The following is a 144179-nucleotide window of genomic DNA, read 5'->3' as shown; positions in this document are numbered from 1 at the left end:
GTGTTTGGAGGGCTACCCCTGTAAAAGTGCTTTGTACATCAGCCATACTGTTCATGTGATATGGCAGGGTTCTGAGTGCACTAATAGGCCTTAATGGCCCTGACCAGTCTCTTCTGTGCCCATACTCACACACTCCACATATTTTTCATTCAGAAGAACAGAAAATGGCATCTGAAACCAGCATACTCTTTACTTACCTTCAGCAAGAAATGAAGTGTTTTAATAAGGAATTCCTCCCATATGCATCATCGAATTTTAAAAATTCCATCAATTAGTTCCTACAGACTCCTGTGATAACTCTGCCTTCGTTCCATGGACACCCAAATTTAGATTGATTCTGAAAGGTTAGAATATCTTAAATAAAACTACCATAGGAAATGATGGTAATAATAAGCATAGCCCACAGTCCACCTTATCCTTTAAGACAATAAAAATAAAGTAAAAGGACAGCTTCTATTTTATCACAAATTTCAGATATGTAAGTTGTTAGGAAAGAAGTTAGTACAAGCCAGGTTCAAAGAAGCCAAAAAAAACCAAACAAAAAAAAACCACAATAAAAAAAGGTTATTTTTTTATGCTGTGAGTAGTAATTCTTACATCCTTGACAAAGGATGTGAATGCAAAATGTTTCCATGGACTCAAAGGAAGTCTGGATAAGTACTTGAGAGAGCTATCTATTGCAGGTAACAAAACAGACAAGTCACATCAGGCTTACAAAATCTCAAGCTAAAACATACTGGTAGCTGAAGTAGCTGAGAAAGTATTAAAGGGATCACGTATGTTCCTCCTGTTCCTGTTCCGACACTTCCCTAGTCACTATCTTATGGCTGACAAAACCAAAATACTGTTGAAAGAATTGCTTGTGTTGAAAGCAGAATACTAGACCAGGTGGAGCCTTTGCTCCAAAATGGTAAAACTGTTCTTAGGACTTACTGAGTAAAACTAGGGGAAAAAAAATTGTAAGATGCTTTCCCTCTCATTTCATGTTTTCTTATAATGACAGGTCTTCCTCCAAGAACCTCAGTGACAGACCCACAGGGATGCCAGTGCTTCCACATCTTTGGGTCTTTTTTTTTTTTTTCCAATTTTTTTTTTTTTGTGTGTTTTAAATGTAAGCCCATCTACCTCTGCAATCTTTGAGAGAAAAACACAGATGCATTCCTTTAAGACCACCTGTTGTAAACACAGCTGCTCATGGATGGCCACACTCTAACCTAAGGACAATATCTGGCCCAGTTTTGTACTCCATATTGCAGCAGAAATGGTCCCTTCTGTGTCCCCTATGCAAGACAGGTAGGCCACAACCAGTTATTTCTATTTGTTCTGTCATTTTCGTGAGTTACTTGAGACAGAGATAAGAGTGGAGCCCAGGACAAAGCACAAATAATGAAGTGTTTTGTGCCAAAAGGAAATGTGGGATAAGACTATAATAAGACTGAAAGGGTAAGCGAAGAGTTTGTAGCTTAAAGCATTGCAATGTGTCAGCGAGAGAGAACAGCAGCCTTGCTGGCACCGTTGCAGACCAGAGCTTTAATCTGGAAATCACTGCGCAGCCAGCACGTCAAAAAAGTTTGGCCACCCCTAGTGTACAGGCATCAGGCAACAAAATAACCTACTGTGCTAACCTCCAGTGGATAACCCATGTAAGCATGCAAAACACCCAGCAGTCCAAGACAGAGAGAAAGTCAAATTGCCAAGGTCCAATTACGTTTAATCAAGAGGCCACAAGTGATGAGAGCCTGCCCTATAATCTTAAAGCAGAAAAAAGTCTCAAGAACAGCAGTCTGTAAATTTCCTCATCTCCATTTGGGAAAGCACTCTAGAATTTTTGGCATTAAGATGAGAAGTCAGTAGCAATTTAACTGAAATGTCAAATGTTACTGCCAACTGTTGGTAGCTATTTCAAGGTAAATATCCAGGTTGCCCTGAGAGCCTGAACTGTTAACTTCTTCCCCAATAGTGGGGGGAAAATGGGACCAGTGTTTTACAGGAATCATTTAGACATGCCAGAGAAGTTCAAACTGTTAAACAAAACTATAGATTTGCAAGTTTAAAAGTACTTTCCTCCCCTCCTGTAGCCAGGCCAAGTTATGTTCTCTGAATCACCACATTTGAAAGCAAAACACAAGGTGGAGTGCAATCTCCTATGACAACTAGTGAGCTGCCATGGTGAAGAACACAGCATACCTCACTAGGGCAAATGCCCTAAACATTCACACTGAGAGGTAAATATTGCATACAACCAGTCAAGATTTCTTTTTTCCTCCTCTCCTTTCTACTTGCCTTCCATGAAGTTTGGTTTTCTAATTCAGAATATCCATGCACCAAAACAACAATTGCTCATGGAAACATATCAAGCTTTCACCAGGAAGTTGTGTCCTGGCCAGACAGAAATTTCCAGTCAAATCTAAGGTCAGAAACCTCGAGTTTGCACCTATCCTGGAGGTTATGGCACTAAGACAGGATGTGGAACACACATGCTCAAATTTCTGCTTTATTTAACTTGAAGCAAAAACATAACTTAGATTTCCCGGAAGAACATTCTAACTACTGGGACACAAAACACTCCTTCCTGACAAAATTATTTCACTTCTTTGGGAAAAAGCAAATACTCTTTAGGACACAGAAAGTAGAAACAAACTCCATGGTCTAGTAGCATGGGAGCACTCTTTGGTTGAAAGCACCCCAAACTGATGCTCATATTTTTATTAAGAAAATGATTCAGACTTGAGTTCCCATCATGTCAGACATACTCTGTATTAGGTTTGATATGAATCACTCTCCTGTGTTCATTCACAATACATACTGAGAGCTCCTGTTTCTGTTATGTACTATGAAAAAGCTCCCAGATCTCAGAAGTCATGAATAACAATGTTTTAGGATAATTTTAATATGGGATTTCTGAGCATGTCTACCAGCAAAGGAAATAGCAACTCCTATGCCTATACTAAAGAAAACAATTTTGGCAATTAGTTCACAATGAAGGAAACAGAAAAAACAAAGTGTGGAAATACTGACACAAAATGGCAACCAATTTCCCACTCACTCTCATGGGAGATCTTTATGAAACTTTATTTCAGCTCTGACAGTCTCTTTGCTGATATATACTTGCTAATCATTATTAATGTACCTCTACTAACCTCAAGAGACAATGACTTCAAGGAATCTAGAAAGATGGTTTTTTATTGCATGATTTGCAACCAAAAAATTTCAATCTCCTACTGCGACTTATACAGAGTTGTATTTTCTGTTGACAGGCATGTATTGGTTTCATTTGTGCCATCTACAAAAGTAAGTGCAAACCTTCAAGAATTAGGCTAGAAAAACTAAACCTAAATTACTGAGAGTATAGTAGTGCTGATTTGAGTTCTGTTCTTAAAGAAACAACTTCCCTGCTTAAGAAATGCTTTATAAAATGATAGCACTTATTCTTTGACAGCCTATTTTCTGTACATTTACAAGTAAATCCCTTAATCAGCTGACGAAGTAAAAGTTCTAAAATTTGACCTTTCAAGAAACAAAGTAATCCTATAGCCTGAATCAAATAATAAGAAGGAATCCACATTGGCTGCTCTGTTTTACAAAGCTTCCAAATGAATGCAAATGTGTAGCTAAAAGAATTATCTTTCAGCATCACCAACCTCCAAATTTGTCCTTGTTACAGGCTTTTATTACGTTTCTTCCCAGGGGTTTCTCTGCCTAGTGAAATGGCAAGGACAAATACAGTTCCACTTTTCACAGCAGATCAGGAAAAGGTAAGCACCATTACACGAGCATAACAAGGCATCCAATGTTAATTTGTAAATGAGATGAGAATCAAAGACTCTTTAAAAACCTGTTGGTCTAGTAGCAATATTTTAAAAGTGAGATTTTAGGCTGTCTAAAATGTGTATGTCATCAAAGTCACAGCAAACACACACATGCCTCACAGCACTAGAATCCCAATATATACTTCTAGAATCTTTCTTTAAAATAAGAGTTCTTTTATTCAAAGCTACCACATATTACTAATACTGAATGAATGTAATTGCAATAGAACAGACTTTTTTCCATGCCAACTGCCAAACATTTATTATGTCAGGTTCATACTAGCACAAAAATTACTTCAAAAAATATAAAATAAATAATATTCTTTGAAAATTTTGTAACACCCCAGCATTTTGGCTACCATGCAAGTACCCATAAATGAGTCAGACCTTGTTTTCCCCCTTAGGAGATATTGCTTTAATTTAACTGAAAACTGTAACAGAAATTCCATGAGGATATGCCATTTCGCTTAATTTTAATATAAGAAAGGGATATTTTAAATTAAGGAACTGAGTTTTAAAATAATTTAATACATAGTGTTTTTATAAAAAATGACATTTCATAAAGGTCTTCTCACTGAGAATTCTAATTCATTGTAGTTAATCACAGAACCAAAAAGGTATTCATGGTGCTTCATTTTTTCCATCAAACTTGCAACAAAGATGTTGAATTATTCAGATTTCCTCTGGTACAAATGTCATCTTCTTGGTCATCTCTAAATTAATCAAAAATTAGAACATTGCCAAGCAGAAACTACCTGTGACAATTATTTATCTGGGCTTGGTTAGAACCATAAATCTTAAGCTACACAGCTACCAACATAAAGTACCAATTCTCCAAAACGTCAATTTGAATACTGTTAGAGAACTATGAATTAAAAAAACTAGGAAATTGTTTTCTGTCCAAAGTTTATGACACACCATTAAAGGGTCTTCTTGGCTACAGTTTTATTCCTTTTAGAAGCTGTGTCAGAATTCAGGCTCATATTTTCTGGCTTGAACAACAGTTTCCATATCACTAGGTTTTATTTGTCCATATTAGCAGATATATCCACATGGAGCAGGGCTCCATTCGGGTTTACCTCCTGCCTCTAACACTTTTGTTCCTGTATATGTCCACCATTTCCCAAAGTACTGTAATGATACTAATGAAAGAGACTCTACTACATCATAATAAAGGCTTTAGTAGACTACTGGTGCCTTGTGTGAACAATATGATGCAGTATATAAAAGAGCTTGTAATAGAATTTGGGCTCTCCATCCTTGGCCAGACTGCCATAGACAACACCACTAGTGGCTAGCAATTTGTGTTGGACCCAGTATACATATCTTCCTTTTGGAAACAGTCACACATCCCTGGCTAAACAAGAGCTACTCTCACAGGCTCTTTAACTAAGTTTCTAGTTCCTACAAAGTGGTCATATTGCTTTTGGACTGTTAGAGGAAAAATGGAAAACTGCAATAGCTGAGCATCTGAGCGCTGGTATCTCAAAAACTGTATGCATTCTTTCAGTTTGTTTTATATTCCTTTAGCACGCTAGGCCATTTCACCAAAACTAGAACCAGTCGTAAATATTCCTATGGCTACCCTCATGTTGACCAACACCACTGGAGGCAGTGGTCTAGCTAGGAAGTGCAGACTATGAGGCTGAACTTGTCTACATTGCCCCACATAATTGCTACAGGTAAAAATTGCTACTAGGTAAAAAACACATAGGCCATCATGCCCTGAAGTATTTCTCCCAGTCAGTCACTAGTTACTTCATTCTCTCTCTCCCTGAGTCATTCTGATATTCCTTCCTTCTGTTCCAGCTGCCATAAAGCAGTGGTCTTTTTTCCTCTAGTTTCCCCTGAAAGAGACATTGCTTTCACTAAAGTCAAAGAATGCAGCTGCCTCTTGATGACCTGGGAAGGCTTGGCTGCACCTACTATGATTCAGTAGGTGTTCATGGTAGCATGAGCAGACCAACTTGTTTCTTCAGAGCTGTTGATCTTGCTTAATAATCTTTGGAAAATAAGGCAAGGCAGCTAGCGATGCAAGTTAGGTGTTGGTTATTTCCATGCTGCTGCTAAGAGCAGACTTTGGACTAGTTCCCCATCAGCGTGTATATTTCTCTCCATTTTAAAGTGAGTCAGAGTATGATCCAATATGAAAACATTGACACTTGCAGTTCAGACTAAATGACAAACACTGGTTTTTAATGGTCATCTTCCATAGTTAATACTTCTCTTCCTTCCACTACAGAATGAATCATTCAGCCTTCTTATCCACAAACTTAAAACTCATGTGCCTTCCTCCATTTTTTTGTGTGGTTTGGTTGTGGTGGGTTTTTTTTTCAGTCAACTTTCAGATTAAAACTTTCTCTTGATTATTATTGCTTGAAAAGGTAAAAATCATATGCCATCTTACAAAAAGGCTATTGACTGCTTGCAGGTAATAAAAGCTTACCTTATAACAGGCTAGTGTGAGAACAGATAACACTCAAAAAATGGCAGCAAAGGGATTAATGCAGATTAATTTAGACATAACTGCAAGCATAGCATCATATTAAAGCTTGTCAAACATTCTGTTCAGAAAAGCCATGTGAACTTTCATAGTGTAAGAAGCTGGTCTTAGCACATAATTATAATAAAACACACAATGGTTGAAAATAAAGTTTAGCTCAAAATGAACATCTTACTGGCTCTCAAGTCAGCTAGCTGCCTGAAAAATGGTATCTTTTTGGGCTACATTAGTTGTATGGAAGCTTAGCTAAGAGACTGCAACTAATTTCTATCCTGCTTTAATAATGATTTAACAGAAGAAGTGCTTAGTTCCCACACTGCTACAGTGAATATAGTCCAAACATTTCCCTCCCTGGGTGCTGTCTTTTTCTGCAAGCACACAGCAGTGGCTACAAAGCATAAATCAAAATGCAAGTTCTTTTCTGAGCTTGGCTGCTCGATTTGCTTTTTCATTGCTAGGCCAGCCACTTTTGTCCCTTGTCCCCTTATTTAAAGTTTCTCCTATCTACCTTGACAAGATCGAAACACAGAAGTTCTCTTAACTCCTGCATTAAAACAGTACCCCTTGTTGGTCTAATGGCAGCATGAGTTAGCAAAACCACCTTCATCTCTGGGTAGGGTCCTAAGAACACTTAGTATTCCTCAAATAATAATCTCTTTGTATTATTAAGCAAGTTTGATTGATTGCCCAGTGTTGATACTCAGTATTTTATGGTATATTGTGTGGCCTGTCACAAAATCTGTTACTTGTCAACAAGTAGGCCACCAACAGCAGCATGCCAAATGTTGTGGAATGACAAATGTAATTACACATGGTATTCTGAAATGCATCTCACAGTTTTGATGTGGAGCAGGATTACTCGTTATTCAGTGTTCTTAGAAAAGCCTAGCAATAGAAATGCAGGGAAGGAATCTGGGAACATCTGAGTTCAACTCAGAATGTGAAAGAGAAGCCTGTTACAGTTTATAATACCTACAATCACACTCTAAGATAATTAAAGAATCAGCTGGCACATGCGTGGTAAGGCATTTAATATAAAAGCACTGCATAGCTATCCATTAACATATGAATATGCTGAAATTCTGCAGAGGAAACAGTAGAGAGTAAGGATGGAAAGTGCATTGCTTTCAACTTCTAGAATGATGAAGCACATTACAGAAACACATTGTGTGGGCAGACAAAGCCATGCTGAAGGAGAAAGAACATCAAGAGCACGAAAGGAGGGGAAATAAGAGGTCATAAAACCAAGCAAGTCAGATGCAGAGGTTTAAGCTATTGGGGAAACCCAGAGGAGCAACTGGAATGTGCTTAATATATTCCATGTGAATATATGTCTGCCAGCTCCCTTTCACCATCCTCTGCTCTCACAACCCACCACACTTTTTCTGTGGAAGAACCTGCTTTGAAAGGCCTATGATGGCGGACTCCCACACACTCTATGTGGGTCTTCCAACATACCCTATGTGTAGCTCACTTCATGTATCTAGGGCCTTTTTACAGAAACTGGGATGAAGAAACAAAAATCTTTATTAAAAAAGAGGGAAAGTTGAACATATGTTTTAGTGAAGTTCACTAACTCCTGTAAACAAGTACTGTGTGTACTATTCCAAAACTATTGTCCTATGAAAACCCTCAAATTAGAAATATCTGGAACACAACAGTAACAGGATCTGTTCCCTCTGGTCCGTGTAATCCTTCCTAGCTTACACCACCCACTCAATTTAACGTTGCTCTGTCATAAAATTGGCAAAAGCCTATGCAGAGGTCAAGATAATATATTACTAGAAGATTGAATCACATTTCTTATTCAAGAGTTTCATTTCCTAATAAATATCCTAGTGATCTGTGGTTTTGACTGTTGCATGTGGTTCTATGAATACTAATAAGAAATTGTCAAGTGCACAGTGAAAGCTGGGTGGGCACTAATGAGTGATAATAGATCTAGTGGCAATCGGGAACTAGCTGGAGCACTCTCTTCATTCCTAGATTTTCCTCCTATTTAGAATAATAGAATCATAGAATAGTTAAGGTTGGAAAGGACCTTAAGATCATCGAGTTCCAAACCCCCTGCCATGGGCAGGGACACCTCACACTAAACCGTGCCACCCAAGGCCTCATCCAACCTGGCCTTGAACACCGCCAAGGATGGAGCATTCACAACCGCCCTGGGCAACCCATTCCAGTGCCTCACCACCCTCACAGTAAAGAATTTCTTCCTTATATCCAATCTAAACTTCCCCTGTTTAAGTTTGAACCCATTACCCGTTGTCCTATCACTACAGTCCCTGATGAATAGTCCATCCCCAGCATCCTTGTAGGCCCCCTCCAGACACTGGAAGGCTGCTATGAGGTCTCCACGCAGCCTTCTCTTCTCCAGGCTGCACAGCCCCAACTTTCTCAGCCTCTCTTCATACGGGAGGTGCTCCAGCCTTCTGATCATCCTCATGGCCCCCCTCTGGACTTGTTCCAACAGCTCCATGTCCTTCTTATGTTGAGGACACCAGAACTGCACACAATACTCCAAGTGAGGTCTCACGAGAGCAGAGAAGAAAGGCAGGATCACCTCCTTCCACCTGCTGGTCATGCTCCTCTTGATGCAGCCCAGGATACAGTTGGCCTTCTGGTCTGCGAGTGCACACTGAAGCCGGCTCATGTTAAGTTTTTCATCGACCAACACCCCCAAGTCCTTCTCTGTAGGGCTGCTCTGAATCTCTTCTCTGCCCAACCTGTAGCCGTGCCTGGGATTGCTCCCACCCAGGTGTAGGACCTTGCACTTGGCATGATTAAGCTTCATAAGGTTGGCATCAGCTCACCTCACAAGCGTGTCAAGGTCCCTCTGGATGGCATTCCTTCCCTCCAGCATGTCAACCGAACCACACAGCTTGGTGTCATCGGCAAACTTGCTGAGGGCGCACTCAATCCCACTGTCCATGTCACTGACAAAGATGTTGAACAAGACCGCTCCCAACACTGATCCCTGAGGGACACCACTTATTACCGGTCTCCAGCCAGACATTGAGTCATTGACCACAACTCTTTGCATGCGCCCATACAGCCGGTTCTTTATGATCGCATTTCTCACTGTAAAATTTGAGGTTTTAGAAGTGTGGGTATTTTCAGTGTGTACATTGCTTTGGATTGCTGGTCGGGGTCCTTCAAAAAATTTCTGTTTTTCTCTGACCACCACCAACCACTGCATGTTCTGCTGTCTGAGAGATGTGGTCTGAAAAGCAGAAATGCACAGTGCTGTTGAGGTGGTCACTCAGAGAGATGACAAAAGGTACTCCCGGAACAGCAGAAACTCATAGTGGGGAATTGCTTCTGTTCACTAAAGACAATCAAATTCATGTTCTGAATTTGATTGACTTTAGGTATCGTTAACCTCTTTTTTATTTGTTTTGAGTTGTCTCATTGGATCTAACTTATTTTTCACAATTCCTACGCAATGTATCAGTGGCAGTCATTATTACTCCATACAAAGGAAAATAACCTGTATGTCAACAATATCTGCCATCCAGAATGAAGAATTAAGTTGTCATGATACACCATGCCTTTTCCACTAAGTGACATGGCACAGCAGCCAGCCAGCACAGAAACAACATTTAAGAGGCACATTGGTATAATTAGAAAGGGAAAGGAAGAAATCACCATGGTGTTGCCTGACAGCAAAACCAACTCATCAATCTCTTGCTAAGGGATTATTTAACCCCTTGTCTCCAGCCAAATGTATAAGCCATGATTGCTGTCAATCTCATGATATTTCTTTCCCACATGGAAACAGTGCAGTATATAGCCCATTATTTCCTGTAGATAATACCTTATTGAAATGTCATTTCATTTTCATTGCTCTCTCAATCACAGCTAACTTGCCTTCTTTCACAAGTACTGTTTTCAACCAGATCTCCCTTCAAAACTATGCAAACAAAATGTAGAATTCTTGTCCAAACCTGACACTTCCTTTGAGTGCTAAAGACTGAATTCAGTGACGGCATGAAACAATTCTATTAGATTGCTGAAACATGGATCCAGGCATGTCCTTTTTTCCCTCAGTAGTTCCATACAGAAGTCAAGACTACAAATATTTTCAGGGAAACTTAATAAAAACTATACCAGTTATACAACTTGACTTAAAGTGCACAATTGCAGGAAATAGCCATCTACCTAAGAAAAAGCAAGGAAGACTGTCATTTGAATAGTTTTCCTATTATGTCACAGGTCTTGCATCAAAAACCTACTGGAATCAGTTGCAATGAACTGAACAAACATAAAGAAAGCCATAAAGCTTGCTCCTAGTTAATCATAGCCACTTTTGAAAACTGATGGGTTGCACAAACATGACAGTAAGCTGAAAATGGAACACTGAGTGCGTCACATTCCCTGCAACATGCTGCAACTATGGACAATGATCTATGCAAGAACATACACAGTCCTTTGAAGAAAGCGTCCTGGCAATCTTCCAGCTATAGCTGCCTTTCCATCTCTGAAAAATCTCACCACTGCATGGCATTTCTTTTTTGTGCTTTTCTGGCAACCCTAGACCCAGTGTGTTGTATAACTGCTGGCATGTCACTGATTTTAAATTGTTGTGTCAGCTCAATTTTTTGCATTATAACAAATAATCACTCAAAATAAGCACAAGTGAGGTGCAAGATATGATTCCTAGCACTTGAAGAATTATAAGCACATGGCCGACAAAAATAGAATTCCTCATATTGGTATTTTTCACTGTAAAATTATTTACAATTCATTTCAATTCTGCCGAGAAAATAGTGAGAGACAGTGGTTCCATTTCACTCACCTCTAAAACTGGGACATAGAGGTGAACCACTTGTTCACCTTTAAAAATTTGCACTTTAAATTTCCACTTTAAATAATTGTAATGAAATAGGCTGTTTCACAGTATCACAGTATAAATACCTCAAAACCAGACTAAATCTAAATCATCCAAATTCTGAATCTGAAGACATCAGCATTACCTAACAAGCCTGTTCAGTTCAGCAAGTAAGTATAGGCTTGATTTTAGTGACATCAGTGGAGCTACTCCCATTCTTAAGTACATGCCCCAGGGAATGTCCTTGGCCAATGATGAAGAAAGAACCTTGGGTATTTCTCCAGAAAGTATTAAGGCTAGTAGTTTTAATTCTGACCTTTGATACCTTTGGTTGAAATACAACTATTTGTCAGTCACAGGAAAGATAGAGGCTGTATATTGCAAAGAAGAAGAGGTACTCCTCTAGGTCTTCAATCTTGTATTACTTTTCAATGTTGCAATCCAGACAGACCAGTACACAATGGATGAAATACTAGAAATAGAAGTATTTGGGGATTTATGTAAGTCATAGAGCCACAGAATGGTTTGGGTTGGAAGAGACCTGAAACATCATCTAGTTCTACTCCCCCTGCCACAGGCAGGGACACCTTCCTAGAGCAGGTTGCTCCAAGCCCCTTCCAACCTGGCCTTGAACACTGCCAGGGATGGAGCAGCCACAGCTTCTTTGGGCAACCTGTGCCAGTGCCTCACCACCCTCACAGGGAAGAAATTCTTCCAAACATCTAATCTAAATCTCCTCTCTTACAGTTTAAAGCCATTCTCCCTTCTTCTGTCGCTACAAGCCCTTGTAAAAAGTCCCTCTCCAGATTTCCTGTAGGCCCCTTTAGGCACTGTAAGGTGCTCCAAGGTCTCCCTGGAGCTTCTCTTCTCCAGGCTGAACAAATCATGTGAGTTATTTTTCTGTTTCATTCTCCAAAACACTCATCCCCATTTTATTTTTGACTGTAAATATTTCAGGTAAAGAATATGTCTAGTACTTTGAAAATAATTAGCATCCTCCACAAAGAAGTAGAAGTGCATGCTGTAATTCTTTAAAATAATAATCTGAAATCTTACTATTCTGCTAAGTATACAGTGATACAAACCCCACAGTTCTTAGTGTAAATTTTGCTAAAGTCGGGAATTTAAAAAACAAACAAACTGAAAAGTACTTCAAGATTTAGTTATGCAGAAATAATTATTGATGAAACAGTAAAGTCTAAATCCCGTTAAAAGAAGCAAAACTTCCATTAAATTAAGTAGTGCAATAAAAATTAGATGAGTAGGCTTTACCTACACCTTAAAATTGGTATTTTAAAATACATTTTTCTAGAGAAACAGTACAGGACAGCGCAGCAAACCAGAAGCTTCTGATTTCTGAGAGTATTTTTGCTTTACCTTCCAAATGGCCTGGACATAGAAATGCAACAATGCTATACTGCTGCTCTGTGCATCTTTCATAGCCTTTTTCAAAGAATTGCTTTATAGCAACAGAATATTACCTTAGAGCTGCCAATTAGCAAAGCCCATTAGAGAGTATCTTCCACCATGCCTGTCATATCCTACTGTCTTTTTTTCCCTCAAAAAATTACTTTTCATATGCATTTTGGAGCATGACCAAGAATTTAATTAATCTGAACACCATCTAGATAAATTATAGAACCAGAATCCTTCAAGTTGCTAACTGTTTCTTCTTCATGGAAGGCTAAATCCTACTCTTTTTTCAGCTCTGATACTTGTTTGATGAAAAAGAAATGGACATTGAAATACTTCTATGTCACATGCTCCTGTTATTTGAGAAAATCAGCAAAAGATAAGAGGTGCTGGAATGGCAAACATGGCCTTTATAAATTGAAACCAGTACATTACTTTCTTCTTTGAAACTCAGTGGTATATTTGTTGCTCTTTTCTTAACTTAAGTAGATGCACGGTCATTAATTTGAGTTAAATCATTCCCCAGTACAAAATAAATTTGCATAATCCACACACATGGCATAATCTACATGATGGCTGTAGAATGGCATTCTGCTTTTTTTTGTTTTCTTTTTTTTGTTTTAAATACTTAAAATTGGTGGCATAGCTACAAGCCAAGAAAAAGGTGATCACTGGATTCAATAGCTATTTTTTTAGACAAGACAGTATAATTTTGTTCCATACCTGTCTTCTGAGATGGAAAACCAAGAATGAAACAAGAAACAAATTCAAGACTAATAGGATGACTATGTCTCCCTACAGGATGAAAAGACAGTACAAAGGCTAGAAAAGGTACATAGCCACATAGGCAAAGGCTGCAGATTCAAGAACATGAAGATTTGAGAAGAGAGTACATTTATTTTCCTAAGGAAGTTTTAAAAAAAATATTGTTTGGACAAATATTCATTCTCCAACTAAGTATGGTTGTGAAAAATTAAATTATAATCCTGATTCAGCAAAATTGCTAACTTTGAACATGCGTGCAAGCTATGCAGCAGCATTTACTAAATATGTGATTAATTTAACGTAAGAAGATTAGAACTAAACCTCAAGCAAGTTGCAGGGGGACACTACGATTCTCAGTAAAAGCTAACTGATTGAATTGGCAACACATCAGTATGCAGAAATAAAAACAAAAAAACCCATCATTGATTATGTCAGGGATAAAAAAATTTGCTCAGCAATCACACCTTAACTAGTACTACTGTCAGCTGCAAAACGTCATCTATTTTCAACTGCAATAGCAGCATTGTACAAATTATGGTTGGCAGAATGGTATCTCCTCAATCAAAATAAAACATATAGTGATCCTTGGTGGACCAACTGCAGCTGTCCAATCATAATAAACAAAATTCCCTAGTTGATTTCTTTTTCTCGATCTATGTTTTCTTCACCTTTCCCAAAAATTAAATTTATAGAACAGAGATAAAGGAAAAGACTTTTTAGGCTGATTCGTGTATGTGTTGGATTATCTGAGATACACAGCTAAATCTGCGTGTTAGCCTGAAAATCGAGCAGTGTCAATTTCAAAACAAATAATGGCATTTTCAGGATCAGCTTTTTTTTTTCTTTTCATGTTCATTGCCAAAGCATTTAGAGTACCCTGTTGTACTCATAACATAATGTGGGTGGTGAAAAGGGTTACCTCTACACATCTGGGTTTTCTCTAGGGAACCTATTGCTTGTTGCTTTGGAGCACTGAATGCAAAAATTAACATAATTAACCTTGATACTGCTATAATATAAAAAAGCACATTACACAAGGCACTATTTAAGTGCCTTTTTGTTAAGGAATTAGTAATTAAATATTGAGTTTAAAATATTTACAGTAATTGGCCTGTAGAACGAGCAAATAAAACGTAGTTTTCCAAACAAAATCTGTTTGGTCTAAAATCAGAAGGCCTTAGTAACACAGTAGCAATTTACTTCAGTAGTCCCATAAACTTACCCAGAGAAAATACAACCCAACCAAGCCATGTCATCAGCAGGTTTAAGATTAAACACAGTAACAATATAACAGTCTCTCACTGGAAGGATCCCTGCATGCTAAAGTTATGAACAGATGAAAAAGCTTTGAAGGTAGAGAATGCAAGCCCACTTTCTTTTATCATGAAGCAAATTATGGGTGTACGCAGTTAGTTCCTGTGTCACAGATCAACACCAATAATTTTCAACTAATTTCATGTGACTTTCACCTCTCAAAATGTTCTACCAATTACTACATGTATTATAACTCATGGGTGATTTGTGTAAATCTAAGAAAAATACCTAAGCTAATATGCTATGTGAGGTGTCAGACTCAGTATTTATTAAACACCACATATACATGCAGTACTGAGTGTATAACAACATACAAGACCTCCTGCTTTTAAGGTCTCAGATCAGCAGAACATGATCTGGTCTACTGTAACCCAGTAAGTGGCAACAATAAACCCTTGATACCCATTAAAAATGTGTTATTACATTATGAATACTCTAATAACTGCATTTAGACTAAATTTACAAGTTAAACTCCATTTCTAGTAGATTCAGATTCTAGTAGATTCAATTGTATCTTACTTCCAAATTATTTATCCTACCTCAATTTGAGATCTTAGATAAGACTATGATTAAACTTAAGCAGACCCCAATTAAGCAGAATGAAATCAGTATAACGGAGAATAGAAAGAATGCCTATAGAATATTTGCTTGTTTTAAGAGCTTTTAAGTTATTCTGTACCTTATTTCAAAAGACAGTCTCCAGTCACAGTTTGTTATTGTGTGTCTCCTTTAGAGTGATTTAATAAATTTTTACTTATTATTTCCACCTAAGAAGTAATGACTAAATCAATTTCATAGTAGATATCCCTTTAAATCTCTCATGCAGAGAGAAGTTTTATTGCAGATCTCAGTTTAATGTTCTTCCTCAGAAGCTACCGGGGTTTATATTCTTTAATCTTCTCCTCAGCATCATCATCCCCATAGTCCTGTGTCTAGCTAGCACCCTTAATGGATAAGCCTCAACTGTTCTTAAAGTCCCCACCTGCAGCTTCTAGTGAAGATCATTAAAACCTCCCTGTGGGTAGCAACCCTTTATTCTGCTATTCCTCAACTAAACGCTGGTAGTCAGACAAATATTCATTCCATGGTAATTCCTAGCAACCAGCTGAGCCTTTATGGAAGCTTTTGGTGATAAATAGCAACCACGAGTTTCATTTTCCACAATCCTATATATAAAAATATTATTAACTCACCACTTTACCTAATAGTTTTCTCACCTTGCTTTCTAAAGTACATTCGTTCGGTTGCCAGATGCTCAGCAATGCACTGGCCAAGTAGCTGCATGTCAGTAGCAAGGATTGATAAAGATTAGCCACAACGCAGGAAAGAAGTATGACGGAGTGAAAAGAAACTAAAATCATGATTCAGCAGATTTACATTCTAATCTTAGCTCCATACCTGATTTGCTAGCTGGCCCTTGTTTCTTTGCTTCCTCTTCTACAATTCGTGTAGAGCAAGTCCTGTACCATGCCTTAAACAGAGAACACTAATTTAACCATCTTTTCAACATTTCTACTGTTTCCAAGATTGCATCCGAAGTGGCATAGTGTAAACAGTTCACAAATGAGTGGTAGAAGCCACAAAGTGAGGCAGTAGTCACTGGAAGAGACTGGTACTGTTAAACTCATCTATGGCCCAAAGGCAAGGAAATTTTTCAAAGTGAAGGTGCTAGAGAAAGAATCATCAAGGTCGGGTCATTTCATAGAACTGATTAAGCTAGTGGAAAGAGTGCTGCACCAAATGTATTTCTCCATATATTCATCAAATTCCACAAATATAGACTTCTTAGGGTTATGTAATGTCTGTTTAAGCCAGTGGTTTTCAGTCTTTTTAGATGTGGAGCATACTTCAAAAAAGCTTAAAATGCTAAGGAATCATCTTCTTGATTTAATAATCTTCCATCAGAAAGAATCTTATTTAAATGCAAATGTCTTCCCTAATTTCCAGAAAGATTGTAGGAAAAGCTGCAAAACCTCATATGAAGAAAACGGATTTGTTTCAGTTTGATATGTCTGTTAATCTTCTCCGTACAAAAGACTCTTTACATACTAATGACTCAGGAACTGCTCCAAAATATCCACAATTTCTTCTGCATGGAGATCTCTCAGGGGCTTTTGCTATTTAATAACATGGCATTTTAATGACTTATTTTCTTGATTATATTTTTCAATTAAAAATTATATTTACATTGCAAGTATGAAAATTAATATTTTAATGTTTTCAGAGACAACAATCTTCATTAAATTTAATTTCATTTTTCTCTGAAATATACTCCTGAAAAAATATCTCCTTACACACAATTTGAAGATAACTAATAATATCTGTTGATGAAAATGCACAAAGAAAGACAAAGAATATTCTATTTCAATAGCTGTTGTCCTCATGAGAGAGAAAATATTGGTGATACAATCTTTTAGGTGGTTTCAGAAAAGCTGAATTTTAGGATTTTTTTTACAATATTGTTTAATTCTACAGTGATAAAATAAGCAATTTTAAGAATGTGAGAGAAGCTTTAGGGGAAAAAAGATAAATTCCACAATTACTTCTATATCCTGCTCCTGTGATGTTTAATATATTTACATGTATAAAAATTTTCTTTATACCAACCACATAAAGTGTATTTGTGAAACCATTGGCCTGAAAGAAGCTGAAGTCACGGTGGAGGTGATGCTAGAAGTTTGGGAGGGGAAAACAAGATTCCATTGCACTTGAGCATGACCTAGTGGCTGGTTCATTGAGTGGCATTTATGGCAGAAACAGGAAAGCCTACTTGTCTGCTCTCAAGCGTCAGGGTAATTAATGGACATGCAACTGCTCATTGAAGATTGGATAAACGGAAAAAATAGTGGCCTGGAATGAGGTGTGTAGATGAAAGATCCACACTCCCACATAAATTAGCCAGTTGGGACTCATGGTAGTCGGATCCACCAAATGCACTCTATTTGGTGTCTAAACAAAATGTTCTAACAGATTTGCATGGAGGATCAAAATCTGTAAACTTTCTCATTTTTCCCAAAGTGTTTAGTATAAAGCCTATTTGAGCTATATAAAGGCTTAATAGGCTGAAGAAATAGATATAGTAGTGCACAGTAACACTACTGAACCACAGGTTGATATTTTTTGTATTTTGTATTTAAATTGTATATGATTCCAGACAGAGAACAAGTGAAAACACTGTTAGTAAATTAAATGGTAGAAGAGCACATAATCGATATTGTTTACATATTCAAATCGTATTTATAGTTTCTTCAGAAAGACTGTATACTTATTCTTTAGACCTATTAAATAGGTTCCTCAAAGTTAGCCCAACTGTTTTTAACTAGAATACCCTGGATAAACAATCTGGCATATGAAGCAACTGACATCTGTGCCTGTTCAAGCTTTATTGATGCTACTTACATCATAAAAATTTAATGTGATTTCCTTCAATTTGGAAAACTTTAGGTTTTTTTAACCATGAAATATCCCATCCATAGTATACTCTAAACATTCAAGGCAATACAATACAAAGCTGTTTGACCTGTACCAGTCAAAGCAAAATGGTAACTGCAAGTGTATTACATTTTCATTACTAATTTTTAGCTAAATCCATTGAAATGTGAAACAAACTCATGTTACTGAAGCTGAAAAAAATCTAGTACTGCTGTGTCAACAGAATCTGAATGCCTGTTGATGATGACTGACAGATAAAGATAAATATTTCCAATATAAAATGTTGTAAGCCCTCCATCCTCTTTATCCATGTCTCATGACATCAAACAGGCTTCTGTAACTCTTCATTTTAGTGGTCAAAACACGTAGACTTCAATCGTTAAAAAAATTACTTACATGAACTTTACATCGATCTGTTTAATTGCTCTAGCTAATCCTTGACAGTCATTCAACCACAGAACATTTACCTTGCTATCCAGATCTGGTCCACAATGAAGGTCAAAATCTTGGCTCTGATCTACACTTTCATACGTTCTGCTGTCTTCTCCCTTAATAAATCTAAGAATAAATTTAATGGTTCAGCCACACTTGTCTATGTTTCAGCAAGATATAGCTTACCCTAATGTTGACCCTTAGTTCAAAAACTCACAAGCAAAAGAGTAGGCATACGATTGGACTGTAAATCATTAAAGCCTGGGCCTATTACTTTGCTGGTGAGCTCAGACTTTAGGCTCAGAATTTTCTTTCAGGCTGACAGAAAACACTACATATTAAAGCAGAAAATATACTATTATCGTGATTGGTATTCTCCTTTCTGAGTAAACATGCATCACTTTAAGAAGAACAGAACACATTGTGAGTAAATATATTCCAAAAAGAACTAAAATAACATTGTCTTTGGTCCTGATTCCTGAACAGGACATACTGAGAAGTCTGGAAAAAAAAAAATCATGCACTATGTCATCTCCTGTTTAACTAACGAAAAATTATTCTTAGTTGAGATTAATTCTTCATAACACCACCCTACAGAGTTCATAAGTCAAATTTATATGCAGCCTTTTTGGATGAGCACACTGCACAAGGCTACTTACTGTACACAGGCTGCAAATACGTCAACCAAGGGAAAGGCAAGCCTCCTGCACAAAGCCACACATGAAAGAGGAGAAACCTTCACAACAGGAAGTTGTGGAGCTGCCTGTGGGGTGGAAAGCGCATGGAACTACGCTCCTTGCCACCCACACACTCAAATTTTACTAGACCCAGGTACAATATATTGTATGATTTTCTTCTGTGTCAGTGCTTCAGTAACTTTTCTGCACAGGCTGACATGCATAAAGGATCTACTCTGCTAATTTCCTTAGGGGATGAAGAGAAAGTGAGGAACATTTTGTGGTAAGCAGTAATGCCTTCCTTTCCCTTCCTTCCCTCCCTCCCTCCTTTCCGAACTATCATTTTGGTTTAGTTGGGTGTGTTATAACGAAATGGCCAATATTCTTCTGCACAGAACATCCACAGCTATGTAACTGTCAGGAGTCTCTAGGTTCTGTATGAACAGAATCCATCTCAGAAAAGGAAGCCCTGGAGCCAGAAAATCCCTCGCAGAGAAGGAAGCCCTGGCTACCTGTAGTGACAGACCTATACTGACATTTAGTCATGACATAGCTGTTTCTGAGAGAGAGACACCTACACCTGTGTTACCCAGTTAGTTCTCCATATTTTTGCCCAGTTCCTCCAGATCTTAAAGTATGCACTCATTTGTTCTTTGAACTCACACTTAATTCGGTGGCAGGAATTAAACCCATACTGGGCTTTTGCTTGTGCTGCACCCCACACATCTGCAGTAAGAACAGCCTTTCAACGCCTTTCTCAGACTTCTTACTAGAAGACACACAAGTTCTTCTCCAGTAGAGCTAAATGGCTGCCAAAGAATCCCAGCGTGTCCACACAAAATCAAAGAGTTGTGTAGACAAATAAGAAGAGCACATCAGTGCTTTTGTGTAAATGGACATGAGGCCCAGTTAACTTGTTCTAAAGACTCCTCGCAACTGATACTTGAGCAAGTGCTTAGCTAGCCAACTGTTGATAGCTTTTTGCTATAAAAAGACAGTAGGAAAAGAAAGAGGATGAGAAGAAAGCAGCCACAAATGAGCAAAGAACTCTGATTCATGAATGAGAAAACACTGATCTTGGCAGTGTTACAAAAGTAATATTTTCACTAGAATGAACCACTCTCAAACAATTTCTCCAATATGTTAAATACAAATAAGTTCTCCTTCAGTATTAGGCAGGCATGTCTTCTCTTTCCACCTCTTTTTTTAAGTTCCAAACCTAAATTTATTGTGGTCAAAAGTTCTCAAAAAAATCCCAGTCTTTATTTGTGTTTTAGCTGTTTCTCTCTCATGGTATACCAGAACAGTGACGCAGTGTGGGATCTCGTTCCAGAACAATATTTCTTTTTCTCTATCCTTCTCTCTTAATAGTGCCTTGCCATAGAGAAACTACTAGCATTTAGTGAGTTTCTTTGCCAATAGTAATCAGTTTTGGAAGTGAATGAGATTTTCTTTGTCTCTCAATGATATTAGTAACTCAAAGAAATACTAATGCTTTGACAAACTCACAGTAACCAATAACATGTTATGGATTACTTAAACCACAAGTGAAACAAAACTGCCTGCGGGAGGAAATGTGGCAATTGTTAGACAGTGGTTAGCTTCAGAAACACTTTTGAAGTTCAGACAAGAAGCTAGAGTAGAGACCCAAACCTGACTGAAACTAAAAAGGGAATGCATACAAGAGAATCAAACCTGGAGCTTGGACACAATTAATCCCTCTGCTTTGCAGATGCAGTTACTTAAAAGGCATGTGATGAACACCACCAGTTTTTCATGAAATCCAAATCAGTTGTCACCTAAAGGGATGCAATTCCAACAATTTTCAGGGAAAAACTGAGTATGGCCTTCTAATTCCAAAAAGCACTGTATTAGAATCATAGAATTAGGGGACTTATTTCGCTATTGATTCAGATGAGAGACCTGAAATTAGCACTGCTGCTCATAAGGGGGGATCTCCACTGTAAACATAAATTTTAGTATGTGAAAAATATGGCCTATTTCTTCATTGCCCTGGGAAGACAGTGGCATTAACAGCAAACAACTTCCTGTTAGACATCATGAGAGCAGGTTCTGGTTACCTCTTGAGGTAGGGCAGGACTAGTGGGAAGTGCTCTTCCTCTACTGCTTTGGCTACATCTTACCCATTGGCACATCACTAGTAACTGAATTCAAGTTGCATTAAGGTCTGGCACTACAAACAGGGTTCAAATTATTCTGGTATAAGGGAAAGTAATAGCTTTATCCTCCCTCCCCAGAATGACTGCATTTTAATAGTACTTACTGTTAGAATAGAAAATTATTCTATGAACATAGGTAACTTAGAAAGCTAAAGCTGACATCCCCGGCCTAGTATTGCTTTGTGTTACACCACCTTACAAACTGCTTTGGTTTAATACTAAGATTTTTGTTAGCTGAATCTCTAAACAAATCAATGCATTACCTATTTTTAGATAACAGCCTTGTTAGTATTTTTTACTATGGGTAGAAAATTCTTCGTACTTTTCATTCCTTTGCATTCTTAATGCACTCAGATGTTTTTCTCTGATCTTTTACTCCTTTCAGTTTATCTCCCAGTGCTGAAGCTACTGCCACAAAAATTGTTCTTTGCCAGGTAGTTACTATGGGTAACAAAAATTTTTTACTAGTCTTTAAAAATAGTTTAAATCCTTACACTGAAAAAATTCTAAATATCAGAATTATAATGCTGACTGCCAAAGTGGATGTAATTCATTTTTATTACTTGAAAAGGTTAGAAACTAGAGAAAAGTCTTAAAACATCTCTTGAAACAAAACAGTATTTCTAAACTTACTTCAGTATAGTGTAGTGTTGTGAACACTTGATTTGCTTTATAACTTGAGCTCAGCTCTGTCCCTATCTTTTTCCATATCAGTATTATCTTTAACACGGGAAAAAACTGGTGTGCAAACATTTTTGCAAGCAAAGGACATGTTTCAGACATGGAAAGTTCAAAGATTTAAGCCCCAATCATACAAATGATTTGGAGCAATGCAACCCTTACTCTGAAATACTCTGTGAAGTAACAGTGAGACTTTGTGTTTGAACAGTGGTCTGTCACGTCATGGATCTAAAGAAGATTTAGAATCATAGAATCATAGAATAGTTAAGGTTGGAAAGGACCTTAAGATCATCGAGTTCCAAACCCCCTGCCATGGGCAGGGACACCTCACACTAAACCATGTCACCCAAGGCCTCATCCAACCTGGCCTTGAACACCACCAGGGATGGAGCATTCACAACTTCCCTGGGCAACCCATTCCAGTGCCTCACCACCCTCACAGTAAAGAATTTCTTCCTTATATCCAATCTAAACTTCCCCTGTTTAAGTTTGAACCCATTACCCGTTGTCCTGTCACTACAGTCCCTAATGAATAGTCCCTCCCCAGCATCCTTGTAGGCCCCCTCCAGACACTGGAAGGCTGCTATGAGGTCTCCACGCAGCCTTCTCTTCTCCAGGCTGCACAGCCCCAACTTTCTCAGCCTATCTTCATATGGGAGGTGCTCCACTCCCCTGATCATCCTCATGGCCCCCCTCTGGACTTGTTCCAACAGCTCCATGTCCTTTTGATGTTGAGGACACCAGAACTGCACACAATACTCCAAGTGAGGTCTCATGAGAGCAGAGGAGAGGGGCAGGATCACCTCCTTCCACCTGCTGGTCATGCTCCTCTTGATGCAGCCCAGGGTACGGTTGGCTTTCTGGGCTGCGAGCGCACACTGAAGCCAGCTCATGTTCAGTTTCTCATCGACCAACACCCCCAAGTCCTTCTCTGCAGGGCTGCTCTGAATCTCTTCTCTGCCCAACCTGTAGCCGTGCCTGAGATTGCTCCCACCCAGGTGTAGGACCCTGCACTTGGCATGGTTAAACTTCATAAGGCTGGCATCAGCCCACCTCACAAGTGTGTTGAGGTCCCTCTGGATGGCATCCCTTCCCTCCGGTATATCAACCGAACCACACAGCTTGGTGCCATCGGCAAACTTGCTGAAGGCGCACTCAATCCCACTGTCCATGTCACCGACAAAGATGTTGAACAAGACCGGTCCCAGCACTGATCCCTGAGGGACACCACTCGTTACTGGTCTCCAGCCGGACATCGAGCCATTGACCACAACTCTTTGCATGAGGACAGCCAGCCAGTTCTTTATCCATCGAGTGGTCTTTAAGAGATTTGAAGTGAACAGGGCATAGTTACAGAAATATATGGCTATTAGAAAATCAGATAAAAATAGGACTAATGACCTATATATATGCCATTTGGGCATTTTTGTTTGGATTTTCCCATAAGTATTTTATCTAAACAGTGTCAGAAGTAAAACCTGTCAGAGAGCAGTTTTGGTGTCAGTGGCTTCAGTACTAGGAGATAAACTGAAAGGAGTAAAAGGTCAGAGAAAAAAATCTGACTGGATTAAGAATGCAAAGGAATAAACAGTATGAACATAGGATTTTAGATAGAGATGTCTGTTTGCCTGTCAGTGAATTTACACTGTCCCTATCACATTAAGATCTCCAATGCTGTAAATCTCAGAGGTAAAAAATGAAAAAGCAAATATTGCCTGCTATGTCTCTGAGACAGCGCTACATTACTCCTTTAACCACCAGTTGAGATTATGAGCTCCTTACACAGGCCAATGAGCAAACAACTAAATGTTCTAATTGAAAATCATTATTGTCAGATCCATAAAGTATGGCTAGTCTCACAATATTGTATAATAGCTATCTACCACATATTTTCCTGGCTGTGTTATAATAAAACAAATGGTAATACCTTACGTCACAGCAATTCAGCATTTTGCATTGCTGAACAATAAAAGTAGGATAAAAAGTATGTTGCAAGTTCAAAAAAGGGTTTTGTTGTCTAGCTTCCATAGCATATTTAAGACAGGAATCACACTGGAAATTTCTGATGAGTAATAGTATCACTATGCACAGGAAGATCATGTGAATTGTGTGATTAGAGCTAAGGAAGCAGAAAAATGCACAAAAAAGCCTGCAGACTCGAGATCATGTAAAGCTAATTTGCCACTTCCTGCCATTTCACCTCTCTTATACTGCAAGTCCATTCAAGCAGCATCTTGGATTAAAACTGTGTTTTCCTATGTATGAAGTAAAACACAATACACAACACATTTTACTTGTAAGTTCATGTTATTATCCATACAGCAGAATGCCCAACCTTTTGCCTTCATGTTTTATAGAGTGTTGGACAAAGTTAATTCCTGGCATCCCTTTTGGCAATGGGCCAGGAAAGATCCTAAGTCATGTGGTTATTTTGGATATATTTGGATATACTGTATATATATGGTTATACTGTATATTTGGATATATATGTCATATGATGGCATAAGGACCAACAGACACTCAGGAAATGCAATGGATACCCTGTACTTGCTCCTTGGAAGATATTGAAGAGCCACTAAGAAAGAGATGAGGTGGAAGGTATTTACATGAATTTCTGATACTGGGAGCTGAAGTCTGGTAATCCAGGGAACTAGTGAAACTTTCAGTATCACATGCTGCTGCTACACATGCTTATTTATTAACTATCAAGAAGTTTGAAAGAAACAATACACAAATATAAAACACTGATCAATTTGAAATATAAAGCAAATCTCTAGGTGTTTCTATTGAAGCTTAGTGTGAGAAAAAATAAGCCTGCTAAATATCAATATAAAAAATTAAACCAAAGATTGATTTGATAAGACATATTTGAAAAGAAGCTATGTTAGATTATCAGGAATAGTTTAATAACTTCTGAGTCATAAAGATAAATTTCAATTCTGAATAATAAATCAAAACATCAATTTAGATCAGTATTTGGACAATGCTCATCAGCATTTCTAACGTTGCTTTCATTTTACAAATGCTGCTAAAATCCAATAGAATTTCAGATGTTCTCCACATTGATCTAACTCATCTGTTATGAAAATCAAGTGGGAATTCTTCTGAATGTCCCACTTACAAAAGAATAATTTCACCAGCCCATCCTTGTCTCCAAAGCCAGTTCCAGTGCAGTAGCTTGCTGTTATGATTTAAATATTTCCATAAAAACAAATGTCAGAGGTTTTTCTCACAGTAGAATATGTAGCGAAAATTGAAAACATGTTATAAACAGACTGAATTACTGTGTAATTAGGATTTGCAAGAAGGCAGCTTGCAGGCTAGTCAGCATTTTCAAGATGCAGAAATAATAAATAATGGGATTGTTCATGAAATCGCCTCCCAATAAATACAAGTGTTAACACAGACCCATCTGACATGTATCTAACATTTTATTAGTTTTCTAAATCAATATTTCTCAGTCTATGATGCTATTTGCTTTATCAAAACCCAGTAGAATATGAAAATGGTCTATATCAAGGTGGAGTTTTAAAGTGGTATGAAATGAACAGAATACTGTAAAAGTTCCTGTTGCACAGAGTAACAAGTGCAGGTGGCCAAGGATGGAGGTATAGAACATTTTTCAACTAACTCTCATAATATATTAATATAAACCACTCACTTTTATGTTCTACCTCTGTAAAATAAAGATGCAGTCTTCTGGTGTGATCATGCAAGTCCAAAATCAGTGAACTCAGCTGAGTAAGAAACCTGGAGTTTAAGAGTACTGTATGTTACATGGTGCAATATATAGAAAAACTTTCGGCTTCCTCACTATTTTTTGCCTTGCATTTACCCCCTGAGAATCTTTGTCTACCTCAGTGGTGGTTTTCACTCAGCTGAACTGTAGCAAGATGACATTTTAGGATTTGTTTGATCTGACTAATCTCACTGTCTTGCTGTTGGCAATGAACCAGAATCATCCTTAAGAAGCTGGTAAAAAATGGATTCATTAGATTGCTTTAAGTTTTATTTCTAAGTCTGCACTTGATAAATTAAAGTTCTAGCGGAACTGTAGGAATGTAAAATAATGATAAAAGTTTACAAACATAGATTGACTTCCTATTTTAACTCGGCTAAGGAGTAGAGACCACCCTCACTCCTTTGCTTGGTTTATCTGAACAATGTCTGTCAAGTAGCAGTGCAATTACATAGGAATTTAATTTATTGCTGATATAAACTATCAAATAATGTTTTGTCACTTGAATAAAAAGTGATATATGCAGGGTACTCCAGGGATGTACTGACTGCAAATTCTAGAAGCAAATGACTTCCTTGAAAATGCTCCTGTAATTTCAGTGAGCATAGACCTTGGAAGAATTTTAAAATCACTGTAGTACAATCCTCACTTTTTTCCACCAAGCATAAGAATAAATAAATAGCAGTTCTCATGCTCTTACATATTAAAAATAGACAAGAGTTATAGTTATTATTCATTGCATAGAATCTTATCCGACATGGCTGATGTTCGGGTGAGTAATTTGGACTTACTATTGTGTGTAGTGCTTTGCTTCTAAAAGGCTGAAAGAAATGAAAAGCATAGAAGAGATTAATCCTGCCATTTTATTAAGGCCATGAAGTATCACAAAAATTACAACTGCAAGTGTTACAAGAGTAGGCTGTAAAATGCCTGCCATTTCACCATACTATTTACCATACATCTCAGGAGACGCATTATACTCACAATAACCTGTCCCTAGTAGTACAACCTCCCTATATCACATCTTCCTCCAGAGAGACATCTGACCAAGTGCAATTGCTATTTCTTTCTGTGAGGTGGTTCAGAATTATATAGTCCTGTACTTAAACGTGAAACCACTAGAGTAAATAGAGCGCTTGCATCAAAACAGGGGAAGTTCAGGTTAGATATAAGGAAGAAGTTCTTTATGGTGAGGGTGGTGAGGCACTGGAACAGATTGCCCAAGGAAGTTGTGAATGCTACATCCCTGGCAATGTTCAAGGCAAGGTTGGATGGAGTCTTGGGTGACATGGTTTAGTGTGTGGTGTCCCTGCCCATGGCAGGGGGGTTGGAACTAAATGATCTTAAGGTCCTTTCCAACCCTAAACATACTATGATTCTATGTACTGAATGTATTAATCACAGAATTCAAGGGAGTTTTATAAATCAAACTCCTAAACCATGCCATGTATGCTTCTTAGGGACATTGCAGAGCTGGCTACTTTTGTCTATCTGTCTCTGACAAGTAAGCAGTTAACTTGCCACTTTGTAGGCCTAGAACCTTATCTGTTATGATTCTTCGCACCCAGGACTATTACCATATTGACCATGACTGTATCTGTTGAAGTCGCATGTTCCTGTGACTGTTCTTCCTGTGACTGACACTTCAGAAGGCATTTCATCAAATGATATTTATAATGCACTTGTATCATATATGTATGTGGCAACTACATCAATACAACTAATTTTCTTTGTTTCTTCCAACTTTAGTTCTTCTTCTTGAGCTACTAAATCCCTTTAATAGTTTATAGGAGTACTCATACACAATGCGAATATTTTTTTACTTGGTAACAATGGAGTCAATAGATCAAAACTGTAAGGAAAACTTTCACTTTGCAAGCAAAAAAATGTGCAGGTACTTATTGCTATTAAAAATAGCTTTGCGCAAAACACGACAAAATATAACATAGCACATGGTAGAAAAACACCGTGCCCAGCCAAAGCCAAGAAACATTGAAAGTACTCTGAAATAGTTACCTTAAGTACCTATATGTGGACCACCCATTTAAATATTTCACACGTCTTTGAAAATGGGTTGGTGGAGAATCAAAGGAAGATTATTCTAACTGCCAAATAACAGAAAAGAATACTGTCATGAACAGCAATACAATTTTGAAAGATGAGTGAGGAAAAGAAGAAGAAACTAAAACTCCACATTGCAAGCTGAAAGCTGCATGTATATAGCATTTTCTCCCGCTACCGAGAAATGAAGATCAAGAATTTCTGTATCTTCTGGACCTTTCTGAGGATCAGAACAATGAGATCAGAGTACCTGAGCTGTGTGCTTTTCCTCATGTGCATGTACTCTTTCAAGTTACCTGCTATATTATTGCTCTGTGAGTCATAAAGAGGGGGAAAACCTTGTTTCATATCCTTCACATGACAAAAGCCAAACACAAAATGCATATACGATCAGTAAAAGGTATTCAGATATGCCAAATTCTGCTGACACAAGGAAACAAAATGTGAAGTTTCATTCTTAAAAATACTTTCCTACTGACACTCAATGCTTTCATAACTTGCTTCTACCAACTATGTATTAGCAACAGCAAGAACCTTTTTTCTACCATGGTCATCCATTAGATAAACTGATACAGAAGTTGGAATGCATTACCATGGCCTTGATATTTAGTCAGAGTGATATCATACTTTTAATAACATTATCCTTCAGTTCCGAACTCCAATTATTCATTATAAAGGCATTCCAACAGAGATTAACATCACACTCCATATCAGTTGCTAATCTAAAGACTGTCTGATAGCGACTGGCTCAGTATTTCAAAATGCTTCTTAATAGCAGATATTAAACACACTGAGGTCATTAGCATTTTTTTTACCGGACAGTTATTCATAGAGTTTTCCTACAAGATACTCTATTCATAGAGTATCTCTATTACTCTATTACTCTATTCATAGAGTATCTCCTTTATCAACACAAGGAAAAAGATGAAAAGAGTTTTGCATGTTGGTAAATATTACTGGATTTAGGTTTCTAATTATATTTATGTCTCTCCAGAAGTGCTTCATTATGAGCAAATGACTAAAATTTGGTGAGGTAAAGCCCAGCATCTCCTAGTACCACGTATCCTGGCTAAGACGGACAGTTTTTCACAACTATTTTTAAGTTATTTAAGCAATTTTCTGTCTCCCCAAAGAATCAGTTGTCACTGATGAATTCAATACCCAAAATTAAAGTGTTTATTTTAATGTAAAAGTTATTTTATCTCTAATTTGCATATTTTGCTACGTCTTTTTAGCTGCCAAATTTATAACAAAGTAATAAATAGAGCCTCCTAAGGGATTTATTTCAATTAAGCTTGGCTTCAGGGTGGTCCTTATTTCAGTCAAAACTAGAAAACTGATGCTTGATTTCCAAAGAAAAGCCACACCAAGCTGCACAAAAATAATTCATTCTAACATTTTCCAGAGTTTCACTGATGTGTGTTCATGGTATGTTCCACATTTTATTGATTGTTTATGTATTTTAGTACTGTATTTTCAACAGCCTATAAAAAAATAATTGAACGTAGCTTTAAAATAGTACAGCTGACATATCTTTTAATTTTATTTCTATCGTAAGTTCTTTCAATGATACTTCTAAGCTAATATGACTTTTTTAAAAAAAATAAGCTATTAGAGAACGTTACAAAATATTCAAACCATTAATGTAAATACAATGAGAATAAAGCATCAAAACTTTCTTCAGTCAAGTATCAACAGGAAAAGAACAATCATAAGGAATCAAACTAGAAAATTTAAGACATCAGAATACAGGAAATATGGTTTAGTGTTTAAACGCAAATGAAAATCACAAGATTTCTTCAGCTTATCTTAAAATGCAACTTTACATTTAATAAAAATGTTTTTGAGCAAATGTGGTGGGTTTCACAGGGGTTGTGATGTTTCTAAACACCTTACACTACTTTCTATTCGTCTGAGGTAGGTATCAAAAGTTACCCTCCCAACTGCCTTCTAGTACAGTAGTTACAAGTTTGTTGAATGTTTTCCTCTGGAAAACATCAATACAACCAAAATTACCTGTGATTGGCCTTTCCATTCACAACCGCATTGCAAGTGTATTGGTAACAGTTGAGACATACTAATTCCTTTTCTCACAAGTAAATGTATTTAATGATCTCAACTATTAAATCAGCAAATTAGTCTCACTTGTCCCCTGCAACCATTCGGTTCAGGAAATCCTTCTTAATATTTAGATTTGTTCTTCTTTAGAAAATAGTCAAGTCACTTCTGCAAAATGAAAAACACTAACCCGTCACTGTATTTATTCCATGTTTTCATATACATAGCATGTGTTGCAGAAGTCTACCCTTCATCTACTTTGGTTGGTCTGTATATATACTTTATTTGAATGCCTGAAGTTGCATGTATACTTCTATTTGAGCTCAGAGGTTGTACATTCTCTTGGGCCAGCTTTTCTAATGTGAGTTAAAGATGTTCAGCACTTTCAGAAAACTATTCCTAGCTCCCTCATAGACAGGTCCAAAATGCAATCAGATACAAAGAGGTTAATACAATAGCATCCAAAATTATAATTTACACAAAGAGCTATTCCTATGGCCATATATAGCTGGGTCACAGCTTTAGCAGATCATAGGAAATACTCAGCAGAGCTGCAGAAGTATGTTTGAAGAAATACACAGGCATATATTGTGTATGTACTTACTTATTTTGGACATAAAATCTATTTGCTTTTTGGCAGTGGTGTCTTTGGCTATCAACTCATAGCTTATCGATTCATATCAATTCATGCTTACTGGCACAATTACTGTACACTCTGGGGAAGGGGGAAAGCAACTTCAGTCTCCTACATAACTACATCTATACACATCTAGAGGTGACTTTCAGAAGTAACAGTGATTTCCATGCAGGTCACAGAACATAAGTGACTATGTTCCAGTGATGGCATCCCTTCAGTCTTTGTGATCAAGCAGACCCACCTGGAGTACTATGTTGATCTCTAGGGCAGCCAACACAAGAGCGGTGTGAACCTGCTTGAGCAAGTCCACAGGAGAGCCACAAAGATGATCAGAGGGCTGGAGCACCTCTCTTGTGAAGACAGGCTGAGAGAGCTGGACTTGTCCAGCCTGGAGAAGAGAAGGCTCCAGGGAGATCTTAGAGCAGTTTCCACTACCTAAAGAGGCCAACAAGAAATCTGGAGACAGACTTTTTACAAGGACAGGTAGTGACAGAACAAGGGGAAATGGCTTTAAACTGAAAGAGGGGAGAATTAGGTTGGATATAAGGACATTTACTGTGAGGTTGGTGAGATATGGGAACAGGTTGCCCAAAGTTGTTGCTGCCCCATCCTTGGAACCTGAATGGTGGCTTTGGGCAACCTGGTCTAGTAGAAGGTGTCCCAGCCTGTAGCAAGGGGTTTGGAACTAGATTATCTTTAAGGTCCCTTCCAACCCTAAGCATTCTATGATTCCATGATTAATTCTATAGCTTTAATATTCTGCTTTCTTTGAACAATTGGACTGGCTTCAGTAGGAGGCTTGACAAACATGATCCAAATTAAGGTGATCAAAATTTTTCTTATCTTTCTTTTTCTTAATGCTTTAACATTAAATTTGTTGAAGTTAGTACCATGTTGCATACTGGATTCACTTGGGTACAAATGTTCATATTTGGACTAAAGACTAAAATCATATGATTACAATCAGACGATTACACTGCTGAATGTCATCATTCACATAAACAACTGATTTTACTTTCAACTTGCTATCCACAAAAGTACATGCTACATTTCAAAGAAATCACGTCCCTTTTGTTTAATGCCAATGTTCTAGAAAATAATGGCAAGTTTTCAGGGACAGGTCTGAAATAGAATTGATGCATTTACTGATGTGAAAGACATGGTATTACCAGTTTATGTCTTGCCACAGTTTGTACAGAAATACACCCATTTGCTTACAATGCATCCAAATAAATATTTATCTTAATTTTTGTCAATTGAAATAGCGTCTCCACCTATCTTAAATAATTTGGCGTATCATACAATACTTTTTCTGGAGGCAAGTATTAAAAATTTTAATGTTCATGTTAGATTAGCATTCTTAGTGAAATGAAAGAAACAGAAATGGTAAGTCATTTTCTGTTACTCCAAATTAATTAAAAATCATAACATAAAGATTTAGAGTAAAAGATTAAAAACTCCTGGATACTGTAATGTTATTGCTTTAGCAAGTGTCTTACTCAAAATAATCAAATTGCTAGACATGCTAGAGAAACATTTCTTACTGTTCAACATGACTATACATCAAGTCCTGGAGAAATATTGTCTCACGAGCTACACCGGAAATTAGTAATCACAAGACATTACAAGCAGTAATTTCTATCAGTTCGATTTCAGCCAGAAGAAACAAGAATTAGTTTTCCAGATAACAACTAAACCAGTATCAGTGTGTCCTATGACATAAACAGAGAAGCTCCAGGTGTATACCAAAGAATGGAAGACATTACGTTCATGTCTTGAAACGAATTCTGAACAAAAGCCCTCCACATTGATTTTTCTAGTCTAACTGGGAGAAGTATAATTCTAAAACATGGCTTAAAATATGTTTCACATCCTAGTTCCAAATAAACATTATGGGATGTTCAGTTCTACTGTAAATATAATAAAACCCCCAAATATACTACAGATAACTCCAGTGAAGGAGAGCAACATTTTTTTGGTACTTTCATTGAGTGTGCCAGAAACACTGGTCAAGCACATTTGCTTTTACTCTGCAAGTGTTTCTGTTCAAAATTTAACAGGGATGAGCTGGATATTAATGGTTGGCAGAGTTACAAGGTCACCTCATCTAGCCCTTGTCCATTGAGAATTGTTTTCTCTCTCCCTTTCACTTACACTCTGCCGTGAGTAGCCTGAAGCAACAGCATTTCTCCTAATTCCCATGGAAATTTATTCTATAGAGTCCTAGGAAGCATTTTATTTTCTTCTTGATATTTTCACTTTTCATGCATTCTGTTCTATCACTGTCACATTAACTTTCTGTTCATTCTTAAGAGTCTGCTCACCATTACGATCACGTGTGTTATGATTAACTTCTATGTTTTATAGCTCATTTTGTTGAAAGTGCTACAAAACGTTTTCTCTATGTAAGTGTCTACATTATAAGATCGTTACTTTGCATGATACTTTTGAACGCAACTACGTTAGGATTCTCTCCTGATGATCTGGGTGTTAAGGAAAACAGGCAAGCACAACTCTCTATGTACCTCTCTCAATACACTTACATCTGTAGCCTAAAGCAAGACTGATGACCTTATGAACTTTACCAAGTATCTGCCTCATCTGTACCCCAGACTGCATCAAACCACTAACTATTGTTCATTATATAGGAGAGGCAATGGGCTCTCCTGCATCTCAGGTCACTGTGACAAAAATAGTATAACAAAGTGATTAAATAGAATCATAGAATAGTTAGGGTTGGGAAGGACCTAAAGTTCCATGGGCAGGGACACCACACACTAAACCATGTCACCCAAGACTCCATCTAACCTGGCCTTGAACACTGCCAGGGATGGAGCATTCACAGCTTTCTTGGGCAACCCGTTCCAGTGCCTCACTACCCTCACAGTAAAGAACTTCTTCCTTATGTCTAACCTGAACTTCCCCTGTTTAAGTTTGAACCCTTGTCCTATTACTACAGACCCTAATGAAGAGTCCGAAAAGTATCCTGCATTCTAATTGTACAGTTAGGACTGAAGGGTTCAAGATGATTTGGATCAATGATTTGAACAGAATACTGATATATGCACATAGACAGCCTTCTGAGGCAAGATGGTAGGCTGTTTCTTAACTGCCCTGTTTTCTTCAACCACAGTTTATTTCCCGCTCTTCCACTTCCAAGATGAATCACTACCAGAGTCTGACTCCGAGGCTACTCCACTAGAGTCATACTCAGAGTCATAGCCCACCACTACTTCTGAGCAGAGACATGGACACTCTTTCTTCTCCCTAGCCCTTCTTTACATTTATACAATGCACAGCTGCTACATACATCCTTGTCTTGCTCTGGCTTATGCTGTTCACTGCCCATAGCAATTCCATATGAACTGGGGGATTAGGCAATGAGCCCTGAGAGGAAACAAGCAGATCTCTGGTGTACACGGAGCCACTCATCAGAGTTTTTTTGAAATAAATTCCTAATCCACAGAGTCCTAAGAACAACCTCCACAAACACCATTAATAAGATGACCAAAATGAAGGTCCATACCAGAGTCTGTCCAACAACGACAGCAAACTGAGATTAATCACTTCATAGACAAATAAGACACTTTCCTGATTACTCCGGGTCACAAAAACCATGTAGGAAAGACAAATATTTAGGGCCAGCTGGTCCAGTTAATTACACACTGTATGGCAATCATCAGAAAGGTCAAGGACTTGAAAAAGTGTTACAGGAACTTATCCTACTTGGCCAGATGCCATAGGACATAGTACACTACAAAGGAGTAAATAGCATAGCCTGACTGGAACGACTGCCTTTGAAATTTGCAATGCTGTGTAAAGCCCACTGTGATGGCTAGACTTCAAAAATGTGACTCTTCATACCACAGAATTGAAAACTGCACATGAAAAAGATTGAGGCTATGGATCTGAGGTTTTCCCATGTTTTATAAGCCTTCTCTCTCAGGTCACAATAGAAATATCTGCAAAACAGCATGGGTGTAGGTAGCCACATACTGTAAGCCGAAGTAAGGACAGCTTCCCCAGCATGACTATTGCCTCCTCCCATTCATTTCCAGAAAAGTAGGGGTTTAGCAGCTTACTGCGAAGAACAGTTCTGGTGGATGATAAGTTCAGGATAAGTAACATGATCAGGATAAGATACTATGTTCAGGATAAGCCACAAAAGCTAGCTAGCAAAATGTGCCTAAGAAATGATACCACTATGCATAGTGTAGCAGAATAGTTGGAAATGTCTGTTGCTTGGAAAGCACTAATAAAGATGTCAGCTAGCAGAGAACTGTCCTTGGCTCAAGCATATCTCAAGGCAGGGCTAGAAACAGATTGCACACAGATCCCAGAAACTTGACACAGGTATGTAAAATACAGGTTGGTATCAGAGATGGAGATTCATACCATGTGGCCAATAACATCTGATAAAGGCACAGCTGGGATTAATGGATTTTGCTAATATTTATTCAGGTCCTGCTACATGTTCATATTATCCTCAAAATGCTGCGTTTCCTGAAAATTTAGTTTGTTTTCCAAATCCCCAAGGAGCTTGATTTTTAACTCTTATTATATACTAGCTTTTTAAATTCTCTGAGTATCCTACAGGCCATGGATTGGTCAATGGACTGATAGGCTGTGAAGTTAAAGAAACCAGTGGACCAAGGGCAATACTCATCAAAGACTTGGATGGAGGTGGCCAAAGGCACCACAGAACAGGGTGGGCCTGTTCCACAACTAAGCACTGCATAGCCTCAGTCTGCTCAGTAATTCTTTTCTATTCAAGCTTCCCCCATGGGGCTGAGAAAGCTGGAGTAGGTGGCCTGCTGGTCCTCTGCCAAGCTTGTTTCCTTGGCTCCTTCAAATGCCCAGACATAACTAAGAGAAAACATACTGGATAACTTACCAAGTCAGCTTTCCCATACACCATTCACCCTCTGACCCTCCCTGCCTCATACCTCTAATGTCAGTTTAGTCGCTCCTGTATCCAGGCTCATAGTCAGTCTTACCACCCCACTTTTTCCTCGCATCATCCCCCTCATGTCCCTGATAAATCTGTTGCTGTTTCCCAGTCTATGCCATCTCTCCTAACACATACCTTCTGTGCCTCTGCTGAAACTGTCCGCTAACCCAAAGGCCTGGATGAGCATGAGGGAATAATGGCTTTTATACTGGTGGGCAAGCCTTGTTCCCAGTTTGGGAGCCTTGATTCTGATCTTCCTGGGTGGGCTAGTCATGACCCTGTCTTGACAAGAATTTAGGACTTTCCACATGGGTTGGGCAATATTTAGGCACGCGGCATGAGGGAAATGAATCAAAACAGGGATGGGTGGAGGACAGAAGGCTAAGTTGGCAGGAAAGAATCGTATGAATGTGAGAAAAGCAACTTAGAAGGCCAGAGAACTTTATAAACCTAATTCTGGATGGCTATCTGACTTAGATGAGTAGTGCATCTTTGGGAGATGGGGTTAAGGAAAAGAGGAGAAAAGAAGGCAGATGACTTGGACAACAAAACATAGCTACTGACCTTCACCTAACTAGCTAAATGAGAGATTTCAAAAATCCTCGCGAGGAAAACAAATCACTCGCCCAACTGTACTGAAAATATAGAATCGTATCTTTGAAAACATTTCATAGCCTAGTCTTTTTACTGCACTCTCTGAGGTTTCTGCAAATTTGGTGCTTAGAAGTAAACTGCAGTTTCCTGGGATAAAGAAATACTACAATCTCAACACATCCATTGGAGGTACATCCAATGTGGAAATTAACTATTTGTGACAACATCCGTACAGCATTCATCTCAGCAAGTACTTCCACTTAATGACCAAGGAACTAATTTTAAACTTCAGTATCAGCGAAAAGCAAAATTAAGCATTTGCATCAGGAACTGGAATTTACGAGAACTACAGCATGCACTGACCAGGACACAGTAGTAATACTGTATTCTGACCACTAGTAGCCAAATAAAATAAACTTTAAAAATATTTTTTCAAACAGCAAACCATATTATACCCATATTTATGAAATGTTAATAGTTTCAGTTTCAAACAACTATATTCAGGATTATTTCACTGGTTTATGGAAATTCAGTGATGATTTTTTTCCTTGGCAAACTTCTCATTACAATTTTCCTTTTAGCCATTCAATTTGAATCATGATAGCATCAAACAGGAATTGATCCATCTTACACTGAAAACATGATAATTTTTCTGTGGACTCTCAAGAGAACTGGATTAGGCCCACAGAGAAGAACTATTCCCTCTTCACTCTGTGATACATGATTCAAAAATGAATTTTCTGTTTCCTACAAGCACTTCCACTGATTATGCAGTACCCATTTACAACTTGTTAGTTCATTTTTTATTTCTCCATCCTCTCTAGAGCATGCTGTTCATCGCAATTCAGGCACAGTTTCACAACTAGTTATTTCACAATCCACGTCCATGTTGCCACCAAAAGAGAAAGTTCTCCCTATTTCCTAAAGCCCTTGTCCTCTCCTTTGTGCCAGCACTGGATTGCTGGGATCAGATGGATTGACTCCATTCAGCTGAGAACTACCAAAATTAATTAATTAGTTTTCAGGCAGATCAGCTCTCTGATTCAACCAATTACACAGCTGCATGAATGTTGGTGCCAGCAGAAGAAAGGCATTAAAACCCATTGCCTGGAGCAGAAAAGTGGTGGGACAGTAGCAGAATAGACTTAAACTGGTTTACACCAATTGTGAAACTGCAGCCTTAAAATCACAAGTAACTTAACTGAACATACTGATCACCATCTTCTTCAATAAAGGGGAGAATAAATAAAATGGGAGTGCACACTGATCCCAGCAAAAGAGCACTTTGAACACTACATAGTCGATTAAATACTTGTTAAAGGGTCAGGGCGAATCTGTACAAACTAGATATTAACATATGACTTTATGAAGCACTATATGCCTTGTTTATTAAAATGCATACTATTCTATACTAATCTTTACTTTAGGCTCTCATTGAAAAAAAGGACCTTTTAGATAACTTTTTGTTCCTCAGCTATATTTTCTGCACACACTAACATTTATATCTTCTCATTAATATGCAGCTCACAAAAATGCCAGCATTACCCTTTCATCACAATGTTAAATAAGATTTAGCCTTGTCTCTGGACAAATCCGTTCCTTTAAAAATAATTGTTAGTTACTATACACATACCAGCTGTATCTTAAAAAAAACCTGGATACATATTGCTTTGATCAATCCAGTAATTACTCATGTATTCATGAACAAGTTTTATCTACCTCCTCACTGTTCATATGTTTTCCTTTATTTACTTCTATAAATTCTAGCCCCATTGAAGATCCTAACAGGTAGACATAAATGGATGTTACATATGTGAAACAAGAAAGACATATCAAGTAATGTAATTGATTAGGACACATGGCAGTAATTTTCTAGAAATGTACTATTCATATCTACTGAAACTATTTTGCTTCTAAAAGAAAAAACATAGACTCAAAATCTCTTTTTTTTATCCCTTTCATTTTAACTATATGATGTTGGACATAAAGCATTTCCTGGGATTCACTACTGGCTGTTGTTAATGACCCTTCAGCTCAGCTCTGGACCATCAGTCTTAGCCAGTCAGTAATTTTAAGTCAGCACTGCAAAATGTTATTGCTGAGCTCTGCTGAAAACTTAGAGTTTTCAGCTATTTCTAAGCTATTACATTCTACTAGAGAGAAGTTTGTCCCAATATACTGATGCTATTAAGAAATCACTAGCTTCCTTCTCTCAAATATCACATTCCTAGCTATTCTAGCCAGAATTTTGCCTTGTTTGTTCCTCCCATGGACCCTCTAGACTACACTATCTAAAATACTTTAAATCACAAAACTACTTTACTATAACTGACATCCTTCTTCTCTACCAAATTCCTGTACAACTCCAAACAACTTGGACTGATATTAGCATATTGCGATCAGGAATTAAAAGAAGAAAAAAAGCCAAGAAACCCCAGGCAAAGTAAAAATAAATAAAAAAAAAAATCAGAAAAGAGTCAGGTATTCTGGCTGTAGTTTTTCCACTTCACCTCAGAATGCCAGAAGTCATCTGTCACTCTTATTGAATTACCTCATAGATGTTTAAAGTCTGCCAAGTCCTTTTCACTATTATTTCCATCAACCTTTTGATGTGATGACTAACCTGCTGCAGAATTACATGATGTAACACAATGGTTAAAAATAGTAAGGAGTATCTTTGCTTTCTTTTATTGCCAGTCATTCTAGAGTTCTTCATGCCCTCACATAACTTTGTGTCCTTATAAAATTTTAGGCTGTTTTATGCCCTTCGGTAACACTCGTTTGCTCACAGTATATTGCATATATACGACAGCATATGTATAATTACACAAAAAACTCCCAAATATTAAGACTACACCTTTAAGCACTGAAAATTTAGTAAATACTGGGATTAGTGTTGGTGATGCAACCTTACTTAAAATGTTAAGAGTGACAGAGGCCTTACAAAAATCTCTGAAAAATGAATAATCCTGTCTTTGGACAAGAATTTGAAATATCTGCAATAAGTAGGGCTTGGGGCCATGCGTGATAAGGGCAAGGCAATATATTTAATAGCTGCTCATTAAGTGCAACCTGTGTGAGGTAGGAATTTTATGGAAAAATAGTGTAATCTCATAATTAAATGTAAACATATGAGGGACCAAGTTTACTCCATCAAAACCTCCCAGGCTTTTTCTCCTTTCTTCTCCCTATCTATTATCACAGCTCTTACCTCCACTGTCCACTCCTCTCTTGATCTTGTCCCAATTCATTCCTTTTATCCATATATGTTTGCCTATTTCCCCTCCACATTCCACAAAAATGACTCCTCCTCTATTTTTCAATGGGGTTAACAAATAACACATGCAAAACAGATTCTCTGATCTGTTCCAGTGACTGCACTAGCTCCAATCCAGTTTAAAACAGTACATGAACTTACATGTACAAAGCAAGAGTTCTGCTCAAGGATATTATAACTAAAGAAGAACACAACTGAGAACTTGACTTTGTCATATGCTAAACTGAGCAGCTTCAGTAATACTTCAACAATACTATCAGCTTGCCTACAACAGCAGAAGCCAGGCCTTAGTATGTGTGTGTTCTGAGCACTGTCCAACAAAATGTGTGAGGTCATGTAATTAAACACAGTGTATATATTAAAGCTCAGATCAAGCTGTACAGGTCATGCTAATATATTAAGTCCTCTTATTTGATTGCTAACTCGACAACACCAACAGTGTTCTTTTAATACAGGTTGTGTTATACATGTACCTGCATTTGTATGTGATTTATTTTACAATAAAACTGAATTTGCTCTATGCCCTTGATATACAGAGGTTTGTTTTAGTTCTCACACCGTCTTACATGGCAAAACCACTTTAATTTCAATGAAGTTATTTCTGATGCATATTAATCTGACAGTAAATTACTGCTTTCTTTTCATACAGATAAATACCTGCACACATACATCAGGTTTTATACATGCAGTCCTGTAAGCAAATGTACCTGCATACCCAGACATTATAACAAAGAGAGTGTACAAAGCAATTTATATCTACTACAGCTTATGTATGGCCATGTTTGATTACATTTGTTCTATTGTGTTTTCTGGAATATTATCCTACTAAGATCCTATTGAAGTTTGCTGCCAGAGTATTTCAGTTTAGCACTAAACCAAAAGCTAAACTAAGGCAATAAACTAAACTTGCCCCTTACGCCCGGAGCGGGTCCAACAAAAAACAGAACATAAAAGCTGCTTGTTCAGCTGTGGCACTCCTCTTTTAAAGATATTGCATGACTATCTTTATTTCAATGACACATGCTGCCTGTCAGAAGGTGACAGTCTCTGTCATATTTATTAAAAACCAGTCTGGAACTAAGCAGCCTTAAGCAGCTAACTAAAGACTATGACATAAATCATGTATGACATTATAAGACATGAAAAATGGTTCTCAAAGAAGTTACTAACCAGTGACTCTAATGTACAACATTTTTAGCAACACAAAATAAACAGAAAATACTGATTTACATGGCAGGAGCTTCAGAACTTTTGAATGTCAAAAGCCATCCTTCCCCGCAGTTGAATTTGATTTTGCCTCTCTGATTACTGAAAAGGTATAGAATCTTGCAAGCTAGAAGCTTTCTGATAGCTATGCCTTTTGAGGGACTCATGAGAATTTTTTTATCTAACAGTTTCTGCATCTAATTAACTCTTTTTTACAGTGTTCTCAACTGCTGATCAAAATATGCAATAAACTATGCTTTGTTTTAGAAGCACTTATTTACTGTACATTTTCTGGAGGTCATCTTCTAATGCATTATTTTTTACACATCAATAAAGTAACATTTAAGACTGGTATGCCACTGCTAATTTACATCACAGAAAAGTCTGTGCAAAAGACTGTAGTGCAGAGTTGTCTCTGCTCACTTTAAGCCAGCTACAAGAAGCCATCCTGCTGTATGGCCATGAAGGAACATACTAGCTTATTTTCTTTGGAAAAATTCCATGTTTCCCCAGCATGATTTCTTCCAGTGGTTAAGCTTTCTTATTTATACAGGTATTTCAGTACCTCTACATTGTACTGAACATGCAGGTTACATTTACACATCTCTGGCCCTGCCTGAATTTAACAAGACTTCTTGATTTGGCAGCACTTGCCATGTTGCTGCTCCTATACACTTGGAAAGTGGATTCCTTTGTCCCTTGGAAATAAACAGTATGCAATCCTGATATCTGGATTACATATACAATTAAGGTTTACAAACACACCATAAACATATTTTTTCCCCTACTGTACCTAACACCAGTGTATTACTGGGGTATCATCCTGCAAACTGTGGGAGGCTTCTCATATCTCTTCCTTTGAATAGAAAAATACAAGGCCATGTCTTTGATTTTGTAGTATCCCTTTAACAGTATAATTCATATTATTTTATGAGGCTAAATATTAAACATGATTGTATTCATAAGAAGCTGAACAACTGCTTTGTAAAGAAAGGAAAAGTTGGGTTTGTCTGCATAAGAAAACAGCAGGTGAAGAAGACTTCTGTAGAAGTCCTCCTTACAATATTTATAGTCAAGCAAACTTGCAGCTATGTGCCTTGACCATAACACAGAACAGAAAGACCTGATCTCTCTTTGCCTAAGGGAGGAGGATCTGAAGTAAGTCAAAGAGGGCTGCTATGGCTAGTGCAGAGGTTGAAGTGAAGTCCTCAAAGAAGCAGTTGCAGAACTTGAAATGAATATAAATTGTCAGAATCAAATGGCTGTGAGATACAGTGCTGGTTATTGCTCTCTGCAAGGAGGTAGACAGCAATATTCAATGTATATTGAAGCATAGAAATATCAGGTCTTCAAATTATGCAGAAAGAAAATAGAGGAGTCTATGGTAAAAAAAGTTGAAAGCTTACTGTACTGTCTCTATTGCGTAACAGTTTTCATGTTAAATTCCGTTTCTTATACCTAAAGACTCATTATCATGAGACTCAATTTCTGTAAAGCAATCAGAAGAACCCTTCTATTAATAACCTGAATATTTTGTGGGTAAGAACTTGGAATTTTAAACCTGGACAAGAAATTACTTAGAATGACTGCTGCTGACAATTTGCTTTGCTTCATGCTATTTCTTGACATTGTAGCTGGGTGGTAAATAGTTCCTTTCCTGTGAAACTCTGAAGCCTCAAAAATATTTCTTCCCCACATTAGAATTAACCCTGGAAGTTTCAAAGTTTTTCCACATAAAAGCAAGGAAGAGAGACTCCAGAACAGCCAAAAGGCATTGCTGTCAGTGCCTTTATTTTAAAGTCAAAGCACAAATTTGAAACTTATCCTTCTGCAACCCAGTCATGGTGCCCCTCCATTTTTCATATTTTTCATTGATTTTTTTCTTTCCTCTTCATTCCTGGTAAAAGTGTCCATGAATTTCATTTCGAGACCCTCCCCAAAAACAATCACTTATCACTCTCTTCAGCTTTCATAGAAATGAAGGGGAAAAATAGCCAGGCATTTTGCTTGCTCTTACTGCACCAAGCAAAACCAGTATGTCAAGAAACATAATCATTTGCTTGATAAAAATACGTTTATTTTAAGCAACTTGAGAATATTAATCTAACGAGTTCTAAGGTGTGAGTATAAGGATGCAAACCACGCTGTTGAATAAGAGACTCAAATAAATCAACATACTATTAACAGCTATTCCAAATATTCTAGATTAAATAGGGAGTGAAGAAATCAGGCTAACATTATTAGCCAAAGAATTTTCACCACTCATATGAATTTAAATTATTTAAGCCAGTTTCAACATTTGAAGAACTTTCCTACTCCCAAGGGAGATATTAAATGTATACATCAGTAATTCACAGATTGCTGCTGCTGCTAGTCATCAGAATCTGGCTTAAATTCCATCCAGTTAAAATTTCTCTTCAAATCAAGAGTGTTTAATTTGCTAAAAACATCTCAAAATAAAACAAAGAATACATACTCTTATTAATGACAGCCAATCTAAAATGATACCTTTCTATTAGCACCAGAGAGAGGGAGGAATCCGGTTATACATATTATCTGGAGAGTGAACTGTGAGCTAATTTACATGGTAGTAATGAGCACATAGCTTTCATATGACTTCCTGAACCGTTTGCACACTGAGCTGACTGAACCTGGAGTCCAAAGAGCAAATAATACGACACTATAGGGAAAAGGAAAAGAGTTCCAAGCAAAAGGAGGTAATAATAAACATTTGGATGCAATTTACAGGGGTGTGAAGAAAAAACAGGGTCATACTGTGGCAAAGAGTTCAGTAACCTTCATTTCCCACCCTTCATACATTTTAGGGCTACTGTAATGGTGTACTGTTCCCAGAAGAAATAGAAGATGAGGTAGGCAGGGCTCTTGTTTGTTGTCTCTTCTTGAATGACAGTTTGGTTTCAGAATGGCCAGCAGATGTTAGACCATTAATTTGTCCTTTCATTCTCCCAAGCTATTAATCAGATAGGCAGGGACTTGCTTTTCTGTTCTCTTTGAAATTTTTTGGTACCATTCCCCAATAAACCTAGCAATCATAGATAGCTTTCAGAACAGTTGCCAACCATGGAAGCGATTAACAAACCATTTAAGTGCTACATGGCTCTCCTGGGGAAAGAGGGGCTTTATACTCAAGATCTAATACATTCTTTGCAGATACTGAAGCTGATCACACTATGAATCGCCAAGGTCCCATTGCTATACAAGAACTAATTTACAGTTGCATTTATTGAAGAGCAGGGTAAGTCATTCCTTTTCAATTTGTTTCTTGAAATGAAACCAAGTGTCAGCTAGTATTTAGCAGAACTATGCTACTTTTACCCAAGATGAAGAGCTGGCCTGACAACCTTTGTATCATGTAGAATCAGAAATACATGTTAAAAACTTTCACTGATTTTTATTTTCCTCAGAAAAGCTTTGGGGTTTTTGTTTTTGTTTGTTTGGAGTTTTTTTTCCTAGAAACTTCTGTTTAATGGATGAATGTGGAACTTTCTGTAATGTCAGGCAAAAAAGTGCTGTCCCTAGGAGCCTTCTAAACCTGTGTATGATTACACACTTTGATTAGATAATCTTTGTTGGTGGACAGTGGGATTGAGTGCACCCTCAGCAAGTTTGCTGATGACACCAAGCTGTGTGGAGCAGTCGAAACACTGGAGGGAAGGGATGCCATCCAGAGGGATGCTGACAGGCTTGAGAGGTGGGCCAATGCCAACCTCATGAAATTCAACAAGGACAAGTGCAAGGTCCTGCACTTGGGTTAGGGCAATCCCAAGCATAAATACAGGCTGGACAAAGAATGGACTGAGAGCCCTGAGAAGAAGAACTTGGGGGTGTCGGTTGATGAGAAGCTCAACACGACCCAGCAGTATGTGCTTGCAGCCCAGAAAGCCAGCCATAACCTGGGCTGCATCAAAAGGAGGTGATCCTGCTTCTCTGCTCCACTCTTGTGAGACCCCATGTGGAGTAGTGCATACAGTTCTGATGTCCTCAACTCAAGAGGGACGTGGACCTGCTTGAGAAAGTCACAGGAGTGCCGCAAAGATGGTCAGAGGGCTGGAGCACCTCTCCTGTGAAGACAGGCTGAGACAGCTCTGCTTGTTCAGCCTCGAGAAGATAAGGCTTCGGGAAGACTTTAGAGCAGCTTCAAGTGCCTAAGGGAGGCCAACAAGAAATTTGGAAGAACTTTTTACAAGGGCATATAATGACACAAGGGATAATGACTTTAAAATGAGATAGGGTAGATTTAGGTTAGATATTAGGAAAAAATTCTTCACTATGAGGGTGGTGAGACCCTGGAACAGTACCCAGAGGAGCTGTGGCTGCCCCACCCCTGGCAGTGGTCAAGGCCAGGTTGGACAGGGCTTGGAGCAACCTGCTCTAGGAAGGTGTCCCTGCCCATGGCAGGGGGTTGGAGCTAGATGATGTTTCAGGTCCCTTCCAATCCAAACCATTCTATGATTCTATGATTTACAGATGTAACCTCATTTCTGTAAAAGAACCAATAAAGAAGCTTAATTATTCACTTCTGCTTGTGTTAAAAAATTCTTAAAGCTGTTTTAATGAGAGGGTCTTCAACATTCATTCCTTCTTTGAAGAAAGGACTTACAATTTGGTAGGATGCTTTTAACTGTCATTGTGCAGTCTTACCCTGTTTGGACAAGCTATAAACTTCCGACAAAAAATAAGAGTTTGCACGTGCTTGATGAAAGCTTTTTAGAGGGTATCAAGCGACTTTCTTTACAGTCTGTTCTCACATTTTGTCTTCCAGAACTGAACAGAGCTTTTCCTTGCAATAGCTCCTTGTGGCTGCCAGAAACAATTATGGCACTGGGCACTGGAACAGAAAAGAGGCAAACAGTCTTCCTGTGTTCTCAATGTTCTTCTTGTTGTGCACACAGCTCAGAGAAAGAACTACTTGGATTGGAAGACACTGCTCCTAAAAGTGAGTGAAAAGTGGATGGGAAGACTTGACAAGAAAAAAAGGACCACCAGAAAACATTGCTGGCTGTGTTAGATATACTAATGAGCAGAAGGGGAAAAACTAGTGGGGAAAATGTGCAAAAATTTAATTAGAACTACTAATTACTGTTTAGTACTACAAAGTACAACTACTTTCCATGAAAGTCTGGAATAGGACACACAGTTCTCAATTTTTAAGATTCCTCTTCTTTAAGTATATTGTTTGGGAAGTCACTGCTAAACTGCATGCAGCTTCTCCATGCTGTGGCCAACCCACAAAAGAAATTACAGCTTATGGCTGTTGTCAAATACCTCATTTGGAACCATGCAAGTGTCTGTGAAATCTCTATTTAATACCAATATAGCAGTCTGTGTAGCTCCACCTAATAACAAATCTGTGTCTCAGAAAGGTCTTATTTTGTTTACTATATCCTACCTTGTAGGATAATACATTAAAATCTGGATAAAATCCGATATATGCTGCCAAGTATTATTCAAAATATAGAACATATCAGGATTACGTTCACCTGTGCAATCTTTAATCACTTCCTGCATGCATAATAATTCTATTTCTCTTTTTTTTTTTTTTTTTACATGAATATATTCTGTCTTGAATCCCTACGTCATTCAACAGTCAGGAAGTACAGTGTTTAGGGAATGATTAAGGCTTAAGCTTTGAATAAGGATGTTATCATTAGACTTCTGCCTCACCTGCTCCAGAAGGCATAGTGCCCTAGAAAGACCAAGCAAATTGAAAGGTTGGTCTTCTCTTCTGAATGTGAATTTAAAAGTCTGTGTTGAACTGAATAGGAGGAGACCCAGATGGAAAGATCAGCACTACAGCCCTTGAGGGAGTAGGCTGTGTCAAGAGAAAGATAAGGGAAGAGAAAGCGAGGTCTCACTAATGCAAAGGAAGGCTGTTTTATTGGAACTATGTTCTGCCTCTGAAATCTGCCAGAAGACCCTAATTCTTACAACTGCAGCTTAAATCAAGAAGAGCTCTATTTTTCACACTTCAAGCTCTATAAGCAGCTCCAAAACATATGAGCAATCAGGCCTAAAGTCTCCTACATTCTGAGGATTAGGTATTTTCAACAAAACAGGATTTGCTCTCTCATTGTTTCAAATACACAGATATTTCTGTGGGGGCATAAAAAGCAGCTCATTTCACAAAATAAATTATTTCTTGCTTGCAGGGAACTTATTTAATATAGCAATAACTGCACAGAAAAAAACACATGGAAATCAGTTACTCAAAGCAGGGTTTGGCTAGAGGTCACAAACAAAACAAAGGGGGAAAACATTGATTATGCAATCATGAAGCTATGTTATGTTGTCAGCTCAATTGAGGTATATTTAACTGGAGCAACACAGTACCATATACGGATAGACAAGCTTGCTCTGAATGACAGATACTGCTCCCTCTGGGACAAAACACCCTACTGTTCACTAGGGCTATGAAGATAAAAGATTCCTGATTTAATTAAAATTAACTTACTGTCCAGAGTGTATTCATATTCCTGTAAATAACAGGTGCATGCTACGAACTAGGATGTAGGGCTACAGGAACACAAAGAGGTCTAAAACATCCCCAGCTCCCATGTCAATTCAAAAGTAGCCAGAAAATGGTGCCCTCTTTTTCTGAACATTTAGTTGGGAAGCAGATGGATCCTTAACTCTTTGCCTTTCAGTATAATCTGTTGCACCAGAACATTAAACTGCAACATGTTTTACTTATGCCTTGAATAACTTTGGAGATACAGTATGGATTACAGTGTTCAAAGAGTTTTGGAGACGTGCAATGACATGTCATTTCCTCACAGGAGTTACACTTGAAAAGCACAATCAAGAACAGATTTAGTAACCCAAGTTACTTGGTCAGGAGTAAATTCTGCTTAATGCAGAGTCCTGAATTCACAGAATATGAAACTTACGAAGCGCTGTCTTCATGTCTGAGGATCAGAACCTTAAGGTCCAGCCTGTGTGAAAGTTGCTTACATCGCTCTTGGCTCAGCTGAGGGACCACAAACGTTGTATATATGGAGCCACTCATCATAATCTGAAGAGAATATTTCTTCAGTGGAGCTGCAAAATACCATAAATAGGCATTCCCTCTGTTCCCTTACAAAGAACAAAATCTCAGACTTGGCTCAGTAAAATATCTGCTTCACTTGGGGGTCAGAATTCCCTTCATTTCTTCCCTACAACTATGACTATGTAATAGAACAGATATTAAAAAAAAAAAAAAAAAAAAAGAAATCAAATCAAAGGATGAGCCTACATTTTGCTCATCTTCTCTGTCTTCAGTTATATGTATAAAAAAGATTACAACACTATGCTGGAGTAATTTTCACTCCCTATATACCCAGAAAGAACAGTAAATGCATATCAAGGAAGGGGATAGAATAGTATGAAAATCCACAGGCTGTTGTAACCATTCTCCGTCCTACTTGCCCCAGTCACTTTATGGCCTGGAAGCTAAGGAATGGATTTTTGTTGTGTCAAGTGGCTATTGACTTGAAGAGAGTAACTTTTAATGAAAACTGTTTGGGTATATACATTATAGTAATAAGGGACATGCATGGTTCAATCAGTTACTGAGACAATTTACACCTACTGCAACTGCCAAGAGTGGAGACTGAGCGCTCAAAGCCCCATCCAACCTGGCCTTGAACACTTCCAGGGATAGGGCAACTACAGCTTCCCTGAGCAACCTGTTCCAGTGTCTCACTGCCCTCATGGTAAATAATTTCTTCCTTATGTCCAATCTAAATATCCTTTCTTTCAGTTTAAAACCATTTCCCTTGTCCTTCATTACAGGCCCTGGTAAAATGTCTCTCTCTTTCTTATAAGCCCCCTTAATGTATTCAAAGGTTGCAATAAGGTCTTCCTGGAGCCTTCTCTTGTACAAGCTCAGCCTTTCTTCATGGCAGAGATGTTCCAGACCTTTGATAATTTTTTCAGCCCTCCTTTTGACTCACTCTAAAAGGTCCACGTCCTTCTTGTACTGGGGATCCCAGAACTAGACACAGTACTCCAGGTGGGGTCTCACGAGACTGGAGTTGCTGGTTTCCATTTAGACATTGAGCCACTGCATGTAACTCTCTGGATGCAGCCAGCCAATTCCTTATCCATCTAACAGTCCATCCACCAAATCCATACCTCTCCGATTTAGAGGCAAGAATGCTCCGGTGGAGACACACCATCTCAAAGGCCTTACAAAAAGTCCAGATAGATGATACTGATAACTCTTTGTACACTGATTCAGTTACTCCACCATTGGAGGCCACAAGATCATTCATGCACAACTTGCCCTTGTGAAGAACTGCCCTTGGTGAAGCCATGCTGGCCATCTCCAATTTAATTTCTGTAAGATGTTAAAGATATCCTTCTTTCACCCTAGTTTAAAAAATTCATGGCTGTCAAGTTTCTGATACCATTTCTTAGCATAATACTCCCAGGAAACGTGACTTTCAAGCAGAAGAATGTTCTGCCCACGAAGGTTATGCTATCCATGACACCAATGATTCACTGTGCTAGGAAACTACTGAGGATTCATTGTTACTATCAGGTTTTCAGCAAGCAATATACTGTTGCAATACACAGCACCTAATAATCTTTGACAGCCAATGAGGGATGACTAGCGTTTTAGAAACTCTGACAAAGCTACTAAAATAATCCTTCATTTTGTACACATTGCAGTTGAAAAGCCTGTGAAATTTTTATAGGACCGTTACTCCAGTTACGCCAGTGATTAACTAGATTCTACCTGTGGCTGTGATTTCACTAAATCAGGGTAACAACTTTGAGAATAAATGTATGTTAGAAAACATGAATACAAGCACCAAAATCTAGGCAAAAACTTTGATATTCTCACCAATAAAATGTAAAAACTTTGACAAACCACTGCCCAGTGGGTAGCTATGCCCTACATTCCTCTAGTTGAGCACTTTCTGCTATAGAAACAAGGAAGAATTTAAACAGGATGAACCTTACCCATTTTCATGCCCATTGGCTTCCTAGCACTTCATTGTCTTACCCAGAAAGTTTTGCATCCTGCTTGAAATTACTTTAATGAATACTGTATGTCAGGTACCCTCAGTAAGCTGGTTCTGCTGCCATTTCCATTGCTCCTGTTTTTTACGTCTTGTGTAACAGAATAATCGCTGCTTGTTCTCAGGTCTCAGTTCTGTGCTGCTTTTTCTGTTTTTCAACCTGCTCGAAATACATGATGCTGCTCTTTATTGCCTCTGATTCACCATCTTTTCATACTTCATGTATGACTGCATAGTTTCCTCATCTTATTTCTGTATTTCTTTCTTTCCATAGCCTCTCCTTAGCCTCCTGTGCCATTTCTTTCTTCATTAACATTTCCAGTGGCACACACTATACAGATGTTTAATCAGTATATTTAATAACTATATCTACTATATCTAGCCTCTCTTTGAGCTTTATCTATTTTAAGTATGCTGTCACATAGTCCTTTTATAACATTGCTGACTGTAATTTTCGAGTAAAATTCAGTTTCACCAACGAATAATTAATCATAAATAATCAGGCTTTTCTGCTGCTGTTCCTGTTTGATGCTTCCATTCAATTAAATCCTGAACAAAAGTCTTCTCTGAAAGTTACCCTATGCCTTAATTCCTCAAGCAGTTGTCTTCCTTTCCTCTTTCTGTCATCATCAGTCATCTCCCAGATGTAAGACACCATTAGGGAAGAGAAAGAAAAACAAAGAGGGGTGTAGGATAGTGTAGTAAAGTTAACAGAGCAGAAGGAAAAGGGAAATGATGGACTGAAGGATACGGAGAGAAAATTGGAGAGTGGGGAGAAACACCAAAGGAAGACAGGGGTAAATCAATGTGAAATGCAGAGCAGAGCAGAGCATGAAAGGGGGAAAGAAGGAAAAAAAAAAAAAAAAAGACTTGGGGAAAACACCATAGCTATAGACAGCATAAAGAGTAGACAATAAGAAAAAACAGACAAAGAGGAGGCAGAAAACAAAGGAGATTAATCAAGGCCAAAAAAACCCAGCCCCCTGGGGAGATGATCTGTATCAGACACAAGGGGTGTTTTTAACCAAAATTGGAGATACACCGCATAATGGGGAACTCTACAGACCAGAGCAGAGGGCGCAGGACAATAAAAAGAAGAAATTTTTTTAAACAAATGAGCACAGAGTGAATAGAGTAGAAAGGGGTTATAGGTTAGGAACACTAACCTGGTGTTTCTCTATGACTTAAGAGGTAAGCAGGACACTAAAAGGCATTATCATAAAATTAAGAGATGGATTATGGTGGGTTTTTTCTAGTATATGGTCTTTGATAAGTCTATGAATAACAATACTAAAACTAGCAGAGCTCTGCTGTCACCACAAAACATTCTATGGTAAAATAAATTCACATTTGAGTATATTGCTACTGACTGCTTCTTTCAGCCTTTTGCCAAGCTGTGGTGTGCCCCATTCTTGCTAGTAATTATAAATAGTGTTAATGGAAATGGAATACATAACAAAAGATCCAATATTATCGTTTTATGAGGCATTGCTTATACCTTATGCTTAGTTGGGTTAATTTTATTACATAAAGGATATTATTGTACAACATAATGGAGTATGTGGGATAAATTCAGCTTCTGAGATAATTTCTTAGGAGGAATTGCACGTTGGCAGGTGACGATCTCAAGCGAGGCACCCATGTGCATCTGAATGTAGAATATTCCCCAAAAAAAGAAATGTGCAAAGTAGCCAAACAAAATCCTTTGATATGTTGTCAATCTGACAACATATATTTGGTTCTTATGGTGCTTTCAATGCTTGGTGCTTGGTTATTACTATCATGCCTATCTTGTGTAACAGAAAAAGATAAAGTAACTTGACAGAGGGTACTTACGAAAGTCAGATGCAAAGCCAGAAACGATACCATGAATTAATAACATTGGCTTTCTTTAAAACTCCATTAAAACTCTAAATAGCTCCAAAACTTCTGGGGCTTATGCATGGATTTCCTGTCACTCATGTCTATTAGTTTACTAATCTGACCAGGTAAAACAACAGTGGCCTAGCTTTTTTAGGGACAGGTGCTAGCTTCCACTTGTAGCATCCTCTTTAAAGATTGTTTTGAAAGGACAGCTAGCCCCTCCAGACACCTGGCTGTGCTTGGGAAAAGGGATGTCTATTGCCAATCTCTTTTTCTGGGTGGACATAGCACAACAGTGGGGCTTTAAGCACAGTTATGTATTTGAGCAATAGGTGACATTTGCTTGTGAGTGCCGTGCATGCCCTTACAGGCATTTCTTAGCTCCTCCTTGGCAAATGCAGCAGGCCAGATGGAACTGTTCCTTGGGCTGCCAGTTGGACCACCCTGGTTTGTACCAAACAGGATTTTAAAAAACCCAAGGGGATGGAAAAAGTCTGAAAATTAGCAACTAAAAATAAACAGGAAATGAAGGCAGAACTGTTTCACATGAAGTACCATAAGTACAAGAAATAGAATTGTCCAGTTAAAATTATCAAAATTCTCTACATGAGAATTTAAGTAAAAACACTTTGAATAGTGAAAATTATGCCAGGGCACAAAGGAAAGGAAGAGTTATATTTAAACAAAAAATCCTAAACAACCACAGCTACAACAATGCTATCACTGCAACCACACATGCATATCTTTGATGTGAGGCAAAGGAATGTGCCCAGAAGTATGGGATTTTGAAGGTCTGAAACATGTTAACTTTAACAAGGTTCCTGTAACCTCCTTTGAAATTCCTTACTTGTTGCTATAGTCTGTAGCTTGAATATTTTTTTTTTCCTTTAAGTAACAGCTTTGAGATATTAAGAATCAGGCCAAGAACATCATGGAAGTTTGCATTCTATCATTTGCACTGCATGAGCATGAGGAATTAAGTAGGAGAATTTTGTAATGTTACTGAATAATAAAAAAAACAACAAGAAAACCTTACTAGTTATCCAGGATCAGTTCATAGAATCATAGAATAGTCAGGGTTGGAAAGGACCTTAAGATCATCGAGTTCCAACCCTCACACTAAACCATGCCACCCAAGGCCTCATCCAACCTGGCCTTGAACACTGCCAAGGATGGAGCACTCACAGCCTCCCTGGGCAACCCATTCCAGGGCCTCACCACCCTAACAGTAAAGAATTTCTTCCTTAGATCCAATCTAAACTTCCCCTGTTTAAGTTTGAACCTGTTACCCCTTGTCCTGTCACTACAGTCCCTGATGAACAGTCCATCCCCAGCATCCTTGTAGGCCCCCTCCAGACAGTGGAAGGCTGCTATGAGGTCTCCACGCAGCCTTCTCTTCTCCAGGCTGAACAGCCCCAGCTTTCTCAGCCTCTCTTCATACAGGAGGTGCTCCAGTCCCCTGATCATCCTCGTGGCCCTCCTCTGGACTTGTTCCAACAGCTCCATGTCCTTTTGATGTTGAGGACACCAGAACTGCACACAATACTCCAAGTGAGGTCTCACGAGAGCAGAGGAGAGGGGTAGGATCACCTCCTTCGACCTGCTGGTCATGCTCCTCTTGATGCAGCCCAGGATACAGTTGGCTTTCTGGGCTGCGAGCGCACACTGAAGCCGGCTCATGTTCATTTTTTCATCAACCAACACCCCCAAGTCCTTCTCCGCAGGGCTGCTCTGAATCTCTTCTCTGCCCAACCTGTAGCTGTGCCTGGAATTGCTCCGACCCAGGTGTAGGACCTTGCACTTGGCATGGTTAAACTACATAAGGTTGGCATCAGCCCACCTCACAAGCGTGTTGAGGTCCCTCTGGATGGCATCCCTTCCCTCCAGCGTATAAACCGAACCACACAGCTTGGGGTCATCAGCGAACTTGCTGAGGGCGCACTCAATCCCACTGTCAGTTCTTAGGATTTAATGCATATTTTTGTTTCCAGATGGATGTAAGACTGAATGTAAGGTCTGGGAAGACATGTTATTTTCAAAAAGCATTATTTAATGGAAACATAATGCCAAAGAGAAATAGCACCACCTACAATTTGATAGTACTGTTTAACACTGGAAAAGTCAGAAGAATCTTCAAAAAAATCCAGGGTACAATTCTCTATCACTATGATGAAACCTAGGTGGTCTACACATGACCTCTTCCTTCTGCAGGTTCTGCTGCTGCACAGAGCTATGAAACTGCTTTCTGACCATTTCGTGTAACACTCACACCAGCAAAACGTAATACAGAAAGTATAAACAGACATTATTTACACATGCATAATGTATGCTAATGTTAGGATATTGAGTTAAACACTACAATACTTCCAGTATTTCACTCATCTTGAGACCTTGAGACACTAAAGGCTGTGTTTTCTAATTTTGGAGTTTTACACAAATGCAGGCCCCGGAGCACTTTCATTATCTAAACAGTTCCCCAAAATATTTAAACACAGTGAAGCACAATCAAGCTTTATCAGCTAGATTATTAAGTAGGACTTGCTAGGATACTTGAACTGCTAACCAAAACAACATATGCAGCACATGTTCATGCAGCAGGCTGGGAGCCTGAAAAAGTCTTCCTGTTCTGCAAGGTGAATTCTACTGAGTAACACTTGGTTCTGGGGAGGGGTGGCAGGGAAACATCAACAATAAAAAGAAGAGATATTCCTTTTCTGCAGGACATATGCAAAGCATCCAGGACAGCAAACTGGAGAAGTATCGCTTCAGAGTTCTTTGGATTTGGTGAACTTCCCCTACAGTTAAGGCCAACAACAGTCAGAATCTTCGGCATTTCTATAGCATCTCCAAATCAGCACTTTTTTAGGTGGCTGTCTCTGAAGTCGCACCATAGAAATGACCTCTCAGTGTTGTGCATGTGTACCAAAGCTCATAAGTTTGCAAGTGAAACAGCACTAGCTGTTTTTTGGGGAGTTCTGTTGTTTGTTGCGGGGGGGGTGTTTGTTTGGGTTTTTATTTTAAGTTCCAGTGCTATAAGTATAATCTGAAAATGATACTATATTTTTCTGGTTCACTCTGCCTTACAAGTACTGACAATATTTCTATATTTAGAATTTAAAATACTGAGGAGAAAATGGTAATTCAATACAAGAGAGGCTGGTTAGCAAAGAGGACATCATGGAGGGTAGAAATTGCATCCTGCTTTATTTAGCAGGTCACCTTCCTTTCTTTTGCTATAGAAGTGCCACTACACTTCAATATTCTAAAACTATAATGCACAAGATCGAGCACAAAGCATTTTGGTTTTATTTCGTGAGCATGTTTTTTTGCCTTTCAAATTAAGTAACATAGAAGGGTCTTTACTGAAAGACCTTGGGGCAGATTCTTAGCCAGTAGAAATTATCATTACTAAAATCAACAGAGACATGACAGTTTCAAACAGCTGACGAGCCTCCTCTTCTGTTTTACGAGCAAGTCTTGAATGTGGCCAGAAAAGGCCATCACGGAATTTCCATGCCTCAGACATCAAGGACAAAAATCTGCCTCCACTACAGGTTCTGGCAAATGTGCTACTGGTTTTAATGAAGCTAAGCTATTTTTTACTTAATTGTTAGAGCATGGACTCTTCAAAAGCTTAAATTTTTCAGTTTTTCTGGAACTTAGAAATTTTCGATCTCTTAGAGAAGTAATGAGCGGTGTTTTCCTTTCCCAAATTTAAAATCTACATTAATACAACCAATAAGTAAATAAATCAACCTATTAATTTAACACTTCTGGGTTTGGGTTTTTTTTTAGTAACACACAGTCTTTACTCATTTACTAAGGATTATAGACAGGACAAGACCAGGACAGCACCATTCTTAATATTATCTATAGCTCAGAGTTCACACCAGAGTTCAACAAGTCTTGATTACTACCTACAGATATTTAATTTAATAAAAGAAGCAAACATGCATTTTCTCCATATACAACACTACTGTAATAAATGTTCCTTCTACAATCTCTATACTTCCATAGTTTCTTTAAAATTCACTCTAATATTACTCCACAGATTACTGTAATATGAATTAGATGACAAAATCAAATGTAGGTTACCACTGTGCAGGGCAAAATATAAATACACATAAAATCCACATAGAAAATTAACTTCCAAGGGGCTTAAAAGACTAGAGATATATTAAACTGATTAAAATAATAAAGTTTCTTAAAATAATTGTATTCAGCTTTCTGTTTCATTATGTATAGCATTCAAGTGTTATCAACTTAATCAGTAAATTTCCAAAAGCTCAGTGATTCAGACACTGCTTTACCCATGCCACCATGTGAAAATAAAATTAATTTTGATGCACATTTTATCAGAAGCTCAATACAGGTCCCGCAAATAGTGTTCTGTAGCAATACCCGTAATTTTTAGTGTTTACTGAAGTTTTTTAGTGAAAACTAATTACCCATTCTCAGTATGAAACATCGATGGAGTTGGCGGTAGAATCATACTTGGGTTGCAGCACTTCTCGCCCTCTCAGCCAAAATTCACACAGCCAAGGGTGCTGGCTACCTGTAAAACAGTGATATCATCATTTTCAATTGTCTCCTTTCTAAAGACATGTAAACAAAATCATAGCATCAACCAATAAAGCTCTTTGCAAAGCTGTAATTCCACAAGCAAAGCAAATTCAAGAAACAGCAACTCCAGAATATTTCGCGTTTTGAAAACGTAAAGCTATACCTATGAAAAAGAAGGAATTATCATTCACTTGAACAAGACTATTTCAGTATTCCCACACTTGTGACATATATTGATCCAACAAAACATCAGGTTTTTTCCATTAGGTCAATAATAAATATTCCACAATGTTTATGAACATGCAGATCAAAACATTAAACCTATATGAAAAATCACAAAATCTCTGCTTTTTTGTTGCTTTATGTTAAAACAGTTATTCAGATCATTTGATACCAATGAAAAATTCATTTTGATCACATGTAATAATTCAATAATCTAAACGGCAGTACTATAGTTCTTTTCTAGTTTGTGGATCGCCATACACAATGACTCTATCTCACATGCCAGATGACACAATGAAACCTTGTTCTCATTTAAACACCACAGAAAGCTCCAGCCTGGTTAAATAATTTACTGAGAAGATCTTAGGTAGTTTGGGAATGCAAGAAAAAAATCCTATTATAAACAGTACTTGGAACTTACAAAGTGCTTTGTATCTTCATAATATGCCTCAAACAAGTATGGAAGTATTGTGAACACTGTCCAAGTAAGGCCACTGAAATGGACCTCTTTAATGTAATATTAATAATGCAAGTATAAAAATAAACAGCAGTATGTACCTAAACAGACATTGTATACATAGTTAGCTAACATCTTCGAACTCATAAGAAATAATGTATCAAGGCGGTGTAAAGCTGAAGTTCAGGCCAGGCTAGAAGAATGTATATCATAAGGGGACAATCAAGAGAAAACTCATAAATTCAGGGGAACCTGTTCAGTGGGCTCTTGATCAAGCCCCAGTGGAGAGGATAAAGCATATCTGAAAGAGCTTTGATTTCATTGTTCACTTTTCCTTCTCTATTTTATCACTAACTAGCACAGGTTGCCCAGAGAAGCTGTGGCTGCCCCATGCCCAACAGTGCTCAAGGTCAGGCTGGACAGGGCTTTGAGCAACCTGGTCTAGTGGAAGGTGTCCCTGGGGTTGGAACTAGATGATCTTTAAGGTCTCTTCCAACCTAAACTATTCTGTGATTTTATGTTTGGTTTTTTTTTCCCCCTCTGTTTTAGTGATAGCCTCATTTTCCTTTTATTAATAATTTTTTATTTTCTTCAACTAAAAGGATCTTTACTTAGATCTATCCATCAGTGGATGAACTGCTGCCAACTTTGAGAAAGGATGTAAAAATCATAATTAACCCATTTAAATGTTACATCTTTTCAGAATTCCATCTCATCCTGACAGCTGTAAGTATGTGGATCTCAAGATACAGTGTGGAATCGTATGTGAGAAATCTCTAAATTAAGAATCAGCAAGAAAGAAGTGCAGACTGCTTCCCCATGAAGTTCTTTTTTTTGGAAGTGTTCTATTTGACTCCCTTCCTGTAGGAAACCAGAAATATAAATAACTCACAATTACTACGTTATCTGTTTGAAATTACATTTTTAACATCATGTTAAAAATTATTATTAAAACTTTAAAACTTCTGTCTCCTACCCCAAAATACAGGAAACTTTAGGATTATTACCTGTCCACTCAGCTCTGTCAAAACAATTTAATTCCACAAACTTCCCGACTAGTTCACTGACTTCTTGATACAACAGCACTCTCAGGGAACATACAGCTGTCATTTAGAAGTGTTTCCCAAAGTTTTGTTTGTACAGATTACCTACTCCTGAGACACACAAGTGCCCTTCATGTTAAAAGTTCAGGCCCTTTCGAAAGCCATGCTTGGTGGAGCAACACACAAGCCTCCCAGAAGAACTGAACATTCGGTGTGAGGTTATATAAAAAAACACAGGCCCAGAGTGAACAGCTGACCCAGTCTCTCTGCTCCTTCAAGCTGCCAGAGGCATAAGATTTGAATGTCCTCGGGGCCTTCCTCCATTACATATATTCACAGCAGTTTACCATAAACAGCTCCACTGAAAGCACAGTGCTAGCATCCCAGACTTTGTATTAGCAAAAAATAACTGCTGGAACAAAGTATTCCTCCTGAACAACCAACTCACCCTTGAGTTTCCAAAAAATGTTGAATGGCAGCAGAAATTCACTTGACTCCCACACATACTTGATGATTTGCTAGCAAAATTCAACAGCTAGTCCATAATATACACATTGTCCTCCAAACAATGTATTTCCACATTAAAAATAATTAAATACCATTATCCCAGTGAATGGGTATGAAAAATTGATCCTGATTATTGTCTTTTATAGAAGTCAACACTCTATCATACCTGAGTGGTGACCTATAACTACTGATCTTGTCCCAGACATAGAAACTAGTTTGGGGCTTTGTATCATCCCTGGAACGCTGTGATTCCTCTTTAAAATAATAATTTAGGTCCTAATCTAAAAAATTATACGGGGAGTAGGAAAGTCAAAATGCTGGAATCATGACCACTTTAAATCATGGTTTTGCCAGAATCAGAACCGAACCTCTGCAGTAAGGGTTAAGTGCAGTCTGTTTACCTCATTCAAACAACATCTAGTCTGCAGTGACCATTCCTTGGGAAATTAGGGATTCCCTCACATCTGTAACAAATTACGTGGAGCAGTACAGCTCATCCTTAAAGTTCATTTGATAGTGATTGTAATACATGCCTTAAGGTTAGGATGGAGTGCTTAACTCAATCACTTGATTACACACAGAATTTCAACTGCTGTAGAAGCCAGGCTGCATATTAAAATTCTGAGATTGAGGACAACTCACCTGGAGGTCAGGGCCATTATTGTTCATATCTCACCACAGGCAGACCACATTCATACGGAGAATACCACTACCTAATTGTGAAACATACAATAGACCAAAAGAAGTTTTTGATTCGAGCTGTCCTGGAACAGATGGTTCCAGCATCTGCCATTGTGTCTCCTTATCCTGGGTTATTTATTTTTTTTTTTTAAATATGGTTCGGCCTTACGTTCAGTCAAAGTTCATCTGGCATCCACATCAGTTTACATCTTTATCCAAGGATCTTCTTTGTTCATGCATCTTCAGTCAAATGAAAGAAATTATTCACATATTGCCACCTGTGTGTGAACCTACCACCTACTTAGATTTATTTTTCACCAAAGTTAAGGGACTCTTCAGCTCAAGGTTTAGAAGAACGTACATGGTCCAATCTGTTTTTGAAGACACTGCTGGCAAAATAGCTGTCAGCCTGCAGAACCAGGGAGTATGAAAACCTGATGGTTTGATGGTGTTCCATGTGGATAAAGTATTTTCATGGCCACACCATAAACTCCTAGCTAAGCTGGTGTCTATGTTCCATTTTAATTACAGTGAAGTTGAGCACCATTTTTTAGTTAAAGGTTGACTATCGTAAATAATCTAAGATCCACATGGTTGAGATTTGTTGTGCATCACGGGGGTGTGAGGGAAGACAAGCAGGCCAAACTCAATCATTTCAATGAGGGGTTCCCAAAGAACAGCCTCTGTAAGAATTAACTGTTTACAAAATCACCTGCTTCTTCCAACTTTTTCTTTGCATGACTGGGACTCAGGCTATAGCTTTAATTCACTCCAGACTGATTTCATTCGGTCAGAATTTAGGTTGCCAACACAATGCTTCCACTGCCCCTTCAGGGAAGCAAGATAGAAAAAGTTACTAAGGGTAAACTTTGTAACTCAGGCTAGTGGAGGCTAAACAGACACTTCAAAGAGATGGTATTACGTACACATTGCACTGGCACAAAAAAGACACTGCAGAAGTACAATTAAGCCTGCAGAAGCATGCATGATGCCAGAAATGTGGGGCAGCTTTCAGCACCATTATGAAGTCACTTAAAAAGCCAAAATGTGATTTTTAGCACACTGTTAGCATGCATCTGAGGATGACTGTTAGGTACACTGGTACTTTCCTCCATACGCCAGAGCACTCAATAGTTCTGAGGATGATGTGTTGAAGAGCATATATATTTGAGATTAACTCCCTAGTTTCTGAAAGATAAATTATGCTACTGAATTAAATACATATTTCTGAAAGCTACGTTACACATATAAATTAGACACATGCTATTCTAGGATAATATACGACAATGGCTGCTGTCCCTGTCACTATTTTCCACCTAAAAATGTTTTTCTACTCTTTGGAAAGTAGCCTCAAATAGCCCAGTTCATATAGCACATATGCTCTAGTTGCAGTTGTGCTGTACGTGGCACCTTAACATGTATTATATGAAAGCTACCACAAAGAATTTACCAAAGCTTCCATATCAAATATTAAATAACTTACACTGATTTATGTAACAAAGTGAAATGCACATGCAGTGCATCAACACAGAGAAAACCTGTGGAATCTTATCGGACATCCTATCATCCAGCAGGTCAAAGCAGAGCTTCATGGTCATTTATTTTTAACACTGCCAGGCTACAGTTTCCATCCCCACACTTAGCAAGCAACAAAGAACACCAGGCACAAATATTTAGGCCCATTATTCAGTTCTGGCATGCACAATATCTTATTCAAAAAGACCTTTATTCCTTTGGGAACTATTACGAGCATTTCAGAGATACCTTGATGACATCCTATACAAATTGTTCCTATAGCAAGCGAAGGACACTTCAAACACTGGAGCAAGGGATAGCATACACGTGGCTGGTAAACTGCAGTAGGGAGTGAATTACTACAGTCCCTGGTAGAAAAGAAATATTTTCCCATGGCAGTTTCCTTTGTCTCTTTGTAACATACATAGAGACCCACTGATTAGGTGAATTACAGCAGGTAGTGAAAGTATGCAGACTATAGGCAAGAGGACCTCTTGAGTCTTCATTCCCTCACAAAATGGCTTGCTTTAGCTGCCTTCTTAGCCTAGACTATGTTGCAAAACTGAACACACGTAATTGAAGGTTTGTGTTAGTACCTGACTTGATGTGCTAAAATAATCTGTAGTTCATATTCTCTGATGGGCCAATCAAGTGGAGTTAATATCAGCCCAATACTGCTTTTGTACCCAGGTTGGACTCAGGTTTTTTTGAAGTCATGTTTAGAGAGCAGACGTATTAGTTTACAATCCCAAATGGTCCAGGTGGCTTCAGCTGGTTTAGAGGATTTCTAAGAGCCATGGGGAACTCTGTGGTAGAGACATACCCTAAAAACCTGTCTGTGACTGTCTGGGCACCTATTTTCCCATAAAAAATATCCTAACAAGTCCTGTTCATTCATGTTATACCAGCTTTCACACCTCGTATTTGTGGTATGCAAAGACAAGCAATATGTTATTCTCAACCCCATGAAGTGATGTGGGATATAGTATATGGTGGATAGAACCAACTTGAAATGTCCTGACCAAACTGAAAAAAATCTGTTACATCACAAACAGAAATATAAGCAAAAAAATATAATGGTTTTACAAACTTCTGACTAACCACAAGATGCTTTAATGAAACCATTCCAGCAGTTTTCCTTCTTCATTACCAGAGGAGTTGCCACAGCGAATGGACTTGCAGAGTTCCCAGCTGTGGGGAACTCCTGCCATAAAGACTGTCCCAGAGTCAGGGTTTCCTGATATTCCAGTTCTCTGCCTTGAAGCCACAGGAACCCTAGCCCCAGTGATGCAGCAGAGAGCCAGAAAAAACCCTCAGCTTCACTTCTAATGGGACTCTCAGGACAGTCAGGCTTTCACCCAAAAAAAGCCAGAAGCACAGAAGCCCAGACTGCCAAACCCTGAGAATCCTGCCCAGGCCCTCATTCCAAATTTCCAGATTCCTCTGTCCTTCTAGCTGACAGAAAACTGAGAGATGAGACCTTTAAGTTTCAAGGAGCCACAACTGAGGCAGAAGCCTCAGAGTTTGGACTCTGAAGCTCAGTTTTGTTTCAAAGTAGTTTAAATGAACTGACTACTTTAGACAGATTTTTCTTTTCTTGCTAAATGAAACAGACAAGATTGAAAATTAAAGGATTTTTTTTTTTTTTTTTTTTTTTCCTCCAGAATTGAATCTGGAATCTGGAACTGGATTCAATCTGGAGTGCTCTCATTTTGAACATCTACAGTGGAGAATCTGTGACTGTTTCTCGCTGGTCTACGACATACAGTGACCCCAACAAGAAAACAAAATCATAGAATCATGGAATATCTCAGGTTGGAAGAGATTGATGAGGATCACCAAGTCCGACTCCCTGCTCCTTGCAGGACTACCTAAAACTAAGCAATAAAACAGAATCATTGGTTTCACAACACATCCCACAGTTTAGTGAGAGAGCTACAAGTACAAGTAACAAGTACATTGTTACAAAGTATTCAGTGAAAAGTGTAGTAGTAGTGGTAAGGAAAGGCTTCACCCTCATTTCATCTGACAAGAAAGTGGGTCTGAAACAAGATAAATGGGAAAGACAAAAGCATATTTCAGAAGTTCAACTCAAACGCTGGCTAAAACAAAAGCAAAGCCACTCTCCCAAGAGCTGAAGCCCACTTGCTTCACCTAGTGAAAATGTCCGTGATATAGATGGGTGATCTTCCCACACTAGCGTCTTAAATACAATTTCCCAGATGCAGATCAAGATGAGTGTTGGCTTGTCCCCTGGCAACATTCCTCCTCAGGGCATGCCAGGTACTCCCTATCAGTGTAGAAAGATGGAATTTAGCCTTGATATTACTGCTGAGAAGACACATCTCACACTGCATGGGCTTCATTGTCAAAGTGAGGTGATCACACGTGAAGTTCTGTGAATCATAGGAACATGTAAACACGTGCTGTCAGACAACATCTGTTGGGAGTTTAGGAATAACTTGATGCTACTGCTTGCTTCTATCAAACCTGATGCCAGGAGACCATTTCGCCCAGCTTCAGCTCCTATCTGCAAACTCACAATAACTGTATTTCCCCAAACTGACACTAGCTGCTACACATAACTATGTTTCCTCTTCTGTTCTAAGTACTGAGGAATTCACTGACTTTAAACACTAAAGCAATTAAATTCCCTTGCAAAATATGTATGATTGCCTGACAACAAACATAAAATAATCTAAGAAATAGTAAGTTCAAGTGCATGCCACAATCAATGCCTTACACTCTTTGAAGGAAGGGTATTCTGACACATTCAATACACACAATACAGGTACCATGACATATCATGCTATAGATAATAATACAGATAATGAGAGTTATGGCATGAGTAAGCAGAGTCTGCTTGTCTCCTAGGCAAAACTAGAAGAAAATCTAGCTACATTCAAACACTGCAGCAGCAATAGCTTCCTTTTTTAAAACTTTCTAACCCTTTCACACATAATGGCATCGTGGCCCGAAGATTCTCATCTATAACCTTCATACTGTGAATAAATTACAGAATGTATTCAGTTTACAGCATTACCATGTTTAATCATTTCTAAGTAATGAGCTTTACATGACAGAATCCAGGTTGCCTTAAAAGACTGATGTGTTTATTAACTGTATTTCCTATGCATATGTTTTTACTTCAGAAGTATTCCCCTATCTCTGTTTATCAAAGGCTGGAAGTCTCCTGAAATTGACACTCTGAACTAGTATGTACTAATACTGACCTTAACTTTGCATTATTAAAAAGGTTCATAAAAAATACCCTGTATCAACCAGCTTGGAAAAAAACACCACCAGCTTTGCTAAAGAAGCCATCATGTACTTTGAAAGTGTGGAAAGGAACATAAGATTAAATCAGATCTTCCTGCACAAAACTGCAAGAATCAGCAATCTCTATTCAGAGGTTTTAAAGAACATTCAACCTTCCTCAAGTCTTGCTTATACATCTTTATATCACCCTATCACTACACAGCTTGAAGTTTTGAGCACTTCATATTATACAAGGTCAACAGTACATTCCACTGAATTTCTGGGAAATGTTGCCCATCACAGATTTGTGTAAAATTTCTGTGTAGAAACTGACCTTCACAAACTGTCAGCTCTTTCTTAGTCTGGCAACCTGATCTAAATCCCATTTCGGGAAATCATTCTCTATTTAATTAACACACCTCAAACTCACCTCCTCTGAGAACTGGTACAGGTATACATAGAAAGAGATACTTATGCAGGCAGCACTTGAAGGAGGAAGAAAGGTTATTTACTAATAGCTGTACTACTTTGATCATATAGATTTATATTCCTCACTTCCTCTCTCCTTGAGCAAGACAGGAACTGAGAGGACTGGGCCACAATCGCTCAACAGAAATTTTCACTGAACATTTGTTTTTTCAAGAAGGTATCTGCCCCACAGCCACGTCTTTCCACTGAGTTTCAGTTTCCCTGCTCTGGTAAGGGAGATGCAGAGCAGAATTATGCAATCTATTTGAAAGTATGAGCACCTGCCTACACAAGGAAAGAGGCACACAGGCCCTCCAGCTGTGTCCTCGTGTCACCATTATTTTGCCAGTGTAACCCTTTGTAAGGAGTCTGCTTGGGAATAAAAGTGGCTTTATTCTGATACGCCATTCTGCTTTATACCAGAATCACTTTTATTTCAGAATCACCTATGTAATAATTCACAGTAACAAAAGTGGTATAGCTGTTGTAGACTAACTTCATTGCTACAGTTCTGCCAGTCAGGTTCTCATGGAACAAGTTCACGTATTGCAGAGCACTACTTTTTGTCTAAGACTACAAAGCAGGAAGCTGTATCATGAGCGCTATTGATACCCCAAGGGTACCATCCTTATTTCACTCACCAGAGTGAGTGCTGAGGCTCATTGCTGTACTACAGGCCTCCCTCCTTTGTGTTGATGTAGCTTAAGCCTTCGCTGGGATCATTTCCAGCCAAATGAGAGTCCGTGGTTAAGGCAAGTGACGGTCATGAGGTTACGGACCACTCGCCTTCAAGATATGCACTTAAAGGCGAGGGAAACAGTCTTTATGTCTATGCAACGAATTTATCTGATGTACTGTTTGTCCATGCCAAATTCTTATTTAGTTTGGTGCAGACTGTTTAAGAGTTCAAACGCAAATCTGAAGACTCATTTTCTTTGGTTAAAAATAAACGTGAGGAGAGCAGTAACAGGCCCTAGTTGCTTTAGAAACAACACTGCTGCACATCAAGAACTCCATGCAATACTTCTTTCCCTTTCTTCCTCCTAAGGGGGTTCTTTATGCAGGAGAGCAAGCCATTTTTTCCTCTATTTCAGGGATTAGTAGCAAGTCTGTGGTAAATACACCTCAGGGCTCTATTTGTCCAGCTGCCCTTTACCCCCCAGTCAGCAGCTGTAGCTACACCCGCACTACAGCTGCTTCTGAGGACTTCCACCCCCTCCTCTCCCTCATGGGAAGAAGCCAACACCTCCTGGCTAAGCTCTAAGTCCCTCTTCCCACCTCAGCACCCTGTAGCACCTCCTCCCAGCGGAACCTTGGTCTATACCCTGGGCTTGCACTTTTCTCCTTCCCAACTTTGCCTCACACTGGGTTGGCCCTTCCCCTTCTGGCGGCTCCTGGTGCTCCAGGTGCTTCCTTGCCACCAAGTGCCAGACACTCGGTTGGTCCATCACACTCTTCCCACACACAGGTCTCCTGTTTCCCACACTTTAGGAGGACGCTCACCCTCCAAACCTCACTCCCTCCTACCATTAGCAATGGCCGCCATGACCGATCAGTCCTGCTTTGAACTCGGTTACCACAGTTGGGGTGAAGGAGCGAGGGCCACTGCACTGACAGAAAGCTGCTGCACCTCCAGCAGAAGCAACGATGCCGGAGCTCCGCTCCGAGTCACCTGAGCTGACGGCACGTCCCACCGCTCTCCACTGTGGCGGTCCTTCGACGCCTGCCCGCGGGTCTGGAACCTTCCCTGCCATTTGGAGATGACTCGCGGGGGCGAAATGAGGGTGCGGCCACGCAGACCCGGGGCGGCACTGCTGCCAGGCTGGCCCAATGGCGGCTGCCCCCGGGCCGGGTACCTCAGCCGCCGGGTGAGCGGGACCCACCTACAGCGCTCGCCTTCCGCCGGGCAGCGACGCGGCTCCACCGGTTCCCGCCGAGGCAGGCGCCCACACCCTCCGCCGGCCCTGCGGGAGCCCCGGCTCCCGTTTCACCGGGGGAAGGGGGACGGGACGGGACAGGACTGCACAAGACCCCCCTGGCAGCTGCCGCCGGCGGGGAAACGCTACAGGGCGGGGCGCCGCCACGTGCCCCGCGCCTCACCGCGCCCCTGCGGCTCGCGCGCGCGCGGGTCGGAGTTTCGGGTTGGGGGGGGGGGGGGGGGGGGAGGGAGGAAGGGGGGGCGGCGAGAGTCCTCCGGGCGCGCGGCGCCGCCGCTTCCCGCGGGGCCCCCGCGGCGGCGCGGGCGGCACGCGCGGCCGGTGCCGCCGGGTGACGTGCAGGGCGCGCGGTGGCAGCACCTCCCCGCGCGCGGCTTAAAAAGAAGAAGAAAAGAGGGAGCGAAACATGAGAGCCCTCGCGAGCCGCCGCCGGCAGCAGCAGCAGCCGCAGCAGCGGAGGGGGCATCGCCCGGCACGGCCGCCGCCGTCCCGCCTCGGGGACACCCTTCCTATGGGACGACAAGTGAAGGGCTGCCGCCGCCCGCTGCCCGGCCCGCCCCGAGCCTCGGCGCCTCGGCGCGGCAGCGGCAGCTGCTAAACCTGTGCCGCTTCACAAGTTCGCCGGCCCCGAGCATCCTCCCGCCGCGGGCGCGGGGGCTCGTTCCCCAGCTCCTTGCCTCTCCGCGCCTTTTGGAAGCGGGGGTGACCGAAGTGCTTTTTAATTGCCGCCGCTCTTATTCTCCTCCAGACTTTTCCCTTTCTGGGGGAGGGAGGTGGTTTCCTGAGCTGAAGTGCAAACAGAAGTCCGTGGGATTCCCCTCCTTCTGCCCCCACCCCCCCTTTTTTTGGTGCATTCACACGCTCCCTCAGGCATGATGCTCAAGATGCTGCCGTTCAAGCTGCTGCTGGTGGCCGTGGTTCTGTGCTTCTTCGAGGGGGATGCCAAGTTTGGGGAGAGCGGCGCCCGCAGGAGAAGGTGCCTCAACGGGACCCCTCCGCGGCGGCTGAAGAAGCGCGACCGGCGGGTGCTGTCCCCGGAGGCCCCGGCCGGCGGGGAGGCGATGTGCCGCGGCCTCTACCCGCGCCTGTCCTGCTGCTCCCGCTCCGACGCGCAGGGGCTTCTGCACGCCGAGGCGAAGGTAGGCACCCCCGGGGCTGCCTCGGGCTTTCCGGGAGCTTTGGGGCCTTATTGGGTGGTTTTGAGATTTGGACTGCTTTTATTTTTTCCCGCGTGGAGCCCGTGCACCAGCCGCTAACCTGCTGCGTTCCCGGGCGGGGGAGATGCAGCGGCGGGGGGCGACCGCCCGCTTTTGCCTGGGAGGTGAGGGCGAAGCAGAAAGATGACACTGATGCTTGATACATGTACTCGGGAGTCGCGGGGAGCCCGGCTGCGGCAGAGCTGCTGCCCTGGAGGGGACGGGCGCTCCGCGGGGGGAGCGCTTTGCCAGCTGCCGACGGCTCTGCCTGGAAGTTCTTGTCAGCTGCCAGTTTCTGGCACTGGCGCCGGCCTGGTCCCGGTGTGGTCCCGGGGGCCGGGCTGGGAGCAGGTACCGGTGCCGGGGAAAGGTGGACGAGCTGGAGGGGCTTCAGCTGCCGTCCGGGGACCGGCAGCAGCGGGGCTGCATGCTTACTGGCGGTGCTTTCCGTTTGTTTTTTCTGGGGTGACAAACCTTGTCAAGTTTGTTCCACATGTTTGGTCAGGGAGGGTTTTGAGTAGCAGTACACGGTGCCGGTGTACCAAACTTTTGTGGTGTGCAGCCTCCTCCGGGCCCACGCACGTCTCACGGGTACCCATACCGTGAGCTGCAGAAGTCCCCCTAAGTTTCGTCTCTCGGACCCTGATCTAACAGCTCCCCCGATGATCGGGTTCTCTTTCTCTGTCCCAAACTGCTGTGACATACGTCTCCCTTTTCACATCACCTGGCAGCCTCCCTGCCCAATTTCAAGCTGCGGTCATGTGAAGGGAAGCACCTCCTCTTTGCTCACCGATTTCTTAACAATTGTCAGTTCCCTGCATCCTTTAGCAAGTTAAATCCTGCTTATCAGCCTGTTGCTTGGATTTTCAAAGGAGCTGGTACCTAACCCCACAGGACCGTGTTTGATAAGCTCTGCTATGATGGCCACTTGCATCCAGGGGTACGCTCAGGGAGGGAGGTTGCTGAATAATGTCATTAAGAATCACTGCACGTGAAATAAACAATCAGGTGTCTTTTTATTTTTTATTTTCTCTTTTTTTGTTCCTCTTTATTTTTTTTTTTCCTTTCCCCCTCATCCTGCTTTAGGTTTAATTAAGAATTCCTCAGTTACAACTCTGTAGTTGTCAAGGTCTGAGAGACTCTTGGAAAACTTGTGTTTCAGTCTTCCTGGCCCAAGCATAATAACAAAAAATACCCAGCCTGAATCGAATTTTTATGCTCAGTTCACGGTAGATTTCACTCCATTCTCATGTAAACAGCTTCTACGAATCAACATATGTGTCTGGGTGGTATCTCTCACTTTGTTTTGTAACAAAAAGCCATATTGCATCATTTAATTTGCTCAAGTCATGCAAATAGGAAAAAATCAATAGGACAAAAAGGGGTCGACTTATCCTCCTCCCCACTAAACTGCTGCCCACACACAGAGTCCTGTTGCTTATGGCAAAAGAATAACAACAACACCATTGTGTTTGTTAGTTGGTTCACTAATGGGTGAAACTGGAGAACATCATTCTCCTTCAGTCCCCAGCTCTGTCCAAATGTTCATGCCTTTTGAGGGAGCATTTGTCCTACCCCCTCTATTCCCAGATGAGTGAGAACTGTCTTACTGCAGGTTTTCAGCTGCAGATCTCTCTTTATTCATACCATATGCAGCAGCAGTTTGAGATTCAAGGCAGATATATTTCTTCATGTTGTCTAGAGACAGTGTCATTTAGCTCCTGTGTGATAATTGAATTAAACTATAAACTAACCACACACAGATAACCTGAAAGATCTAGTAGGGAAAAGGAAAAAAAAAAAAAAATAGGAAAAGAATAAGGACTGGGAAGTATGTCCTTAATTCACCCTGTTTGAATGTCTCAGTGGCATATATGCTACCAAGATTATTCAGTGCTTGGAGAGCCTTGTAGTAATTGGCTGAATGCAGTAAGTTGGAAGTTGAATTTTGGTTAGTTTTCCATACCCATTCAGTTGAAGAGTTTATTCTCTTCTTACTATTCCTTGAAAATATCTTTTAATTGTTTTTGTTGTTTTGGTGTTTGGTTTGGTTTGGTTTTTTTTTACTAAGGGTAGTAAAAACCTGATATCAATTTGAGGAACTGACCATATATGTCACAGCAGCTATTTCTGAGCTGTTGAACCTGTTTTTTAGATAGAGATTACACTTTTAAACAGACATTATTTTACAGGGATTTAAAATCAGACTGTTTTCACCACAGATGAACATTTATGAAACTCACAAATCAGCTTTATCATATTAATATATGTTTAGAAAAAATGTCAAAATACATGTTAATTTGTACTTGGCAGAATGAGGTGGTCATTCCACAATAAAAGGCATGGCAAACGATTATGGAATACATTTGAATGGAACTTTGGTAAAACCACATTGTTTAAACTGTATTCTACAGTTCCAATAGCAGTTTTTTTAAACTCCATCATATATGTACAGGATGGAGTGGCTGTGGCATAAATTTGAACTCCAACTTCTTTAAAAAAAAAAAGTAAAAAAAGAATTGAGCATGCTCAGTAGGGATTTTCATAACAGCTTCTTAGTTAAGACACCAGTCTTTGAGAATTTCTCACCAACTTATTGATTGGTTTATAATGAAAACACTCCCATTGCCTGTGGTTTGGGGAGCAAAACTGGAGCTACCATGATGAGCAGATACAACATTGCAGTGGCGCAAGTAAGATTTTTGCATCCTGTTGTTGACATTTAACTCTTTGTCTTCTAGTTTTCTGCGATGTCCCCTTGTTTATGAAAGGCTACTACATCCCAGTCAAACATTGTAATATCAGTTTTTCTAAAACTTTCCTGACAGCCTGACAGGCAAAGAAGTCCTCTCTACCTTGGATGGTTTCACAGCCAAGGCTGTCAAGGAATGGGTGAAAAGTAATTGTTTTCAAGTGTGCCCTTTTACAATCATTTGTTTGCTCTGGCTCTTTCACGAACAAAGGCTATTGTTGAACACATCCAACTAAACAAATAACTCATCTTGGGGTCCCTTTAACAGCTGCCTTAGTACAATGATCTATTTACATATTACCCTAAAATTGAAACCGAACTCTTTAATGGCATAATCCAACACTATAATACAGAAGAAGCATATGTTCAACCCAACAGCTGAACAATCTCGTAAGCATATGATTTTTAGCCATAAAAAATAATAAAAAAATATATATTTGTATATCAAATATAGCTCAATGCAATGACTTATTTCACTGTTGGGTTTGTTTTTTTTTAATCTTAACATCAAAATTATATTGCCCTTCTCAAACTAGATATGACAGAGTACACAAAACGGCTGACAATATTCAATGTACAGAATTTCTGTCTATTGTTTTGTCTTCTGTTTCTTCTTCTTTGCACTATCCTTTTTGTTGATAAACCAATTTAGTATGCTATGATTTCCTGTGCATTCCAGGATTTATCTTACCTTTAGTCTACCCGGTTTTCTTTCATGTGGCTAGAGATTAAAGGATGATCTTACAGATGTTGTAAATTAGTCAGCAGCAGGCATAATCATTATTAGGCATGTTGCAATAAATGTTTGGAAGTTTTACATATTTTCCAGAGAACAGTTAGTTTAAACCACTGCAGTTTGACGGTTTCACATATGACTTTAAAAACTGAAGCAGGAAATTAGTTTACATTTCTTCAAAAGACCAAAGCCATTGTCAACTTTAAGGTCATATTCAAAGTAGAGATCCAACAGAAAAAAATCTTCATTCAAATAAGTATTTCAGCTTTCACTTGAAACTGGTTTAATAAACTCCAGAATAAATACATTATTGATTTACTGAAATTCAGAATAAAACATTTGTCCTATCTTCCAGCCAGGACAGAGTTATATATCAGACCTCACACAGAGCAAATGTTACCACCCTATTTTGCTGGAGCATTCTAAAAGTTAAATAACATTGTACTTGATTTTCAGATAATTGATTGACTCTCATTCCTTAATCTTCCGATTAGCTGTTATATGACCAAGATTCATTTCAGAAATGACATGAGGGGGTGAATTCCTGTGGTCAGTTCCTGGATAGCAGCTGCTCAGGGGGATTAGGACCCTTTTGTCTTAACTTTGAGGACTGAAATGTTGGCAAGCACTACTTCTCCTGTATCACCAGGCAATGTCAATTACATTTTCCACAAGAAACAGTAAATTAGCTTTGTTATCCTGTAATTTTTTTAGGGTTTTTTCCTCCCCTCTTCACAATGCATTCTGGAGTCTTCCACTAGAACTCTTTTCTATCTGCATCACTGTGGAGTTAATTCAATAAACACACTGCATATTTACCTAGTAATATCTCATATTTACTTGTACTTCTAAACACTCCATCGTATGCAACACAGCCTACTGCCTGAGATCGACATCTGAGGCTTTTGCAAAGGAGGTGACACTACTGAATATAGGCATACTTGCCTATACTATATACCTATACAGACTGAAGAGTCTGTAGTCATGATACACTTTCCTTTGGTGAAAACACCAAAATAGGTAATTTTGTCCTTACTTTAGGGGAGCTCCCAGCTTCTTGGTGATGTAATGTTCTTAAAAAGTAGCATTTTTGGATAGTGATTTTGATCATCCCCTGTTGGCTTCAGACTTTGTTCTGTTTGACAGACATGCCTTAAGAAAGTCCAGCTAATGCAGAAGATTGACTCAGCAGTGTGGATTACTGCAATCATGTGAAGCCTGTTCTCTGCTACCTGGATTGCACTCCTAGGCAGTATTAAGTCAAGTTCAAAGTTTTAGTAAATATGTATTTTGGTTATAGTATATTGCAGTTACCAATATATTTTTAGCTCTTGTCTTCAAGGCATTTTCCCCTACATCTACTGTATCTAGAACAACATCTGAAACTGAAGAAAGAAGACTAAGGTTAACAGTTCTGCTGCTATGGCCCAAATGAGCAATCTAGCAAAAAGAATCTAAACTTTTTCAGGAAAGAAGGGGCTGGGGCTACGGAAGGAATTCAGGGCCAATGCAAATCTTTTGCCATACATGCAACAGGCAGTCAATTAATGGCTGTCTTCAAGGTTTGAGGAAAAAAAAAGAAAAAAGAAGATGAATCCTTTCAAAAAAAGATGTAAGTCAGCTACATGCCCAAGAATGGTCGTAAGAGAGCTAATAAACCATGCCTGGCAGATGTTAGAGACATTACTTAATTGCAGGTGCTATGAAGCTGAGGACAGTCTGAGAACAGATAGTCTAAAGAACAGAACATTTAATGCATTTAATGATCCTGGCAAAGCTGGGGGAATTCTTTTTTGAAGATGATGGCAGCTCTTCCAGAATAAGGGTAGAAGCCAAATGGTGTTCTTCTAATCAGTGGTCCAACTACGCCACTAAACTCAGATGGCCTTTTGACAATATGTATATGGTAAGCCTGAATTTTCCTGGTAAGAGTTTGTCTTCTAAATTAAGGTTCCTTTAAATAGGTTTTTGTGCACCTGTACAGGCTGTATGTTGTGTAATATTTTGAAAACTTATCTGCTTAAAACAATGGAGAGTGCATTTTTCTTAAGTGTTTGAGGTTTATGTAATTATATCTGTAAATAAAATGCTGAGTACAGAACCGTTTTACCAAAGTAGTGCATCCTAGAAGAGAACTGACCTATGAGACAGCATACTCAAATGTATCAAGAGTCTTCATGCACTGAATAACTTCTTTTATCATTTTATCAAAGGTAATTTAGATAATTTCCTTTCATGTTATGTTGCAAGGGAGCGACATTGGAAAGTCCTTCTGCAAATCAACTCAGACAAACTGGAGCAAAAGTGTGGCCACATTTTCAAATGAGCTGTTTACAAATATTTACAGACTTGACAAAATATAAATATTTACCGTGTTGATATTTCTTAACACAAGTGTCTCTCAGTCTTTGTTTATAACTGTGTTAAACAAACAACAGAAAGAACCTGAGCTTTCATTTTGCATTGGATGATCAGATTCAGTCCCTCTCAACTGCGAACATATTTCCCACTACCCACCATTGGGATGAATGATCAAAAAATAATCCGTGTGGTTAACAACGGATTAACAAAGTGCACTGCATTCAAAGACTAATAAAGACAACTATGCTGTTTTCCATTATTTTTCACGATTTGATGACATTGTGCTCCTTAGGCTCCAGTGTTTACTTAAACACATCACCAGTCGTGGTTTCGTGCTTCTTCAAGTTCTACGCATAATATATGCTCTTCTTTCAGGGCAGAGTTACAGTTTCAAATTCCACTTTTTCACTTACAAAAATAAATATATGAAAACATACAGCTTTTCCCACCTCCGAGTAGTTTATATGAGAGTGAGCAAAATGCAGAGCAGCATTTAAAGATGAAAAATCCAAGGCACCTGCTGAACTCGGCAGCAGTCATTTCAGTAACCAAACTGTGGTATTGTTCAAGATACACCTATCTGACAAATACCTAAATATGGTTTTCCTGGTGTGTTTTGATGGTAGAATTTTGATTTTTAGTCTGTAAATATTTAAATAGGTCACCTTACAAGTTAGGTTTTTAAGTATTTCTCATAAGAAAAAGGCCTGCTCATGTAACTCCTCCTGAATATAAATGATTCCTCTAGTTCAGAGATTGCCTATGTGATTAAGAGATTGCCAGCATGAGTCCATAAAATAACTTGAGTACTATGATTCTTATCTGAGAAAGAGGCAAGCACTTAAAATCTCACTGTACTAATGGCGTATTGCACATTTCATAGTAATAATTTTTGCACTTCCAGAACGGTGACATGAGACATAAGGCGTTTATAGTAACTATTGGTTCTGCTAACATTATTTATTACATTAGATTGTGCAATCTTTTTTTGTGTAAGATGGAGAAACAGGTCATATGTTTATTTGTCTCTGGTTTGTGGCTTGCAGATACTTTCTGTTACCAACAACACAGAATGTACGAAGCTACTGGAGGAAATCAAGTGTGCACACTGCTCACCTCATGCTCAGAACCTATTCCACTCACCTGAAAAAGGGGAAACGCCTGAAAGAGAACTAACTCTTCCCTACCTGTGCAAAGACTATTGTAAAGAATTCTATTATACTTGCAGAGGTCACATACCAGGTAAAACCTATAATCAGCTATGGGGCTAAAGGATGTCTGTTTCAAAGTGTTGATATGGCCTGAGGGGTTACAGATCCAGCTCTGCACTAGGTAAAATACCCACTGATATCATGGGTGGGTTTTGCTCAGCCAAAGGCAGAATATCTATGGGACTTCACAGTGGATCTTATATAGTGAGATAAGTATTTTGAGTGCTTTCTTGCCACCTTCCTATTAAGCTTTTCATGAAACACAGGCTTGTTTGTTGTCAGAAGCACCTGAAACCATTACCTGAAATACTGCTGTGTTCATTCGAATCATGTAAACAAGCAGTTGGCCATCCAAAAGGCTATACTAAATGATAGCTTTAAAATGCAAGAAATAAAGGATGCTGGCTGTTTGCTGTAGACTAAAAGCTGATCAGTAAAGTTTTTTTTCTGGTTTTGTTACCCTAGAAACTGATGTTTTTTCTATGGGGTTTAAAGCCCACTGAAATCAAAGGGAGCTATTTGATAGACTTCTGTGATCTTTGAATCACTTCCAACATGCTGTTAACAGCTAAATTCTTAACTAACCTGATACTTCCTCACTATAGTCAGTAGACTTAGCTAGACCTAACCAAAACCAGAATTTGACCTGTGTTGTCTAAGTCAATCACCAAATGTGTACTATCACTTGTAACTATATCAACAAAATAACCACAGAAGATGGTTCTTTAGAAACACTGGTTTTAATATGCTATTATATTAAATAACATCTTTGGTATTCTCAACAGTAAATTATTTATATGTTTAAGACTGTCATTTTTAAACTATGCTTTTTTCCCTGTCCAAACACTACTTATAAATAATGCCACACAGGAGAAAATAATTAAACTGGTTACAATTTTTTTTTTGTCACTAGCAACACAGACTGGAAAAAAGAGTTGATAGCCATATGAAAAATGAATTTGTGGATAGTCCTTTTTGACATATGAACACAGCTTTGTAATGTAATATAAACATGTTTGGGTAAAGGGGATAGTTTAAGTGGATGAGATTTGGAGGAGGGTTTTTTAATTGCGTGTGTATGCTGTGTACTTGTTTTCTCTGAAACCCCAAGAGTGCAGAGATTTTTTGCAGTGTTCTTTTATTGACTTGAGAAAACATTTTGAATTGACTTACTTTTTCCTTTACTGTGGTTTAACATGTATCTCAACCCATTCAAATACGAAAATATTATTATTGTCTTTATAAACTAAGAGATGTTTCTAAGGCTTTCTTAAACCAGCTGTTTCTTGCTCTTTATCACATTCCCCAAAGCAAAGCAGCATAGATCATAGTTGCCAAGACTGCCTGCTGAACAGCGATAACAGATTAGATATTCTAAATGTTTCACCCATATAAGAAGTCACCACAGAGTTTTTTTGACATGAGTTTGTAGCTGGTACAAATGATGAGTATATTCTGCGCAGGAAGTCCCTTATAGCTGTTTTATGATATTCTGTGTTTATGAAAAACAATTTGTTGAATTGGAAAAAGTGAATGAGGGAAAAGGGAGAAAGAAGGAGGAGGTGGAAGGAGAGAGAATGAGAAAGGGCTCAGCAGCACAGGAGCTATGGCCACAGGAACCTTACTCCTCAGATCAACATATGTGGTGACGAATGACAAATTTATTTTTCTACAAAGTTTGTGTATATGTAAAACTGCTGAAGTGCATCAAGATGTCAAGTGCTTTTTGTGACCACCCAGGCTGCCTTGAAAGATAACCAGATGAAAGCATAACTCTAGCACTGGGCAGAGCACAGTGCTTTGCAGGAAAAGAGCTTACATGCTTTAGCATCAGTTAAAATAGGATTTTTCCTACATCAGTCAGATGCTAATAATCATTCTAAATACTTGTTCTGAAAGTAGGTTGTACTAACAAAAAGTTGTATACTTACACCCACCAACAGGTTTAATTTGGTGATTTGACATACATATGGTGGTTGATACCTATACTAGGATTTCCTGAAGGTATTAATTAAGGTTCAGGTCCCACTTTTTGAGAAGATAGCCTGTAGGATTTTAATACAGTTTAACAGTCTTGCACATTCTAAAATGTAAATAATTAAAATAACAAATTATTTGGATTTTCTATTTTACTTGTGAGACCCATATAGCCATAATAATATTTATTGCAAAAGAAAGAAAAACCCCAGAAAATGTGGAAGCTGTGTTTTTAGTTTAGCCTGGAGGACTAAACAAAGAGTTGGAAATTAACAGGCCCCCAAACCCAAGGTCTCTGGCAGTGATTCAGAGTGCATTTGTTAAAAAGTAAAATAATTACTCTTCCTCCATTAGGGAGTGCTAACTGTTTCTGAACGCCAATACAAAGGAGTTCAAGGAAATCACTGACTACAAAAATAATTTTATCCCTTAAGTCCTGCAAAAATGAGAAATATTATTTGTGATATAAGATAGCAAGCATCTTTTCTGGAATTGAAAATTTAGCGGTACCTATTAAGCAAGAAGACTGGGGGCTTCTACATCAGGTTTTTTCTTAAGTTAGCTCCAGAAATCCATTTATTGTTTGGTCTCTTTTTGCAAAGTTGAAAACTCTTAACAGATTCTTGGTTAATTTTTTTGAAGAGAGCAGTTTACCCACCAGTTCTGGCTTTTATCAGAACTTCCATTGGCTTCTCTAGGAATATTCAAAGAAAAAGTGGACCCGATTCTTTATTCAAGCAGAACAATAATCAGGATTCTATGGATATGTTAACACAAAAGGGTGTAATGTTTCACAATGTCTATGAGATTAGAACTTCCCTGCTTCATCCCAGATGACTGTTCTCATTACTTCTCATCTGATCTTTACTGTAAGCTTCAGTTAAAGTGATTACTGATGGAGACACTGGTGTTAAGTGCCTTAATGAAGTATCTTCAATCAATGTGAATTTTAGGTTTTCCAAGGTTAAAAGGGAAGACTTTTTACTATTCATTTAGCTAGTAAAGAAAGGCACATCTGATTCTCCCTTTAGGCATGAGCAGAAAATTGATCCATGTCAGTGGAAGTGACATAGTCTAAGGAACAAACCACAGTCACAGTGCGTTCTGCCTACTCAAGGATGTTGGACAGATTTTGGACTATGTGCTCTCCCTCACTTTCATTTGAAGAAATGGGTTCCAGGTGATTGTGGGTGGATTCAGGTCCAGCCCCAGATCTGAATCCAGGCATTACCAGAACACATGCTTGATAACAATTTTTAAATGCCAGAGGCACCCCAGCCCAAAATGCTGGAAATCTGAGAAATTCTGCAAGTCACACAACACTTCCAGAAGTCCTGACATAGTCAACTAAAAGTCCCAGATAACATGGTCAAGCTGCAGGGATATAGTAGTGGCTCATAATGCTGCTGCTGCTGCTAACAAGAGCATCAAGAGGATTAACCCTGGCACTGTGTGTATGCAGAAATATGCAGTGTGTGAGTATGAGAAGAGGGCCACTAGTCACTTGAAAACCAGTAGGAAATGATGTGAGCTTACTACACTGAACTTACTACATTTTGAAACTATCAGTCTGGTATCACCTCTTCGATTTAGTTGTCACTGAGAGCTGAGAAGAGTGAGGAGAATGTGGGTTTTGTGAACACATTCACATCTAGCTGTCAAAAGTGCAAAATGGAAAAAAAAAAACAACAACCCAGTCAAACCAGGAAAATGCTTCTTCACACAATACTGAACTGTATGCTCAGGGTTGCAGCAGGAATAAGGCAGGTGAGCCTAACTTCCAGATGCTCTCTAAGCCAGTTTAGGTAAACTCAGACAAGTAGATGATACTCAATCCTGTCTCAGTGCAAACAAGGAAGGGAGTGAATAGGAACTTGACTTGCTGTGAAGACCAGGACAAATGCCACCATGACATTTGAGTTGTGTATCAAAGAGAAGAGGCAGGGGGGTGGGTAAACAGGGAAGCCAGTGAAGTGAATTTTGGTGAAGGTAGGACAGGAAGGAAGATAGAGTGTGAAGAATAACTGACTGCAAATAAGAGTGGAGAGAGGAGGTCAGGATCAGCTGAGAGCAGAAGTTTTCTTTTGAAAAGGCTTGAAATCATGCAACTTATTCTGACAGTTTTTAATAAAGGTGAATGCAGAAAGCCTTCACTGTGACTGCCTAACTGAAAAGTCGGTAGTTTGATTCTTTTTTGCAAGACAGAAAGTTTTAAAAGCATAGAAATGCAAGCCTGTGCAAAATCAATTAAAATTCATGTTTAATCTTCCTTTGTGATTTCAGTTTTCTTGGTTAACACAGGCACAGCTCTGTCAACACACAGCTGGGAGGAAATTTGTAATGATATGTATGAGTCTTTTAAAATAAAGTAATAAGTACAGGAATTCACACAGGACCAAATGTTGCAGTCCTTATTAGGCATAGTTCTCATAGAAGACAGTGACAGAGCTGTATTTGAATAAACTCAGACTGAGCAAAATGGTCTTTCTTTTTTCTCCAAACAATTCTAGTGCTTAGGGGCACTTGTCAGGGACCATTCTTCTGGACACTGTACAAACCCTGAACAAAATAGCAAACTCTACACTAAAGACCTTAGAATTTTAGCACAATAAAGAGAACATTAAATGGCTACAAGCAGATAGGAGAGTAGAAGCAAATGTTTTTCTAACTGTCTTTGGTGGAGCTGTTAGTAAGTTGAATTCTAGCCTATATAACACAACCAGATTTATTTTTATTTGGTAAATTACTGTGGCTTTTATAGGACAAAATTCCATCCCTAATACACAGGTGAAACTGTATTTACAGTATTCACAATTTCACCCCACTTTTTAGGAGCATTTCTAAGGAAAATGAACATAAGCCTTCTCCTTTGTGGAAATCTGCTGGTGGGTTTGCTAAACAGCTAAAAGGCAACTGCAGTGCAGTATGTACTTAAGCGCATGATAAAATATTTCATGAAGAAAAGGGCTTAGTCTTACATGTAAGATAAGGCATTGCATAACGCATTAGTCAAGTGAGGTTTGCATCTGATTGTTATTTGAAAGGAACACGTACCGAGTAAACAATACGATCATAGTGTGCTCTCAGCTTTTCTGACTAAAGATAACATTCAAGCCAAGAGTAGTTTATCTTTAGTAAATAGTAGATGGTATACTTGAAAACTTCTAGAAATCCACAGAAAATGTACACCTCCAATTTGTTCTTGCATTTTCTTGAATGATCCACTGAGCCTAGAGAAATAAATTTTTGAGGACAAAACTGTGTATTCTTAAGTCAAATAATTCAACAGTAAGATTTTAGATTACTTTTGACTTTGGCGTTATATCTACAAGCCTTGGAATACTACTCCGTGATTATATCAGTGTTCCTCTCCAGTTGTTCCACTTGAAATTGTATCTCTCATTTTCTCCAAATAACTACTATAAATTAAAACCAGCTCCTCAGAGACGATATTTACTGAAGCTCCAAATCATGGTAATTAAACTTTTACACCACAACGCACTACCATGTGTTTCCAGATATTATTTTATAGAAACCAAAGGCAGGCCTTGTCATGTTATTTTTCCAATATTTTTCAAGGAAGATGCATATGAAAAGAAGTATAGTTGGGTGGGAAAGGCTTTCCACTCCACAAAAATTCTGGGATCTAAAAAATTTTCCTATTCCACATAAGGAAGAAATTGAACTCTTTCGAAATTTTCCATGAAGAAAGCCACAGAGAGACCACCCCAGGATAGCTAATAAAGTCGTTGTTAGGACATTTACTTGGGAAATGGGAGACTTAGGGTCAACCTCTTGCCTGACAGATGAGGGACATTGACCTGAATATTCCTCTTTCTAATGAAACACCCTAATTACAAGACATTGGAGTATAGTGATATGAGATTTGCTGTTTGTTTCTCTTTTTCATTTAGACCAGAAGTTTGAGTTTGGACCAGAAACATTCTGTTAACTAAAATTTTGTCTAAACTGATAATATTTCTGAAAAAGCTTTTCTTTTAAGAAATTGGCATTTTTCAGTGCAACACAGCTGTCCCTGATCAGCCCTTATTGTACGTTGTAAGCCAGAGGTTTTATAGCCACGATCTATATTCGTGAGTGGTAAAGCCATGCATAAATTAGGCCTCTAATTCCAATTAAGTGCTAATTCCGGGCATCCTGTGAGTTATGTCCTGGACCATACTACATCCTAACACAGTATGCCAATAATGCAAAAAGGAACGAAGGTAACTTAAGACATACTGTCTTAACAATGTTATATTAGAATAGTAAATGTATAACCAGCCAAATTCTATCTATCTTCTTAGATTTAATACTAAAGATTAAAAACTGGATGGAAATTACTAGAAATAAGTTTGCGGACAGAAATAGATATTTCTGCTGTCATTAAACATAGTGTAGTATCAGTATAAAGGCAGGCTTTTTCCTCAAAGGCTCTCATTTTATGAACTTCTTGCTTCCCTGAGTCTTCAAACTCCTTCCCATTTTAACCTAAAACCTAAAGACCACCTTTCATCCAAGCCAGCTTAAAGTCAACTCCAATGCAACATGAAACATAGCACGCTTTTCAGGGGATGGAGCTGAGGAAGGAGACCTCACCATGGGGCACTGTGTTCACTCACTCTAGTGCTGGGAGTTAACCAGAGGCCAACTGCACGTCAACACAGTGCAGTTTTCACCAGTACTTCTCACTTTCTGAGACAATTAATTATTTACCTCTTTGCCTGATGTCCTTTGCTGCTAGCATTCCACAAAGTGTTTACTGCATGCCTTTTTCTGAAGTCTTAACTGAAATTTTTACTACACCAAGCCACTTCAGAAAAAAAGAGGTTAAATGAAAGTTGCTCAAGCTATTTTACAGCTGATAAGACACTTAATAGGGTTAAAATCAGGAAAAGTATATCACAGCCTCAACTTTGAACTTTGTCTCTTAATATTTTAATAAGTGAACTGTAGTGTCATTTTGAATGAATTGGCATTTTTATTTAAGCACACTGAAAATAAGGCTTAATACAAATACAGATGAATAAACTATAAAAGGTAATCTACTCAGTTTGTATTTATTCAGAGCAGGCCTTTTTTGCAGATAGCACTTTGTTTAAAATTACTTGTTTTTTTCATTCAATATATAATCTATTTAAAGATTAGCTTGACTGCACGAAACTGCAGACATGACAACACACTAAATATTTGCATGCTCTTTTGCATTTTGAAGGTCTTCTCCAAACTACAGCTGATGAGTTTTGCTTTTACTATGCAAGAAAGGATGGTGGTGTATGCTTTCCAGATTTTCCAAGAAAACAAGTGCGAGGGCCAGCTTCTAACTCCCTGGACCACGTGGAAGAATATGACAAAGAGGAAGAGATCAGCAGGTTCATAAAGATAAATGCTGTTTAATCTGAAAAAAAACCCTAGCAAAGCCTGTGGTTTTCACAGTGAAACAGCTCAGTGTGTGCTTATGCTCAGCAGCTGTGTTTTCCAGATGTTACTTTCTTTCACTGCCACTAGCGTACGTCAAAGAGAAAGTTACATTAGCTTCAATATTTCAGTACCATTTGATATTTGCATTGCTGAAAAGGTGTTAGAATCCTTGTTTGATCCACCCTGTGGATCTTGGTTATGGTCCACCCTCTGGTTCTAAGAAATTTCTACCTGAATTTAATATTACTAAAAAACTACAATAAGTTTATTAGCAAAATATTTATTTCAGAACTTTCACTTTATTTCATTCATGTAATTTTATTTGTGAAAATAATGAAATTAAATTGTCCCATCATAAGCCATTATTTTTGAATGGGCTTTAGAAGCCAAACGTTATGAAATTGCTGGAATTTACTGTATTTATTGTACAGTAGAAATTTTGTGTTTACAAATTTTTCTCCTTTTTTTACCAAATTTTTTCTCTCCTGTTCCTCTACATTTCAGATATGATGAACTGATTTTCTTTTATACAAACCAAATTTTGCTCAAGTGAAGTTCAAAGTGATTTTCAGTATTATCTGCTCACATACATTTAAGGAAATAATTTACTCTGGATTATTTAACTGTGTTTTTAATATCACTATCGAACACTTACTTTGTCTCTTAGGGTCACTGTTGTGTCACAGTTACAAGAAAGAAGAAATTTCTCCCTATTTTTTTGTTTTATTTTAGAAAACACAAGCACAACTGCTTCTGTATTCAGGAGGTTGTGAGTGGACTGAGGCAGCCTGTTGGAGCAGTACATTGTGGGGATGGATCCCATCGCCTCTTTATTCTTGAGAAAGAAGGATATGTGAAGATTTTCAGTCCTGAAGGAGACATACTCAAGGAACCTTTTTTGGATATACACAAGCTTGTTCAAAGTGGAATAAAGGTTGGATTTTATACTTACCTCTATCTGCTTATAATTTAGCCTGTATATGGGTAAAAAGGGAAGAAACGTTTTTCAGAAATTATTTCTATTTAAATAATGAAAAAGGAGAGTAATGACAACAGACAGTACAGTTCTGTCTGGCAAAGAAGTAAAAACTTACTTGTTTTGGGGAGGGATAACATAGCATCTTATACCTATCATCACCTTTTTCTGTTTCACTTCATTTTTCCCTCACTTTAAATTCAGAAGAAACTATCCAACACCAGCATTATTTTTATATTTTCATCCTTTGGGCTTATTTCCATCCCTCTGAATTCAGCCGAGTTTTGCTGTGATTCCAGTGGGAGCAAGTTTGGCTCAGGGCCTCCCCTGACCTGCAGGTGCTCATCAATGCCCTGGCAGCTGGACACAGGAGGGGGCCTGGAAGTGCTCAGGGACCCCCAGGAGAGGGGCAGTGGTGCTCTCTCCCTCTTGGCTCAATCTCAAATGTAGCACAAGCTGCCCTTGGCAGGAGGCTGCTTTAAACCAGCATGTATTTGAGACTTTAATGGTCAGGGGAGTGAATGGTGAATGGGAACTGATGGGAATACGTCGGAGGGTGGAGGCAAGAAATTACATCTAGATATGGGGTAAGTACTAATGGAAAACTTGTAAATCTATTGGGGAATATTTTACTTTGAAAATGTCTTAAGCATTGTTCCATGTTCATTCCTTGTCACATTTTAGAGTGGTAATCCAAGTAAAATCAAATACATAAAGCAAATTTAAATTGCAATCAGGTTTTGCCTAGAACAGTCAGGAATATATATGATAAAGCCATCATGGATGAAAGATACATGGACATACTCTTGACAGAGTAATCTTAAATAATAATTGTGACAAACTGTATTGATTTAAAATGCATAGCACATGCTAACTAGTCTGTTCGTGTTTCAGCTATAAGGGCAGTAAGCCAATTAAGATAGTTTTTCTGAGAGGATATGTCAGAAGTTTGTAGTTTGTGTTGAAAGAGAGAGAGAAATTAAATATATTACACCTTTTTTCAGGAAAAGAACCAATTCATAGGATTCTGTGATTTGCTGAACACTTCCCTTTCTGCCTCCATAGGTAACCATTATGTTCAAGATACCAAAACAGAAGGGACTTACTAGGGGGTTTTTGAACATCGGTCTAAGGAACCTTTTTTTTTTTTTCATTCTTTTTCTGTTTCATATTTCTTAACTGAAACTTCTGATAGCTTGTGCTTGTGAAAGAACGACACGGAAACTTTCCTCAGAACTGCTATTGGTCCCAAACAAACCTTCCTCGAGGAAACTTTTACAGCTGGAATTTAGAGGAAAGGCTAAATAGAAAACTAATTTTCCATGCTTCTGAATAGGCAATAGCCAACTTGATAAGACTCTCAACAGCTACTCTCAGATTCAGATTTGACTTTTAGTTCTGTTTCAAATCAGTCACTTGATCTTTTTAGTCTTTACTACCCTAACCATCATTTAATACTCTAATCTGGATCTGTTTCAACCATAACATTTCGTGTAAATAATTTGATGTTCTCTAAGCTAGAAAGTCTAATTCAATTTCCTCAGATAACAGTCCACTGACTGAGGATAATTGTATTGCAGTGCTTAATACAGGCTGGCAAGAGCAGAGGCTTTAAATACTTCACAGGTAAGGAGAAAGGGAATGTGCCTAGAAGCAATACTTCAGCTCTTAAATAGGAAGGGGAAAGAATTTGAGGAATGAGTACATTATATGAAATAATAAATAAATAGAATAAAACAAACCCCACATAATCCAAATGGTAGTTTAAAACAAAGGTTCTTAAACATTTTTATGCTTTTCTGCTGCTGATTCCTGTAATCATTGCTCATGGTCCTTTACCTACAAGGGTGGAAGATGACTGTGACAGTGGTAACAATTATTCCATCAAAATAGACTACTTGAAGTGTATTTGTTTTACTCACCCATATACACTTTGAAAATAGAAATCAGAGAGAATGGAGAATATTGTGTGGACAGACAATTTTCCAGCAGGCAATGCAGATAGTGTGCAGCCAGCAAATGAAAAAAGACCCGTAACAAACCACTACCTAAACCACCGCATCCACATGCAGAATGTGAGAACTGCTGAATGTGTCCTCTGCCCTAACTCAAGGAATGCTGTATCACCAGGTGGATGAATTTGTATGTACAGCTTTTGCTCCATGTGCCTGATTCTTCTCATACAGCAGTGTAAGTGAAAAAGAAAATGAAATCAATAAATACTCAATTGTCCCTTATCAAACATATGTTCCAGCGAAATATTTTGACAAGGTAACATGTTGCCTTGAGTCCTCTGTTCATTTTACACAGATCATAGATGTTAACCCAAATATCTGGTTAATTCGTGTATAACATCACCCATATAATGCTATTCTTGAATTAACATAGCTTTTTTAATTGAAATAAACAAAACCTGTTCACCTCTTTTCTGACCTTGGAGCAATATTAGCGAGAAAAGGCAAATAACTATTTTTCCCTAAAAATAATACCCTCTCTTACACCTAAGTGTCTGAAAACAGCAGTTTCTGTTATTTTTTTATCTGTACCTGAAATACAAACACTTAACTCTAGTGACAATAGTAAAAATATTTTTTTAAACTTTATAGACATATGTTGTATCCAGTACATAATAATAATTATGCAGCTGTGGTTGAATAAAAGGTAATTTAAATTGATGCCTCTGAAAAGTGTTTTGGACAGCTATGCCAGTAAGATATTTTTAATGCTGATAGATGGAGTAGAATAGTGGTGCCTGATTTTCTCTTCTTTTTGCAATGTAAAGAGAAAATTTAGGAGTGATAAAATCATTATATTGTCACAAAGCAGCCAATCTGCTGCATGATGACTTTTCAAAGAATACACTTAAAACTTTCTTGAGGCTATTACAACCAAGAAACAGAAGTGACATATTTTCTTCTTAAAAATATAGTCCTGGGCTTTGGTTCTGACCTCGCTAATATCATCTCACTCATCACAGCACTGGCAGTCAAATGAGGAGTAAAGCAGTATACAAAAACAGAGGAAGACTTTTTGTACAGAGGAAGAGTACAGCAGTCAGCCACGATACCCTCCTAAAAAGATGCTGTTTTGTTTCTCTAATGGAACTAATGATCCCTGTGTTGATAAAATTCATCTGGAGCCCCTTACATTGCTGTGAGTGAGTTTGTAAGGCTTCTTCACTGGTCTTGCTCACCTAAGCACATAAATAGGATTATCTGGAGTTGCTTCTTGTCAGCCTGTGGATATGAATGGAAATTAAAGAAGAGTGGTACAACCTGATGCATATGTTTTATTGGTCCATTGGCTTTTAATGTTGAGTAAAGTCATTGAGGGCTCTGCTTGAAAACAGTAAAATCTATTTACAGTTATTTAATTTTAAGGCCTTAAAAAGAAAGAGAAGAAGTGATAATTTTATATGCTGTCAGTATCACAGAAGGAATTAGCACAAGCATGTAGAAGTATTTCGTAACAGAGAGATGCTATGAATGGATGATGGTACCTTGTGCTTCCTGGAGGCCTACTCAGGAGAAAATTAAATGCAGGATTCCTGAAGATTAAAAACCAACCAAAACTCTGAAGAGCTTAAGAAATAAGAAATTTCCCAATGTCTAATCTTCTTTCACAGCACAGTTAGCAGGAATGCTTTTCTCATCTTCTAGTTTTTAACTTAGTTGTTGGAAACTGTTTATAGATCTCTCCAATGTATTTTATGTCACACTGGCTACATAAGTATTGTAGTATGTGTGGATGGATTGGGTACTTGGCCAAGTCCTTCCTGCCACTGTTAGTCTGTACTTCCCCATCTCAAGAATGTGGCGAAAAGAAGGAAGCTGTGCACCTCAGTCTTGGCCAAAAATTGCATGAGGACATGAGTGAGACATGAACCTCAAAGGTAGGACATGCACCTGGGCTCAACTATTTAGGAGTATATAGCCCAGTGGAACGGAGAAAATACTGATGCCATCACCTGTACCATTAATATAACAAAGTACCCTGTGTATGTGGCATGTATGTAGAAGAAAAGAATAAGCATTTACCAGAAAAAAAAAACCAAACTAAAACAAAAAACCACAAAACTAAAAGTCTGCATCCCTGTTCTGGTGATTTACTGCTCCATTATGTTGTGGTGAAGAGAGCTGTTAGTTACAGGACAATATTTTACAGTTTTTCTTTCAAAGTTTTGTAGCAAGGACATTTTTTTGGATGAAAATATTAGTACCCATGTAGATATAGCAGTGCTGAATATGTTGTTATTACAACATCAGTCACCTTATACTCAAGATTGTATCTAACTTACAGAAAAATGCTGAATGGCCTAGCAGTTCTCCAAATTTCCTTACTCATCTGGCTGTATTTTATCTTATTAACTCTATTATTTCCTAAGATTTGGAAACCTTTAGATTAGTAGCAGCCACCATTAAACGTAGCACAACCTATTACATCAGTTTTCACTCACTCTCTTGTCTCCTGAGCCAAAAAGCAGGTATTGGTCTAAAATACATTAGTCTAAAACATATTGCTTGGAAGGGAAGGCATCAAAGTATGACTTGGCAACAACAAAAAAGGAAGAGCCTACCATTTCTCTTGTGAGTTAAATGCTGTAATCTGCTTTCAGAATACTTTCTGAAAAGCTAAGTAGCTCTGGGGCTGCAACTGTTAGTCCTTAAATCATTTTTGTGGTCCTTCCCTACAATCATTCAACTTCCCAACATCCTTTCAAAATGAAGGACCTCGTAACTGCACAAAGTAGCCAAGTTTACATCTTGCTACTGCCAATGGTAAAATCAAGTCCCTGTAGTTACATGGTAGTTTTCTATTTATAAATCCACAAACTGAATTAGATCATGAGGTATGGAACTGCAGTTGGGCTTCATGTTCTGTTGCTTGTCATCTCTGATCCTTAAAGTATTTCCAGTTTCTTGCTACTTTTTTTGATTGCGGCCAAGCTCTGGTGTGGCTCTGGTGTGTATCTATCTGCTGACTACAGGGTCATAAATTGTGCAGCCAGCAAGAATGGCGGCATTCTGTTGCACTGTTGCACTTTGCCTCACACAGTGCCTAGACTATAATCCCCTACAAAATAAGTATCCTTAAAACTGCTGTTACGGTATTATCATTGTACTTGAATAGAGATTTTTGAGTTACTAGTAAAATATTCTTAGTACATCTCATGGGAATATTGTGACAAAGGGCAAAGCCTCTGAGGAAGGAAAAGGCAGGGCAGGGCAGGGGAGGGAAGGGAAGGAAAAAGGACAGAAAATCTCAAAGAAATAGTATTGGAGATCACTGTTAAGAACACAGGAGTTAGATTCCTCGACCTCTGTCACCTTCTTCTCTACTCTAAAGACTACAGTTTTCCTTATCAGAAACAAATTCTGACAGAAACTTCCTCTAAATCCTAAGCCATAATTACCTTTTTATTTCAGCTTATTTGCAACTTCATCAGTAGGACTAGTTTCTGTGGTTTTTTAATTCCCAAAGGATTTAAAATGCTATATTCCTGCATAATTCCTCGTAAACATTTTGAACAGACAATTCACTTTGCAGTGAAAAAGAAATAGAAATATCTGACAACAATTATTTTAAGTGTATGCACAGCAAATTTCGAAGTAATAGTCTTAAGAAGAATTAAAAGTTGGATATATTCCATACTGCCTGTTGGTTAGCTTTTACATCAGAGCACAAGTCCTATGCATGAGTGACCCAGTGATTCAGGTAGGAATCTTCTGTGATGCCATGAAGAGTGCTGTGGAACACAGCAATTTGTATATTCCTTAAAAGACTATGAAAATAGACTGTCAGGTATTAAAAATGCTAACTATGCTGCCATGAGCAGTTATTCCAGAGTGTCTCAGGGTCAAATGAGCATCTTGTCATCCCAGGCACCTTCATGTAGGAATGCAGGCTTAGTAGTGAAGCTTCTACTATGCCTTCATGTTTGTAGACATTTAATCACATGGGTATGTATTACTCAGATCAATCAAGATAAAATACAAATTAAAACAATGAAAGAATACCACTACCCCCTGCACTAGCACAGCATGTTCCAAGGGGCAGCCTTTGCAGTGAGGAGTGCTGCTGCAGAAAACTGTAAGAAACCAGCGATAAAAATCTATTTAAAACTTCGTGTGTGAATAGAATCAGATTGTGTTATTTGCTGAATTGTATATTCAGATATACCACTGATAAAACTTCTCATATATATTCCTCTTGACAGTAGATATGTACATTTGGTTTTGCATCATGCTGACGTACAGATGTAAGTTAACACATATATTGTCCATCAATACCAGCGGGATTTATGTTACTTACAAAAGACCCACAATTCACACAGTTCATGCTAATCCTTCCAAGTCCAGTAATTTCAATCTATTTATTTTCCTCTGGATTTGTACATGGATGAGAGTGAAATCGATGAACCTTTCTTGAACTTCTTCTTTGCCTTGACGTCACTGAGCAAGCTGGGCTCTTCTCCACTAAGCACTAGTTTACACTTTTGGCAAAGGAGAACTCTCTGCTCCCTAGAAAGCCAGATTTTTAGTGGCCACTAAATTTGTGACCAGTTACTTCCAAAGCGGGAATTATTTTGATGCACAGAGAGACAGGGAAGCAGTGGAAGGATGTACTTCTCCCCAGGCCTTAAGAGTGGAAAGAGAATTAAGAGATCTGATCTAAATTTCTTCCTTTTTCAACCCAATGGGCCTGCAACTCTTCAGAGTTACTCAGAAACACTGTCTGTGAAAACTATGGAAAGTAAACCCCCTTTGTTCTACCAGATAAGGCTCCCATCTGTCTATGAAGAATAGGGATGGTCCTCTAAAATAACAATGTCATAGTATAGAATATAATTACAACATTTATTCTATTATGAACACTGTAAGATTTCATTTTTTAATCGACAATTAATTCTACTGATGCTGAGTGCAAATTCTGTTTGCTGTCTTGTGCCTGTGCTTCTAACTAACACTGATTCAATGGTAAGTCCTTTTAAGGTATGTGCATAGGCCCAGGCAGAGTGACAAGGGAAATAAAATTATTGGCCTATAACAGTGATATATGTTTTGGGGTGTTCTTTGGTGTCCTGGATCTCCTGTTTCAGAGGATGAAAGGGGAGACTCTAGGAATGCCTTTGATGAGAAGCTCAAATGCTGTCTATGTTGTTGCAAAAATGACAAGGCAACGACTATATACCTGAACTTTCCACTGGAGACTGCAGAGAGGGAAGTGATGAAGACTATTCTTTAGCACAGGACTTACATGTGAAGTCACATGGGGTCACAGGACATGGGGGTTTCTTACTCATTTAAGATGCCAGAAGAGCTGCAGTCAGACTTGCAGCACAAAAGATGTCATTCCTAAGGCCACGCCTCACCTGTGATCTGCCTACTAGGAATCACTATTAATTGGTTTTAAATATCTTGACAAAATTGGGGCAGAAAACTGGAAAAGAAATAATGGTTAAGGTGTGTAAATGGCCAAATGCGAAAGTCCAGGGCATTTTAAAGATAAACCAAGTAGAATGTCCTTGTTTGTAATGACCTTAAACTTTAATGAAATAGACTCAGCATTTAATGAAATGCAGACAGCACAACAGCCTGCATGAGAAATTCAGCCTTCTTTGTGAAAAGAGAGTTTTTTTTCTTTATTAGTGATAAGTTCTTAATGATTTTTGAAAGAGTGGTAATACTTCAACTGTATTCAGAAACTGTAAAAATCAGTGTTTTAACAGAGGACTGTACGACATTGAAATGTGCCTGGATTTCTCATTAACCATTTGCAGATTTTGGTTCTAATCCTAATAGGGGCACAACAGTCCTTTGACTACACCTTAGCGCCATATAGCTCCGTTTCTTGCACAGAAAAATAAAGATTCTTACAGTTCTGAAAAGCGTGTGCAAAAAGCTCTAGAGACCTTTTTCTGTGTGAGAGACTGCACTAGATAACCATATCCCAGCTAGCAGTTGTGGAACAGTGCAGTGACTCTCAGGCTGTAAGCTGACCAGATGAAGAATTGCCAGTTTATTCTAAGGAAATGTGAATCAACAAAACATAATCGTTTCTGTTGATTTTGGGTAGCGTGTCTTAGATTTGAGGAGCTGAGAGGGGAAAGAAGATAATAGTTTATCATTTTACATGCACATGTGTAGATTTTAATGTTCTGTGCTTCCTTGAGAAGAATCCCATGGTGCCAATTAACCTAACTTATTCCAAAACAATTCTCTGTTTGGAAAGAATAATTTTCATTGTGGGTGTTCCATGAAATTGTATGCCTCATACCCTGTTATTACTGAGATGTGTGCAGTGCAGTTGAGAATGCCAGTTTCTTTTCCATGCACTGTATAGATTATAGCTGTATCCCACACACAGTGCTAGATAATCCCTACTTTAATTTTGTTATGTGTACAAATCCTTTCTGGACATTTAGCGGTTTTAAAAATGTAAAAATCTATCATCTTCTGAAACTGCATTTGTTAAAACCAAAAGCTGAATTTAGAAGTGATCAAAACCAATGAATAACATGGTAATTATCTAATTAAAAGGAAATTATTGCGTTTGCTGAAATATAACAGGCAGATCATGATATCCAACACAAAACGGCAAAGAAGGAATAAAGTTACGCAGAAAATTCCATGGTTTTTAGCCAACACAGTTTCAACCACATGTTTTTCTTTAATGGGAGGAGATTTAACAGTCCACTAAGGCTCCAGGATTCATCAGCCCTTTAAGCTTTTGGACACCCCAACATCTGTAATGAAGTCCTAGATTACTTCAGGGAAGCCATGAAGTACTGGAACTCCCAAAAACAGTACCATGTCCTCCACACTTCTATGTATTTTCCTGTCCATCACAGCTATATGATTTCCTTTGGTGTTATATCCCTTGTACTATGCCATACAGAAAATAGGTCATGTCTTTGTCTTGAAAGAGATGAAAAATTTAATCATATACATACTTTCATAGTTAATACAGCCCAACTGCTATTCCTATATATACTTCCCTCAAATACCACAGAACAATTTTCCCCTATATCCTCTTACACACGTTTTCTCACAGGCTCTTAAGTCCTATTCCTTAGACAGGATCAGCAAGTTGGATTGAGGGAGGAACACTTCCTTCAACAGAGTACAGCTATACTATCATGTTTTCCACCCATTTTATTCCCTTTGCAGTTAAAATTGAACAAATGATCTGTCCCTAATTTAATGGTTTATATATAATTTTAGCTTTAAAAACCAGTCAGAACTAATTTTTCCCATTACTAAAAAAACCCCAAACTCCAAAAAGATGAAACCACTTAGTAGCTGACACTTACTTTTGTTCACTGTCAGTGTCTGCCTGCATTCTCATATTGCTGGAATTTTTAAAGAAATTATTCCATAAATCTCAATAAAGTAATATTCTCTCTTAGATTTAATTTGGAAAATTGAATATACAATCTGTGGGAGAGAGGTCTGCAAAATGCTTTCAACCATTTGTTTTTAATTCACAGCAGATACTTTTTAAAACCTTGATCTATCTTCACTGGCATTGAACTGCAGTCCCTACAGCTGAATTGCAACAACTTTAATTTATGTAATGATCATTATTTTTATGCTAACTGAATGCCTTGCAAAGAAATAAAAGAGGGAGTAAATCACCAAAAACTTTTCTATTTTGGACATCCCTAAAAATTCTGTGAATTCCTATCAGCTAGATTCTCAATCACTGTAACAGCCTAGAGACAACATACCAGAAGTGCTAGTAGATGACTGGACCTGAGTGACACTGTAACTTGGAGAAGAGATTTTTATATATATATCAAGCTGCAGAAGAAAAATCCTTATTTAAACTTGAAGTATCTGTATCATTTTTTGGAAGTCCGACCAGTTTTCATGGGGAACCACATTAGAAAGAAATTAGCTCCTCTCAGGACATAATTTCAAGCTCTTTCTTAAAGAAAACACATGCTTTTCCATTACAAATCGAATGCTTAATTGTGACAAATGAGCACAAAATAATATTGTACCTCATAGTAGCTTAGTTGAAGATGTGACTAGGCACTTGCTCATGACTCTCTATATCAAGTATCAGACTATGTCTAGGTATGTTAATGTGTGCACTAAACACTAACACTTTAAACATCTAGGCAAATAAATAGAATTTCAAATTAGAAGAAAGGCGATGCAAACCATTGGCAGCTTCCATTACTGCTATTTTCCACCTCCAGGGTATGATAGGACACTATTGCTACAGTGACTTTTTGAGGGGAAAGAGCAAGAAGTCAGTGGTCTCATCTAACAAGCATGTGTGTGCGTGTGCAAATAGGTCAGAAAGATTGAATAAAATTTAACAAGCCACCTATGACATTACTCAAATTTGCCCCTACAGTTACTTACAGATCATAGCCCTGCCAAATACAGTGGAGTTCCAGATATCGTGTCAAAAGTCTGAAGCAACAGATAAATCCAAAAGCAGAGAATATTAGGGAACTGCATAGCAGAAACTAACTTCTGTGAGGTTTTACCCCCTCTGTTAGGTTGCCCCTCTTGAGACAAATCAAAACTATTCCACAGACAGCATCTGTGCTTCCCCAAAGGCCTGTGGGGCTGGGAAGGCCACAGATAAAATGGATCAAACTCTGTGTTTACAAATGCTTGGTAAAAAAATGTGCAATTAATTACTCAATTTAAAAGTAATTTCAGTTCTTGAAGCAGAAGCATTCGAAATCATGTTTCTGCTGTAGTTTAATTTTGCCACTTGCAGCGTTTTTCCCTTCCTGTAGATACATTCTCCTTACAAATTACACGAACCTTTTAATAATTTCACTTTTGAAACAGTATGTTAAATATGTGTGTGGCAAAAATAAAAGATCAAAAGGAACATAGTTTAATACAATTCATATAATCCTTTATTTTGTATAAAATTTATATACATTTTATCAAGCGTGTATAAATATTATAATATTTTACTATCTGCATATATATTTCAGCTTCCAGGAGTACGTATTCTAAGGAAAAAACAGTGGCAAATGACTAAGGGAATTGAAATTAATTAGCTACTTACTAAGTAGTAACTTTTGAAATAACTTTATGTGAATGGTCAAAAAAAAAAGATCCCCGAAACAAAATGCATGAAAGAAACTAGTACTCCACTCTTGATCTGAGCACTGCTAAAATTAGCTTTTAATAAGGTCTGAGAATTCCTGCCTTTGTTCAATAAAACAAAAATGTACCTTCAACAACCAGTGACCAATTTAGAAGGTGAAATGAAATATAATGAACTGACTTTGATTTCTTAGCTTAAGTGCTGTAATTCATCAAAACACCAATTACAGATGTTTTCATAGAAAATGAAGAGAATATCTTACTTGTGTTTGATGTACTAGATATGCAGTGAAGGCGAGGATATTGAAAAAGAACAGCTTCAAAAATGAAGCACTGGATTTCAGAACAGACTCTGCAGTGTGCCAGTTTGGTTAGAAATGTGTATTATCACTTAGCAGTAACCAGTGATAAAATACAAAGTGCAAAGGGTACTGCTTATACTATAGTATCACACTGTCTGGAGTGTGTAGAGAAGCTCCTGAGGCTGAACTGCCTAAAACTTACACTACTTCCATTATGTTTCCTTATTCTCTGTTTGAATTCTGCCCATTTGCAAAAAGGTAGAATAGTGTTTTCTTAACGCTGTCCTCAACCACACAATTCTTCATTTGACCAAAACCTAGTGGAATTAGGAGTGTTTAACTGATGAAAGGTCTGAGTCCGTGCTACTCTGTGTTTCAGTTTCAGCAGTGTGAAACTTTATCGTCTTAATTTTGAGACTGAGCATACACTGTGTTGTTCTAATTGCATGGGCTTTTTGCAAAGAACTTTGTACTGAATTCAGCCAAGTTACAGGGTTTCCAAGATCATGGTCTTGGCTCAGGATAAATGGAGCCAATGAGCTAAACAAATTCCTGCTTTCTTGGTTCCTATAGTACTAGAAAAATGGAAAGAGCAGAATACTTCTACTGCTTTATACAAGTGAAAAAATCCTGGAAACTGCAAAAATATAAGTTAACTGTGTTTATGTCAGCAAGAACTATTTCAGAAATTATTTCTAGCGTTCTTTCAAAATGTGAACCACAAATTGTAATATTACTGAAGCAAACATTTCCCATTTGACAAATTTAGACTTAAGAGTAGTCACTTTGGGATTTAAAAGAATAAAGAAATTTGGTCTAGTACAGACAAATATTAGTGTTCTTACAACATGTAATAGCAATAGCTGTCTTGCATTATGCTGAACGAGGGTATGTGTCTATATTTGTTTCAACTTCTGTTACTGAGAATGCTTTTCTAATGAGCTAGATTTTAAAATTGGGATTGAAATAAATGAGTGATGGGGAAAAAAAAAAAGGATTTCTAATCAGGAAAACAGTGTACATTCTTTCAAAGTCATGTTTATAAATTCAGAGAAGCAGTGGATCTAGTTCAAAGAGAGACCATATTTTAACCTGCTTTTCAAAACTAGTATATAGGTCTTTACTACAGTTTGTTTACAGTTGAAACTTAGCCTAACAACAATTGCTTATTTGAGATACATGACTGTACATTATAAGGTGCTTTCATTTGTAAGATGTCACTGTTTCTATTTACTACAGGTCACAAAATCATTAATTAACAGCTTGGTTTCAGTTTGGGGTTTTTTATAACATAAGGAACCAACTGCTGTTTCAGTGGGCTTAGGCGCTCAAGCCGTGGGAGAGACAGTAATTTGCATTTGCTGATTTTAAATAACCGTAGGATATTTAACCTGCAAGAATTCATGGTGCACAAACAGGAATTTCAACACACTCAAGAGTAAGATGTGTAACTGACCTCCCAAACTTACAGTTTGATTCATGCACATAGAAGGAATATTTGAATTTAGAAAGCTCCATGTGGTTTCACTGACAATTAAGCCCTTTAGACTTTAGGCACTCTTAAAAGTGCATTGAATAAACAGGTATTTCCTGGTAACTTTTTCATGTATGTCACAGCCATGTATTTTTAAGCCCTCTCAGTATAACACTGGAATAATGTGTAGTCACTAGAGACAATCATCTGTTTCAAGGTTTCTGGACTACTGAAAGGGAGAATCTAAGTCTTGATACAGGTCTCGAGTGAAATTTATGAGTTGATTCAGGAAGTTAACGTGGTTGAGCCACTAAATAAAAGCGACCATAATATAATGAAGTTCAACATCCTCCCATGGGATCCTACCATGAGGTAATAATATTACAGTACTTTTCAAAAAAGGAAGATTTTTATATTGAGGAAGTTAGAAATAGCCTGAAGGGGAAAGTTAGGAAATTAAAATCCATGGAAGCAGCATGGAGCTTCTTTAAAAGTACCTTATTAGACTCAGAGAAAGTATGTATAAACTGGAACAATTAGGAATCAAGAAGGTGAGAAATATAGCAAGGTACGAGGGAACGTTCAGCCCCCCAAAATTAATAATCCTATAATAAAATGGAAATCCAGCTCAAGTGACACTAATAGAGCAGAATATAAATTCAGAACAGCAGAGTAACGGTTATATCCTGCCATTGTTTCACAGGCAAAGTAAGTAGGAGTTTCCCATAAACATTTATGGTAGAACAACACTCTGAGGTTGAGGAAATTTAAAGGACAAATAGGGAAAAATACAAAGAAAATTTTAATTCATTGTGATAAAAGATGTACTTCCTCAAGCTAGGTGATGGCCTTTGTCAGAGGCCAGTCAGCTAGACCAGTAGAGTATGAAAGCAAAAGATAACTGCTTGATTTCTTTGCATAAGAGAAACTGGGAAAGACACACCCTGTAGTTGGTGTTTAACATCTTCCATTTCTCCACCTGTAGGCTGAGAAAAAAAGAGGAAGAAGAGAAATGATGGAAAGCACCAGCATAAATTGCCCTAAAAATAAGTGCTCTAAAGGAATTGAAAATTGGAATAATTGAGAAAATGAAGTTGTACTATTTATTTTTACAAATTTTAACTATTATCTGTGAGCCTGCCTATAAAAGGGCTCTGAAGCTCATCTTGCAAATTACAGGCCACTTAGAAAAATCCTAGGTGAGAAAAATAGAGAATTGTAAAATTAGGTCAAAAAAGCATCTTGTGTAAGTGTTAATTTGCTGCTGCAAACAGAATTCTGTCATGGAACCAGTAGGATAATGGAGAAAAAATAGCCCTATACCAGTGACTCTGGTACACTGCTAAATTAGGAGGTAAAAATTTTATAGATGAAATAAATAACTAGTATCTTGAAAATAATTTTAAAAATCTGTAATCTAGTATCGCTTCCAGAAAATCAGCTGTTACTTTGACGAGTTCGTGATAACTATTTGGCAGAATTTGCTGGCAATACAAAGCATTTGTATATTGGTATATTGGTAAGAAGTTTAGAGACATTTTCTAAATCTAGGCAATGAAATGGCACACTAAATTCCAGATAACATACCCCGGGAAGAATCTTTAAACACACCAAGAACTCTCGCCTTATTCTATTCTGTCCTGAAAAATACTTAAGAAGCATGAGTGACAACTCAGGGTAGCTATTCAACTATAAAAAAGCAGGTATTATGCAGTATGCAAAAGAGGGTCTGAAGTACTTTGGAGAACAAACACTGTCACTGTATAACCCAGCAGCATCCTCAGAAGTTCAGCCAGGCACAATTAGGTTAAATAGTGTTGAAAAGGGGTTTTGTTTGGCATCTAAAAATATATTTAATTTGGAAAAAATTAGATCTAGCAGAAATAGGTGAAGTACAAAATTTCAGAGAAGGCAATATTGCCTTTTCAGTCTCCTTTTTTCTTTGCTGAAAAAGTTTAATAAATTGAATTGTCACACATAAAAGGAATGACATTTAGGCAACATAATCACTTGTGTGTTACATGCTGCTGCTTTGATAGTTTTGATTCAACACCAGTTAATGAAAGATTTGCCTGTAGCATTCCTACTACTATAATTTATTATCCAATTGTTCGCAAAAATCACAGCAGCCATGTAGCTTTCCTGATGGGGAATTGGATCACATGTCAATAAAACTGGGTGCAGGCAGGTCCTAGCTCTGCTGGTGGTGTAGTCTGTACAGCTATCGTCTTTAATCTTTCCTTTTCCAGAAATACTCTAATGTTGATGTTTGTTTCTTTATTTTCTGTGTGAAGCAGGACGAGACATCTCAAAATTGTGTTTTATCTGAAACTCTGAATATGCTGCAGAGCTAGGTGACTTGGAAGTTATTAGGTTGTCAGACTCACATGTAAAGTCTTCTTTATATCAGGGCTTGGATGCTGGAGTAAGCATTTCCAACAGTGACTAGGGGTTGTCAAGATATACTTCTGGGGGAAGTTATAAAACTGCAAAATATTGGATAGAGTATACAATAAGACAGATGAAAATCAGAGAAGCAGCTCCAAAGGCACATATGAAGTCAATGATGCCTTCTCATAAACAGGCCTGGTGTGTTACTGTGTGTAATGAAATATTGTTTGGTAAAAGAGACTCATTGCTCTATATAAAGGACTAGGCAAGTTATACAGGGTATGAAAGTTACAGATTGTAGTCCCTGCCATGAATCAAGTGCAGAATTCCCCTTCCAATTTTAAGGAAACTGATATTTGGAAACCTTCTTAGGTCAAGACTAGAAATTCCAGTTAAAAAAAAAAAAAACACACAAAAAAAAACAAAAAAACAAAACAAAAAAAAACAAAAAAAAACAAAAAAAAACAAAAAAAAAAAAAAAACAGAAAAAGAAAATGAGAGAAAATCCACAACAACAAAACAAATAGCTTGATAGGTTAGACCTTTGTATGGGATGTGTGAACTGAGTTTTCTCTCCTCAGGATTTTCCAACAATAACTGCCACAGAAATGTTTTGCAAAAACCTTAGGCTTGCATTACTGATGAAGTTCTCAATTTGTTGCGATGCCACTTGTTGAACAAGCTCTCAAAGCTTTCTCTTCTGGCTGAGCAAGCCCTACTCTCTTGGGCTCTCCACACAGGGCAAATGCTCCAGCCCCCAACCACCCCTCACTGAACTCACTCTAGTGTATCACTATTATCACTATCATTCTGGGACTGAGGGGCCTGTAAAAACATATAGCCTTGTGAGTGCAGAGTAAAGGGAGGATGATCACTTGCTTCGCTGCCTGTGCTCTTGTTCATACAGCCCAGTATGGTGTTGGTCTTCTCTGCTGCCAGAGCACGCTGCTGGCTCATGTTCAGATTGCTGTCTACCAAAGTCCCTTTCAGCAGAGCTGTCCCCAGCCGGTCAATTCCCCGCCTGTATTGTTGCAAATGTAGTAAGACTTGAAAAAGTCTGTGGTAATCTATGTCTGTAGTTCTGATTCATTCCTTCTGACTGCAGCTATCCAGCCAGAGGAAGTGCTCCAACTCAATGAAGATCATGTCTTCTCATTAAAACAACCTAGACAGCACCCTCCCTGAGATAGCTTTCTTACCCTTCTGTCCCTCTTCACACCATAAAACCCATCCAGTTGCTTTAATCACTGTACGGTACAGAGCTTCGTAGCAGGCTGGCTCCTCTTTCTCGTAAGCATTTTTAAAGTTTCTCAAAAAACAATATTCAGATGAGATTTGCTGGTGTACAGACCTGCGCAGCACCTCAGAAATAACAGATGCTGTCACTCTTGAATTCATGGCAGTGAACTGCACAAGTGCATAGAAGGGTGGGAAGGATGCCTCACTACTAACAGCATTTCCACTGAAGAGCATCTTTTAAGGGGCTGATTTTCAGAACTCTTAATCATGGCTGTAACCAGATACTTAGACTTGAATATTTATTATATACATAAGGCATTAAATACTTATTGTGATATATAGCTTGGGTTAGGATGTTATTTTTAAGTAAGCCATATAAAGTGCCTTCAATTCTGTCCATTCAGACACTTATAAGGCAGACTTCAAAACTGTGAAATTGGCTTAAAAGCCATGTGCTCAAAAAAGCCATTTGGAAACGGGACTGGAAATTCACTGCCTCCTTACTTTTTACCTTGATTTATGTTCTCAGACTTCTTCCTGCAATCATGAAGTCTAAAAATTTCAAATTAAAAAGCTGAAAACCTACTGCAATGTTTTATTCTACTAATTTCAGCTTTCAATACACCTCTTCTACTTTGCAAGGCTTGTAATATAATTGCAAACATTGGCTATGCAACATATAAGATGCATAGATGTGTACACACAGCCATGTAGCTGAAAATTCCACAACATAATGAAATACTAGTTGTAATTAACAAGAGACTGGATTGCTAGGGTTCTGTGGCATGTCTTCAAATGTCTGAGTCCACATTCCTTCCATACAGTCAGCTCTGACGAAGTTTGTGAGTCCTTCATGCAGTGAGACTGTGGGAAGATCCCATATGAGCAGAGAATAGGGGAACCTGCTGGTTTTCTGGAGAGTATCTGCTTTGTTTTAATATTCATATGAGAAAGGGCAATCTTTGTATTACACTGAGTTCATTTCATGTGTCCCTGGGAGATTTTCCTCTATCAGTTCCAAGAAGAATTGCAGGGAAACATTTGTGAGTTTATGAATTTGTAGAGGAAGTGAATTTACCACTTTTTAAGTACGTCTAAGCAGTTATAGTTGTATTCTTCAGATCTAACAAACTGTGTATAGCCTGTCACTTTTTTCAGTAGTTATTGTTCTTTTTCTCCTAAGGGGATATGGTTTTTGCGGCTCAGCAAGGCTCTGCTAATTATTACATACCTCATATTTCTAAAGAAATTATGTTTATGTTAGCCATTTTTCTTTCAGGAAATGTTCAATTCAGTACTTAAGTATAGATTGTAAATGGGTGAATTCCTTATTCCTTTTTTTAGGGGAGAGAAGGTAATAGAAAATGTTGGCATTTATCAAGGAATAATGAATCACTGTATCACAAGGTTCTGACAACTCTAGTCATTTTTTCTACTTTGAATTTGAGTAACTGTCACATCTAGCTATGTCCAATCAAATTCAAATACCATGTGTAAATAAAAACACCATTTAAAACAGATGCCTAAGCCTTACAACAACAAAAAAAACAGGAATAATGAATAATAATGACTTAAATTTCAAGTTTATATTAAGTAATACCATGTAGTATCGAAAAAGTTATCAGGGATTTTAGGATTAAAGTAGTCCAAATCATCTGTGTACTGCATATCCTTGAAATATTACTAGAAATTAAAAATATCATTCCAGTTGATAATGTCATTAAAAATTAACTCAATCAGTACATATCTGCTTAGATCAAAAATATGTTAAGATCAAAGATGCTGAGGGGCCAGTCATGCTGTGGAGCAGAACAGCACAGATGGTTTGGAGAAGGCAATGGGGATCCATGTCTCCCCTCCTTCTCTCCTGCTCCTTTACTCTTTTCTGGGAGTGGAGAGATGGCTCAAACATCATTGGCCTACATCTGGGAAAGGACAAGGTGGGCAAGAGACAGAAAAAGCAAGACTGTGTATTCCACAAGGCGAACAAGACTTGTTTCATGTTAAATACAACTTTCTCATCTTCTACCTATGTTACTAGCATATGCTATTGCATAATACTGTGATAACATTGTGGTACTGACTTATCTCCTGTCACTAAGAGACAGCAATAATGAAATTAAATTACCGTTTAAAAATTGCAGAAAACTTCAGAATGAAAAGAAGGAAGATGACAGGCAGTGGCTGGCAATTCTACATGCACAAATTATCACCTAATAGACAATAATCCAATTAATGTAAATATAAGACTAAGATTTTCAAATGTGAGTTAGTGCTTGTGGTCAGTCTGAGACTAGCTTTGAGGAAATACTGGTTGCTCTTTCTGTGATTCCTATACACTTTTTAGATGTTCTAAGTTAAACCTTAAAAACAGGGAATAATTTTTAGAATTGCCCTTTAATGCTTAACATCTCAAAGCAGAAGCAACAAAAACTGAGTTCATGGCTACTCTGAAACATTTTTTATAGTTTTAAGTGATTCTAAGAAGCCTTTGCAGGTCAAACTATGATAAATGGGCATATGTGACATGGAAGGAAGTAGTGTTTCCTCAGTAAAACAGTTATTATGATGCTTATTTCTTTTTAAAGAGAGCATAACTGAAATTCATGCTTCGTTTTTTTTTCATGTGTGCATTCCAACTCAGGACTGAAGCTTCGGTTCTTACACATGATCATGTCCAGCTGCTACTGCTGTACTATTATTCCTCACCTGTTTGGGGTGGTTTTGTTCTATTCTGTTTTGTTTTGTTTCAAACAAGTTACAAAGATAGCTTCAGAGAGATTTTCTTAATGGAATCCATTCCACCCAGAAGGTGTTCTCTCTAACAAATGGGAAACATCACTAAATTTAACCCAAAGTCTGAGCAATGGAAAGCTACATAGATGATGTCAGACATTACAAATATTATTTGTACTTGCTAGTTTACTTCAAGGGAAATTATGAGAATGACATCATAATGATGACTGACTAATTTTTATTAGTGTTTTCTCTCTGAAACTCAAGACTTAGAGTTACAAAGAAAAACAGCTTTTAAAATGCTGTACCTGTTATTCTTTTCTAACACTTTGTGATTTTCTTATTTGTAAAATATATTAATATTTTAAAATACCATAGGTGCTCTCAGCTTTTGTTCTAGTCATTTGACATGTTTATTAATTTTTGTCCAAAAGAAAAGAAAGAAAAAAAGAGTATTATTTAATGCTCATAAAAGATAGGAAATGATCACATCTTCTTTTAAATTAATTGCTGCTTGGGTTGGCCTATGAACCTATAAACTCTGCTGGAATAGTTGTAGTAAATTTCTTTACAACAGTTTCATACTATGGGAACGAATTATGCTGATGAAGGGGTGATGACCAGCCTAGGAATAGCGATACATTTCTTCAGTCAGCAAAAGCAAATCACAGGGTACCACAACTTTAGAAACACCTAAAATCCACAGAACCAGTATAACTCTATTTTACAGCAAAAACCCCCACAGTAATCCAGGCAAGCACAAGTACTTTTTGCAAAGGTCTGTTGGGTAATTTTGCTGAAGACCTCTTACTAGGAAGTACTGTATCAGCTCCAGCTGTGAAGGGCCGCTCAGGCATTGTGTGTTGTCTTCAGAGCTGGAGATAGCAGTAGCCAAGGAAACCAACAGCATCTCCCACAGCAAGACAAGAAACATTTTTCAAGCCCAGACAAAGAAGATCCATACAGGAATACTGTGAAAGTCATCAAGGGTCTGGATACGATCATTGAAGTCAGTAGAGATTCTGTAACCAAAACCTGGTGAGTGACACAACAATCCAAAGGTGAAATTCTTGTGGAGAATTTCCCTCCCTATTTTTAGGAATTTAGCACCACCAGACTGCATTCTTGGGTTCTTTACTGAGGACAAGATTAGGCCACAATATCAGGTAGAAACAAATTCCTGTAACGATGTTAGTATCTTTCTCCAAATGCTATTGTCCCATTGTTCCATTCAGCACTGTGTTACTGATTGCTCTTCCTGTGTATACACTTTTTAGCGGTTCTAAGTTAAACCTTAAAAACAAGGAGTAACTTTTAGAAATGTCCTTTAATGCTTAACATCTCAAAGCAGAAGCAACAAAAAATGAGTCCATGCCTATTTTGAAACATTTTTAAATCGTCATAAGGTGTGCTCAAAAGCAATACAATTATCAAAGTTTTTATGGTGAGCATGTTCATAGGTGTTTCTTGTACTAGGATGTTTGTTTATCCATGAAGACCTGTTTTCATGAGAAATTAATATTTATGGTGTCAAAGTGCTTACACTCATTAGGGTACTCAAATATTGTACCTTAATGGAGCCTTGGTATTCATGCATTATTTTAATATGGAAAGTTCAGGGATGAATTTGAGCATCAATAAGTATTGCCAGACAGCATTACAGCCAGCTCTGACTCCTCGCATAAAATGATGCATTTGCAATCTCAGCTCCCATATAAATATACATAAGTATATGGATTAAGCGAGCAACGGCAAGGTGGTAACTTCTATGGCTGAGTTCAAACCCTACTGGTAAAGCAGCTCTAATGATTTGAGAAATTACCCCCTCTCTGTCTTCTTTTGTCACCCTCTTGCCTCAGCTAAGGCTGAATAACTGTGTAACTGCTGAACTTCATTTCAGTGCAAAGCAAATGAAGTTCAGCGTAAAACTAAGAGGTGGTATCTTCAGACAACACTACAAATTTTTACTTTCAGAGAATCCAACAAGATCTTGGGTAAATGACATATATTTGAGTTCAGAGATATCCAGAAACAAGAGGTCTATAGTATCAATGGCATCATTCATCTCAACACTGAAAGTTAGTTCTGGGACTGATTCGCAGAGCTCTTCTGAAGAGAGTTACGCCACCATGTAATGGGCCTATGCGACAAAGAATGCCCTCCCCTAATCAACTCCATTTGCAAATGATTTTCAAGATAAAAATGAACAAATGATCTGTAGTAGATAATGGAACAGCTAGTCATTACATCACACATACCACACCAATTAATAGATAGATTTATTATACCTCTTTTATATACTACTTATATTAGAGCATTCTATTTTATCAAGAATTCAAAGGGATTAGACTTTAATTTGTTGTTTTAGTATACTATACCTTAAAATAGTTGACATATAAGTTATATAAATAGAAACACTATAAATCTCTTAAAAAATGTACCATAAATTTTTTATGTATGACCTTTAAGTAACAGCAGTCTGTTGCATAACTCTGCAGGGGAAGTCACATGGTGGAAACCTCATATTTCCTTATATTTATGGTTGTTTCTTGGTGGTCTAAAAGACTTGCTTTTTTTAAAAAAAAAAAAAAAATCCCTTTCAAAGTCGTAATCTTAGTAAATCGTTTAATGTTTGGTTTAATGCAGGTCAATGTAAGTTCTTATTTAGATTTACAATAGGAAATATATAATGTCAGATACCAATGAAGCCTGGCTAATAAAGTCAAGGATACCAGTGTTATGTTTCATTATAATGATGTGAAGATAATGCCTTTAGCTGCGTAACCACCACATTAGCTACACACCGTAAAAAAATCTTTATGAAATCTCAGAGTCATATTCATTAAAAGAGAAGCCTCCATTCTTTCCAGTAATTTCCCCTCCCCCCTTCAATCAGAAGCATTTTTGATTGATAAATTCCCTCATCACCATTGTGTTAGATCTCATTAACTGACTCCAAAAGTCGTGTAAACTCTGAAGTGGAGAGAACCGGCTGCTTCATGGAATCCTGTTCTGCACTAGAAAAAAAAAAAAAAAATCAGTGGATTTTGGGCAGGTGCCTGAATACTTGCTGAATTAGGGCCTTATGAAACAAAATTTTATAATAAGGTAATTATCATTGCCATTACTTAGAGGAAATTTTACTCTTTCCTACTCCAAAGGAGTTTGGTTTATACTCAGAACAGTGTTATCAGCATCAACAGAAAAAGTCTGCTTCAAGTTAAAACATGCAAGTGAATATAAGTTGCATGAACAAGAAGAAATTATTAGTGGTTTTCCACCTCCACCGAAATCCTCAGGATCCAAAACAGGAATTTACAACGCTTGGCAGAATAAAAATTAAACCCCACTCAGAAATGTCAATATTTAAAATACGTAGTACAACCATAATTTAATGAGTTCTTTAAAAAACACCGGCACATACATGAAATGCACATTTTTCAAACCCCTTTTCCCCCAACATTAGGATTGAACATTGTAGGCACAGCAGTATTAACTTACTTTATACTATAAAATAAATTCCTCTAGGCAGTTCAAACACCATTTATTTAAACCTTTAGATATGCAAATCAAGCATGTGTGCACTGTTTATATCTTCTCATGTTCCACTTTTGGGACTACAAAAAAGAATTAAATTTTATGAGAATTTAAAGTCCAAGGACAAGGAAATCTGTGTTCACATAAATGCTGGATGCATGTGCATGTTTATATGTCTGTGTAGTGAGTACATGCATAACACGTAAGTGTATAAACAGCTTGGAACATTTTAGCCTTTCACAGTCATAAATTCTCACCTGAAAGGCAGCTGTGTATGTTCCATAGTAGATGCAAATGAAAGCTGTGCTTTTTGTGTACAGCATAGCAAAGGGTAAACCAATATAACACAATTCCATAATGAAGCTGAAACAGGTACTAATAATTGATTTTCAAAGAACAAGGAATGGATTTACCATCAAATCATATATTCATGGTCTATTAGCTAGCAAGCACAGAACTCAACTCTGATGATCTGCTCAAACTTGCAGTTGCAATGGGCTCTGCAATGGGCTGCTGTTCATACCTTTAGCCTGTCTGCTTCTTCAGATAGCCCATGTCAACCTGAATGTAATCCATCAATCAAAGATATGCAGTGGTGTGCCATCACTGCATTAATAATATTTGATCCAATAGACTTTGATCAAAAAATCTCAGGTGCTATGCAGATTCAATGAGTACTAAAAAAGAATGGAAAATAAAAGTATCAAAATGGTCACTTTAATTTTCCATCTTTTTTTTGCATTGTGCCTTCCAGGTAAGTAATAAAACAATTAATACATGTTAAATAAATGTCTGCAGCAGTGTTTAGCAGTGATAAAAATAATCCTGTTCAGGTAGGTCAAAAATCTGCTGAAAAACAAATGAAGACCAAGATATAATAACAGATAGTTTATTGTCATCGTATGAGCATGGCTCAGTTAAGGAACAGTTAATTTGTATAATGAGTGTCTTTGAACATGGAACAGGGTTAATCCAGGATCTTGACAGACATGAAAGACCAGAAAACCTTTTATCTTCTCAGTAATTTTCTTCAAAAAGAGCATTTACAGCCTGAACTTAGAGAAGGAACGATAGTGCTAAAAGCTCATCTTGAGAAGTCAAATGTGCACCAAAAAAGAACCTCGAACTTTTTCCTGTCCATGCAAGGCATTCATTAGCCTCACAAATAACAGGAAAATCAGTACTGCTGGGGCTTTCACAAGTAGATGAGGGTGTCAAGGGAGAGGCAAAAATCCATCCCGCAGGCAGCGAGTCTCAGGAACCTCAGAATGCTGGCAATGGCTTCATTAGAAACCAGAGAGCCTTCCTATGCCAAGAACAGACACTAAAATCTCAGACAGTTAATGCAAGAACAGGATAGAGAGGAGTGAGAATATTCTGAGATTTTGAAAACATACTCTCACCAAGTGTGGACTGAGAGGTTCTCAGGAAGGGCCAAATGAAATATTCCATTTCAGTGTTGACATTCTTTTAACTAAAATTAATTCCTAAACTGAAAACAACTCAGTGAAATAATCGAAATTCCAAGTTTTACAAATATTGGAAATGGATGTTTCAACAATTTCAAAACTATTTTACTTTTTTCCCAAAAATACAACATGGATCCCAAGCAAACCTCCCAGGGAACGTGGTGGCTTAGACAAATTGTCATTTTCAAGTACTGTCTTTATTCAGAAAGCTCCTGGCTATTTATACTGAAGAAATTTTTCATAGTGATTTATTGGTTGTCTTAGGACAAATGAATTCTGGAGTTCTAAGTCTGCATCAGCTATTGACGCACACAAACATATTCCTCTAATTATTCCATATGCATGCAATGCCTCACCCTATTTCATTTTTATAACTGTGCATGCTTAACACATTCCTTCTTTGCAATGTCCAAAACTATCTTTGCATTCTCAACAAGAAACATATTTCTCATTCACACATCTTGGGACAAACCCAGATGGTATTAGTTTCCTACAAGGGTATTTCCTGTATGTCTGAATTGTCAACACGGCTGTGGATTGCCATCATTCTCCTCTTATATACAGATTCTAGTCATGAAGAGCAAACCGTATATCCTCCACCACCCTGGTTTTTCCACTTGGCACACTTCATAAAAATATTCATGTCTCTCTTCAAATTATTAATATTTTTTCACTATTTCAGTTGGGAGGTAAAAACGAGATCTATATGAGTGATCCACAAAAATGCTTGATTATTTTAGCTTCCTCTAGTGTTTGCAAAGTGTCTTGTGGAAAAAAATGTATTCCTCTGGATCTATTTACCCCTTGTTTTCAGGTAGCTGGCAAGTTACGTGTATTTTTAAAGACTTACTGAAAGAACTCAAATTATTTGATTACTTGAGCCCATATTTGAAATTGAAGCTGTTGCTTACCTGCAGCGGTGCAGGTAAACTGCACGCTAGCCTTTCTGCCCTCAGGCTATGCAGCTTGAGGCTGATGGAACTGGTAAAGTATCAGTGAGAAAAAAGCTTGGGCAGTATCAGAGAATTCAGACACTTTTTCCGGCTCCCATTCAGTGCTTTTTCAGAAATGTGAGGGGTGCAGTGCTTAAATGTATTTCTGACCTGGGTACAAACATGACAGACATGCACAGATTTTGTGGGAAAAAAATGCCAATATAGCATTTTCTGTTGTTTTTTCTCGCTACCTTCGTATCAGGGCTCCAACAAGTACAATCCTTATGTTTCGAACAGTTCGATTTTAGGTAACAAATATGCTTCCAATGCTCATGCTGACATGTGGAAGCTTAAAACTCAGTAGTTGGATGTCTAAATCAATTTTCTGTTTGTATTTGTGTCAGTAAGACAAGACTCTGCTTTTTTCAACAACTGAATGGACAAAGAACATAGGTAGAAACAATTTCAATATTGGAGTAAATCGACATGACATAGTTGTCTAGCCTTCATCGAGTAGACCTGCTATATGTCTACTGGTAAAATGTTGAAGAATACTTACAGAGCTTCTAAGAATACAAATTCTGACTTTGCCTATTATTACATTTAGCATAATCATCTACTGAAAAATCCAGCCCCATATGCAACCAGCATTTGCTTTAAAGATATGAAACATCATTATCAAAACTATGCCGAATGCTTATGCTAAATATAGGCTGAAATATGCCTCTCCATGCATCCAGATTTTAGAGTCTGAAAGTTCTTCAGATATTAGGGAACAGAATAGCATTTGCTTTATCTTTAGAATTTGCACACACATTCTTTGGCAACTGAAAAATGGTAACGTGGTCCCATCTTGCTGTGCCTGCCGACAAGCCTCACACTCTACGTGATGGTTCTGCCTTCAGGAGAGAATCCCAGACAAGATGATAGGTGGAATATAAGCATCAATAACAGTTAACCTTTCATACACTTCTTGTCTCTGTCTTGTGTTTTTGTGTCACATGAACTTCTATCCTGCAAATTGTCTCCTCCTCCCCTAACAAAAACTATTCACATAATATGATTTTCCTGTTTCTTAAAGTAAGAAGAAAAGACAATTTGAAATATCTTGCAGAAAAAACTTTAGAACCTTTGCTAAGTACTTTCAGAGCTTTCAGAGTACTTTTTAATGACTAAAGCTAGAAATCTGATAAAGAAATAACCTTCTGTGGAGTGCCTTTATGTTTTACAGTGAAGATTAGCATAATTTTGATAAGCCACTGAACTCACTCTTAAAACAGTGACAGAGGCAGGCTCATAAAGCCCACAGTTTAATGTAGGTTATGTTGCAAATATGACTGATTACCCATTAGCACACAAACAACAGTAAAGACATGAGGACCAATCTGAGAGGAAATCTGTATCTTTTTTCCTTCAAGCTGGTTAAGGTTTGCTGCTTTCTCTCCCCACCCCATAGTATTTAAATACATAGTTCATGTGAATGTTAACATTCCCCTTGCAACCAGAAAAAGCAAGTATCTGCTTTAATAAACAGCAGTTCACTAGTGAGAGCCAATGGAGAAAGGCAGAATTGTTTGTAAGACAGAGTAATGTCATCAGGGCATCTTTCCATTTCCATCTCTCTTTTTTGAAAATAGTTATTTTTTAATGCCTACAATTAGATAGATCAACATTTCTGGTTTTAATTTAATGCAAAGAGTATGATAATTACTGCTATTCTGTTCTGAATTATATCCCTAAATTTCCATATAAAGTGGTCACGGTAAAACAGCATGAATTTGTTTTCGATTATTGGAGTACAGAATTTGTTGTAGGTTGGTTCATTTTACATAAGCACTGTCAAATTTGGTATGTGTCGCCATACATCCTCTTTTTTTTCCCTCTCTCACCACAAAAAAAAACCCAACCTCTTACAGCTCATTTTAAAGTGCTGTAGACTCTTTCGTGGACATGTATGAAAAGTCTTAATTTAGCAGCCCGGGAAGATCTTTGCACCATAGTAAGATTTTTATTTTTCCATAGCATATTTTTGTCTTTAGCAATGACAAAAGCAGCAGTGATTGGCTGAAAAGTCATGCCATAGAAAAGCAACTTATATATTGAATTATAATTCATAAACTCTTTTGACAACTCTCTGCCATTAGATCTGTATTTTAACCAAAAAAGACAAAAATTAGGAAACTTGCTACTGAAAAATCAAGATAAGTTTTATATACATAGTTAAGGAATGAGAGCATGAGAAAAACGGAGTAGATGTCTGAGAGGACCACGGTCAAGTTAGAACATTGGTAGAACAGTAAATCACTAATAAGATTCATTTGTGGGTTTTGTGTGTTTATGGAAAAATAATGCTACATAGCATTAAAATAGAGCATAAGTTTAAAAAAAATCATTCTTTATTGGAAGAGGTGAAGTCATGGTTTTGGTGAATGAAAAAGGTATTTTTAGTGTTTTGTCATCATGTCTTGTATTTATGAATGTTAATGAAATGTAGTCTGTTTTCTTTGGGGCATCATCTGAGCCAATTTTATTGGGCTGCCCACTGAAAGAGAGTTGTAAAATTTACCTTTATCACAGAAGTGGCATGGAAAGGTGAGTAAAGCTTAAAAGCAACAGAAAGGAGAAGAAAAAATACAAGGGTCATCAGGTCTATTCTCCCTATTAATGAAAGGTTTTCACGGTCAGTAAATTTGCTAACACTTACTGCATTCTCATTCACTTGAAGGTAGCTTTCGTGCTTTCCTAGAAGGCAAAATTCTACAGTACAATAGACCTCAAACCAATGCAGCTGAAAAGCTGTCAGGGGAAGGTAGTCTATAGCGAAAGAATGCTGAAGAGGAAAAGTATAGGAGAGCAGATAAATAAATAAATACATACATACTTACATACCAGAAAGTGGACGCATGCCAGGGAAATAAGAAGGAGCATGCTTATTTTTTACCTTCCCTTAGTGGCCTCCGCTGGTGAACCACTCACTGAATTGCTGGTGGAATGTAAAGCTTCCTTGAAAATAAATCCAGCTGGGGACAGAGGTGGAATCACCACCTGTGTTCCCAGAGGATAAATGCTGCTTAGAGCTCAAGAGGCCTCTGTGGTGCAGGAAAGTGTGTAATTCACACCTTCTTGAGCCAGTTTTACTGAATGCAATAATCATCTGGTCTTTATTTGAATCTCCCTCTTCCGGGACTGATTTCCACTGTCTTCTGTTATTCCAATTCTCCTAAAGTAGTGCAGTACATAAAGTTTCCCAGTCCAGATGCAGACCTCACATGGGCTCATGGCCACCTCCGTGCAAGCACACTCGCAGTCGTATGTCACACTGCCCAAAACCTCTCAATTATTGGCTGGCTCTTGGCAGTCTCAGGGATTTTAACTGCTTTTAGCCAATAATTGGGAGAGTTGTGAAAGCAGGATTCATGTCTTACTAGGAGAGTGTGATGGAGGCAAGCTGTGGGTTTATGTTGGGTTGGTATCTGCATTTATAAGTTTCATATACTTTCTTTAGGAGGACGGGAAGAAAGAATTGTATTATCAGGGGACGAGGATTGTCATTTGGATTAAACTAAAGACTTGCCCAGCAGAACAGCAAAATCTGGAGTTGAGGAATTAAAAAATAAGTACAGAGGACTAGGTCCTGCATTTAGTGACTGGTATCTTCAAAGGACTATGAAGGTAAGGAAAAGAAAAAACTTATCAACACCATGTCAAAATTTGTCTTTGCTGCAACAGTGGTAAGAAGAAAGAAAGAATTAGGCTTTAAGTTCCAGTGCTGTCCTTAGATCTCAAAGCATTTTTATTTGTTTCTATTCAAATTATGACCACTTCAGAGTTCTTTTGCTAGAAAACTATGCTGCATAAGAAATATGTGCGTATGATTCCTGTGAATAGGTGCTCTGACTTTTCCCCAAGTGCAGAGAAGCCCCATTCAAAATCCATGCAGAACTGGTCTTATGACTTCTTACTACCCTTTTTTTACCACCTTCTTGCTACCTTTTGATAGATCTGACTTTTGGACCCATTGAGCACTAAAGGAGTGGGACCATTATTACCTTATTGTGAGTTCAGTTCTGTAAAAAAAAAAAAAAAAACAAAAAAAAACATTTAAATATCACTGCAAACATCAGAAGAGACAACTGGTGATGGGTGCTCTTTGTCCATCGATGGTTTTCAGACAAATGCTGCCCTGCACCTAACAACAAAACCCACCTCTAACTTCAGTAGGATTTGTGCTTAAATTCCAAGAGTATGGCCCTCAAATATTTTTCCTGTATAAATTTAACTATAAAGCATTCCTGTATCTAAACTTATTTTTAAATCAAGTATTAAAATGGTGCATTTGTTAAAATATTGTAAGTAAAAAATATTGAAAATGTAAAAAAAACCCACCCTCTTTAGATAACTGCAAAGCCCATTATAAATGAAGAAAAAAGAAGTTTTGCAGCACACAGGAAAAAGGAAATGCTTTGGAGATATGGTCTCGTATGTATAATATGCTGAGCCATGACATCAGGGCAGTTATTTTTCCCTAAGGTAAATGTCTTATGTTACAAATTCTTCCCTTTCCAGAGGCCTCAGGCCCCACAGATGTTCAGATAACAAAGCACTTGAGTTCTCAACACCGAAGAGGTCTCTAGGAGCTCTATTTCTATACTATGCCTACAGCCCAATCAATTTCTGGTTTTCCTTCTGTATTTGTTGTCCTCTTTTACCTGTCAGAAGCATCTCCCTATTGTGTTTCTCAAAACAGTTGATGCCGCTTTAAAAGCTGAGGTGTGCCCTTGCAGCAGACCTTTTGCTCGCTTCTACTTCTGCTGTAGTCAAGTTTCTATCCTGTGCTGGGGCCAAATTTCCAAAACATGTCCATTAAGCAATCAGTTCCTGCTGAGAAAAATACCTGACATTGACCTTCAGCCTGACAGTAAGATCCGATAAAGGAAGGTTCAAATAAGCACAGATTCTTTTGGGATCTCCTAATCAGAAATCCCTTTCTGAAGAGTTCATATGGTACTGCCTGATAAGAGATTTTAGATGTTCCATGACCTCTTCCCCCATGTTTTTTACAAATAGAATTCCTTAAGATCAAATACATGGTAATGCATATTAGTTACGGTATTTATTACATAGGAAATAAACTAAATTAAGGGGGATCATAACTACCTCAACAAGTTACCCAGCATTTGCTCTGTAATAATAGATGAAAACAAATTATACAAAGATATTACATTAGAGCTAATATTTTAAGTCACAAATGACCACTGAGTATACATATTTTAAGCACAGCCTCTTTTAATAAGGTTGCTACTAATTTCCAGCATGAGAGTGGGATTATCCAGATGAAAAAGCTGTTAAGTATAAATACCACTCTTTTATATAAGCTAGTGAATTGCAAAATCAATTTTAAAGGAAAACTCAAAATCTGCTACCTATATTGTTTACTATTAAGCCACACAGTAATAGAAATAAACGGTCATGTCTGGTTTTGCTTACTAAATTCAATTGTTATTAAGGTTACATAATTAAAGGTCATGCTTACAATATAACCTATTCTAAATGAAATAGTTAACAATACCAGTTAACGCATTCCCATGTATTTCTCTATACTTACTATAGGAAGTAATACATATATTGATGTAATGAAATGGCAGCATATCTTAAAAATAACTGCAGCATATGTTTCTGTATTATAGAAGAAGTATCATACCGTGATAATATAATACTTAGAATCATAGAATCATAGAATAGTTAGGGTTGGAAAGGACCTTAAGATCATCTAGTTCCAACCCCCCTGCCATGGGCAGGGACACCTCACACTAAACCATGCCACCCAAGGCTCTGTCCAACCTGGCCTTGAACACCGCCAAGGATGGAGCATTCACAACCTCCCTGGGCAACCCATTCCAGTGCCTCACCACCCTCTCAGTAAAGAATTTCTTCCTTATATCAAATCTAAACTTCCCCTGTTTAAGTTTGAACCCATTACCCCTTGTCCTGTCACTACAGTCTCTGATGAATAGTCTATCCCCAGCATCCTTGTAGGCCCCCTTCAGATACTGGAAGGCTGCTATGAGGTCTCCACGCAGCCTTCTCTTCTCCAGGCTGCACAGCCCCAACTTTCTCAGCCTGTCTCCATACGGGAGGTGCTCCAGTCCCCTGATCATCCTCGTGGCCCTCCTCTGGACTTGTTCCAACAGTTCCATGTCCTTTTGATGTTGAGGACACCAGAACTGCACACAATACTCCAAGTGAGGTTTCACGAGAGGAGAGGGGCAGGATCACCTCCTTTGACCTGCAAAAATATACTGAAATATACTTGTGTATATATCAGAAAAATTCAGATATCAGAGATATACCAGAGTGCATTTGGAAACATATAGCTAGAAAGTAAGCCCACTTCTAAGGAATGCTTATGTGAAAATAGCACCTTTCTATAAAAATCCAGTATTCACTTGCAACAATTATTCTTCTTAATGTTAGTCAAAATACAAAGGGGATCATGCTGTGCAGTTATTTCACATTTTCACAGGTGTAAATATATTATGACAGAAATTACAAAAAGAAATGTTAAAAATATACTTCAGTTGAAAACACTTACTGGTGTAATGTACTTTCAGAACTGACATAATGTACCTAACCAACCATTTAAAAGTAAAGTAACACTTTAAGTTTAATGCATACAATTAATGTTTACCTGGCTTTATACTTAAGATAATATAATTCTGATGAAATTATTTTCATGCTTGTGGTCCTAAACTAGACCAAACTGGTTTTTAAAGGAATAATTTTCACAGAACTCCATAGCTGAAGCTTATAATCTGGCCCAAGGAAAAGCAGTTTTGAAAAAGGCGTAAAACTTGCAATTCCTACGAGTACAAGATAAGAGTGTTCACCTAAGGAGCTGCATAGGCAGACATACGAAGTGTGAGCTTCCAGGTTTAGTTACTACAGAGACTTCATATTGGCCCCAGACCAGAGTATGTTTAGATTATTAATTATCATTTCCGCCAACCATCCCAATGGAATGCAAAGATTTGTCTCATTCTTCTTGCCCATCTTTATTCAACTGACAAGCGTTAATGGTTATTCCATTAAATAGTGCAGAATACAAGCTACTACATCATCTATAGGCTGTTGGTGCTGGTCTCATCTTCAAGGGAAACTTAAGAAGAAAAGGATGTAAAGGATGCAAATAAATTATTAAGCTGCCAAGAAAAAGATGCAGATATGTGACACATAGTATCTACAAGACAATACTGTAAAGCCTGGGATGCTGGTTTCACAGGAGACATCAAAAGTCTGTTGATTAACAAAAAAGAAAGTTAGGGTCATTCTATATGGAAAATCTGAAATGTTGAGATCAGGCACATAATTATTCAGTTTGATAGTACCAAAATGAATGTTTGTAAGGGATTTTGTTGGATAGCTCTCAATTTACCCCACACCATATGAGACAACAGTACAGAAAATATATACTTGCTGGCACCACAGAGATAATTTCAAAAGCTATGGAAGTTATGGTAGTGATCTAGCTGGAAACAAGAGGTTTGCCAGTTAGTGATAAAGCTGAAAGTACACATGAACAATTATTTTCCAAAACAAGAAAAAATAACTACGGAAAAATTCAGCTGGATTTCCAGTTGACTCTAAGCCAACTAATGGCTTGATGCTGCACTGATTTCAATATGTTAGAGGGGTATTTCCAAAGTTTTTATTAAATGCATGAGTAAATAGACTTTTTAGAACACAGTGTGTCTGGCTTACTTTGAAAAACAGAAAGCAGCCTGACTTTTCAGGAAGCAATTGATACATTCCACAAACAAAGTAATATATTGTAGTCTAATGGAATCATGCAAGACAGCAATTAGTAGAAATAATGGCCTGATCCTATGAATACAACTTGCCATACTTACTACCTTGCAGGTCCTGTTCTTCATTCATTTGTCAAATTTTTGCTTCATGTGTACTTCATTAAAAGCTCTTCATTTAATTTTCACCTGTTTACGCTTTCAACAACTTCACTTTCACACTGAGACTGCTCCCATGACATCAAGTGCTAAATAAAATCTTCAGCTTAATAACAGAAAGATCTTTTCTCACTAATACTTTCAATAACTCACCTTGAATGGCAGGCCTAGTGTGACTCATAGACATTCCTGGGACCTTAAATGAGTTGAACTCATCTCTCAGGAGAAGCAATAGGACTGTCTTTGTCTGGGCACAACAGATAGAATCATTCATCAGGAATCTTTGTAATATGCCTTACTTTTCCCAAAGCAACTAATCTGCCTTCCTTTGCTTCAGACTTTATCATAGCAACTTGGTCAAAACTCTTAGAAACTCATACAATAATATCTACAATCAGTTCAGACTCAGCTGCAGAATTATTTTTGGCTCATAAAGGAGAAAGAGCTAGATTACCAGTTCCTTCATCCATGATGACTGCAACTGATTTGGCAGCTAACTAGACTTTCAAAACTAACCTCTCTGATAACCTCCTGAAACTAAATTTTTCTAGCAAACAAACTAGCAAATTTTGGCTGCCTCTAAATGAGCAGGATCCAGATTTCATTGTACAAATATGTTTGTATGGAAATCTCTTGACCTATTCACATTTCCATTTCTGACTCAGGTTTCTCTTTGGTGGTTGTGATTAAAAAGGAAATATGGCAATCGTGTTGTATTAAGATACAAACTGTGCACTTTCCCAAGTAGGCCTTTCGTGGGATGTCTTTCAACAGGAAGACGGGCTCATCCATCACTTGGAATTGCAAATACATTTTAAAAGCTTCATTCTCTCTTATAATTTAAAATTTCATAAATGGTTATCATGGGTGTGGTTAGAGTTGCAAAATGCTGTCTCCTTATGTGTGCAAAGCTGAAGCACTTGAATCTACTAGAGTCACTAGTTTTGAAAGGCTGGCAAACCCTGAGTTAAACTCCAAAACAACTATCAGCTTGTGAATAATCACATATATAAATTTAATTTGAATTGCTAACTATGTACTCTGTTTATTTCTGTGCCTCAGCTTCTCTCCCCTGTATTACCTCAACAGCATCAAATGAATCAAAGTTTTATTCTTCATTTATACAAATACAATTATAGGCATACTAATATTGCATACATTTTTAAATGCCAAAGAGAAATTTGCCTTCTATTTCAGTACATGGGGCATTTGCATTGTCACAGTACATTACATGGATTTGATGCTTAACATATAACTGTACTAATCTTTGTGGCAAACATAATAACAAAAGAAAGTTGTTTGGAGATTTTTCTATTTTTGTTTTAAAAAATACAAAAACCTTTCCATTGAAGGACCACATGTAAAACTTTGGTTTCTCTGCACAGAGACCAAGGCTGCTTATTACCTACAGTATACTAGCTATGATGAACAGACCACCATAGTTGTGACAACTGATGTTGCTGCCTCCAGGGTAAAACAAAGGTTTACATATTACACAAGCAATTTAACTGTTTTCTAAACATATTGCCAAGACAGTGGGAGTTGGCAGCCAGCACTGTGTTTTAGGTTTTGGATACTTGGATTAGAAGTGACTGCTGATTATAGGCCTTTTTATTTGTCTTCTACGAATTACAAGAAACCTAGTAACCCAGCAAAGAATCCTTTGCAGCACTTAAACTTGTCTTCATGGCTTCCCAAAGATTACATACACAAATCACTCCACAAAAGTGGCGTAAGAGAGTTGTGCATAGATAACTACATAAGACAATTGTCTTGTTCTAACTCTTAGAGACTTCCCCAAAGTGAAATGTTTTATAATCCTTTTTGTGCAGTAGTCAGGAAAGAAATGAAAGAGTTTGGGCAAAGATTATCCACAAGAAAGAAACTTTTTTTTTTGGGTTCCAGCTGAAACACAATAAAGAACATAATTAACTTCACAATTCTTTGTGTTTTTCATTTGACTGCAGGGAGGAGATGAAAGAGGACTGTTAAGCCTTGCATTCCATCCCAATTACAAGAAAAATGGAAAGCTGTATGTGTCTTATACCACCAACCAAGAACGGTGGGCTATTGGACCTCATGACCACATCCTTAGGGTCGTAGAATACACAGTATCCAGGTATCACTAGAAGTCGAAAATTCAGTAGTTTTGTGTTTCTTAGCAACCTTTTCATTTTAGTATTTCCCATTGTTAAAATAAATTATTTACAATGTGTATATACTTGCACACTTGCAGAAAAATTATTGCTGTTTTTATTTCAAACAGTAGCTTTGGAATGCCAGTATGTACACAAGTTTATTCTTTTCAAGATCTTGTTGTTGTTGTTATTCTGTCATTTTTAAGTTATAGTTATTCCTACTTATTGTGTATCAGCAGCAAAATATTTTTCTGTGAATGCTGGAAAAATGAAAATTCTCAGAAATAACTGTTTGACATTTTTCCACCAAGTTACAACATCCACATCTTAAAGTATAATTTGAATGACTTGAGCTTATTTTTAGGAAGAACAGTGATAGTAAACTATGACAACTTTGATAATCTTTCTATTGCAGGAAAAATCCACACCAAGTTGATATGAGAACAGCAAGAGTGTTTTTAGAAGTAGCAGAACTACATCGAAAACACCTAGGAGGACAGCTTCTGTTTGGCCCAGATGGTTTCCTATACATTTTTCTTGGAGATGGCATGATCACTCTAGATGATATGGAAGAGATGGATGGTTTAAGGTACAAAAACTACCAATGGACAGAATTCTATATTGTCTTTAGGTTTTGCACACTGTTTGGGGTCAGAATCAAAAGTGATCAGCAGTTGTCAGGGCAAATCCTACTCCCTCTTCCTTTACTACATAATCCTACTATTTTCAGTGCCTGAGTTTAGTAAACTGCTGATTTTCAGAACAGTCTTACTGCTTAAATACATTTCCTTGTAGTTGTGTGCTATCAACCCATCTAATTGCATATATAGTATTTAGATGCAATTGCATTTAAGCACAGATTAGACTTCTTTTTTCCAAATTATTATTCTATGAACAAGACGCCTTTATTGAGAAAACATTCTAAAAACATGCCTACAGACATACCAGTCAGTAACAACATACCACTCACAAAAATGGCTAGAAAACACATGCAGAAATCCTACTTTGGTTCTACCTATACAATTTGCTCAACCTGCTTTTTCCCTCTTTCTTTGTGCTCTGTTAGAGTTGCAATATTTGCCTTAATTTAGAGAAAGTGCAGTACTGGGCCTTTCCATGCTTAAAAGGAGTTGCTATGCTCAAAGGCCTTTTTGGCTCAGCAGAATAGCAGGTACTCTGGCCCGTTGCAATGAGAATGTACTCAAAACCAAGACCATAGAGCAATTCTAATACTTGACTTTTAATTAATCAAGGGCAGACTGAAACATATTTATGATGAAGAAAGAGAACAAAATCAATTTAAGTACAACATCTTTTGATGCTTGTAAACAGAGTTTTGACACTCTTCTATGTTTCTGTCCTTCTCCCTCCATTACAATCATGAATGTATGGCAAAACATATTAACTCTGTCCTGTTTCATGTAACAGTAAACACCAACATCTTCATTTACCCAGTACCATTACTTTCTTGTTGTTTGTTGGGGCTTTTTTGTTTGTGTTTTTTTCTGTTCGGTTGGTTTTTTTAGTTCATGTATAATTAATCTTTGGATTGTACTGTGACTACAAATCATTGAATTCAAGAGTAGTATTCAAAGTATTAGCAAAAAGCATTATGTACCTTTATAGTTCTTATGCCTGTAATCACTCCAGAGGATAAACAATGTAGAAGAGTTAACAGCCTTATATTTGAAGCCATAAAACAACAATAATGCATGGAAATTTGCTCTTATTAATCAACATTGCTTCCCAACAGCATGGTCAGAGGCATTCTAGTATGCACTTAAGAGTGCGACATACTCGCCACACTGAATCTTTGACAGGCTCTGCTACTACTCTTTGGACCTGCATGTAACATAAAACCAATCTATATGTGATTATTCAGTAAAGTGAGTGGTTTGTTTTGCTGGTTCACTGTAGTATTACATGGATTACATCTATTAGTAAAATACTTTTTAAAAACCCAATTATTTTATCCTCCAACTTTCTCAGTGATTTTACAGGTTCTGTATTGCGACTCGATGTAAATACTGACCTGTGCAATGTCCCTTACTCCATACCACGGAGCAACCCACATTTTAATAGCACAAACCAACCTCCTGAGATTTTTGCACATGGACTCCACAATCCAGGCCGGTAAGTAAGTCATGGTTAAACTGAATTACTCTGGAGCAGATACTGTTTTCAACCAGGAATCTTTTATACAGTGGGCAACAAAATTTTAATGCTAAATGCTCTCGTGAACTTTTTAAAACTTCCACTCCTTCACCTTCACACATACATCACAGTTAGAAACAAATGTACATTGGGAAAGGAGAAGGAGAGGAGTGTGCACAACTATTACAAGTCAAGACTGAAGTGACAGAAACAAAGCACAGGATTTTTGTTTTAAACATATGATAAAATTATTACCTTTATGAAAGAAGAGAACTTAGAGCAGAAAGTTGGTAAAGCACAGATGAGATGGGAATCCTGATTGAGAAAACAAGGCATGCGGAAAACAAATGAGAACATCTGGTGATATCTAAACAGTAACAAGGAGGAGAACAATGCTTTAACTAAACAACACATAATTCAGCAAATTAGGTGGGTGGTAGTACTAAAGTGACATTTAAAGTCATGGTCTGAAAAACTTCACAAAGTCAAGTTGTTCGGATAAGGAGTTTTATTCTCGGACTTTTTTAACAGTCCAAAATTCCTACACCATGTAAATCAGCTCATTTAGCTTAGTTAAAGCAATATTCATGTCAGGTGCTATTCAGCAGAGTATGTTTTATCACTAGGAAAAAAGAGTTTTACTTCATATTACATAAAAAATGGTGCCAGGATGGGAAAGGTACGTTATCTCTTGTATACAAATCTGATGCAGTTCTCAGATATTTTGGCTGAGTATGAATTAGGTCCCTCAAGCGAGAAAGCACCACAAAGAAACAATAATCCTTCAAAACGTGATGTCATACTATTGATAGAGAATTATACATTATAAACTCTCCTATTTCATGGATTTTCTTATATTTTTTGTTTTACAGATGTGCTGTGGACCGCCACCCAACAGATGTAAACATCAATTTAACAATACTTTGCTCAGATTCAAATGGAAAGAACAGATCTTCAGCAAGAATCTTACAAATAATAAAGGGTAAAGACTATGGTAAGTTCCATCCAGGGTAAAGCTGGGAAGAGAGCGTTTCTATGCCCATGGAATCATAAATAAAAAGCAGAAGAAAACTGACACAGGATTGTATATGCAGGATAGGTAGCTTCCAGCATAGACAGGATAGGTAACGTAAAAAAACTTACCAACTTATGAGAAGTATGGTACAAGCAGATAACAATGCAAGACAAAACAAAATCTAAATGACTCAAATTTTTCTTGTTGGTGTAGAATATAATGTAAATAAGACTTAAGAAATATGTCAGTTGCTAGTCTGTCAAAGATCTCACTGCTGCTTCATACAATGGCTCATAAAGAAGATTTTGGAATATCAGGAGTTGATGAAACTGTGTTCTCAGCCATTCACAAATAACCTTTTAAGATACAGAATGGAAACCTCATGTAATGCATTTCCTATAATGGAAAAAGTGAGCTAGACAACAACAGATCATAACCAAACAGGGAAATGATTGAGCTCTGTTTAGAAATGACAACATTAGAAAAATGCATGATGCTGCTACTTCATAATGAATGACTCAGATTAGATTGCAAAAAGATAAACATACTCAATTAGGGACTTAAAATTTTAAAGTGTTGCATGTTCTCTCTGACTCGATATGATTGTCAGACACAATTTTAGTTTAATGTTTAACTCTGATACTCGCTAAGATTGCTTGCTCAGGCAATCCAGGTGACAGTTACTCTGAGCTATCATCTACCTTGGTTGACTGTTTAGCAGCTTGTAAATTCATGGTGGTAAAAGGTGATAGGTGCCAAAGGTGTGTACAGGCATCAAGAAGTGGTCTATCTCCCGAAGTGTAGCATTTTCTGGGTTTATTCACATCCCTAGTCCTCCCACCTGTAATTTACTTAAAAGCAAAGCAGTTGTGCTGGCTAGTACAATAGCACACAATAGCGTAATGCAATTGTTCTACTTTAGTTGTTGCATGTATTTTCTGTGTTCATTTTATAAAAGCCAAACCAAACAGTAATATTTGGTAAACCACTGCTCCAATGGAATTTTGACAGCATCTTTATTGCAGAGTAAACTAAGCAATATTCTGTCTATCCAAAACAGCTTGCCAGTATTAATACTAGGCTCTGAGTCAATTGCTTCAATAGAAAGAACTCATCATCCTTTTCTCCCACATAAAATTTCAGCACTTACTCTTGTAGAATAATCAGAGAAATTCATCTATCAAAGACTTGCAGATAGCCCTCCAACTAAAAGAAGTTCCTATAAAACAAAAAGGTCTCTTGGCTGTGGCTTTAACTTAAAATTATGCAGTTAGCATGTCAAGTTGAGCCTACTTTCGCTCTAAGCAGTATTTGATTGCATGAATAGGCACATTTCCAGTGAAACTTCCTTGGAGACATTATTTGGTATGACTAAACCAACTCTGAAATTTTGTAAAAAAAAAAAAAAAAAAAAGAAAATGTGTAGGAACTAGCAACTACAAACAGCAGCATAAAATAGAATCATAGAATAGTTAGGGTTGGAAAGGACCTTAAGATCATCGAGTTCCAGCCTCCCTGCCATGGGGCAGGGACACCTCACACTAAACCATGCCACTCAAGGCCTCATCCAACCTGGCCTTGAACACCGCCAAGGATGGAGCATTCACAACCTCCCTGGGCAACCCATTCCAGTGCCTCACCACCCTCACAGTAAAGAATTTCTTCCTTATATCCAATCTAAACTTCCCCTGTTTAAGTTTTAACCCATTACCCCTTGTCCTATCACTACAGTCCCTGATTAATAGTCCATCCCCAGCATCCCTATAGCCCCCCTTCAGATACTGAAGGGCTGCTATGAGGTCTCCACGCAGCCTTCCCTTCATGGTAGTAGATTACCATGAGAAGCTATGGCCAGTGATACTAGTGTTTTATGGGATGTAATAACACACATACCGTGTTTGAAACTGATTTTGAAAGAGTTTTTCAAACCACTGAAAGGCTTTGAAAACCAATTGTGCTGAAAGTCACTGGAATTTCTGCTCTTAGATACTAGAAGGACTTTACAGTGAAGGGGGTTTAATTGTATTCCTGAAGTTCAGGAGATCCATTATGCTGACTGTACTGACATATAAAGTTAACAGTTAAAACTTAAAGTTAACAATAGTAATTATCAACTTCAATGAAAGTCCGACCTAATCCGTATATAGTTTTATTCCCCCAGCCTGTGCACACGGAAGAAAGCAATTACAGCCTCTCCTATCTATATCCCTAACCGATTGTTTCACAAACAGCCTTTGTTGTAATTTTCTGATTTTTTTCATGTTTCATTTGCATCAAAACACGTTGAATTTTGAAGAATGTTTAAATGGAATTAACCCTTTTTTTCTGAAGTAATAACATGTTCATAAATGTGAATCAAAATATGATTCTGCATATGATCTAATGCTATGGTAGTTCCTTTTTAGAAAGTGAGCCTTCACTTCTAGAATTCAAACCATTCAGCAGTGGATCCTTGGTTGGTGGATTTGTCTATCGAGGCTGCCAGTCTGAAAGACTCTATGGAAGTTATGTATTTGGAGACCGCAATGGGTAGGTTTCTTATAACTCACTTTTAAACAAAAATACATATAAAGTATATTTAGTTATTGAGCTTCCTGTATAAAGGAACACCAACATTCTTGTATACTGTGTCACTTTGCAGCTTAGTGATATGACAGTGCAGATTAAAGTCTAGATTTGGAGATAAAATAGTACAGTATCCTAATGAATGGTGACATAGGTAACGTATCTGATCCTTGGAAAAAGGAACTTGGAAAAAAGTACAGACAAAGACACATCACAGCACTCTTAAGATTTTAGTTCTGGAAACACTTAAACATTTAGTCTAGAAACATCATTTACATTGTGATGGGAATAAATGTTAATTGTGGAACAGTTTCCCAAACAGATATAACTGTTAAGACATTGAAAACTTTTGGGTGTTACGGAAATATCACTGATGGAGCAAAGTGAATGGGCGTAATTTTCCTATGCCAAATAGCTCAGTACTCACAAATGGCTATATAGGGTTGCTTGAACCCAATTTTGCAATGTTTGAATGACAGGAAGGGAAATGCTGTGCTTTTTAAGCACCTGAAAAACAACAGGCAGGAAATCATAAGGTGGTGAACTGCACAGATGTATCTATGGAGCCACTTGCAGCAAGTGTTTACTTTTTTATCTGGGCCTTGAAAACTCTCTGTTCAAAACGTAATATAACAATATGCTTTATGTGTTTTTGAATATAGAAATTTTTTAACACTGCAACAGAGTCCGGCAACCAAACAGTGGCAAGAGAAACCCCTCTGTCTTGGCAACACTGGTTCATGTAGAGGTTTCTTTTCAGGCCCTGTCCTGGGATTTGGTGAAGATGAATCAGGTAAATAAAATAAATAATAAAAAAATGTTGTTAAATCATAAGCTTTATTGGTAATGCCTGCTGAACTATTAAAAACTTATTCAAAAGCTTAGTCAATGTCTAAAACGAAGGAATCTAAAGGCTATCTTTCCTTTGCCAAAGATATCTATGCTGCTTTCAGCTACCCCTTAGCAGCCTTGTAAGAAGAACCAAGAAGAGAATGGGTTGTTGGAAGGGGCAAAGGTCTTTACTGTCGCACACATTCTGTGAAATATGTCCCTCACTATGACACAATGTGTCACATACTGGCTTTTATTCCCAACATTACAGATTTAAGAGGCAAAGATACTGCATGAGCAGACCAATCCCCCTCTTGTCCCTTCCTAATTTTATTTTTTTAACCAATTCTATAAATATGAGACAAAACACATTCATGATAAAATGCTTCTCACATTTTAGCATCAATTTGGGAAAGTGCTATTTTGAATTTCCAAATAGCAAGATTCTGTTGTATATTTCAGTGATGAGTGTTTCTTCTGAAGTTGTTTTTAATCTCGTCTTGCACATACAGCTAGATCACAAAAGTCTTGTATTTGACATCTTAGGAAAGAACTAATTTATTGCACTGGTGTCTTTAACAGGTGAGATTTACATATTATCAAGCAGTAAAAGTATGACACAGCCTCACAGCGGGAAACTCTACAAGATCATTGACCCAAAAAGGTGAGCATCACTAAAATTAGTCTTTCCTTCAACAGGTTAGAAAACAAAATGTAAATGTAGTTCTTTACATGTAGCTGAATTACGCAATACTGACATTCAGTAAGAAAGGAAATTCTCAATGCAGGGGGCTTCCTAAAAGCAAATGCACCATCATCAGCAAGCAGAACAGATTCACTAAAAATAATCACTGTCTCATAAAAAGTGAATGTCAGAAGAACAGAGGTGTAACCAACAGTAACTTCTGGAAATTTTTATTCTTCATCATTACCCTAAATGCTGCCCACTTTCCCATCTAGATTCACATTTTTTGCATGCTTTCTTAGAAAAGTAGACATATTTAATGTGGAACCATGTGGACCAGCACAGGTAGAACATGCTCCTGGTAGTTCTGAAGCAATTGACTTGTAGGTACCACAGAGGCTAAGCAGCATCAATGGAAGGCAGATGCTAGAATTCTCCCCAGCACTACTACTTCCTTACCTGCCACTGTGGTAAGACAGCGCACAATGGGAGCTGGCTCAAAAGGTCACTACTGGATGACAATACCTACTCTGTGTACTGAAAAGCTGCTACAGAAAATAATTTCACAGTACTAGATAGCAGACAAGCCATACCCGGGCAGTGCTAATCTCAATTCCTCAGTTTCAGTTTTGCCATAGGGACATTGCTAAGGGACAAATCCAGTCTTTCCCAAACATCTCTTCAGTTGTATAGGAGATACCACCAGTGGAGAATAATACAGAGAACTGAATTCCCAGTGGGTGTGAACTGTCACTGCTTACAAGTTTTCAGCATCTTTCCATATCCCTGCATTTACCTGTCTTTCCCTGGGAAGGTTTGGAGCACCAAGAAACGAAACCTTCTCTTGGACTGTGTGCCAAAAATGTATTAAATTCTTTAACAGTTCTTAAAGCACCATTTCCAAAAGGCTTATAAATCCCACTCAAGTGACTTATGAGACACGGAGTTAACATGATTAGCTTAACTATTTAGACTAATTTACTAGTTGTAAAATGAGGATAAATGAAAATTATCAAACCAGACTTTCTTGAGATATGATCTTTGCAGAGCAGCTAGAGCTACTAAAATATTAGGGAATCTGGAAAGACTGCAAAAAGCCAGTTTCCAACATGACCCAGGGGCTCCAGCAACAATAAGAGCAGATGACTAATAGATACTCACTTTTGCTGGAGAAATACCATTTTCTTCCTGGTGGATCTTGCTGCTCTATCAGACCAATTCTGTAGCATGTAAAGGTTCCACATCCATCCTGCAAAAGCGTCAGAAATTAACACAAAATGAAGCGGCCAACAGAAATGAAGTTTGTCATATTAGTTACTTTGACCTTATCATACCCTGACAAAGCAATTGCCTGTTTGTGCAGAATCTATGTCAGCATGTTCCCCCATTAGCATCAGATAGAGTTAGACTCACATTTTTGGGTTTGCTATTGACTGCTTCAGAGAGGAATCTATTTTCCTGTAAGAATTTAAATTCTAAAAATTGTTATTGGGACAAGTAAATAATAAAAATGTGAAACAGGATGCACACTGTATTATAAGTTACAGTAGAGTTTCAGTGTTCTATAATTATACTATCCCAAACCTATAGCAAGTCATTTGGAAGCAGATGTTACTTGCAGGTTAGTGCAGTCTGTCAGTCAAGGCTAGTACGTATGTTTTATTTATGCTTTCTGGTATTAAAAACATTTTTTTAGAACAAAACTTGCCGTTCTTTCTGCGATTGTTTAGTCTGTTGGTGTATGGTTTTAAGTGAATTTTACACCCTAAATCCACTATTAGTATCTAATTACATGGGGCTGCCTTGTTTGACCTTGGCTTTTTGTTCTTGTTACCTCTTCCAGTAGGGTGGTCTTCAGCTGACATACCTGAAAGGCCAGACCTCCCATTGCTGTGCTCACGGTTGGCTGTTTTCATGCATGGAAAAGGGTCGAGACTGTGTTGGGTTACTGGTGAAAGTAACCAGAAAACTATAAAATACTTCGGTAAATTGGCACACAGTGAAATTAAACAGACTGTGGCAAAGGGACATAGGTTTTGGTAACACTTTCTAGAAACATGAGATAATTTTCATTCAGGCAAAGTCTTGAGTTTTGTTGTTTTTCAATCTCACACCAATGCAGGCTTTTAAAGGACAAGTAGCTACTTCCACAAAAGAGCATTGCAGCTATTGCAACCATATAATGCTAATTTCACATTACACATGTAAACAATTTTAAAATTCCATGGCATTGGCAAATGTTCATGTAATGCTTTGTTAACAAAATATTGTTATTCATGCACTGATATTTTTTGCATACTAATATTGTCACTCCTTCATGTCTTCCTCATGGTATGTGCCATACAAATATATCAAATATAGGTATAAACCCCAGTAAGCTCTCCAGAACACAAAATAAAGATGCTACAAGTGGGCTCTGAGCATCAGGTATGAATAAAGTCATCAAGATACTGATTTGTCACATCTTAGAAATTCACTGCTTGCCAAGAAAACCCTTCACATGTAACAAAAATGAAGTGTTAAGCTGAGGTGATATATAACAAATTGATAAATATGATCAACACAGAGGTTCTGAATCCTTCCATCATCAAGGCAGTTTGAAACACAGAATTCAAGTTACCACAGGAAACTTTTGTTCAGGTCTTCCAAATACTTAATGTCAATAACTAAATAGCCTCCCCTCAAAAGCACAGAATTAAATAATCCTTCTCATTATAACAAGGTTCTTAAAATAATACATTAGGACTTTGGAGCTTTTAGACAATGGATCGATAAATCAGAAACATGAAAGTTAAATTGAATGTTAAAACCGAGTATGTGAGGTGCTGCAAAATGCACATTTATTACCTATTACCAAAATCAGGTAGAGTGAAGAGGATAAGAAATAGTATAGTTAGCTTTGAGATTGGAGAAGATGTGAGAAACCCTAAGAATTACAAACACTTAAGACCAGCTTCAGGTAAGTTAGTTAAACTAGCAGACTAAAGAAAAATTTCTTAAGTTAAAACTGTGTCTCTGAAAAATGTATCTATTCTTTGATGATTATAAAAAAAGTTATCACAAGTAAACTGCTTTCCAGGGTGAAGAACTCATAAAAAACACAGGGAGAAAGACTTATGTACTTCTCAACTAAAAGGCAGGGCTGCTGATGTCCTGAAGATCGGTGCAAATACTAGCACTTTATAAATTGTCTTTGTGACCAAAAAAGTAAACCTTTTTATTTTCTATATTTCTACTTTCTGGTTTATAATTTTTCTATCTGGCTTTCTGTTTCTACAAATACATAATAATATAAATCAAAACCACATTGATGAATGCATGGGAAAAATAACTAGGTAAACAGTGGTGTAGAAAATGCATATAGGGCCAAATATTACAGTTAGTCAACAACGGAGAAAACGGGAGATGAACTCATTAGAAAACAAAACCTTGACAAGATGAGAAAATCAGCTGTCGACAGTATTAAAAATGTGTATTTAAATAAGAATAAGGTTCATAAAAAAGGTTCATATCAGCTGTACTTCAAACATTATTACCAGCTGTTCTTTGAAAACCATAGACGGGGACAGACCATGAAGTAAGAAAATAAACTCTGGAAGGTGGCAGAACAGCCATAATGCGGCTTTGTGAGCCTTCTTTCAGAATACTTATATCATGATCACTTTTATCTCCAGGCAAATTCTAGAAAAAATTAAAGAATCAGAAAAGAGTATTCAAACTGCTGGACAATGCAAAAGATTTCCATTTAACACTTGAAACTTAGAAAAGTTTATAGTGCTGTATAGTTTTGTGAAGTTTTAAGTGTTTGCCACTGTTGATATGGTGATTCCAAAGGGAATGATCCTTTTGCTCGGGATGGCTCACTGGAGCCAGCAGGTGATTTTTATGAAAGAGGGCAGAGCTTAAGTGTCCTTGCACACCTAATATTTCCTCTTCCTCTCCTTCTAACACCTTACGGATCTGGATTTCAATATGTTTCATATCATCAGCCAGAATAGCTGCTTTCCATTGGATTGAAACTTGAACTTGATTCAAACCACCTCACTCCTCTTTCACGCCCCCCCCAGGGGTATGTAATTCCACTTATCATCCTTTCCATCATCCTCTTCTGGGATTTCCGCTATCAGAGAGTATTTCCAAACAGACTTAGACACTAAGGGACAGTATCTAGGTCATATCTCATTTTGACATTGTTTGGACTCTTTACAAAAACACTGGTGGTTTTATTTTTTAGTATGAGTCTAGAGTGTTTGATGGTATGATAGAAGAATAGCATTTATGAAAGCGCAGCCCTCTTCAAGGCTTTAATTACTATGGAAATGGAAACACAGAAACATACAGTATTAGACTAATCTGCATCAAGATACTCAGGTCTGATGGGTTATGAATACACTCTGAAGCTACTACTGGAAACTCTCTGTAGAGTGAGCCAATTTTGTTGGTGAATGCTCTCACCAACCCAGGTGGGCCATATGATTTCTTTCTGTTCAGAAAGTTACTATCCCTTAAGTTATTTGAGGGAATGGAAAGCCAGAATTAATGTCTAATGATGTTTAGTTTAGCCGGAGCATGCAAAATTCTTATCTCATTTACCTACCCACGTGCAGTTACTATTCCCATAAGAGACACTAAAGAGAAATTAGAGCTTTTCGTGAATACCAGTCTAGAGAGTTTCACTTTACAGAAGTACTTCACAAAAACTCCTTTGTAACCACGATGGAAAAACTTAAGGATTTTTTTCAATCACATCACAGCTCACTGACTGTAAAAGTTTTTGTTTTGGTTTGGGATTTTTTTTTCCTCCCTTTTTTTTTCAGTCTTTCTAGCATTGGCTATTAAGGAGTTCTCACTTTTTATCGCTTTATAAGGAAAAACCAGCTCAGTTTATCTTTTGCTTATTTTCTGGAGCCTGCAGGAAGCCTCTGGCATCCTAAAGAAAGTCACACATAATAGAACAGCTTTAGCCCAGTAAGCCAGTCTTTCCCAATTCATCAGTCAAAGTGTTATGCAAGTGGCCCCCTAAATTGATAAATTCCCACAGTGCCTGTTGACCCAGCTGCCAAGTGCTCATGCAGCAGGTGTTGTTTTCATGACCACCCTGACAGTAATACAAACTGTTTAGCAGTTGCATTGACCTCTTAGCTATTAACATTGATACAGGCTTCACTAGGGACTAGTTTTCAAACATGACAGAATTTCTTAAGACTAGAGGTCATGAACAAGTATACCATATAAGAATAAATTTGATATGCTGCTGAGTTTAAATCTTAAAAGCCGTGAGTTTTTTCCACATTATTCCCATGTAGTAAATCTGGAGACAAGTAACGAGCTTTTGGCATCTCTCCCAGGACTAAAGGTATACTTTTTAATTTTAGAAGCTGTACCTGAAGAGATGCTATATTTATTCTATGACAAGTAGTAAATTCAGTCTGTGACAAGTAGTGAAACAAAATTATTTTTTCTTGACATTTTCCCTTATAAAGGAAAAACCCAAACAACTAGTGCACAAATTTTGGTGGTATACTTAAGCATCATTCTTACACCTAATATCCTGTGAGCAGTTAATTGAAGCATAACATTCTTTCCTTATATTTTTATCACAATCAGGATTTATATGGCCATGTCCCTTCTTTGATTGTGAACATCCAGAAGTTTTGTTTGGGTTTTTCTCACTTTACCGGGAGAAAAGGAGATTTCTGATATTGTGTCAAAAGCACGATGGAGGAATTCTTTTCAGTACCATTGTATTACTGCTGAATTTGACCCTCCATTTGCGTTGATTTATGTATGTCTGAGTTACAGGCAAGCGCATATAGTAACTGAATCACTCTGTGCATTTAGTGGAACTGTGAAGAGATGCACTAAGGAAAAGCATGAAATCCTAAGCAGTTCCAGCACGAGTTTTAATCTATTAAAGCATGTTAGACTTTTATGTGCCTCTAAACTAGCAGTAGAAGCTACTTTCTTACACTAGCTACAGTAATGCAGCAAAAAATATTTTACACATCCTACAGCCAAGAATTCCCAGCTCACTGCACTCCGCAAAGGGACCCAGCGAGGGCCCCAGCCCCCAGTACAACTTTTCCTCCATGTTCCATACATTTAGAGTTGTTATACAGTTTCATGAAAGCATGTTTTAACAAGCAAGATATACTGTACTCTACTGTATATATGAACAGCTCTTTAAGATAACTAGAATTGTACAGACCATATAAATAGTCATTATCAGCTACATTTTTGGCTTCCTGCGGACCAAGTAGTGCTTACTGTAAGAGTAATCAAGCCGTACCCTTTCGAGTTTTATAGATTGAGGGAGACAAGAAAAAAAATTCTCTCCAGCCCACAACGTGGCTCCATCTATTCCCCTCCATTTTCCACATCAGGATACACAGCGAAGCACTAGTTATATAAACAAAACCATAGGTCTGTCTAAGTGCTGGAAAGATCAGATCCCAACAGTTTGAAGACTTATATTATCTTTGTGAGATTCACTTCAACTTATGCCAAGCTTGAAAATTTCCACCCCTTTAAAACCTTAAGAATGCAAAGTGCAAGTATTGTGGAGCAGAGACTTTCTCTTGATACATATTGGTACCATAACAACATTCAAATCCTGAAAGGGAAGTGTGGCTTTTCCCATAGTACAACCAAGGAAAGCCAGTAATTCTTCTCACACACAAGGATTCTGCTGCAGCTGCATTTGTACTCCTCTTTTCCTAAGGCACTCTGCCAACCAGAATTTTTTCATTTTTGTATCTACTCCACCCCACCATTAATAAATATTGCCTGAGGATGATTAGAGCAAATTATTGATTGACGGTAGAATAAAAGAGGCAAGGTTATATTCACAAGTACCAAGAGCACTAGAAAACTTCAAATCATAAAAGTGAACAGCCATGCTTGGCTGGATACAAAAAGTGTTATTTCTACCTCCTTACTTAAATACAAATAATAAAAGAACCATATATTCCAACACTATCTAGATAAATACTATACCACTATTCATAAAATAAATTATTATATTTACAAATAAAATACCTGTGTGATTTATGAGCTCATTCTTTGCTAAAGATATGCCACTGGAGCTGTCTTCCAAGAGATGCTTCAGGAGCCTGAGGTTATGCTTCCTGCTAAACACAGTACTGTACTTGTTTTTGAGCAAGAAAAAGGCTCCCATTTAAAATAACGTGAAGGAAATGGGCTTTAACAGAGACAGATGAAGAAAGAATGTTGTCTCCTATGCAGTTGGCTATAAAGAAATCACTTCAAATTTAAATTTTTCTTTTTTTTCCAGAGGTAGGAATGAGAAGAAAGATCTTTTTATATCTGAACAAGTCTCCACTGAAAATCATATCATTTCGTAGAACTGTTTCCAAAAGAGTATTGCCTGTGAATCTCACAATTTTTAAGTGTAGGAACTTTCTTAACCATTACTACAGAACTGGAATTCCTTACAGGTCAAAAACCTAATGCATTATATTTAAAAGACAGCTGTGGAAATATGTAAACATAAAACCTGAAAGGGTTTCAAATATGCTGCATGAAAGGTGTCAAAATGTTTCAAAGCCCTTAAATAATACAGGACCTTAAGTCTGATTTTCAGAAATGCTTTTGAAATTTTGCTACACTGAAGATGCATCTGCACATTCTTTCTGTCCTTAACATCTTTGGGGAACCAGTTATTCTGTATGGATGTTTAAATAATCATGGTAGCAATTAAGACTGAGCAGAGAAAGTGCTACAGTGAAGCAAACTAGTGAGCCTGTACTCTACTACTGTGTTTCAAAGACAAATGCAAGAAACCGTGTAATGTACCATTAACAAGCTGCATGCCAAAATGGGTGGGTGGGGGAGAATATAAGCCCAGTCAGCTACTTAGGGACTTCTATAACATTAGGTATGAGCACTTATTTTTCTTTAAAATTATTTTTATTCCATCTAATATTACTTTGAATGGCCCCATTGTGCATAGAAAAATCTTTGTAAAACCCTACTAGAACATGGGCTTCATTGGTATCTTAGAAGCCATGAGTTCAACTAGTCAATTTTATTTTCTTTAGCTTATTTTTTCCCTCAATATTTATTATGACGTTGAAACGGGAGATAAGCAAGAATGCCCGATTTCCCTTGTCTTTTTCTGCCGCTATTTTCCACACCTCCATCATACCTCATTTTCAGACTTCAAGGACTTATGCTTTTCTCCCCATAGCATTACCAGTCTAGGATTTTAATATTTGACAGGATAATCAGTGCATCAGCTGCTGTATCAGCTATTTGCATATAATTGGGGGCTTAATACTGATGTCAGCATAATGAACAATGTTATTTTCTATTCTATTTCTATCTCATATAATTTTGTTTTGGTTTGTTTAGATCATAGCTGGACACTTAGCCACAGTTTCTCTGAGCTCTCCACGAAACTATTAAAATCTTTGTCCTGCAAATTTCAAGCTTAGGAATGTACGGCAGTAGTTCAGATTATTTGCTTGAGAATAAAAAAATTTTGTATTTGTCACTAATTAACTTCATTTGCCACGATGCTCCCATTCAATTACTTGTTTAGATCTCTTAGGAGATCCTGATGTTTGTTTCAAAACTTACTCCTGTGCAATCAAACCTACAGCAGAGACAAAACATGGTACATCTACTGTGAGCCTGTAGCCTTGTGATGGTCCTATCAGTCTCTACCTGCTGAACTCAGACAGCAAATAAGTGGCCAATATGATGATATACAGCTAAATAAAAACAAAAAAATTCCAAACAATTAACATCTAAAAAGCATTGGAAGTCTTATCAACAGTTAGGGCATGCTTAAGTTAAAACACTTCAGTGTTTTACACACTTAACACTACAGAAGGAACACTACAATTGCTACTTTGTTAAGGAAGATGATGTTGTGCTTTTGCAAATAAAAAAGGCTGGACATCCAAAATGTGTTGCAGACATTGACAGAAAAAATTTGTATTATGTAAGACTTAATATCAAGAAGCCCAGGAAAAAACAGTATCAGAAACAGTTTGTCAACTGAACTACAATTTCCTTCATACATGCATTTCACAGAAGCACCCACAGAATGGTTGAGGCTGGAAGAGACCTCTGGGGGTACCTGGCCCAACACCTGTGCTCAGGCAGGACCACCTAGAGCCAATTGTTCAGGACCATGTCCAGACAGTTTCTGAATATCTCCAAGGATGGAGACTCCACAACCTCTCTGGGCAACCTTTGCCAGTATTGAAAGAGTCTTTCCTGATGTTCAGATGCTTCAGTAAGCATCCAGAATGCAAAATCCAAATATGATTCCATGACAATATGGAAATCAAATATCTGCCGTGTCAAACTGAATTCATAGACAGAGGCAATATATTTGCAAAATTATTATGCATGCCATAATGTGTGACATAAAACTTGCTGTTCAGATTACTCTTCCCAGGATACAAACAGAAATATAAATCAGCAAGAAAAGCAAAAAGACACCATCAGATTCTGGACTAAATTATATGACTATTTGCACTCACTGAAGAAATCGCACACAATCAGTAGAATGTAGCATGCCTAATAATGATATTATCCAGAGATATATGCTGCCTGTGATAAGGTCTTCAGGAAGCTTGTTTGCCAGGTTTATGCTTTAAGAATTCTCAAGGACTATTATCTCATCTTGTAGACCTCTGAAGGCAGTTATAGGAAAGAATAGAAAATCACACTGTATTGTTCTTTAATGTAACATATTATGTTTACATTTACTGGTGTTTTTGAGAAAAAAAGCAATCCCCTTAGAACAGATTTCTCCCACTATACCATAAAAGAGACTCAGGCCTGTAATAACAACCCCAAAGCCTTTCTTATTGACCCCAACTTTTAACTGTTTGGTTCATATATTTTTTTTCAGGCCTTTAGTCCCTGAAGAATGCAAAAAACCAGCTCAGCCTGCACAGATAATGACATCTGAATGCTCAAGGCATTGTCGGAATGGGCACTGCACTCCCACAGGAAAATGCTGCTGCAATCAAGGCTGGGAAGGAGAATTCTGCAGAACTGGTGTGTATACAGATTCATAGCAATAAGTGAAAGAAACCCATGATATGTTATAATTTGCTTTTAATTATTTGCTGAGAGAAATTTTCAATATATGTCATTGACCATCAGTTCTAAGACAATGACAAAGAAATACTGATCTCATGAGATGTAGGAGAACTGTAAGTTTGGATGAGTGCAACAGTTAAAACATTTAATACACTGTGAACCATTATAGAATGCAATTAATAGCATAAATATGACAGACAAAAGTATTATTTTTTTCACCAAGACTGTACAATGAAAGAAAATGCAATCAATACGTGTTCCCTGTTTGGACATTAAGCTTTCACCTGCAGTATTATCATTGTCAGTGGCATATAGCAGTCTCCTGTCAGGAAAGATGACAAATCAGACCTTCAGGTCATTATTGCATATTTTGCACTTTGCTAAGGTAATGTAAATACTTTAGTTTTGGTACATCCTTACTTCTGATACTACAGAATAAAATCGCTCTAGTTTGTTAATGAGAATTCTGTGTAGAAATTATTACAAAGCAGCTAATAACCAGCTAATAATTACTGTAATCTATTATTAATCACAGTGCTTTTATTAAGTCCTATCTTGTTGCCATAGTGTAACTTTTAAAAGTCACTTACTTGAAAAAGTGACTGTAATCAAACTAGGTGTTGGATATGACACCAAAGGGGTGAGATGAATGAACATGCAGTGCCAAAGCTGTCCTATCACTGTCTCACAGAGGCTATGGTTACGTCTGAGCTGTATAATTCTGGCCTATGCAGGTCTTCCAGAGCAAGCCTGGGTAACAGAGGGTGCTATTAGTGCACTAGTGTAGTCTTCTGACTGAGCATGTTTGCCCAGTGAGTTTATGCCAATGCCTATACAAAGAGAGAAGGTTAACGTAGTGGCAGTAGAACTCAAGTGTAAAAGAATCACAGAGTAAGACAAAGCAAGGTTCAAATGATGGACCAGGAATAATTCAGGTTGGAAGGGCACTCAGGAGAACCCTGCTGAAGCAGGATCAGCTATGAGGTCCTTATAGCCTGGAGTGTAAATTTCAGCAATCTCCTGGTTTCTAGTGATGAGGAATGACTTTGGAATTAAATTAAATGAAATTAATTAAATCACTCATGATATGTCGTACTGGCAAGATTCATGAGTTGACCATCATGCAACCATGCAACAAAAGCAATGAATGAGGTAATCTGACCAAATAGTGCAACTTTGGTTGTCCTCACTTGTCAGTCAAAGGTTTCCTACATTTAGAGAATAAGGCTCATTCTACAGCCCCTGTTCAAGTGGAACTTAAAAGGAAAAAAAGATCTCCAGTGTGACCATAAATGGGTCTTGAATAATCTGGCTTGTTTAAAAAAATTACAGCTCTATGATAGATGATTTAATAAACACAATGTACAAGAAAGCTACAGAAAATAGGGAGACAGTATCCCACACAACACTTACAGCGATGGGGCAGCCACATCTTCTCTGGGCAACTTGTTCCAGTGTTTCACTGCCCTCATAGTAAAGAATTTCTTCCTAATGTCTAATCTCTAAAAATCTCTAAAATCTAAAATCTCTAAAAATACTCTGGTTCTTTTCTTCCTAAAGGAAATTCAGTTCTGTTCCACACATAAGTGATTCAAGAGCCAAAGGAGTGTACCTCTGTGGTCAATTGTAGTCTGCTCTGCTAAGGACAGCATGTAGTGCAGAACTCTCTGTGTGTACAAAGGAGTTGACCTGAGATTTAGTACTTGTTAGGCTGGAAATGGTCAGGTACTAAAGTGTCTCACCAACTTCAGGGCTTTTTGTGTTGCTAGCATAAGAAATGGGATAAGTTAGACAACCACTGTTTAAAGATCTAGATGTGCTGCATGTCTTTTTTTTTTAAATGATATAACATCTGGAGCCCAAAGTCCTTTGAGTTGGGTCTTCCATGCACTCCAAAATCATAGAATCATAGAATCATAGAATAGTTAGGGTTGGAAAGGACCTTAGGATCATCTAGTTTCAACCCCCCTGCCATGGGCAGGGACACCTCACACTAAACCATGCCACCCAAGGCCTCATCCAACCTGGCCTTGAACACCGCCAAGGATGGAGCACTCACAACCTCCCTGGGCAACCCATTCCAGTGCCTCACCACCCTCTCAGTAAAGAATTTCTTCCTTATATCCAATCTAAACTTCCCCTGTTTAAGTTTGAACCCGTTACCCCTTGTCCTGTCACTACAGTCCCTGATGAATAGTCCATCCCCAGCATCCTTGTAGGCCCCCTTCAGATACTGGAAGGTTGCTATGAGGTCTCCACGCAGCCTTCTCTTCTCCAGGCTGAACAGCCCCAACTTTCTCAGCCTCTCTCCATACGGGAGGTGCTCCAGTCCCCTGATCATCCTTGTGGTCCCTCTCTGGACTTGTTCCAACAGTTCCATGTCCTTTTGATGTTGAGGACACCAGAACTGCACACAATACTCCAAGTGAGGTCTCACGAGAGCAGAGTAGAGGGGCAGGATCACCTCCTTCGACCTGCTGGTCACGCTCCTCTTGATGCAGCCCAGGATACGGTTGGCTTTCTGGGCTGCAAGCGGACACTGAAGCCGGCCCATGTTCATTTTCTCATTGACCAACACCCCCAAGTCCTCCTCCGCAGGGCTGCTCTTAATCTCTTCTTTGCCCAACCTGTAGCTGTGCCTGGGATTGCTCCGATCCAGGTACAGGACCTTACATTTGGCATGGTTAAACTTCATAAGGTTGGCATCAACCCACCTCACAAGCGTGTCGAGGTCCCTCTGGACAAATCAGGCATGAATATAGAAATTGGACTTTTTCAAAAATCTATTTGAGTTTCACAGTCTATCCTGGGTGACGTCCTCTCAGACATACAAAATTACTTCTTCCCCCTTATATTCTAAACTTAAAAAAATATGTTTTCAAAGCTTGTAATATTTCATCCTTTTCAATCTGTTTTTATTTATGTGCTTTATCAAGTTTAGAAAAGCTTTAATGAATGTGTACTGTATATTTTTAGTTTGTGATGCTCTAAATAAACTAGAAAATCACTGTTTTTTACCCACAGCAAAATGTGATCCAGCCTGTCGACATGGAGGTGTCTGTGTAAGGCCTAATAAATGCTTATGTAAAAAAGGCTATCTCGGCCCCCAGTGCGAACAAGTGGATAGAAACATCCGAAGAGTGACAAGGGCAGGTATTCTTGATCAGATCCTAGACATGACATCCTATTTGCTGGATCTAACCAGCTATATTGTATAGTTTCTGGGACTATTTGGAAACTACACTTTCAACGGGCATTTGTTTTGAATCCTGTCATTTGTAAAAGACTGTTGTCCTGCATCAAATACTGGTGATTTGATTTAGTTTATTAATTTAAGTATAATATCCACAAATGTGCAGGTAAATTCATTGTGTGTGTCAATATTTCTGTACGTCTCCCCAGACGTACCAACTGCCAATATGCGCACACATACGCAGGCACGCACTATCACAAATGCGGTTTTATGGCTAGTGGAATTTTTTTTAATATTTATTTCTTCATGAGAAATAGTTTACGAAGTAATTCCACTGTAAATCACATTTCTGTCAAAGGACTTTTCATGGTGTCTTAATGGATTCTTTGACATCCCAGAAATCTCATGTCTGTACCTATCTGATTATGGTGATGAGAGAGCAGTTTTCAAACACCGCTGTATAAGCTGCTGCTTAATAAAATCCAGTTGTAACGGTTTCTAAGGTGAACTGAACTCCATCATGAGACAATATTTGAGAACTCCTTAATGCATTCCTATCGAGGCAACTCATTGTAAGACTGTAACCTTCACCTTCATCAATGTAACTGTATTACAGAATGTTACGTATTTCTTTATCTAGCATAGATGCAAAAATCTGGTTATCGCAGCTTAATATCAAGATTGTTTCAAGTGTTTAATAATTAAATTATATCCGCATATTTCAAAACCAGTCATCCTAGAAGGTCTGCTTTTTATCATATATTTTATTTAACGATGGGCACTGGGTTCATGTTACATATTTATATTATTTTATTTTATTTTTATAATATAGACATCACCTAGATGAGACAGCTTTACCATATCCTGTAAAATACTAAAGTTACATTTTTCACCAACTTAATTGGAAAGATGGGGAAAGAAAGAGCAATCACACTCTTTAATGTGTTGTGGATCTAATCTAGAAATGTATCCTTGTGTCAACTTGCACTCATTTACGACGGATGGAAAAAACAACTGCCAACAAATCATAATAAAATTCCAGCATATGTTAAAAGTGTTCCCACCATAACAGGACAGGCCAGATTATACACAAGTAGACTGCTGCTGATTTCACATTGAATGGAACATCGCTGGATGAGAGCTCACATGAGCATGTGTTGGCTGTGTAAGATGTCACTTGTACAAAACATATAATGACTCTCACCAAATGCAGTTTTAAATGTAAATGTTCCTTGAAGAGTTAACATGAAATTGAGTCTTTGTAAATGTATCAATAAATACAGGTACATGCTATGGTCAGGTTTCCTAAAGTATTCCCCGACTAAGTAGATGTACCTTCAGAACTGGTGACCTCTTATCTACAGCTCTAAGGCATTACTGGCAGCCTCTTTGCTCACTACTTACCAACTAACAGATTTTCTTTGCACTACCTGGCTGTTACACAATCTTGCCTATGAAAAGAAAGCAGAGTAGCCCCAGTGTGCACATCCTATGGTTCTTATAAGCAGCTGCTCATTCGTCAATGATTTACAACACTTTAGGCAATAAGATCGAAAAGGCTTTAGCCGTATTACTCTCCAGTAGTAAAGTTACCTCTCTAGGGCAGTGACATGCAATGCATTTTCCTTTACAGAAAGTTGTCAGTCTTCATCTAGTACACGTTAAATCTTAAAGTACAGCATAACAGAAAGTTGCATTTCCCTGTCTTAGGCATTCCAGCTCAGAGGAACAGAAAATTACATTTGCCTTCCATATATGTTTGCCTGGGTTTTGAGTGACCTCATGCCAAATGGAAATTGGTTGAGAAATCTTGGTTAAGTGCTCAGTGAACAATGGCCTGCATTAAAAAGTGCATGCATAATTTTGCACAATGTAGATTCAACTGACAGTCCATTGAAAGACATCTTGGGATTAAATGAGCATGAAGACCAAATTGCCCTCTCACCCCAGAAAAGGGTGGTCCCTTATAGTCACACGAACACTTCATTGGCTAAGCAGTGTGACCAATCTTAAAATGAACCCCACGGTAGCATCTGTAGGTTAATAGCAGCTCTTTGTCTCCGCTGCTTTCTGCCTTTAGTCTTTTCCCTGGATTCCATCACAAAAAGTTTTACAATTAAAAAATGTCCTGACAACCATTTTTGTAAATTGACCTTAGCATCTAATCTTTCCTTATTCAACGTGGGTGACAAAAATGTGAACTTCTCATGAATGAGCCAGCTGTCTAAATCTGTCACATAGCACAGTTTTATTACACTCTTCATAACCGGCAAAGCAAGAAAGTCACTGAAGTATTTTAGCAACATTTAAATATCTGACAGAGATAATATCTTTAACACTTTCTTTAATGAAATACATTTTAAAATAAACCCAACTTTACCTCCACTGTGACGCATTATTTTCAACAGCTGGGGAGATGTGATAGTTCTTTTCTCACTGGTTAGTTCCTAGAGATTTGAAAAGATCCCCAGGAATATATATGCCACAGTCATGTAGAGAAGGGATAACCATGATGTTAGAGCTTTGATCTTAATAATAAAGACAATTTAGTTTACTAGTGAAATCAGAAAATAGAACTCCAGTAAAAGCTAAGAATTAAATCCATGTGTCATTTAAATCAATGGGAAAACACTCGTTATCGGCTGTGCTGCACTCAGAAAATAGCTTTTAAGCAAAATATTTCAGTTTATTAAAAAAAAAAAAAAAAAAAGAATTTATGTTTGAGTCATTCCACCAAAGCTTCAAACCTAAGAAGTAATCTAAGTGAAGATTAGAGGGAGAGGGGAGACAGATAGTTTGTGGAAAGTGTTTCGCTTCATTTTTAAATCATCTTTTATATCATGTGAAAGCAAGCCTCTGCAGTAAGCCCACATGGGTACATAGGAAGTCCCAATGGAAAAGAAGTATTCTCAAAAAAAAAAAAAAAAGACACAAAACCTCCTAGCTGCTTATTTATCAAAAGAAATTACACTATTAAAAAGAGTGAGCAAACCCCAGGCCCAGCCACCCAAGATGCTGATATAAAAAGGGCAACTGCAGTAATTGCCCTGAGAATTGGCATACAAAACAAAAAAAAAAAGGGTCTGTAGAAAGCCTGTTGCCAGTTAGGTCATTCTGCAGCCATTCTCACACAACCTCCGAGAGTGTCCCAGAATAAAACTGAGCTTATAAATGAAACTAGATAAATGAGGCAATTAGATAAGGGCCTCCAGAAGGGACTTTATGTATGTGTTCAAGTTGTCTCTGTCTCTCTCTCCCCTAATGTTTTATTCCATTCATTTCTTCCTTTATTCGGAAATACTGCCTCTCTGTTCCCAACACATTGTACATTTCAAGCATTCTTTGAGGCTTTTTACTGTTAAAAGAGAACAAACATACCTGTTGCAAGAAACATAACTCTATTCCTGATGCCTGCTAGTTTTCAACTCTCATTTTATTATTCTGGGACATAAAACCTTCATCTTTCTCTTTTTAAATGCCACTGATCAGAAAGAAGGCATACTATTAGAATATACGAAATGTTTTTTACTCCATAAATAAGTAGGGAGACAAAAAGATGTTATATAAAATCAGCTCCAAATTGTTTCACTCCATTTCAGGAAAACAGTAAACTCATTTTTCTAATGTGTCCAATAAGAAATATTAACTCAAACTGCCTTCCTCGAGGAAATAAATCCCTTCCGTTAACAGTCAGGGACACAGACGCAAGCCCTTTGTACCTTTAAATCCTCACAGGTTATTATATTTCATGCAAACAAAGTCCAAGTTAGGTATAAATAACTGTATCGCCAACATGACACCTCTGTTTATCGCCTTCTTTCATTCACTTCCCCACATTTTGGCTTTGCAGCTCCTTCCTTTCTAAAACCACAGCAAATGTCTGTAATCCCTGGTTGCTGCAGGTGATGCTTATTAAGTTTGAAACTGCCTAATAGACTTGTGCATCAAACAGGCTTCCCAGCAGGCTGAGGTTTTTATCTCTTGATCATTCCACAGAGCTTTGTTATTTTATAGTGATTTCTAAGACTGTATCTTAGTGTGGACATCTACAGATCAGGAGTTTACAGCCTCAAGCCGCTCTGCCTCAAGATGTTCAGCTCAGACTAAAGCTGAAAGAAGGGAGGAAGCACTTAGTCACTGTATAGTACTATGCTCATCAGAAAGTTACCAATTTCAATCCAGTAATCAGATGTCTGAAGCAAAAAGCAAAACAATATTCCTAGGATGATAAAATATTGCTTTTCAGTATACACTTTCTCTAATTTAGAGTTAGAAACAAGGACATTTCAGGTATAAATATGCAAAATGGAAATTCTGAAAACACTTATGAACAAGCAATTTTTCACAGGTGTAAAGTCCCATTAAGGGACATGTAATTTTACTTTCATCCATGAAATAGACAGTTATAAGATTCAAGCCATAAGGAAAAAACAACTCCAAGGACATCCTGCTCTGCTTGTTTTTCCTTAATTATGTAAATCCTTTAAAAGACATTAATGCATTTTAATTTACTATCCTGATACACAGATATACTAAATTTAACTGTGTATCAGTTTAATTAGGAATTATACCATTTGATCTTCTGTGAAGCTTAAAAAAGTGATCTTTGTCTCAGAAAAAACAAAAGGAAGTCATGAAGTAAATAAAAACCAACTTTTCGCATTTACACTATTAAAATTGACCAACATTTTATTTTTGTCCTTAAAAAAAACCAAACCAAACAACCAAATTAAAAACACAAACATAAGAATCTCACCAAAAAGGCAATCAACACTTTTTTTATTCTAACCCAAATTTGCAGAAAGCATGTACTAAATAATCTGGATTCTGGCTACAAAGAAAACTGATAAACATTTCCATAAGTAGTTTCAGGGCAAATGTTGTAGAAACATTGAGAAAATTTAAGCCTGTTTTGCTAAAATGTTCATTGTTTTCAACAGCAGAGTAATTCAGTGGAATAAGACACGCGTACTTTTTAGGGTATAGGTGTGAGACAGCAGAAGCCACCTGAAAGCTTAGTACAGGATTACTTTAATCTTTGATGGCCTGACTCCAAGTCCATTGATGTCAACTGAAAATCTCCTCTTGACTTCATTAGTTATAGGATTAAGTCCTTAAAAGATATCCACTTAGTTGGCAGAAGATCTCAACTTCAGACATCAGTGCACACATGACCTCTCTGTCTGCACCTGCAGTCATTAGACACGCCAAGGGTTTCTGGAATAAGACTGCAGATTCAGCCCTGCATAAAGCCTTACTGAGTATATCCTACTTAAAGACGTACAGAGCATATCCAATCCTCTTGGGTTGCCATATAGTACTGCCAACAGTTATACAAGGGGTCTATTAACTCAGCCAGGCTTCTTGATACTTCTTCAATATTGAGGAATTAGCTTACATTTTTCTCTTTTGCACATATATATGCTTATTTCAAATATGTAAGCATATGCCACTAAGCAGTAAAGTAATTAAAATACCAAGTCAGTTGTCCCATTTTCTGAAATAGCCATAGTAAGACGGCACCCAAAGTTGCCCCCAGATATGCTCACAAACATCCACAGAAGGGTTCCCTCAACTGTTCTGAGTCCAGTATCACAAAGGCTGATTTCAGCAGCTAGGCACATTTTCGAAACCTTTCTTCCTGTATTTAATGA

At 38.0% G+C, this 144179-nt stretch overlaps 1 protein-coding gene across 1 annotated transcript; it reads left to right on the top strand.

Annotated features, from left to right (window-relative positions):
- Positions 1-66975: 66975 nt before the first annotated feature.
- On the top strand, positions 66976-138550 carry HHIP (hedgehog interacting protein; the record flags this gene model as incomplete). The annotated part of the gene is made up of 13 exons (XM_080613600.1): positions 66976-67242; positions 74195-74390; positions 81552-81708; positions 82490-82691; positions 117829-117980; positions 118415-118588; positions 119989-120132; positions 121026-121147; positions 123574-123697; positions 124396-124526; positions 125147-125228; positions 135139-135287; positions 138357-138550. 13 exons carry the CDS (start codon positions 66976-66978, stop codon positions 138548-138550), a joined length of 2094 nt encoding a protein of 697 aa, XP_080469726.1.
- Between the last annotated feature and the right edge of the window lie 5629 nt (positions 138551-144179).

The sequence above is a fragment of the Psittacula echo genome (assembly GCF_963264785.1).
Source record: "Psittacula echo genome assembly, chromosome: 1".
Lineage (NCBI taxonomy): Eukaryota > Metazoa > Chordata > Aves > Psittaciformes > Psittacidae > Psittacula > Psittacula echo.
Note: the sequence above shows the minus strand (reverse complement) of the source record. Positions and strands in the feature narration are given on the sequence as shown.